The following is a 117,272-nucleotide window of genomic DNA, read 5'->3' on the forward strand; positions in this document are numbered from 1 at the left end:
GGCCTGGTGGTGACAAAATCACTCAGCGTTTGCTTGTCTGTAAAGTATTTTATTTCTCCTTCACTTATGAAGCTTAGTTTGGCGGGATAGGAAATTCTGGGTTGAAAATTCTTTTCTTTAAGAATGTTGAATATCGGCCCCCACTCTCTTCTGGCTTGTAGAGTTTCTGCTGAGAGATCAGCTGTTAGTCTGATGGGCTTCCCTTTGTGGGTAACCCGACCTTTCTCTCTGGCTGCCCTTAACCATTTTTCCTTCATTTCAACTTTGGTGAATCTGACAATTATGTGTCTTGGAGTTGCCCTTCTCGAGGAGTATCTTTGTGGCGTTCTCTGTATTTCCTGAATCTGAATGCTGGCCTGCCTTGCTAGATTGGGGAAGTTCCCCTGGATAATATCTTGCAGAGTGTTTTCCAACTTGGTTCCATTCTCCCCATCATTTTCAGGTACACCAATCAGACGTAGGTTTGGTCTTTTCACATAGTCCCAAATTTCTTGGAGGCTTTGTTCATTTCTTGGTATTCTTTTTTCTCTAAACTTCCCTTCTCTCTTCATTTCATTCATTTCATCTTCCATCAGCGATACCCTTTCTTCCAGTTGATCGCATCTGCTACTGAGGCTTCTGCAATCTTCACGTAGTTCTCGAAACTTGGCTTTCAGCTCCATCAGCTCCTTGAAGCCCTTCTCTCCATTGGTTATTCTAGTTATCCATTCTTCTAATTTTTTTTCAAAGTTTTTAACTTCTTTGCTATTGTTTTGAATTTCCTCTCGTAGTTCAGAGTAGTTTGATCGTCTGAAGCCTTCTTCTCTCAACTCATCAAAGTCATCCTCCATCCAGCTTTGTTCCGTTGCTGGTGAGGAACTGCGTTCCTTTGGAGGAGGAGAGGTGCTCTGTTTTTTAGAGTTTCCAGTTTTTTTGGTCTGTTTTTTCCCCATCTTTGTGGTTTTGTCTACTTTTTGTCTTCGATGATGGTGATGTACAGATGGGTTTTTGGTGTGGATGTCCTTTCTGTTTGTTAATTTTCCTTCTACCAGACAAGACCCTCAGCTGCAGGTCTGTTGGAGTTTACTAGAGGTCCACTCCAGACCCTGTTTGGCTGGGTGTCAGCAGCGGTGGCTGCAGAACAGCGGATTTTCGTGAGACCACAAATTCAGCTGTCTGATAGTTCCTCTGAAAGTTTTGTCTCAGAGGAGTACCCGGTTGAATGAGGTGTCAGTCTGTCCCTACTGGGGGGGTGCCTCCCAGTTAGGCTGCTCAGGGGTGAGGGACCCACTTTAGGAGGCAGTCTGTCCGTTCTCAGATCTCCAGCTGCGTGCTGGGAGAACCACTACTCTCTTCAAAGCTGTCAGTCAGACAGGGACATTTAAGGCTGTGGAGGTTCTCGCTGAGTTTTTGGTTGTCTGTGCCCTGCCCCCAGAGGTGGAGCCTACAGAGGCAGGCAGGCCTCCTTGAGCTGTGGTGGGCTCCACCCAGTTCGAGCTTCCTGGCTGCTTTGTTTACCTAAGCAAGCCTGGGCAATGGTGGGCGCCCCTCCCCCAGCCTCATTGCCGCCTTGCAGCTTGATCTCAGACTGCTGTGCTAGCAATCAGCAAGACTCTGTGGGCATAGGACCCTCCGAGCCAGGTGCGGGACACAAACTCCTAGTGTGCCGTTTTCCAGGCCCGTTGGAAAAGCGCAGTATTAGGACAGGACTGACCCGATATTCCAGGTGCCGTCTGTTTCCCCTTTCTTTGACTAGGAAAGGGAACTCCCTGACCCCTTGCGCTTCCCGAGTGAGGCAATGCCTCGCCCTGCTTCGGCTCGTGCACAGTGCGCTTCACGGACTGTCCTGAACCCACTGTTAGGCACTCCCTAGTGAGATGAAACCGGTACCTCAAGCAGAAATGCAGAAATCACCCGTCTTCTGTGTCGCTGGGGCTGGGAGCTGGAGACCGGAGCTGTTCCTATTCGGCCATCTTGGCTCCACCCCAGTACATGAGACTTTTATGAAAAAAATTAAACTCTATTAAAAGATAAAAAGAAAGACTTGAATAAATGGAGAAATCTAACATTGTAAAGATGTAAGTTCTTCCTAAATTGATCTATATATTGGATACAATGCTACTGAAATTCAAGCAAGATATTTAAAGAAACTTGACAAACTTATTTTAAAATTTATATGGAAGAATAAAGTTTGTGAATAAATAAATCAGTTGGAAAAAATATCAAAAAGCAAAGACTTATCCCACCAGACTCTATGAATAACACAAAGAAATAATGATACAAAGTGTTAAAGTCTTGGTGCGGAAATGGAAGGCACAGACTAGATCTATTTATACATGGGAATCTGTCATTTGCTGGAGGTGGCTTCACAAAGTATTAGAGAAAGTATATGCTATTTAACAGATGATGTCAAGGAAGAATGGCTCACTATATGGAGATAAAGTTGGACTTCTATCTCACTCACATTGTATGTATACTTACATACGTGTGAGTGTAAATTCCTGAAGGATAGAAGATACTTGTTGTGAACAGTAAACTTACGAAGTTAATAAAAAGAAAATATTATATAATATCCTTGTCTTTGTAAACTTAGGACAGGTGGAATTTTCTTTTAAAAAGACCCAAAAAGCACAAATTTAAAAATGGCCGAATTTGACAACATCGAAATTTAGGATTTTGGTTAAAGCATTTCATAGTAAAAATTAACAAGTGATAGATTGGAAGTAGATATTTGCAGATTTGCAATTTTTTTAAAAAAGTTTTCTTCCAAATCACAAAGATGAGACAGTCTACTTTAAAAATGGGCAATGGATGCGACAGGCAATTTGCAGAATGGAAAACTCCAAAACTATCACATGTATGAAGAGGTACTTACCCTCATTGGTGAGCAGAAAATACAAACAAAAAAAAATTATTGTTTGATGCCACCCAATACACATAAGATTGGCAAAAATGAAAAAGCTGGATAATGCCAAATTTGGGGGTGGGGGTGGAAGTAATGGGAAGAAAAAGGAAGTCCTGCACAGACCCACGTGCTCGCGCCAACCCCTACGCCCCAGCGCGCCTTCTCCACCCACGCACGGCCCTCGGACGCATTTCCAGCCCCTGCGTAGGTCGGGCATGCTGGACATCCACCGCCTACAGGCAGTTGCGCCGTCACAGCCTCGCCATCTGTAGCCAAAGCAAAACATATCCTAACTGAGACTTTGCAGTTCTTGTGGCCACTCTGGGCTCACCGGGAACATGAGTGGAAGGGCCCGAGTGAAGGCCAGAGGCATCGCCCGCAGCCCCAGTGCCACAGAAGTGGGGCGCACCCAAGCCTCGCCATTGGTGTGTAGAATGCTTATTGCGCATGGTTGCGTTTTCTCCTACCTCTCTCTTTAGCCTGAACAATGCCTTCCTCTGCATGTATCTCCTCCTTTCTGTTACGAAGTAGTGCGTTATCTTTTCTCTCAAGTTTGAGTCTTTCCAAGGTTTCTTCTAACAGTTTTTTCCTTCTAGGGACCTTGTCTGAGTAAGATATTAATGTAGGTGTATTAGCCAGTAAAGAGGACTGAAGACTGGGGACAAATATGTCATTCTCTTCTACTTTCTGAGTTTTAATTTCATGATTTCGTTTTAAATTGCCTTGTAAAAAGTGATGTGCTTTCATAACATTACACGGCATATAATCTAATGCAGTTTTTCTGGCTAATTAGTATATAAAAATAAGTACTCTCACACATGTGGTTTAGATTAAACTACTGTTTCTTGAGCAACCACTATAGAGAAAGCTTGCTGGATTTAGGCAACTAGATTGACCTGCCAATAAGCAACTTTGGAGTGATGTTATTAATACAACTACATATTCTTAGCATTTGGAGCAAATATTCAAATGAATAGTTTGTGGTCCTTATGCCTTTATTCTCATGAAGTGGTCTTCTCTGGACTTTGTTCATTTTTTAGCAGGCCAAGATAGAGTAACTTCTTGAACAAAGAGAAGTAGTTACTATGAAAAGAGAAAATACTAATGGTTCCCTTGGACTATTTTGTGAACCTGTTTTGGCCCAGTTTATTCATGCAGAGTCATGATCTGAGCTGCTGACCCGGGGCCTCTGTTCATTTTATGTCCGTGGGCCATGGAAGCATGAGGTCCATGTGCATCTGTGCCACATGCCCTCTGGTGAGCTCCCTGGGCACAGGGATCTCATCTCTGCTTCTTTACACCTCCAGCTGTATCTGGCGACAGTTGGTACTAAAATCAAAGTTTGATGAGTGAGGAAAACTATAGCGTGTCCTTATCCTCTTTTCTAGAATGGGCACTCTCTTCTCATCCCTGAAGGGTTTTACCTGTTAACATTTTCTTTGCCTAGTTCATGGTAATCTAAAGACCTGACACTGTTCTTAGGATAATCTTTTGGTTTGTGACTTACCATTGTAAATCTGAACAAAACTTTTTTTTTTGCCATTTTAGCCTAGATCTGTTGATCTTAGTAACAATGAAGCATCCTCTAGCAATGGCTTCTTGGGAACAAGCAGGATTTCAACCAACGGTAAGTGCAGCTCAGCCTGTTCATTTAGTACCATTTAACCTGAATGGAGCAAGAGGAGCCCTGCCAAGCCTTACAGCAGTAGGCTCACCTCTTGCACATCCCGATTTCCTTCCCTGAAGGATCGCCTTTGTCATGTTCCTTTGGGACTCTTTAACATAGAAGTGTGTGCTGAATTTCCTGACAGTGTTTGGTAGATGGGACTTCACAGATAATAGGAAGCCAGTTTCTGTTTCTTTCTATTCACTGAAGAATTTTGAAAAAATACTTTAAAAATCTTTATGGTGTTATATACGAATACCATTTGATCCAGCAACCCCACTGCTGGGTATCTACCCAAAGGAAAATAAATCATTATATCCAAAATTTATCTGCACTTGTATGTTTATTGCAGCACTATTCACAATGGCAAAGATATAAAATCAACTTAAGCATCCATCGATGGATAATTAGATAAAGAAAATGTGGTATGCATATATAAGAGAATACTACTCAGCCATAAAAAGAATGAAAGCATGTCTTGTAGCAACATGGATGGAATTGGAGGCCATTATCTTTTTTTTTTTTTTTTGAGATGGAGTTTCGCTCTTGTTGCCCAGGCTGGAGTGCAATGGCGCAATCTCGGCTCACTGCAACCTCCACCTCCCGGGTTCAAGTGATTCTCCTGCCTCAGCCTCCCAAGTAGCTGGGATTACAGGCATGTGCCACCACACCCAGCTAATTTTGTATTTTTAGTAGAGACGGGGTTTCTCCATGTTGGTCAGGCTGGTCTTGAACTCCCGACCTCAGGTGATCTGCCCACCTCAGCTTCCCAAAGTGCTGGGATTACAGGTATGAGCCTATGAGCCACCGCCCCCGGGTGGCGGCCATTATCTTAACTGAAATAACTCAGAAACAGAAAGTCAAATACTGTATGTTCTTACTTGTAAGTGGAAGCTAAATAATATGTACAAATGGACATGGAGTGTAGAATAATAGACATTGGAGACTCGGAAGATTGGGAGTGTGGGAGGGGAGTGAGAAATTGCTTAATGGCTGCAATGTACATTATTCAGATGATGGTTACACTAAAAGCTCAGACGTCACACTATGCAATATATCCATGTAACAATATGCTCTTATGCCTTAAATGTATATGCATTTTTAAAAAAGCAAAAAAAAAAAAATCTGAATGGCATATAAATGCCAATGCCATTGCTTGGAAGGATGGTAGAAACCTGGTATGCATGTAGCCACTGCTCTCTTTCTTCCCCTCCTGTGGTAAACATCACCATTCAATGGTAGCTCTCTTCACAGCAAAGCCAGATTTGGTCTCAGGATACTTGTCAACATGCAACTCCAAGTCACCACAGTCACACACTGTGAGTTGGCATGCCCCATGTGTTAGTCTGCTAGGGCTGCCCTGACAAAGTAGTACCAACTAGGAGGCTTAATCAGCAGAAATTTATTTTCTCACAAATCTGGATGCTTAAAGTCTGAGACAAGGTGGGGACAGGGCTGGTTTCTTCTGAGGACCCTCTCCTTGGTTTATACATGGCCATCTTCCCCTTGTGTTCACATGATCTTTTCTTTGCACTTATATGACCTAATTCCTCTTTATTATGACAACAGTCATACTGGATTAGAACCACCGTAATGACCTCACTTTAACTTAATCACCTATTTAAAGACCCTGTCACCAAATATGATCACATTCTGAGGCACTGAGGATTAAGACATCAGCATATGAATTTTGGGGGAACACGGTGTAGCCCGTGACCCTGAATAAAACCAGTTAGCCAGGCCGGGCGTGATGGCTCACGCCTGTAATCCCAGCACTTTGAGAGGCCAAGGCAGACGGATCACCTGAGGTCAGGAGTTCGAGACCAGCCTGGCTAACATGGTGAAACCCCGTTCCTACTAAAAATACAAAAAATTAGCCAGGCGTGGTGGCACACACCTGTAATCCCAGCTGCTCAGGAGGCTGAGGCAGAAGAATCACTTGAACCCGGGAGGTGGAGGTTGCAGTAAGCCGAGATTGCGCCCTTGCACTCCAGCTTGGGCAACAAGAGCAAAATTCCATCTCAAAAAAAAAACAAAAACAAACAAACAAAAAAAACAGTTTAGCCAGAGTCTCTTTTGTTCTGACCCCAGTGTTTTTTATTTTCACAAGCAATTGATTTCTAATAAATGTGGAAGCTCTAAGCATTAGGTTCTCCCAGACTCTGAGGGTCTGGTCCCCCCACCCATCTCATGTCTGACTCTGCTGTTCCTCACTAGGAGTTTTCCAGTCCTGTGTATTTACCCCTGTGATCCAAACACACAAATGAATGTGCAGCCTGTGAGCACAGAAGCCCTACACTGACAGGCCCAGTGCCCTCCATTATTTTCAAACATTATTCTATCCTTGCAAATGTTTTTTCACATCCGCCACACATTTTTTTGTTACTAGTTTTTTTTTTTTTTGATTAAAAAACATTTTTTTTGTTTTTTTGTTTTTTTTTTGTTTGTTTGTTTGTTTTTGTTTTTTTGTTTTTTTGTTTCATTTTTTAATTTTTTATTATACTTTAAGTTCAAGGGTACATGTGCACAACGTGCAGGTTTGTTACATATGTATACATGTGCACAACGTGCAGGTTTGTTACATATGTATACATGTGCCATGTTGGAGTGCTGCACCCATTAACTCGTCATTTACATTAGGTACATCTCCTAATGCTATCCCTCCCCACCTCCCCCCACCCCACAGCAGGCCCTGGTGTGTGATGTTCCCCACCCTGTGTCCAAGTGTTCTCATTGTTTAATTCCCACCTATGAGTGAGAACATGCGGTGTTTGGTTTTCTGTCCTTGGGACAGTTTGCTCAGAATGACGGTTTCTAGCTTCATCCATGTCTCCACAAAGGACATGAACTCATCCTTTTTCATGGCTGCATAGTATTCCATGGTGTATATGTGCCACATTTTCTTAATCCAGTCTATCATTGATGGACATTTGGGTTGGTTCCAAGTCTTTGCTATTGTGAATAGTGCCACAATAAACCTATATGTGCACGTGTCTTTATAGTAGCATGATTCATAATCCTTTGGGTATATACCCAGTAATGGGATGGCTGGGTCAAATGGTATTTCTAGTTCTACATCCTTGACGAATTGCCACACTGTCTTGCACAATGGTTGAACCAGTATACAGTCCCATCAACAGTGTAAAAGTGTTCCTATATTTCTCCACATCCTCTCCAGCACCTGTTGTTTCCTGACTTTTTAATGATCGCCATTCTAACTGGTGTGAGATGGTATCTCACTGTGGTTTTGATTTGCATTTCTCTGATGGCCAGTGATAATGAGCATTTTTTCATGTGTCTGTTGGCTGCATAAATGTCTTCTTTTGAGAATTGTCTGTTCATATCCTTTGCCCACTTGTTGATGGGGTTGTTTGATTTTTTCTTGTAAATTTATCTAAGTTCTTTGTAGATTCTGGATATTAGCCCTTTGTCAGATGGGTAGATTGCAAAAATTTTCTCCCATTCTGTAGATTGCCTGTTCACTCTGCTGGTAGTTTCTTTTGCTGTGCAGAAGCTCTTTAGTTTAATTAGATCCCATTTGTCAATTTTGGCTTTTGTTGCCATTGCTTTTGGTGTTTTAGACATGAAGTCCTTGCCCATGCCTATGTCCTGAATGGTATTGCCTAGGTTTTCTTCTAGGGTTTTTATGGTTTTAGGTCTAACATTTAAGGCTTTAATCCATCTTGAATTAATTTTTGTATAAGGTGTAAGGGCCGGGCGCGGTGGCTCACGCTTGTAATCCCAGCACTTTGGGAGGCCGAGGCGGGCGGATCACGAGGTCAGGAGATCGAGACCACAGTGAAACCCCGTCTCTACTAAAAATACAAAAAATTAGCCGGGCGTGGTGGCGGGCGCCTGTAGTCCCAGCTACTTGGAGAGGCTGAGGCAGGAGAATGGCGTGAACCCGGGAGGCGGAGCCTGCAGTGAGCCGAGATTGCGCCACTGCACTCCAGCTTGGGTGACAGAGCGAGACTCCATCTCAAACAAAAAAAAAAAAAAAAAAGGTGTAAGGAAGGGATCCAGTTGCAGCTTTCTACATATGGCTAGCCAGTTTTCCCAGCACCATTTATTAAATAGGGAATCCTTTCCCCATTTCTTGTTTTTGTCAGGTTTGTCAAATATCAGATGGTTGTAGATGTGTGGTGTTATTTCTGAGGGCTCTGTTCTGTTCCATTGGTCTATATCTCTGTTTTGGTACCAGTACCATGCTGTTTTGGTTACTGTAGCCTTGTAGTATAGTTTGAAGTCAGGTAGCCTGATGCCTCCAGCTTTGTTCTTTTGGCTTAGGATTGTCTTGGCAATGTGGGTGCTTTTTTGGTTCCATATGAACTATAAAGTAGTTTTTTCCAATTCTGTGAAGAAAGGCATTGGTAGCTTGATGGGGATGGCATTGAATCTATAAATTACCTTGGGCAGTATGGCCGTTTTCACGATATTGAGTCTTCCTATCCATGAGCATGGAATGTTCTTCCATTTATTTGTGTCCTCTTTTATTTCGTTGAGCAGTGGTTTGTAGTTCTCCTTGAAGAGGTCCTTCACATCCCTGTAAGTTGGATTCCTAGGTATTTTATTGCCTTTGAAGCAATTGTGAGTGGGAGTTCACTCATGATTTGGCTCTCTGTTCATCTGTTATTGGTGTATAGGAATGCTTGTGATTTTTGCACATTGATTTTGTGTCCTGAGACTTCACTGAAGTTGCTTATCAGCTTAAGGAGATTTTGGGCTGAGACAGTGGGGTTTTCTAAATATACGATCATGTCATCTGCAAACAGAGACAATTTGACTTCCTCTTTTCCTAACTGAATACCCTTTATGTCTTTCTCCTGCCTGATAGCCCTGCCCAGAACTTCCAACACTATGTTGAATAGGAGTGGTGAGAGAGGGCATCCCTGTCTTGTGCCAGTTTTCAAAGGGAATGCTTCCAGTTTTTGCCCCTTCAGTATGTTATTGGCTGTGGGTTTGTCATAGATAGCTCTTATTATTTTGAGATACGTCCCATCAATACCTAGTTTATTGAGGGTTTTTAGCATGAAGTGCTGTTGAATTTTGTTGAAGGCCTTTTCTGCATCTATTGAGATAATCATGTGGTTTTTGCCTTTGGTTCTGTTTACATGATGGATTACGTTTGTGGTTTTTGCCTTTGGTTCTGTTTACATGATGGATTACATTTATTGATTTGTGTATGTTGAACCAGCCTTGCATCCCAGGGATGAAGCCAGCTTGATCGTGATGGATAAGCTTTTTGATGTGCACACATTGTTATGAACAGTGAATGATGAAAATCCTTCATCCTTGGAGGGAAAATTGGAGTTTTATTTATTTATTTTAAAATATATATAACATGAAACTTACGATTTTAATTACTTTTAAATGTGCAGTCTTGGGAGATGAACTTTTTTTATATTGTTGTGCAATCATCACCACCATCCAACTTTAGATCTTTTTTCACCATGCAAAGTGGAAACTCCGTACTCATTAAATAATCCCATTCCCCCCTCCCTCCAGCTCCTGGTAACTGCCATACTATGATAGCTTGAATTTTCAGAAACCACCTAACATCTTTTGAAACCACAAGCAATGGCTTATATGGACAATCTAGTGAGGGTAATAGAATTAAAGATTAAATACATTTTGTGATTTTCCTGGGAAACTTAGACTCCCCTGAGCAGGGGCTGGACAGCATTTGAGCCAGTAGCAGTTCCATGTAGGGTGGTTTCATACAGTGACTATGTCAAAGGCAGTGGTCATGTAGAGTTCTAGAAATCCATGTTACTTTGCAGTAACATTTTGTATTTTTATAAAGTTATTTTCAACATGCCAGAAAGTCAGCATCTCCCATGCTAATTTAAACAGAAAATACTCATTTGGAAACAGATTTTAATTTCATGTTTTCTAGAAGCTGTCAGTAAGTGATACGCCCTGAGGTGAAACACTGGCTTTTATTCTTATGGGGAATGACCTAGAATAAAAACTGATGGCAATGTTCCGGGCAGTTTCTCTTCTTTTCATTGGGAAATGTCAGATTCATCTTCTTTCTGGGCAGAAGTTGCTGAGGACAGAAGTTAGTCTGTAATCCTTGAGGGTGTTACACAAGAGCTAAGGGCAGGAGAGCTGCCCTCCCTAAATAGGTATGGAGAAGGTAATGGGGAGGGAGGGCTTTCTCCTTAGCCAAGAAGTGAAAGTCTACAATATTACAACGGCAAGAACTAACTCAAGATCTGTTTTTGTTTTCGTGAGACAGGGTCTCGCCCTGTCGCCCAGGCTGGAGTGCAGGCATGTCCATGGCTCACTGCTACCCCCACCTTCTGGGCTTAAGTGATCCTCCCACCTCAGCCCAGGCACATGTCACCACGCCCAGCTGATTTTTTGTGTTTTTGGTAGAGACAGGGTTTCAACACATTGCCCAGGCTGGTCTCTAATTCCTGAGCTCAAGTGATCCGCCCGCCATGACCTCCTAAAGTGCTGGGACTACAGGCATGAGTCACGACATCTGGCCAAGATCTGTTATTTTTAACAAAACGTTCTGTGTTTTCTTCACAATTTTCCGTTTTTAGGCTGAAGACTTCTGTTTCGTCATGAATGGTTTCAGCCATATAGGCAAACTGTATTCAAAACCACAAGTTTGGATTGCACTGCATTTTTGACATAGTAGTTGTAAACAGTATCACTAGAATGAAATATGAGCTGTTACCACATTCTCTTCATGTTTTAGATAAATATGGGATATCTTCTGGTGATGCTGGAAGTACCTTCATGGAAAGAGGTGTGAAAAACAAACAGGACTTTATGGATTTGAGTATCTGTACCAGAGAAAAATTGGCACATGTGAGAAATTGTAAAACAGGTACCCAGTTTTATGTTACTTACTTTTTTAATGTTACCAAATCTTGCTTAAGGAATTTCAAATTCTAGGTCTAAAATAAATAAGTTCATATGTTTGCTTAACAGATATTTACTGATCATCTTCTATGTTCAAGACACTGTTAGACGCTTTAATTTTCTAGCCTTAATTTTCTCTTTTATTAATAGAAATAATATCTTCCCACAAATGACATCTCACTTTTGGAAAAGATTTTCTTCATATACTGGGGTGGGAGTTAAAAAGATGTTTCTTCTCTTTCTTTTTTTTTTTTTTTTTTGAGACGGAGTCTCGCTCTGTCGCCCAGGTTGGAGTGCAGTGGCGCAATCTCGGCTCACTGCAAGCTCCGCCTCCCGGGTTCACGCCATTCTCCTGCCTCAGCCTCTCCGAGTAGCTGGGACTACAGGCGCCCGCCACCACGCCTGGCTAATTTTTTTTTTGTATTTTTAGTAGAGACGGGGTTTCACCGTGGTCTCGATCTCCTGACCTCGTGATCCGCCCGCCTCGGCCTCCCAAAGTGCTGGGATTACAAGCGTGAGCCACCGCGCCCGGCTGTTTCTTCTCTTTCCCAACATGGGAAGTAATAATCTTTCTGGACTTCAGCTGTAAAAAGAAAGACATAACCTATTTTGGGGGATTCTTTACCCAGATTCCAGGCTCACCCATAAAATTGCATGCAAATTGTCAGTATATGTATTTTCTGGGAAGTAGGTCTACTGTTTTCGTTGGATTCTCAAAAGTCTTTGTGGCCACCTCATGAAAGTTAAAACTCACTGATGCAGATCAGTGTTTTCCAAACTTTTTAAACCAAAATAAGAAATACATTATTATCCAGCATACACACGCTGTCCACACACAATTGAAGCAAAAGTTTCATGAAACAATGCATCTCTTCCTTTCTGTTTTATTCTGGACTTTTCATTAAACATGTGATTCACCTCACCTGATTTCGTAACTGCAGCACTAATGGGACCCAGCTGCCATTTGTAAACTATCATATATAGACGATCTTGAAGGGTCTTTCCAGCTCTGACAGTCTAGGTTGACTACTCTTTATTTATATGAGCAGCTAAAATATGTTGCTTTGCCATTTCCTCAGGATCTGGGAGAACAAAAGAGATCTGTTATTTTTTTTTTTTTTTTTTTTTTTTTTTTTTTTTTTTTTTGAGACGGAGTCTCGCTCTGTCGCCCAGGCTGGAGTGCAGTGGCGCGATCTCAGCTCACTGCAAGCTCTGCCTCCCAGGTTCACGCCATTCTCCTGCCTCAGCCTCCCGGGTAGCTGGGACTACAGGCGTCCGCCACCACGCCCGGCTAATTTTTTGTATTTTTAGTAGAGACGGGGTTTCACCGTGTTAGCCAGGATGGTCTCGATCTCCTGACCTCGTGATCTGCCCGCCTCGGCCTCCCAAAGTGCTGGGATTACAGGCGTGAGCCACCGCGCCCGGCCGAGATCTGTTATTTAACTAAAATAGCACAGAGATGTCTTGCTCCTACCAGATATATACCCCAGGTTGAAGCTGAGGAAATACTGAAGCATAGCTGATACCTTGTAGTCCTCACCACCTTGGAGTCTCTGGGTTGCTTTCCTCCATGAGAAAAGCAAAATAGCATCTATTCTATATCATTCTTTTCTTTCCTTTTTTTGGAGACAGCGTCTCACTCTGTTGCCCAGGCTGGAGTGTAATGGTGTGATCTTGGTTCACTGCAGCCTCTGCCTTCCAGGTTCAAGCGATTCTCGTGCCTTAGCCTCCCGAGTAGCTGTAATTACAGGCGTGGGCCACCATGCCCAGTTAATTTTTGTATTTTTTGTAGAGACAGGGGCTTGCCAGGTTGGCCAGGCTGGTCTCGAACTCCTGGCCTCAAGCAATCCACCTGCCTCAGCCTCCCAAAGTGCTAGGATTACAGGTGTGAGCCACCGTGCCCAGCCCCTATATCATTCTTTTTTGTAAGACCAAAACCGGATGATTCTCTGTTAGGGGAAGTGAGAAGAACCTTCTTTATACCCTCCTGGATTCTACCCTGGAAGGAGCTTACACCATCCTGATCACTAACTGACTATATCGTGGCCATCTCTGATTTTGTCCTATAGACTTTTAAGATGTGAATAAAAATGTCTGTAGGGGGCTGGAAGTCCCGGAAGTACACATGGCCTCCATGTGTCTGCAGAAAACAGAAGTGCAGAAACGCTGTCTGTTTTCACGTCAGAAAAATTACAGTTCCTTCCTCTCTCCCCAGCCTTTCCCTTAATCTCTGAGAGTCTTCTCTGAGATTGTTTGGTCTAACCACTGGTATAACTTTTTCAGAATTTTCAGAAATATGATTAACTTTTGATTACCTGGATTTCCCAGAGGTTGGGGGTTGTATATTCATAGTAAGAACCAGATTGTTTCTTTATAATATGAGAGCAGTATAATTTCAGAGCAGCATCTGAAAATATTACTTGAGCCGATATGAATTGTAGAGAATGAGAGCGGGAAGGCAAGCTTTGAAAGGTGTCCTGGAATGGTTGAGTTCAGATGCTTCTTGTCTCACGAGGACAGGAATGTCAGTGTCTGCTCGTATGTTCTTAAGAGGCCTGCTTCATGCACGATCCCATTTTAGCTCCCAAAGGTGTTATTAGGCTGCAAGTTTTAGGATTTATCCTATGTCACTGTGCAAAAATCCTTGCTTTAAAGCAATTACTATGCATAGGCAAATACATTTTTAAATGGTGTGATTAATATTAACATGATGTGATTTCCTGATTAAAAAATTATTTTTTGTTTGTCTTCTTCAGGTTCCAGTGGAATACCTGTGAAACTGGTTACAAACCTCTTTAACTTAGATTTTCCCCAAGATTGGCAGCTATACCAGTACCATGTGACATATGTTCCAGATTTAGCATCTAGAAGGCTGAGAATTGCTTTACTTTATAGTCATAGTGAACTTTCCAACAAAGCAAAAGCATTCGACGGTGCCATCCTTTTTCTGTCACAAAAGCTAGAAGAAAAGGTATAGTATGATTAGTTTTTTCACTGTATATGTGGGTGTGTGTTTATTATATGTGTATACACACACATACACACACACACACAGATATATATATGCATATGCAAGGAGATTCCAAAAGGTTTGTGGAAAAATAGAATTAAAAGGTAAGAATTTAAAAAACTACCTTTATTTCTTACCAAGAGTTTTACCAAGGTCAAGACACTTTTATAAGCAATGATATCAGCCATTTAGTCCATCCCTAGAGAACTAAGCGTCCTGGGAATTTAACCATGTCAGTGCAGTCTTTTTTAGCTTATTAACGAAAGAAAAATGGGTGCCCTTTACAGATATTTTAAGATTATAAAACAAAAAAGTCAGAAGGAGCCAAATCAGCAGTAAAGTGGATGTCTAATGATTTCCCATTGAAACTTTTGCAAACTTACCCTTGTTTGTTGAGAAGAATGAGCAGAAGCATTGTTGTGGTGCTCTCCAGGGAAGCTTTCCTGGCCATTTTTCTGCTCAAGCTTTGGCAAAATTTCTCAAAACACTTTCATAATAAGCGGATGTTACCATTCTTTGGCCATCCCAAAAGTCAACAAGCAGAATGCCTTGAGCATCTCAAGAAACTATTGCCATGACCTTTGCTCTTGATGGGTTGGCTTTTGCTTTGACTGGACCACTTCCACCTCTCAGTAGCAATTGCTCTGATTGTGCTTTGTCTTAAGGATCGTACTGGTAAAGCCAGGTTTCATCTCCTCTTACAATATTTTGAAGAAATGCTTCAGGATCTTAATACCATTTATTTAAAATTTTTATTGACGGCCCTGCTCTTATCTGCAGCTGATCTGAATGCAATGAATTTGACAAGCGTCGAATGGAAAGTTTGCTCAGCCTTAATTTTTTAGTCAGAATTGTATAAGCTAAACAAATTGAGATGTCTGTGGTGTTGGCTATTGTTTCTGCTGTTAATCTTTGGTCTTCTCAATTAGGGCATGAACAAGATGAATTTTTTTCCTTGCAAATCTGTATAGATGGTCTGCAGCAGGCTTCATCTTCAACATTGTCTCATCCCTTCTTAAGATGAGTTATCCATTCGTAAACTGCTGATTTCTTTGGGGCATTGTTCCCATAAACTTTTCATTATACATCGATGATTTTGCCATTCTTCTACCCAAGTATCGCCAAAAATTTAATGTCTGTTCTGGCTTCAATCTTAGCCGAATTCATATTGCTCTGACAGGGGCTCTTTTCAAATTGAGGTCTTATTCTTAGTGTCTCACACTGGATCCTGTTAGTATGAGTTTATTTTGGTGCAAAATTTTTGAAATCCATGCATAGTTTTTTCATAATACATATTTTCCGTGAACTTTTTGAGGTCCTCTCATATATACTTATATATTTAAGAGATTAGTTGATTTTCATGACAATTGGAATGAGTGACTCACTCCTTTTCCTTTTTCCTGTTCCCTTGCCTGAGAGCTAAAAAAAGACTTCCTAATTAAGATTTCACGAGTAATTGATTTCTTAATTATGAAGCTGGTGGTCTGGTATTTTAAAAATAAGAGCTGTAAGTGTCCTTGAAATAGGCACCTTAAAAAATAATTCCCAAAGTAGGCAAGACTAAGAAACACCATTTGGCCTATGGCTTCATAACTTTAAATTAATTCTACCTTTTTTTGCTCCTGCACCCTTGTGCCTGTATGTCCAAATAATTTTACATCAATTTTTGATTCTAGAATTGCCATTTATTTAACTACTTTCTCTATCATATGAAATTATGAGTTATTTATATCAATTTTTAAAGTTTTTTTAATGCAACCATTGGAAATAGCTATTGTGTATTTCATATTCCTTTATCCACTTTTTTACACATTTGACATCTTCAGTCCTAAAATAAAGATGGTATGGATGTTTTTAACATACATTTTGTTCTAAAACAATGTTACAATTACTACAAGAAAAAAAGAACCAATTTCTGTGTGAAAAATTAAAACAGAGCATTGGATTAAAATTTTATGCTTCTGTCCCTTAGAAATCTTAGTCCCTTAGTTCAGCTGTTTGCAGAGTATGGTACCAATAGCTTAGATTTAAATTTTTAGACTCTAGGTAAGTCTTTGTGAATTTCCTCAAGAAATATGTTTCTTAGCACTCTTGGGCCTTTTGCCTTTTATAAGACCCTGAGATCTATAGGAGCTGCTTGAGTGATTGTTGCATTGGATATGGAACATTAAAATTATACCATGTGGTTAAATTTAATGGCTTAGAAAATCTGGATCTGTAAATTAAGAAACATTTTTATTCATCGTATTTTTTATTGATCCTTCAATTATTTGTCCTATAACCAGATGCTGATAGCATGCTAATATGGCTTCTCATACTTAAATGATATATTTCAAGTCTGTTGTTACCATTAAAAATGATCTTGTTCTTGTAGATACATTTCTAGCACTAGTTTAGAAATTTAGATATGTTGAAATTATTAAATACTACCCTTGAAGTGTCCAGCTTACTTCCATTGTACCTAAACAGAATGGAGAACATATACTCTACAAATGCTAAGAATATGTCACTGCTACTCATTTCTCATTCAAAATGAGCATGTAGTATGTGTCAAACACCTTTCTGTTGCTGGGGATGGATCCTAATAAGGAGGCAAGTGAGAAAATAGACCATAAAAACATGGTGTGACAAATCAGGCCTGTTTATTTTATTTCCCAGATATAGGGGATACTAGGTTTAAACAGAATAGTGTTGTCTTATTTCTTATAAACATATGACCTGTCACCCAGTTACAGTGCAAAAGAAAGTGTCCCAATGAAGATACTGCTACTCTCACCTTTTTATTCTGATCTTGGTATTGACTGAGGCTTAATTCTGCATCCTCATCATCCCCTACACGTGTCCTAGGATGCTTATTTAAGTTGAAACATCTCGGCCACTAGTTGACGCATTGAACTCCTAGGAGTTCCAGGATTCCTGTTCAGCTGCCTCCTAGCCTTCCACTGTCTAGGCCCCATCTGTGCACCTGCAGCCAGACTGGTGTTGCTATTCATGTCCACATCTATTTGCCACTCTCATACACTTATAAAGAGCCTACTCTGAACCTGGCAGCGTGTTGCGACCATGGAGCAAACAAAGATAAATAAAACAGAGTACTTGTCCTCCAAAATTTCAATTTCGAATCAGAGTTCTTTACAAATAAATACTACGTAAGGTAGAATGAAATAAGTGTTATAATAATTAGTATCTTTATTATGCTAACATTTATTGAGCACTGTGTTAAGTACTGTCCTTCTTTGTTCTCCAGGTTATCCCCAACATCTCTCTTGAGCAGATCTATACTTTGTGTCACACGAGTAGCTGCTACCACCACTGCTACTACTACCAATTACACCTATCAGATTACACGTGTTGATCACTTACTCTGCCAGGCTCTTTTTTTTTTTTTTTTGAGACGGAGTTTTGCTCTTGTCACCCAGGCTGGAGTGCAATAGTATGATCTTAGTTCACTGCAACCTCCGCCTCCCGGGTTTCAAGCAGTTCTCCTGCCTCAGCCTCCTGAGTAGCTGGGATTATAGGCACCTGCCACCACACCCGGCTAATTTTTGTATTTTTAGTAGAGATGGGGTTTCACCACATTGGCCAGGCTGGTCTCAAACTTCTGACCTCAGGTGATCCACCTGCCTCAGCCTCCCAAAGTGCTGGGATTACAGGCGTGAGCCACCACGCCCGGCCTGCCAGCCTCTTTATAGCATGATCTGATTTAATCCTGTCATCACCCTTGGGGCCTAGTGAGGATAAACATCTTGCCCAAGGTTGTCAGAGAGAGCTTGATGAAAGGCAAGATTATTTCTAGCAGGACACTTCAGCGAGAGTGATAGTTCCTTGTTTAGGATTTTGATCAGTGAGGTGGACAGTGGGAAATATGGGATTCCTAGGCAGAAGAGGCAAACGTGCAATGATGGGAAGTGAGGGCCATATTTTAGAAACTTGCGCTCATTCAGGTCTAGCCAGGAAGGTGTGGAAGTTCTGATTTCAAAGGTAAAGAGAACTTTAAATGTCCTGTCAAGGAACAGAAACTCTTCCATGGATCACTGAAGACTTTCAGAGAGCGTTTCTATGGCAGCTGTGTTAAATTACAGTTACTCTGATCACATCCTATTGAATGGTTTACAGAAGGAGGTGGGAATAGTAAACTGCCACTGAAATAGTGTAGGCAGGGTGTCAAAAGGGCTTGAAAAGAGATACAAAGTGCTGCTATTTATTTGAATTCCTGAGTGCCTGTGCAATGGATGGAAATAAAATCAATGCATTATTTCATTTAATCATCACAACCCTGTGACTTTAGTTAGACTCAGTACCAGAAAGGTGTTCCACATCACACCAGCTGCAAGAGGCAGAAGACCAGGGTCCATCCAATTCCACATCATGTGCTCTTAAGCACTGTGGTAAGTAATGGTATTGGAACAGCTGAGATAGATCAGAGACATTCCTGGTGTAGATACAGTAAGACTTGCCATCTGATTAGATTGTGAATTGAGGAGGAGAAGTGAAAGTTTACTCTGAGGTTAGCAGCCTGGGGACTGGAGGGTCTGAGGTCCAATAAGAGATGTAGGAAGTGAAGGAGGAGTGGGTGTTTGGTGGGAGAGGTACAAGGGGGGCTGAAGAGTTTGATCTTAGGTGGTTGTTGAAAATGCAGTTCCTAAGACCATCTGCTGCCATCTCCCCTCAACCACTCATCCCAGAGGATTAAGACATCCTTTGTTGTCTTAATCCTTTGTTCCAAAGCCCCTGCAGCAGTTTGAGAGGTGGGCATCCCTTCTGTCTGCCAGAGTTCTCCCCATGTTGATGAGCTCTTTCTATAGCAGTCCACCTCTGATTTCTGTACAATTTTATCTGAAGCAAGAAATTATCTCGATGAAATCTTACATCCCTGTGAAAAGATCAGTTTCTCTTTGTTTCTATGCAGTGACTGGTTCCTGCCTTACATTCTTGATGCAACCTAAAAGTGGTTAAAACCATACTGTAGCTGTAGAGAGTAGAGGCAGAATACATAAATGCTTGCTACTTAGCTGACTTTATCTAATTGCTTATCCCTTTGAAAAATCCATGATCATTGATTGATATTTATGACTGATTTGTATATTCCTTTATTTCAAGAACCTATTCTGAGTCCTTTCTGGTTCAAGAAGCTTTAAATTTAGTGGGAGCTGTTATAGAATCATATTCATGCGTTCATTATGTTGCTAGAACATTGTTCCAGGTTATAAGGACTCTAGGATTTCTCTAGACCTTTCAGCAATTTATAAAATCAGATTTCTGATCTGTTCTAATTTCCACCACTTATTCCTCTCTCTCCCCATGTTTACTTTCCCTCTCATTTATCCTCTCTCCTTTCTTTCCTTCTCTCTTGTCTGCTCTTCTACATTATAAACAGACTTTGGGAGGCTGTCCTCTGGAATCCATGAACTTGGGATGGGCAGGACAGTCCACTAGTGGGCTTCTGAGTATCAGTCAATACCCTGAAAATGGGTACAATTATGTACACTGTTGTGGTGTGTGTATATATATATATATATTTATGTGCATATATATATATATATTTATGTGTATATATATATATATGTGTGTGTGTGTGTGTGTGTGTGAAATTTTATTGAGAAATATCTGTAACTTTTATCAGACTCTCAAAATAATTTGTGACCCATCTCCCTCCCGCTCCCTAGAAAGATCAACAACCACTGCTCTGGAACTCTCTTTGGACCAAACTTTGAACCATGAGTCTGGCTTTAATTCTCCCTTAAGAAGTTAGAGAGTAGAGAGATGTGTTGTTTTTTTAGGATTGGCAAGATACGGAGAAAAAAAGCCCTCTGAACATAATGTGATGATTAGGTTATTACTCACATACTAACTACCTGCAGTTTTGTTTTTGTTAATGCATATTACATTGTGATGGCTTTATAATCTGCATTCTGCACACTTGGGGATAATTTGTAGGGTGCATATTAAGTACCTCTCTTTCCCAGGTCACAGAATTGTCAAGTGAAACTCAAAGAGGCGAGACTATAAAGATGACTATCACCCTAAAGAGGGAGCTGCCATCAAGTTCTCCCGTGTGCATCCAGGTCTTCAATATCATCTTCAGAAAGTAAGGCACTGGAAATGTGAATTTAATTTGGGCTAATTATACCTTTCAGCATAGAGCCTGGGTATTAAAATAATCGACCATTTTGTAGGCAGTGTGCCAGCAGTGATGCCACCGTTAGGGCAATTTCTCAAGTACCTTCTCATACGTGAACAATAACGTGCAATGCAGCCCATTACAGCCACTCAGTGGCACAAACTGTTAATATCCAGTATTATCCTAAGTTGAGACAAATAACACGGGGAGTATTGCTGTCTCACTGGTAGCAGGGAGGGTACCTTTTTCCTTTTCTTCTTTTTCTGTGTCTTTTCTCAGACTTGAAAGTTCATTTAGCAAACTTAGCAAGTTTGGCTTAATAAACTGAAGAATTTGTTTTTCTCCTAGCCGATTGAGTTAGGAAAGAAGATCACTGTCTGCTTTCTGCCCTGGCTCCACCCTCAGCCCACTTCTTTCCCCCACAGCTACATGGGTTGTAGCTCAGCTCTTCAGTGTTCTGCAGACTGGTCTAAGGATCACATACTCCAGCGTCTTCTTAGGGGTGGAGTGGAGCTCCGTAAAAGGCATATTCCCTGGACCCTCACTGAATCTAGTTAGTAAACAGAAGTTCACAGACAGGCCTGAAAATTCACATTTTTAGGATACACTGAAGCTTGAGAACCACTGTTTTACATGCTGCTAGTGTGGATGATTAAGATGATCTGTTAGAAACCTTACAGGCAAGTCCGTTGTTCAACGGTGACCTCTGGAAGGCATGAAGATGGGGAAGTTTGGGGATTTCCTGAGTCGTAAGGGCACATCAAGGAACTTCCCCCACTCAGATGTCCTAATTCCTAATTCTAGTCAGATGTCTTGTCCAGCACCTTTTGGTCATATTTGAGCCTCAGCTTACTGCATATCAGCTCTTCAGAAGCCAGTCGTGCATGCTGACATTTGGAAGATGCTTCTCAGTGAGGAAGTTCTTTCACTTGTCTTTTATCTTACTTTACCCTCACTAGAGCACCCTGAGGCAAGTGCTATTAAAATCCTTATTTTTAGGAGAAGGGGGCTTAGGCTTAGTGACAATTTGGCAGCCAAAATCACAGTTGGAACCCTTGTTTCTTGACTTGAAACCCCCATGTAGGTCAAATTCCTAAGGTGACGAGGATTACTTGCTGAAGACACAGTCTTGGTCATTTGGCAGCACCTGGGGAGCCTGAGCAGCCTCATTAGAAATACGATCCTCGGCCGGGCCAGTGGCTCACACCTGTAATCCCAGCACTTTGGGAGGCAGAGGCAGGCAGATCACCTGAGGTCAGGAGTTCGAGACCAGCCTGACCAACATGGAGAAACCTCGTCTCTACCAAAAATACAAAATTAGCTGGGCGTGGTGGCACTCTTGCTTGTAATCTCAGCTACTGCAGAGGCTGAGGCAGGAGAATCGCTTGACCCGGGAGGTGGAGGTTGCAGTGAGCTGAGATCATGCCATTGCACTCCAGCCTGGGCAACAAGAGCAAAACTCCATTTCAAAAAAAAAAAAAAAAAAAGAAATAAGGTCCTCATCCCCAAGTAGGGAAGAGGTCAAAAAGGCCTGCAGGCATGGCTTATCTCACCCCATCCAAGCTAACCAGAATGTTACTACTGCAGCCATAATGGCTAATTGACCACATATTTGTCACTGCAGCTAAACCCAGACAGATAAAAATAATCTCAGTTGTAGTATTCTCAAATATGAAGAAGTGGTAGTTCTTTATAGACATTCATATGTATATTTAGTATCTAAACCTTGCAGTGCTGTGAGAATGAGAGGTCTGTATTTCCTATATATTTTTAACATTATGTTCAGTAAGGGTATGAACTTAGACTTACAGTGTTACTGACTAATATTTACCAAAAATTAAAAAAAAATATACTTGCAGGATCCTCAAAAAGTTGTCCATGTACCAAATTGGACGGAACTTCTATAATCCTTCAGAGCCAATGGAAATTCCCCAGCACAAGTAGGTTTACTTATATTTTCTGTTACTCCGAAATTATTATAATGTGAGCAACATAATTTATGGTGCAAGATTATACCATTATGCCTCCTGTGAGAGACTCTGTAATATGAGGTGTAATGAATTTTTTTAACTTTCAAGTTTTTTTAATAAAATGGTACATGTGAACGTGAAGCTAGCAGCTTTGTTTTCTTATATTATTGTGATAGATAATTATCACAAATCCTAGAAGGAATTCAGAAACTGAATTTTCTGTGTGTAATAAGTGATAATGAAAGCAGGATGAGCTGTATTTTGTTGTTGAAATGTTGTTAGCACAACCAGAGTGGTTGACATGAAATCGTCAGGGCAGTGCATGTCAGAAAGAGAAGCCAACCAAATAACTCTGGTAAGGGATAGAATTCTTATGAACACCTGCAGAATTCCTACCTAAACTGGGAATTCAAGGCTTCAGGGAAAGTGGTCAGCTATGTCTTGAACTGGTTGTTACTTAGCTCTCAAAAATACTGTGGTCAAACCATAGACAGAGAGGCAACTGGTAGCCCAAACGTAGATACGTAAAGGGAAAAGTACATAAAAGATAGAAAATGGGAGTGGGGTGTTTGGCCTTCTGCCTGGTGAAGGAAAAATGACGGAGTTTGCATATGTTCATTCAGAGTGTCAGCATGCTCTCTATAAAGCACCCAATTCGTCCTTGTCACTAATCTGTCCACCCGGATTAGGAAATCTCATAGGTGCTGATTGTACTAAACTGCCCTAGGTGCTCAGCACGTATGCCTGTCCTGGAGGCTGGCTTAGTATCACAGTGACTACTTATAGTCCACAAAATATAAACTGGAATTATTTTTAAAAATAGTAGTCTATTATTTCATGCCATTTCTGTAACTTCTTATTCAAGATTTTTAAGTTTATGTGAGAAGAAACTGTAGGCTGTGTTCTGGTTTCTCTTGTATATCTGTTTGTGATATCACTTCTGTATTTCTTAATCTCATCATTAAATCTACCCACTGCCCTCACCTTTGAATTGGGGTGCTTTTCTGAACCTAGATGTTTTCATGCGGGGACGGATCACTCCATAAATGTATTATTCCTATAGTTATTGTTCTCAGGCAGGGACATTTCCCCCCCTCTTCAGGGAACATTTTGTATTGTCTGGAGACGTTTTTGGCTGTCACAGCTGGGAGGCTGCTACTGGCATCTAGTGGGTAGAGGCCAGGGAGATGCTGCTAAACATCCTACAGTACACAGGATGGTCCCTAACAAAGAATTATCCAGTTCAAAATGTCAGTGGCGCCAAGGCTGAGAAAGTGCTTTACAGTAAGGTATTTTATCCTAAATGTATGCTTAAAGACACTGCAGCTGAAAAAAAGTTTTCAGTCAACAACTGGAAGAAATCAGACTAAAGAAAAAAATTATCTTGTTAAGATCTCGAGAATTAGAACAGAAAATCACCATTTAAAAATCTTTATTGTGTTTCTGGTATAACATTGACAATATTCCTTTTTTTCTTTTTTGTTTTTAAAGATTATCCCTTTGGCCTGGGTTTGCCATTTCTGTATCATATTTTGAAAGCAAGCTCCTGTTTAGCGCTGATGTGAGTTACAAAGTCCTCCGGAATGAGACGGTTCTGGAATTCATGACTGCTCTCTGTCAAAGAACTGGCTTGTCCTGTTTCACCCAGGCGTGTGAGAAGCAGCTAATAGGGCTCATTGTCCTTACAAGGTACAAGCCTGCGTCTAAATAAACTTTTCTTCAGAAATCAATCATTGATGGTATTTGGAAATAGGAATAGTGTTGGAGTATTGGCCCGATATCACAGAACTAATCCGTTTACTCATCTGTTTAGAAGACCTGGTTATTTTGTTGTCTGGAGTTCACATGTCCTTGTGTGGCATTCCATACTGTCCACAAGCTCCAAATTCTCGCTTGCTGTACCCTCGTTTCCCCCAATGCCACTCTCTATTCTAACCCCCAACGGTCTGACTTTTCATGCTTCAGTTCAGTTCAATTCACTTCACTTCAGTTGCCTGGATTCCCTACCCCAAATTCTGCCTTTAAACTTCAGTTTTCACAAAGCCCAATTCCAATGTCCTGGCTTTTCTGACACCTCCATTTGCCTACTCAGTTGGAATTACTCAGTTTCTTCCCCTGGGCTGCGCCCATAGCCCTTTGCTTATGGCTACCTTGTTGTGGCCATTTGATTTCATTTTACAGGACAGAAGGTTAGTTCCATGTCTCACCTTCTTTATTAGATTCAGGAATCTTTTAAGTTGAGACCACATTTTACTTCTTTGCAACCTCTAGGTTTATGTTTATAAAATTTGCCCTCATTGCACCTTGAACTGAGTTAAACACGAAAAATTTAGATGACTTCCTGAGTACTAAAAAGCTCACCATATACTGCTGCTAGTCCAAGAATACTTTTTAAAAATTTTTTATTTTAAGTTTTGGGATATATGTGCAGAATGTGCAGGTTTGTTACACAGGTAAAAGTGTGCCATGGTGGTTTGCTGCACCTATCAACCCATCACCTAGGTGTTAAATCCAGCATGCATTAGCTATTTTTCAGAATGCTGTCCCTCTCCCCGACCCTATCCCCTGAGAGGCCCCGGTGTGTGTTGTTCCCCTCCTCGTGTCCATGTGTTCTCATTGTTCAGCTCCCACTTATAAGTGAGAACATGCGGTGTTTGGTTTTCTGTTCCTGCCTTGGTTTGCTGAGGATAATGGCTTCCAGCTCCATCCGTGTCCCTGCAAAGGACATGATCCTGTTCCTTTTTATGGCTGCAAGAATACTTCTTTTAGGGGACTTGTTAGCCTTCTGTTCTGGCTTAGAATTTCCACTTAAACTTGTTTTTCTGGGATATATAGCAGAGGGGTGGGGCTGGCTGGATTCCACACTACTTGGTATGAGAAGGCTACCCTCTTATCCTCCTGTCATGATCTTGATGGATTAGCTTATCACATTTTAAAGTCATCTTGCAAAGAATCAAGAGCTCTAGAGAAACCTGCTGTGGTAGTTTCTGCCCCTAGGCTGGGTCAGAGGACAGTCCAGGCTACAAAGTGCTGAAGGGGAGGAGGAGCTTAGAGTAATCTTAGCTAACGTGTTTTGTAGTTTTGCCAAGGGCCAGCCCTAGCGGGGAGGTTAAGCAAGACCCCAGCATTGTGGGTTGATTGGCCTTCTTTTGGTGCTTTTTTGTCAGAAAAACTACCTGGGAGGTCAGAAACTCTGAGTGACACCAGAAGATAATGGGAAAGTTTTGAGCAATGCTTCAGCCTCTGAACATTTAAGAATGATTTACCTGAAGTTAGAGTATCTATCAGTGAGGAAAATAGACTGTGGTCTAAGGACTTTCCCATAGGTTTTGTTGGAATGTGGACAGAAGTCTTCCTGTAAGGAATGCCCTTTTCAGATAAGAGCTGAGTATTTTTTAAAAAGTGAATATTCTTGTTTTATTGTTTTCATAATTTCTGACATTCTGTAGTCTATCTTATGTGTTGAATTAAAAGTGTGGTGAAGTAGCTGCTTATGTCAGATGATTTAAAAAAATTTAAAGACTTTTTATATTTGGCAGATACAATAACAGAACCTACTTCATTGATGACATTGACTGGTCAGTGAAGCCCACACACACCTTTCAGAAGCGGGATGGCACCGAGATCACCTATGTGGATTACTACAAGCAGGTAGGACTTTTCTTCATTCATCTCTATCTGCTTTCCTTTTACCTCAGAGAAGTTTCCTTATTCTAAGTCTCAGAGGTCCCCCAGATTGTAGGCTGAGTCTGCCTCCGACCTGATTCTCTGACTTGTCTCTGCTTTGTCCCCACCCTCCCGGTCTCCTGTTGACCCTCATCCTATCTCCTGTTTTCTTCTTCCTGTAGTCTGAGTAATCTCCCTTTAAAGCGTATCTGATCACACTGCTCCCAATGTTAATACATTTCCATGTCTCCTTATTGCCTTAGGACCACTCGTAAGCCCCTTAGCAGAGCGTCCAAGGCTCCTTATGATGTGGCCAGATCCTGCCTTTAAAGCCTCATCTCTTCCCATTCGCCTGCTCCCTTCCCTGGCTCTGATGTAATTGCCTCTTGTGATTCTGTGACTCAGTTTCTCCCCTGTGCATTTTCACACATGTTGCTTCCTTTTCCTGGATACGCCTTCACAGCCAGACGAACACTAGACACGCTTGCATACTCAGCTCAGCCATCAAGTCTCAAGGGAGCCCCACAGCATTCCTCCCAGGATCCCCTCCCTGTCTCAGGTCATCACAGGCACCACACGAATGGTCTGAGCCCCATCCTAGACATTGAGCTCTGGGGAGGGGGCTCCTTATTTTTGGATTCCCAGGACTAGCTCAGTGCTTTGCGCATATTAGATACTCAAGAAACTATTTTTTTTTTTTTTTTTGAGACGGAGTCTCGCTCTGTCACCCAGGCTGGAGTGCAGTGGCGCGATCTCTGCTCTCTGCTCACTGCAAGCTCCGCCTCCTGGGTTCACGCCATTCTCCTGCCTCAGCCTCTCCCAGTAGCTGGGACTACAGGCGCCCGCCACCACGCCCGGCTAATTTTTTGTATTTTTAGTAGAGATGGGGTTTCACCGTGGTCTCCATCTCCTGACCTCGTGATCCGCCCGTCTCGGCCTCCCAAAGTGCTGGGATTACAAGCGTGAGCCACCGCGCCCGGCCTCAAGAAACTATTGATGGAATCTCTTGCTGCCTCTGGAAGCTCTAGTCCCATTTGCAACGGTTATCCCTACCCTTCATCTTCCATGTTCAATTCCTTTTGAAAGCGCCTTCTCTTTAATGTATAGTAATATACAGGTTAAAACAAACAAACAAAAACAAAAACCCTTTCTTGATCATTGTACACTTTCAGGAAAAGCTCTCTTTTTCTCCTTAGCTAGCTTTAGAAAGTCATTTACACTAGCTCCAAGCACCTTTTCCGTTCTTCGTTCCTGAAACCTCAGCAGTCCGGTATCCAGTTATGCTGCTTTAGAAGTAGTTCTAGAAAGGTCAAGTTCAGTTACTGTTCTTATCCTAAAGGGCTTTCAGTGCATTTGATACCTGTGACCTCTCTCACCGGCTGGAACTGATCTCTTCCCTCCTTGACTCCTGGGACACATCCCTGCGGTTCTCCGCTACTTTCAGGTTGTTCTATCTTACTCGCCTTTGACATTTTCCTCCTTCCTTCCTCACAAAGGAACCATTATTCACCATGGTTCCCTCATATAGAACCTTTTCATTGTATTTTGAGATGGCTCAAATATAGCGTTTTTGCCCTGCCCTCATTCCCAAATTAGATATTCATCTCCATTTCCAGAACATATTTGCATGAATACCCTGCAGGCATCTCAAACTAATATAATTCAGACTGAATTCATTGTCTTTCCCATTCCTGTTTCTCCTTGGAAATTCTGTAGCTCAGACAGGAATGATTTTGCTTTCTTCCTCTTCTTCACTGTTAGTAACCTCCTCATTCACTTGTCACCAAGACGAGTTCTGTATCCTTTATCCGTGAATTTTCTCTTTTCTAGCCCTGTTCCCACTGCATTAATGCAGGCCATCTCGTGGATCCCCCTCCCCCTACCATCACTCTTTATGCCCTAGCTCTCTCCTCACTGTGATCCCTCATCCTCACAGCCATCAGAGAGATCTTTCTGAAGTGCTGCCCAGAAATCTGATTACAAACATAAGCTCTGGAGTAAGATGGTCCTGGCTCCAGCTGTGTAACCCTGGGTAAATCCCTAAACCCAGAGTGTCATGTATCAAAGAAATTTATCTGTCTACCTTCAGGGTGTAGTGTAAGAACCGAACAAGATAATTATGCATGCAGAGCATTGAAGTGTGCCTGCACTTTGTGAGCACTGGGAGAACAGTGGAGACCATGCTCCTCCTTTTCTATCCTCTGCTTCTTCCTCTCTAGCACTGCATAGTTTGGCCCCCTCTTTCTTTCTTATATTTCTCAGCATCCCTCCTGTGCACCCCATGCCTTTATCACCCCATCCACTCACTGGCCTACACCTTCCTCAGCCTTTGTGTGTGTTCACTAGGCATCTGCAGAAAGCCATGCTGTACCTTTCTCCTTTACCCCTAGGTCAAATCCTAGCTTCAAGGCCAAGTGTGAAGTCCTGTCTGACTTTGCTTTCTGTCACACATGTAGAAGAGCAAGCTGTTCTCCTTTCTAAGTACCTGTGCATTCATCACATTGCTTCTTGAATACGTGTTCCTTGGAGAGCAAGGATGGTGTCTGGCTAATCCTTGATGCATAGTATCTAGCAAAGCATCTTGTGCATAAAATGTGTTCTGTGTTTATTAAACCCACAGTTTGTTAAACATTCGGGTTTCTTTCTTGCATGATTAAATTTGTTCATATTTAAACAGAAGTATTTTAGGACCTGTGACATTCTGAAACGGGAATCATGGTAAAAATCCCAGTCACTGTTTTTTGAAATGAGTTATGCTTCACTGCATGTATATTGTAATTAGGGAGGAAAAGAAAGAAAACTGTGACAACTTCTAGTATGCCCTCCTCCCTGTCCCAGGAAAGAAAGACTGATTATTATGTAGTCAGTTTTCAAAGTGGAAGACATCCTGATATTGACCTTTATATTTCTCTATTTTATCTTATCATACAAAGTATTTTCAAATGCTAAGAAAATTGGGGCAAAGGAGACGGTCAAATTTACCTTGTGGGAGCAGCTTAGGGGCTAGAGTTCTTTTTTTTTTTTTTTTTTTTTTTTTTGAGACGGAGTCTTGCTCTGTCGCCCAGGCTGGAGTGCAGTGGTGCAATCTCGGCTCACTGCAAGCTCCGCCTCCCGGGTTCACGCCATTCTCCTGCCTCAGCCTCCCCTAGTAGCTGGGACTACAGGCGCCCACCACCACGCCCGGCTAATTTTTTGTATTTTTAGTAGAGACGGGGTTTCATCGTGGTCTCAATCTCCTGACCTCGTGATTCGCCCGCCTCGGCCTCCCAAAGTGCTGGGATTACAAGCGTGAGCCACCACGCCCGGCCGGGGCTAGAGTTCTTGACCATGCTCCAGCTAGGGTCCTTCTTCCTGGAAGATGCCTTCATTTTGCTGGAGCTGTTACCTGAGACTCTCCATACTCCCATGTTTTCTTCAAGGTCCTCTCTTGGTCTCCACCTGCATGGAGGCTTCCCTGATTTGCCAGCCATAATTGTGTCACTACCACCATCTCTTCTTCCTCCCCGCCCCTCCCACTCTAGCCCAGGGATCCAGTACTGAGTGGTATAATAAGCAGAGTCTTAACACATCAATCCTAGCTGTGCTAATTTCCAGTTATGGAGCCTTGGGAAGATTGCTTAATGTTTCACAGTGTTTTTTCATCTGTGAAGGGGACAATAATAGTATCTCTTTCATCGGTTTGTTGTGCTTTGTTGTGCTTTGTTAAGCGTTGTTTGTGCTTCTTGTGGACCTTGCTTTGTAGATAATATATTGATGCAGAAAGGCAGGGACTGCGCCTCTTTTGTCTTCTTATCCACTGCCATTCCTGGAACACAGTAAGCACGCCATGTGTTCTAAATTAATGGAGTCATGCATACAAACTCACTTGATAAAGGCTTCTCCAAACTTTTTAGCCATAGCATCAGTTGCACCTGCTACTTTCAAATGAGATTCTTGACTTGTTTTTTATTTTAATGACAAAGTTTTTCTTGAAATATAGAAATGCTCACATTTGACTTCTTGGTGATTGTTGATCTCAGCATCACAATACCCAGGCATTTTATAAATTATAATTCCAGTTGTTCTGTCACTAATGTGGATTAAATTATAATGGAAACGAGTGTTCATTGTAACCTTTGTCGTTGGAGGGTAAATGAGCTTTTGCCAAGGTGAGACTGCTGAAATTGAAGTTTAGGATGGCAAAGGGAGAGGAATATGAACTAACAGTTGCTGGGGATTCATTATAAACCAGACCCCATGCTAGTGGTTTACATAGGATACCTGTGAGCTACTGTTTCACCTGTGAGCATCCTTATTTCATAGATGAGGAAACTTAAGTCACTTCCCCAGTGTCACAGCCCAAGCAAATAGAGGAGCTGGGGATCAAATTCACATTTGTCAGACTTCAGGGCTGCTTCCCTGTAACATCCTACTATTCTAGAAGGTAAGGACAGCCATGCTCTTTTGGGAAATCTGAGATTGTCTCAATATAACTCGCCTCCAGCTTGTGTATAGATATTTTCAAAATGAATATAGATGTTTAGAGCCAGATAGTTAAGCATGGGGCAGTCTGCCTCAGTCATCAGTAGTGGAAATGCTGGCTCTGAGTCAGTCCCAGTGATGTCATTGAACTATGTGTAGAACCAGCTGGAGTCTATTCTGAATCTGGCTGAAACTGAGAGACAGCAGGGAAACGATATTTTTAATGGTGTTGCGTTAGAAAAGATAATTAAAATAATAAAACTGGCCCTCAGATATACAAGATAGGTCCTGGGAAGAAAGTAGCAATAAGTAGGTAACTATGGGATTGGTTAGATTTTTTTATATATTAATGTTAAGATCACCTTGTTGAATGTAAGTATGCTCACCTGGCGGTGCTTCCACGTTAACTTTTCCCTTATTAATCTTGCATTTTATAGCAGTATGATATTACTGTATCTGACCTAAATCAGCCCATGCTTGTTAGTCTGTTAAAGAGGAAGAGAAATGACAACAGTGAGGCTCGGCTCGCCCACCTGATACCTGAGCTCTGCTTTCTAACAGGTAATGTTTGTGTTTTATACCCTGTCAGGCTCCTGGATAGAGGCCCCTGATGCTTGGCAGTGGGCAGACCCTCTTTAAGTTACCTGAATGCCAGGACATCAATTCAACCCATGGAGGATGGGCCTTTTAAGTAATTTATTCAATAATAGAGACATGTTGGGGGAATCGAGTGTTCTTTGGAATCTATTTCCTTTATCTCATATATTCCATGTATTACTTTGATGTAAAATAGATCCCCTGATATCATCCTAAAACCAAGTTTCTCTTTGCCATTATTTGAATTACTAGTATAGGAAGGAATGTGACTTAGATTTTCTTCAGGTGTATCAGTAGAGTGGTGCCAGAATGATCCGTACTTTTTGCATGAATTTTCAGAATATAATCCTCATTATACAGTAAAATCTGAATAACTGCCTCGAGTACTTTTAACAATGTTCTTTTGACTAACAGGTAGGCCTAGGAAGGGAAGACTTTCTACAATTTGCATTTGTGTGTTCCTTGAGTCAGTTATGATGCATATATATCTATTTTGCCTTTAGAAAAATTAATAAGAAGGGCCGGCGTGGTGGCTTATGCCTGTAATCCTAGCACTTTGGGAGGCCAAGGCAGGTGGATCACCTGAGGTCAGGAGTTCGAGACCAGCCTGGCCAACATGGTGAAACCCCATCTCTATTAAAAATAAAAAACTAGCTGGGCATGGTGACACGTGTCTGTAATCCCAGCTACTCAGGAGGTTGAGGCAGAAGAATCACTTGAACCCGAGAGGCGGAGGTTGCAGTGCACTGCAATCACGCCATTGCACTCCAGCCTGAGTGACAGAGCAAGACTCTGTCTCAAAAAAAAAAAACAAAAAAGAAAAGAAAGGAAGAAAAATTAATGAGGATATAATCCTTGAAGGAGGGATGTGTTCATTCTTTTTATTGTTTTTTGAGATAGAGTTTCACTCTTGTTGCCCAGGCTGGAGTGCAATGGTGCGATCTCGGCTCACTGCAACCTCTGCCTCCTGGGTTCAAGCGATTCTCCTGCCTCCACCTCCTGAGTAGCTGGGATTACAGGCAAGCACCACCATGCCCGGCTAATTTTGTATTTTTAGTAGAGAGGGGGTTTCTCCATGTTGGTCAGGCTGGTCTCAAACTCCCGACCTCAGGTGATCCACCTGCCTTGGCCTCCCAAACTGCTGGGATTACAGGCGTGAGCCACAGCGCCCGGCCTAAGGGGTGCTCATTCTTAATGATGTTCTGATATTGTAGGTCTGCAGGACCCAATACAGTAGCCAGTAGCACATGAGTTTTTGAATACTTGAAATGGGACTAGCTCTACTAAAAGACTAGGAGGAGGTGTGCTTTAGGTGTAAAACACAGCCCAGATTTGAAAGGCTTAGTATGAAACAAAAGAAGGAAACTACCTCATCAATAAATGTTTTATGTTGATTACATGTTGGAACAATAATATGTTGGATATACTGGGCTAAATATACACTATTCAAAGTAATTTCATCTGTTTCTTTTTTGCCTTTTCTTAATGTGGCTGCCAGGAAACTTAAAATGACATACGTGGTTTTCATTTCTATTGGATGTGCTATACAGATGGTGAATGCATTCAAGTGGAAAAGTTTAAACTGGGCCTTTGATGGGCTGAGTTGCTTATGTTCATTTTCTCACTTTGTCTTCTTTTGCATTTAATAGGGCTGACAGACCAGGCAACCTCTGATTTCCAGCTGATGAAGGCTTTGGCTGAAAAGACACGTCTCAGTCCTTCAGGCCGGCAGCAGCGCCTGGCCAGGCTTGTGGACAACATCCAGAGGTACTGGATCACTGCATGCATCCTGCCTGGGGCTGAGTTTTTAGTATTAGATGGCCTATGTAACACTGATATATTCCTTGAAGGAAATATCTCATTCATATTGATTCAGAGCAAGGAGCTTTTGAATTGTGCTGTCCACAGCCCTTCATCTGAGATGTCTCAGGACTAAGGGGTTGAAAGGAGTTGGAGGCCATGCTGATAGGAATAACACTTGCTTTACCTCCATGCCCTGCTTTCATCTGTTTTATACATTGAGGTCTGGATAAAATGTTGAATAAAGAAAAAGGTTATAATCTAAACAACAACAACAACCTTCGAGCAAACAAAGCAACCAGAAAAACACCAGGCCTGCGGTATTCAGGGTCAGGAATGCTCAGCTCTTAATACAGTGGCCTCAGCAGACTGAACTTTAGGAAAACCCCACTGTGTGCCTTTTAAATTTGAGATATACCTTTGTGCTATCTGGTTCTGCCCATCTGATTATCCGACTATGTTTCAGTTCTTATTTATGACAGTTTGCTATAACATATGATTGGAAAATTGAGCTTCTCCTTGGTTTTCCTTTCTGACCCTCTAAAACTGAACTATCTAGTGTGGCTGCTGGGCACTTGAAATGTGGCTAGTGACACATCTAGAAATGACAGTTTTTTAATCTATTGGGTTAAATAACATATATTTAAAACATAATTTCACTTGTCACTTTTTTACTTTCTTAAGGTGGTTACTGGAAAATTTTAAATTACATATGTAGCTTGCTTTATATTCTTATTGGGCTATGTTGTTGATCAACAGTCTTTTTTTTTAAATCTTTTTTAAAGTAGTACTAGCTCGTGGAGGATTTGGAAACTTACATAGCACAAAGGAGAGAGAAAAGAGTGTGTATGTGTGTTTACTCAGTAAATATTTAACAAATGAGTGAATCACAATTGAATTAATAATTAATTCAATTAATATTATTAGTAATATTCTTTCAGACTTTGCAAATGCATATAATCCTATTTTTTTAAAGAGAAATGGTATAATACTGTACATCATGTTTTGTAGCTTGCTCTTTTCACTTCAGGGTTTTTCTCAAACATTTCCATATGATAAACGTGATCTCTATTATCATGCTAGTGGTTTCATAGTTTTTCAATTCCATGGATATACCTTACGTCATTTACCCTGGACATCCCTCAGACTTATGCCGAATGGAGAAGGGATTCCTGGTTCGTTTCCCTTGTAGTGACTGTGGATTAATCTTCCTGATGCATCTATCCACCACCTTTCAGTAATACCACCCACCTCACCCCATTTCCTGACCAGTGATGGCCTCACTCATCTCATCTTGGGCAGTTAGTATCTGAAGCAAAATAATTAACTCAAAAGAATTAGTGTGACCAGAGAAGACATAATCTGAATAGGTGGAAATAGTGAGCTATTGTAGAGAGACAGTGGTGAAGAGGTTTGAGCTCCCCTAAAAAAAGAGGTAGAGCTTTAATAGGGAAACAAAAGCGTGGGGATCTCCTCCATGTCCTGCAAATGCGTGGCTTACTGTGTGCTGAGTCCTATATATGGTTGCCGCTCTCAAGGAGCTTATGGCTCAGTGGAAGTTATCATATATCATACTCCCATGAGCTAAAACATCAACTATGATTAAAGCTTATTAAGTTATAAATGGAAAGTACTACACAATAGAAATTAGTGTTATTATTGCTGATATTAATATTCTCCTCATAGGATAGACAGGATAATAGGAAGATCCTGAATCTTCTGAAGCTTAAATTCTTATATTCCCTTCTTTTATCATCCTTCTTCGACTCAACCCAACAAATTCAGATATTCACAAAAGACATCTCCACATCCACTGGCTCCAAAATATCTCCTTATTAACAAGTGTGTCATCAAGAATGATAATATCTCATAGGTTTTGAGCACATGCCATGTGCCAGGGACTGTGGTAAGCACTTTCTGTGTATTATCATATTTCATCTTTATATAATCCTACGAAGTAGGTACTTTTATTATCCTTACATTTTGCCAGTAAGGAAACCAAGGCCTTAAAGATTAATAGTTTGCTCAAGGTCATATATTATTAAATGTTAGAGCTAGGAGTTAAACCCAGGTCTGTCTGGCTCGAAAGCTTATTTTTCTAACCACTATACTCCCACTGGAATCCTTTTCCCATTCCTGAACATCCCAAATGAGCACAATTGTCCCATAATTCTTTTAAGCAGGGAAAAAATATGCTGAGTAGAATTAGAAGCCAGGAATCCTGAAGACACAGAAAATCAGCCCCTGACTAATTCAGTAAGTTATAATTCTGTCTCCCTTTAATGATTTAAAACAACTTTATCAACAGGAATACCAATGCTCGTTTTGAACTGGAGACCTGGGGACTGCATTTTGGAAGCCAGCTATCTCTGACTGGCCGGATTGTGCCTTCAGAAAAAATATTAATGCAAGACCACATAGTAAGTGCTGTGATTTTATTTTCATTTAAAAGTATTTACTTGAATATGTGTAAGTTTGTGCATTGGCCAGAGTGGCTTGTGTGCTTATAATATTTGGTTTGGCTATGTACTTCCATTTCTTTATTCTAAGACTTCAGATCCCCTGTGGTTTCCTTTTCAATCTGAATTTACTTGCACGGACTTAGCGGCACCCAGTGGACATGATTTAGGTTAGTCGGAAGACAGTATTTCAAATCATTGCAATTAAAACATACCCATCTTCTGTTGGGTGGGGCATTGCTCTTAAAAAAAAAGCCATAGTCATCTGAGGAAATTCTATTAACTCATGAACATTAGTTCTAATAGATTGTTTTCTGATACCAAAACCGGACTTTTAGTTGTCATATCAGTTGTGTATGTTAATCTTTCAAAATAAAACACTGCTCATTGGACATAAAAATCAAGAAATATGCACAGAACCCAGCCCCAGACATAGTACTTGGGGAGAGAGACATTCTGAAACCTGAAGAGACAAATCATCGCCACTTCCAGACTTCGGCTGAAGAAATGAACCTATTAATATTTTACGAAAAAATTATACATTATCTTTCTCCCCTCCCCCTCAGTTTTGCCCACTTCAAAACACCAGTCACATTTCATGTTTAAAGGCTCTCTTCTTACCTTTATTGGGTATAATAAATCACTATGTCTAACTGATATAACTGAACAATGAATGTATCACGTTGGTAGAATGGGGGGAATTTTTTTCATCTTTTGTTTTTTTGAGACAGGTCTCATTCTGTTGCCCAGGCTGGAACACAGTGGCATGATCACAGCTCATTGCAGCCTTAACCTCCTGGGCTCAATTGATCCTGCCATCTCAGCCTCCCAAGAAGCTGGGACTCGAGGCGTGCGCCACCATGCTCAGCTAATTTTTGCATTTTTTGTGGAAACCAAGTCTCCCTATGTTGCTCAGGGTGGTCTTGAACTCCTGGGCTCATGCCATCCTCCCACCTCGGCCTCTCAAAGTGCTGAGATTACAGACACGAGCCACCATGCCTGGCCTTGTTATTTCTTTACAATAATTCTATCCAAGTTACAAAAACTCTCATTGGAGAAGCTAAGGAAGTACTATTTTTCAACACAAAACAAAACAAAACTTTATTGTAAAGTACTAAAATGTAGACTCCCATGAGGATCTCGGCGAGAGGTCAGTAAAGAGAAGCTCAGTTTCAGATCCACATGTGAAGAAGGACTTATGTACTTAAAATGATCCATTTCATAATCTCTATAAGTAAAATCATATTTCCCAGAGCTTTTCATTTTTATGTATTTGTTTGCATTTTTTTGGTGTAGAAACTGGTGTCTATAGGAGAAAGGGCATTAAAACAGGAGAACTCATGCACTGGAGGTAGCAGGTGTCTATGATGACAATGTCATCAACTTCTTGGCCCATTCTGCTTTTCTGAAATTAGGTCCTAGGAACTGAATGAACTAAAAGTTCACAGGTCTCAGGGTACATTGTCCTGGGTCTCCTCCCAGCCCCATAAGACAACAGCAGGAAGAAGTGTGGTGGGCAGAAGGACTATAGCTCTCCTCATGCTCTAATGGACAGGAATGAACCTTGGCTCCAGAGAGAGCCATTGATGGAAAGCTAGCCCTTCTCCTTTGCTCTCAGGCCGAGGTAGGTGGACTCCTGGGGCTGAATCCAGCCCAGCCAGTGGAAGGCATCATGAGGATGGCTGATGGTTGGAAGACAGAGAAGTCACAGTGCTTGGTCGCAAGTGCCCTGACTGCCATGTCAGGAGACCAGCATTCTAAACCTGTCACTGCTGCCAAGTGGTTTCGTAACCTCTCAGTCACAGCTTTCTAGTCTGTAAAACAAGAGGGTTGGGATGTTTCTTAAATATTAATGTACATGTGAATCACTTGGGGGACATGTTAACATGAAGATTCTGATTCAGTGGGTCTGGGGTGGTGCACAGGACTCTGCATTTCTAACTGGCTTCTAGGCGATGCTCAAGCTGCTGGTCAAGGAATGCTTGACAGCACTTCAGGTAGCAGGAGATTAGCATACAATGTGGTCCCTTTTAGTTCTAACACTGGATCTTCCCCACTTGCTATGCCAAAGGCATCATTCAATTACAGTCTGAGGATATAAGCAGAGGTCTGGGAAGCAGGCTAACATTCCTCCTCTTCAGCGCAGGAAACCTGTTTTTCCTGGTCACATGAGAGACCTTTTGAGAGTAAGAAAGGAGCTCCATCCTGGCTTCATCTTTGCTTCTAGGCATACCTACTCCTAGGCGTACCTACTCCTAGCTTAATATATAATCTTAACTATCGGGGAACCTGCCCCGATAGTCACGTAGGTTATTTTCTATTTTCCTTAAGCGTCGGCTGGTTTGAGAAATAAAGGGACAGAGTACAAAAGAGAGAAATTTTAAAGCTGGGTGTCCAGGGGAGACATTACATGTCGGTAGGTTCCGTGATGCCCCACAAGCCGTAAAACCAGCAAGTTTTTATTACGGATTTTCAAAAAGGGAGGGCGTGTACAAATAGGGTGTCAGTCACAAAGATCACATACTTTACAAGGTAATAGCATATCACAAGGCAAATGGAGGCGGGGTGAGATCACAGGACCACAGGACCGGGGCGAAATTAAAATTGCTAAAGAAGTTTCTGGCACCATTGTCACTGATAACATCTTATCAGGAGACAAGGTTTTGAGAGCAACCTGTCTGACCAAAATTTATTAGGCAGGAATTTCCTCTTCCTAATAAGCCTAGGAGCGCTATAGGAGACTGGGTCTATTTCACCTCTATAATCTACAGACCATAAAAGATGGCCACGCCCAAGGGGGCCAGTTCAGAGACCTACCCCCAGGCGCGCATTCTCTTTCTCAGGGATGTTCCTTGCTGAGAAAAAGAATTCAGCGATATTTCTCCTATTTGCTTTTTTTTTTTTTTTTTTTGTCTTGAGACGGAGTCTTGCTCTGTCTCCCAGGCTGGAGTGCAGTGGCGCGATCTCGGCTCACTGCAAGCTCTGCCTCCCAGGTTCACGCCATTCTCCTGCCTCAGCCTCTCCGAGTAGCTGGGACTACAGGCGCCCACCACCACGCCCGGCTAATTTTTTGTATTTTTAGTAGAGACGGGGTTTCACCATGGTCTCGATGTCCTGACCTCGTGATCCGCCCGCCTCGGCCTCCCAAAGTGCTGGGATTACAAGCGTGAGCCACCGCGCCCGGCCTCCTATTTGCTTTTGAAAGAAGAGAAATATGGCTCTGTTCTGCCCAGCTCACCAGCGGTCAGAGTTTAAGGTTATCTCTCTTGTTCCTTAAACATTGCTGTTATCCTGTTCTTTTTTCAAGGTGCCCAGATTTCATATTGTTCAAACACACATGCTCTACAATTTGTGCAGTTAATGCAATTATCACAAGGTCCTGAGGCGACATACATCCTCCTCGGCTTATGAGATGACAGGATTAAGAGATTAAAGTAAAGACAGGCATAAGAAATTACAAAGGTATTGATTGAGGAAGTGATAAGTGTCCATGAAATCTTCACAATTTATGTTTACAGATTGCAGTAAAGACAGGCATAAGAAATTATAAAAGTATTAATTTGAGGAACTAATAAATGTCCACGAAATCTTCACAATCCACGTTCTTCTGCCATGGCTTCAGCCAGTCCCTCCGTTTGGGGTCCCTGACTTCCTGCAACACTTAACTGTTCTGTAGGGTGTGTTAGTTTTATTATGATGACCTAGAGTATTGATAATCAGCATTCTGAGTTATTTAGATGCTAAAGTAAAAGATAAAACGATACAGGCTGTTTGCCTGAATCATTCATAAGAAAGGCATAGATACTCAGAGCTGGAAGGGAACCTCAGAGATCTTTGAATCAGACATCGTTCTCTGTGCACCGCAGAGAATCATGAGGTTAAAGGGACCTCCAAGGTTCTGCCACCAGTGCCTGGAAGACCTGGGATGATGCCCAGATGCTTCCACTCCCAGAAAGCACATGTATTCTGTTCAGATGTGCAGTGCCTGCATCTGTGTTTTAAGACTGAATAGCAAACTGTGTTAAACAGTTATAACAAATGTTGGCCATCTTCACACTGTCTTTATTTAGCTGCTCTCTGAATAAATTTGTTCAATCCTTTCATGATCATTATTTTTCTCAGTGTCAACCTGTGTCTGCTGCTGACTGGTCCAAGGATATTCGAACTTGCAAGATTTTAAATGCACAGTCTTTGAATACCTGGTTGATTTTATGTAGTAATAGAACTGAATATGTTGCCGAGAGCTTTCTGAACTGCTTGAGAAGAGTTGCAGGTTCCATGGGATTTAATGTGGACTACCCCAAAATGTGAGAATACATTGAATTTTGTTCATATATTAATTTGGTTTGGTTAGAAGGTAGAGAATAACAGCAGATGTATCAACAAAAGCTTCTTTTTCCCAGTACAGTTTCCTAACATAAAGTGCCAAGAAAGTAGTCATAAGTAGATAGATTTTGTAATGACTAAACTTTTATAAAGTTAGAATATATTTTATGTTGGTCTTTGTAAAACTTGTACACAGTTCTTAAGCAGTAGTGTCATTACCTGAAAATCTTTCCAGTACCAGTTGGGATATAAATCTTTAATAAGTCCATATATTGTCTTCTCAACTGTTTTTCCTTCTTTTAGATCAGTTTTTCATATCAGTTATTAATAGCAAATGGATATTAAAAAATAAAAGTTGCATGTCCTGACTTTTACTTGATAGATTTTATGCTTTAAAATTTAATATGAAAATAGATCTCAAATAAGCTTTTCTGATTCTGTTACTGTAGCATACTATTAGTCATTCAGAGAGTTTTCTGATAAGACTAAGGTCAACCATTTATTCTTAGAACATTTATTGAGTACTAATATGTGTAGATACTATGCCAGTTGCTGGGAATGAGAAAGATAAATAAACTGTTTTTCATTGAGTAAGAGATACATATACAATCACACTGAAAATAAATACTGTTTTGCTTTAGAAAAGCCATAAAGTTGGTCATGCCTCACTTTACTGAAACTGATATGCTTAGAAAAGAGGAACAGATACTTATTTTTCCTTGTTATAGTGGAGTTATTCTTTAAACACATAGTTACTAATTAATTGCATCAGCAGCACAAGTATTAATCCCAAAGTCTCATTTAACACCATTGTTTAGAACTCTCCTCTTATCAAATCTGTTAATAAATAGCCTGGATTGAGTTTCACCGGCTCTACTTTCTCTAAACCCATGAGCTAATAAAGCAGGAAATGATTATGAAAGAAGCCACAGTCCGCAGACCCTGGGCGGACATCACAGGCTCTTTCTCATGTAAATTCTGGAACAAGCCCATTGCTGTGTTCTGTCCTTGGCCTGTTTTATTTGAAAGCTCATATTTTATTTCAACCTTCTTTTTTCCATAAAGTATCCATTTACCTGTTAGATTTATATGCATAGCTTCTGTCTTCTAAAACATTCACCTGATGATTTTAGAAGGAATGGACTATAAGTGCAGCAGAGTCAGGGTGCAAGAGTTTGAATTGGAGGAGTCAGGACCATCTAGTTGCTGAGACGGTTCTGCCAGCCAGTCACATAGGTCTGTTAGAATCTGCAGTCATGGGGTTGATGGTCCTGCCACCTGCTGGGCGAGTTTTAAAAGGCCACTGGGCATTGGGACAGTTCACTTATATACACATAAAAGAGGCTAATTCTACATAAAGAAACTAGTTTTACAAATTCCTATGTGTGTGAGAATTACTTCTGGAGCTGCTGGCCCCTAACATAATGTAAGCACAGAACAGATAATTGTTAAGTACTTGTGCACTGATTAATTGATTAAGGCTAGACATTCCAGGCTCCAGACAAGCAACCACGAAGGAAAATAAATATATTTTTGTCTGAATCATGCAAATTAGCTGAATATCTTGGTCTCATTAACCTGATGTTTTCTGAAACATTCATTTTTAGATTCTTGTAGCGATTCACCCTTATAGAAATCTTAATCCTGGTTGAGCTTGAACACTCAGACATTTGATACTATGAGACTTGGGATTTCAAAAGTTCACTTTCAACCCCATTTTGAACAACAGAATTATTGATTGTGGGGATTCTGGACGATTGAGAAGATCTTATTTTCTACCAAACCATTTTTTACACTGTAAAAACTATTGCTAAATGTTTTTGTCATATATTGTAGTGAAAGAAACAATTTTAGACTCAAAACGTTTTTATTTTTCTCTAATTTTTCCTCAAACTACTAGTCTGTTATGAAAGTTTATTTGTATTATTTCTAATGCCATATGATTATGTGCTACTAAGAAGGAAATTACATAGCTTCAAAATTAATCTTTTTATGTAGCATAAAAGTACAAGAAAATCCAGCTGCATTCGTTAGAGCTATACAGCAATATGTTGATCCTGATGTTCAGTTGGTAAGTATAGGATACTTTTTGAACTCCTTTAATCTATAATTTTAGTTCTGCTTTATATCTACAGTCTGAACATACCCTCCCATGATATATTTGCAAATTGCCATGCATTTCTCCAAAGCACCCAATAAAGTATTAATCTTAGTATTTTAATCAATATTTTATTTCCTTTCCACATTTCTAATATTAATTTTAAAATACAGTACTTCTTGTTACCCCTATAACAGCCACTTGGATGTCTCCATATTTTGCAACTCATTGTGGTCATCTTTTCCTTAAGATTTAAGATAAACTGACTCCCACTTCATCCCATAAATGTTGGTATCCAGTGTTCTCTATATTTCAGGGGATTCTTGGAGGGTTAGGTTTTTCCAAGTGACCTATGGCCCCAAATTCCTGCTTCCTCTGAATTCCTGCCACCTTCTGTGTGTTTCAGAGAGGACCACTTCCTCCTGTGCTGCATCACCTGGTGGGACATCCACAGTTGCCTCATTTCCCAAAGGGCATGTGTGTGTAGCTGACTTTGCAGACTGTTAGGGGCCAAGGCATGATTACATCACATCCCAACATTCCAGACAAATTAGAATTGACATCCCTGTTCTTAAAAATCTTTCAACGAGTCCTATTTCCCAGGAATGTTTACTCTTCTACCAGACCTCAGCACCTCTGGGCTATTGTAGGGCTTTTCCTGTCCATTCCATCTACCCTTCTTACCTCCCTTGCTCACTCAGCTCAACTTCCAACATTCTTGTTCTTATGTCATGCAAACTAACTGAACTAACTAGCTAAGTGCTAATCTCTCTGCTTTTCTTTTAGTGAGTTTCTCTTTTACTCTAAAGGATCTTATATGAAACAGAGAATTCTCACCCTGAGAGCATTTATTTTTTACTTAAATCAAATCAAACTTACAGAAAAGGGACAAGAACAGTACAAACAACTCTCTCATGTACCCTTCACCCAGAATCCCAAATTATTGACCTTTTACCATATTTGCTTTATTATTTTCTATCTTTTTTGCTGAACCATTTGAGTGTAAGTTACAGGCATGATGCCCCAGTGCCCTTGACTATTTCAGTGCATATTTTCTATAAACAAGGTGTCTATCTTACAGAAGCATATGACAATCATCAAAATTAAGAAAGTTTTTTTCATTTGTCTCAATTGTCACCTCCGTAGGAAAAGGCTCTACTGTCCTGCACTTACTTGTCCAGTCTCTATAGTCTCTCCTTCAATCTGGAACAGCTCTTTAATTTTCCTTGACTCTGATGACTTTCCAATTTCGAAGAGTACAGACTAGTTATTTTGTATAACGTCCCTCAGTTTGGGTTTGTCTGGTATCTCCTCATGATTAAATTCACGTTATGCACTTTTGGCAAGAGTAGTACAGCAATGATCCTATATTCTGAGTGCATCCTACCAGGTGGCACTCCACTGATTATGGTGATATCTGCCTGATTTCTCCACTGTAAAGTTAAGCTTTATCAGTCGCATGTGTGCATATGTAGATATTTTGAGACTGTATAAATAATCCTGTTCTTCATCACACTTTTACCCATTTGTCTTAGCATCTATCGTAATTCTTGCCTGAATCCATCATTATTATGATGGTTAACAAATGATGGTCTTCCATCCCATCAGTCCTTCTACAGTTATTAGGTGGCATAGGAAGAACTTTCTCTTCTCCCCATTTATTTGTTTGTTTCTTTATATCTGCATAGACTCATAGATTCCTATTTTGTTATAGTCCATTACTCTTATTATTTATTTTGTTGCTCATAATATCGTACCTGATTTTGCCAGTGGGATTCCCCTTCAAGCTGGCTTCTGTGTCTTTTTCATGTGTCTCCATCTTTCTTGGAGCACTTTCTTATTTTCTGGCAAAATAAGATATTCCAGGCTCATCTTACAGTGTTGCTTCCCAGCCCTGGAATCAGATATCCTTCCTGGGAGTCCTGATTCCTTTTAGCAGAGAAGAGTATTTAGATACAAAGATTTGGGGCACTTGGTGTGCTTCATTGCTACTGGGGTGTTGCTATCCCCAGGCTTTCTCAATGGGCATAGCTAGGAAATGTATGTTGCATGGCTCCTGTTATTCCCCACATACCTGCTTACTTGTCCAGCCCCAGGTGTGGAAACAGTCTCACTTGGCTCCCATCTTCTCTCAGCCCATTGGGCCACTGCCTTGTTCTACCACTTTTCTTGCTTGGAGCCAAACTCATGAATTGGAAGGAAGGAAGGCCTCTAAGAGCCGTTTGCTAATAATTTAAAAATATTTTTCTTTATATAATTAAATGTAAATAATTTTAGCTTTTGACATTGTGACTTTAAATAATTCTATAGGTGGAAAAATTACTTTGTTTTCTTCTGCTAATCATGACAGCACTGTCTTTTCTACAGTTTGGGGGCTTTTGAAAGTGGAGAATAAAATACGGGAAGGAGGTGGAGGTAGGCCCTTCAGTGCGGAAAGCATCTGATAAGAAGTAGGAGTAGGCCAGGGGCGGTGGCTCATGCCTGTAATCCCAGCACTTTGGGAGGCCGGGGCGAGTGGATCACAAGGTCAGGCATTCGAGTCCAGCCTGGCCAACATAGTGAAACCCCATCTCTACTAAAAATAGAAAAAAATTAGCCGGGCATGGTGGCAGGCGCCTGTAATCCCAGCTACTCGGGAGGCTGAGGCACAAGAATCGCTTGAACCCAGGAAGTGGAGGTTGCAGTGATCCAAGATCACGCCACTGCACTCCAGCCTGGGTGACAGTGTGAGACTCTGTCTCAAAAAAAGAAAAGCCAGGGGACTTGAAACTTCTCTATCCCCCGCCCCCCCACCCCATATCCATACTCTCAACTTCAGTTTTTTTTTAAAAAGTGTATTTTTGTTTCCTTTATTTTGGTTATCTTGTACCTAATGGGAAAAGCACCATAGTTTAAGCTAATTCTTGACTTTGCTTATCTTTGGGTGGGGTCAGGGAGGGACCAATGGGAATGAGAACTCGAAAACCACAGGAAAGGACCACTGCAAAGCTGGGGCTGAGGGAGTGGAGATAGCTGGAGAAGGAGCTCTGTGAGAAGGGAATCTGAGGGAATTGACAGAATCAAATCAGGAGAGAAATGAGGAGAAAGGAAAAGCCAAGGGAGATGGGTAGGAGTGGGGTGGGGCTTTGCAGAGTGAATGGCTAATGGGAAGGCATTTCAAATGGATTAATTCAGCAGTGGTTTAATGGCCATTTAAGAGAACTGTAGGCATGTTAGTGTTGCTTCTTGGGAACTTAGGGGTAAAAGATGTTTGGAGAATAATTCATGAATTCATTTCTTTAAAAAGCAACTTCTTAGCAGAAGTAAAATTAACTTCCAAAATCTTTTGCTGTTTTTGCTTTTAGGTAATGTGCATTCTGCCTTCTAATCAGAAGACCTATTATGATTCCATTAAAAAATATTTGAGCTCCGACTGCCCAGTCCCAAGCCAATGTGTGCTTGCTCGGACCTTGAATAAACAGGGCATGATGATGAGTATCGCCACCAAGATCGCCATGCAGATGACTTGCAAGCTCGGAGGCGAACTGTGGGCTGTGGAAATACCTGTAAGGACCCTGTCACATTTTTTCTATTAGTAATTAATAAATTCATTTTAAAGATTAAAGTAGGAGATGTTATCACATGATCTCCGAATTATTTGGTTTGCTTGTTTCTTGAGCCTCTGCCCTGTGTTTTGGCATTCCATAAGCCATTGTGAATCTCCAAAAGAGGCTCCTTGCTTCTCAGGGAGCTTCAATTAAGCTGCTAACTCAGCATAGGGACCTGATTTGAATAATTTCGGCTGCTATTTGAAAATCTGTGTTCCGGCCGGGCGCGGTGGCTCACGCTTGTAATCCCAGCACTTTGGGAGGCCGAGGCGGGCGGATCACAAGGTCAGGAGATCAAGACCACGGTGAAACCCCGTCTCTACTAAAAATACAAAAAAATTAGCCAGGCGTGGTGGCGGGCGCCTGTAGTCCCAGCTACTCGGAGAGGCTGAGGCAGGAGAATGGCGTGAACCTGGGAGGCAGAGCTTGCAGTGAGCCGAGATCGTGCCACTGCACTCCAGCCTGGGTGACAGAGCGAGACTCCGTCTCAAAAAAAAAAAAAAAGAAAATCTGTGTTCCATTGCCTCCACATTTACCTGCTTTCAGCAGGGTGCTAACTCTGAGAATAGCCTTGCACCCTGGATGGGGCCTCCCTAGAGCTTGGGGAGCTGGCATAGCCTATGATCTGAACCTCCAAACTGTGGTAGGTACTGAGAAAATCCTCTTCCCTGAACTGTAGCCACCATGGGAGTAAGTGAGGAGAATGAGAAGCGAGGGAGTGTTGCCCATTTCCTTACATGTCCATAACCAGGATGAACACAGTTACCCTCAGCCTCCCTCTCTCCCACTCCCCGCAAAGGTGCATAGCCAAGAGAGGATTCCTTAGAGATCTGAAGAATGAAGAATGGAATTCCTCTTCAGATTCCTCCAGACCAGAGGCAAGCGATAAATGCACTGACCACACTCCCAGAATCTCTTTAGCCACTGATGCCCCTTCCCCACCCCCACAAAGGATGATGGCTATCTTGGACGATAGTGTTTCTCTTAAGATAAGTGTGTACCATATTCTTCCTGCCATCTTTAAGTCTCTCTCATTTCTGGTTTAATAATCTGGCTCTTGGATCTCAATCTCCCTTACACGTAGCTTAACTTTAAGAATTCAGTAACTGGAGTCTATTTTTAAAAACTTTCCTATTAAACCGTTGGTAGGGGAAATGATACCTCATCCCATTAAATCATGACAAATTTAATTTTATAGTTAAAGTCCCTGATGGTGGTCGGTATTGATGTCTGTAAAGATGCACTCAGCAAGGACGTGATGGTTGTTGGATGTGTGGCCAGTGTTAACCCCGGAATCACCAGGTACTGCTAAAACTACCTGAACATACTCTTCATTTAGTTAGACTATTAATTGTGGTTTCACTAAAGGAATATTTTGTATTATTCACTCATTTTAAACACTAACACTTATGTTCATAAATTACACTTACATATAAAAATGTGATTGATAATATTGGGGTACTATGTAGCCTCATTAAAAAACCTTTTATATATTCATCAGGGTGAGCTATTGCTCATCTTCCCCAGATGATAGATGTGTACAAATTCTTGTGCATTTATTTATTTTCTGAGTGTCTGCACCATACTGGTAACTGTACTAGGTACTTTACATATATCATGTCCAGCAGTTGAACTTTGAAATCAGATTGCCTGGATTTATACCCTGGTCTGCCACTTACTTATTCTGTGACTGAGGTCTAGTTATTTAACTTTGCTGTGCCTCACTATGGTAATCTGTAAAATAGAAATAATAATGATGTCTATTTCATAAGGCATTTATGGGAATTATCTAAAATAAGGTGCATTGAACATCTCCACCCATGGTAAATACTCAATACATACTTCTTGTTATGATTATTAATATTCGCAGACATTTGATGTGGCTGTTATTCACACAGCTATTAAAAACAGGCAAAATCAGGGATAATGACTTAAACATTGGCTAATAGTACTCATTAAATTATGGTTCTTAGAATTGTTTCCACCTTTGTAATTGAACAATGTGTTTTGAGGCTATAGCAGCCCTTTGCAAAATGTTTTCTTCCTGGTTTAAGCTATTTTATTTACTCCATTAAATTCATGGTCAGGTATGTATTTTGGATTGTGGGAAACAGAAAAAGGAACACCATAATAACACCATACTTGCATGCCTACAACTTCATTCCAGGTTTTATGAGATGCTTCTTATATATGCCACATCATTAATCAAGTTGATAAAGGACTTTCATTTTTTTCTTTGTATATCTAAAATTTATTTTTATATAGGGAGTGAGGTAGGGATCCACTTTAGTTTTTTTCCTCAAATGGTCACCATTTATCAGAAAATTATAATTTTTATCAGCTTTTTTGGTAATTGATGCATACATTATATATATTTTGAATGTACAGTGTGACGTTTTGATACATGTATACATTGTGAAATAATTACCACAGTCAAGGTAACTAACATATCCATTACCTCACATAGTTACCATTTGTGTGTGTGTGTGGTGAGACTACTTAAGATCTACTCTCTTAGCAAATTTCAACTATACAATAGTACATGATAATTAACTATACTCAACATGCTGTACATTAAGTGTCCAAAACATATTCATCTTATAACTGAAAGTTTGTACCCTTTGAACAACATCAAATATTCCTACCCTCTGCCCGCGATAACTGTCTTCTACCCTCTGTTTCTATGAGTTTGACATTCTTAGATTCCACATATAAGTGATCGTACAGTATTTGTCTTTTTGTGTCTGGCTTATTTTACTTAATATAATGTCCTGTAGGTTCATTCATGTTGTTGCAAATGGCAGGATTTTCTTCTTAAGGCTGAATAATATTCTATTGTTTGTGTGTGTGTGTGTATGCGTGAGTGTGTGTGTGTATCTCACAATTTCTTTATCTAATCATCCATCAGTGGTCACAGGTTGATTCTATATCTTGGCCATTGAACATGGAAGTGTAGATATCTGAGATACTGATTTCTTTTCCTTTGGATATATAGACAGAGTGGGATTTCTGGATTATATAGTAGTTCTATTTGAAATTTTTTGAGGAACTTCTTTGCTGGTTTCCATAATGGCTATGCTAATTTACATTCCCACTGACAATGTATAAAGGTTCCCATTTTTCCACATTCTCCCTAATACTTATCTTCTGACTTTTTAGTCATAGCCATCCTACAGGTGTAAGGTTTTGATTTGCATTTCCTTGGTGATTAGTGATGTTGAGCACCTTTTCATGTATCTGTTGGCCATTTATATGTCATCTTTGGAAAAATATCTATTTAATTGGATTTTTTTTTCTATTGAATTGTATGGGTTCTTCATATATTTTGGATATCATCCCCGTATCAGATATGTGATTGCAAATGTTTTCTCCTGTTATGTAGGTTGCTTTTCATTTTGCTAATTATTTCCTTTGCTATGCAGAAATTTTTATTATTTTGTTGTATTTTTGGTGTCATATTCAGAAAATCATTGCCAAGATCAGTGTCATGGAGCTTTATGTTTTCTTCTAGAGGTTTTGCAGTGTCAGATCTTTTGTTTAAGTCTTTAATCCATTTAGAGTTAATATTTGTGTATGGTATAAGGGTCCAATTTCATTTTTTTACATGTGAATATCTAGTTATTTCAACACCATTTATTGAAGAGACTTTCTTTATCCCATTGTGTATTGTTGGTTTTTTTTTGAGACAGAGTCTTGCTCTGTTGTCCAGGCTGGAGTGCAGTGGCACAATTTCGGCTCACTGCAAGCTCCACCTCCTGGGTTCATGCCATTCTCCTGCCTCAGCCTCCCTAGTAGCTGGGACTACAGGTGCCCACCACCACGCCTGGCTAATTTTTTATATTTTTAGTAGAGACGGGGTTTCACTGTGTTAGCCAGGATTGTCTCGATCTCCTGACCTCGTGATCCGCCCGCCTCGGCCTCCCAAAGTGCTGGGATTACAGGCGTGAGCCACCGCGCCTGGCCTATTGTTGGTGTTTTTGTCAAAGATTAGTTGACTGTATACGTGTGGATTTATTTCTGGGCTTTTTATCCTCTTCCATTTGCATATGTGTCTGTTTTTATGGCAGTATCAGGCTGTTTTGATTATTATTGCTTTGTAATATAATTTGAAATCAGGAAGTGTGATGCATCTAGCTATTGATTTGCATACGTTGAACCATCCATTCTTACATCCCAGGTATAAATCCCATTTTCTCATCATTTGTGAAACTTTTAATATACTGTTGAATTAGGTTTTAGTATTTTGTTGAGGATTTTTACATTTATGTTCATCAGGGCTTTCCTTTTTTTTTCACGTAGGCATTTATTGCCATAAACTTCCATCTTAAACTACTTTTGCTGCATCCCATAAGGTTTAGTATGTTGTGTTTCTATATTTTGATTTTGCAGTTTTCCTCCATTATTAATTCTAGTGTCATACTATGATGGTCAGACAATAGTAAGCTTGATTGATATAGTTTGTCCAAATATTGATATAGTTTGTCCCCTCCAAAAAATGTGTCCCCAATGTTGAAGGTAGGGCCTGGTGGGAGGTGTTTTGGTCATGGGGGTAGATTGCCCTCCCCATGGTAATGAGTGAGTTCTTGTTCTGTTAGTTCATGCAACAGCTGGCGGTTTAAAAGAGCCTGGCATGTCTCTTGATCTCTCTTTTGCTCCCTCTTTCACCATGTGACACCCTGGCCCCCCTTTGCCTTTCATGATGATTATAAGCTTCCTGATGCCCTCGCCAGAAGCATATGCTGGCACTATGCTTTATATACAGCTTGTAAGACCATGCGTCAAGTAAACCTTTTTTTTAAAATAAATTGCCCAGTCTAAAGTGTTTCTTTATAGCAATACAAAACTAACAGATTGATATAATTTCAGTCTTCTTAAAGTTGTTAATACTGGCTATGAATTGTGTTGGAGAATGTTCCATGTGTGCTTGAGCAGAATATATATTCTGCGGCTGTTGGCTGAAATGTTTTATATATTAGATTCATTTGGTCTAAAGTATAATTCAAGTCCAATGTTTCCTTATTAATTTTGTCAGGATGATCTATCTATTGTTAAAAGTGGAGTACTGAAGCTCCCTAATATTATTGTATTGCTATTTTTCTCTTCAGATGTTAATATTTGTTTTTTTTTTTTTTTTTTTTTTGAGACGGAGTCTTTCTCTGTCCCCCAGGCTGGAGTGCAGTGGCGCAATCTCGGCTCACCACAACCTCCACCTCCTGGGTTCATGCCATTCTCCTGCCTCAGCCTCCCGAGTAGCTGGGACCACAGGCGCCCGCCAACACGCCCAGCTAATTTTTTGTATTTTTTAGTAGAGATGGGGTTTCACTGTGTTAGCCAGGATGGTCTCGATCTCCTGACCTCGTGATCCACCCGCCTCGGCCTCCCAAAGTGCTGGGATTACAGGCTTGAGCCACCGCGCCCGGCCAGATGTTAATATTTGATTTATATATTTAGATGCTCAACTATTAGGTGCATAGATACGTAAAATTGATGTATTCTCTTAATGAATTGATTCCTTTATCATCATCCAATGACTTTGATTTTTGTGAGGTTTTTTTTTTTTTTTGGACAAAAGTCTATTTTGCCTAAGTTTAGCTACCCCTGCTCTCTTTTGGTTTCCATTTGCATGGAATATTTTTTCCATCCTTTTACTTTCAATCTATGTGTGTCCTTACAGCTGAAGTGAATCTCTTTGTAGGTGGCATTTAGTTAGGTCTTCTTTTTTATCCATTTAGCCACACTGTGTCATTTGATTGGAGAATTTAATCCATTTACATTTAAAATATTGATAAGTAATGACTCACTATTGTGATTGTATTCATTGTTTTCTGGCTTTTTTGTAGATTATTTGTTTCTTTATTCCTCTCTCACTGTCTTCCTTTGTGATTTGATGATTTTCTGCAATAGTATGCTTTATTCCTTTCTCTTTTCTTTTTGTTTGGAGTATCTACTATGGATTTTTGCTTCATAATTACCATGAGGCTTACATAAAACATCTTATGGTTATCACAGTATATTTTAAGCTGATAACTTTATCACATACAAAAACTCCTCACTTTTACTTTCTGCCCTACATTTTATGTTTTTGATGTCATGATTTGCATCTTCTTATATTGTGTATGTATGCATTAATTATATTGTGTAGCTATTTTTATTAATTATATTGTTATTTTCTTATATTATGTAGCTATATTTTTAAATACTTTGATCTTTTATCCCTACAACTAGAGTTATAAGTAGTTTATAAGCAACTATTACAGTATTAAAGTATTTTGAATTTGATGATATACTTACCTATATTAGTGAGTTTGATGCTTTTATATGTTTTTATGTTACTTATTACATCCTTTCATTTCAGCTTGAAGAAGTCCCTTTGTTATTTCTTATGTGGCAGGTCTAATGGTGATGAACTTCCTCAGTTTGTTGTTTGAAACATTATTTATCTCTTTTTCATTTCTGAAGGACAGCTTTTCAAGGAAAAGTATTCTTGATTGATCAGTAGTTTTTTCTTTCAAAACTTCGAATATATCATCTCACTCTCCTGGCCCGTAAGGTTTCTGCTGAGAAATCTGCTGATAGCCTGTGAGGGTTCCTTTGCATGTAATAAGCCTCTCTTCTTGCCCCTTTCAACATTCTCTGTCTTTGATTTTTGACAGTTTGATTGTAATATGCCTTGGTGAATTCTTCTTTGGGTTGAACCTGCTTCTGAACTTTGAGCTACATGTACCTGGATGTCCCTATCTCTTTCCAGATTCAAGAACATTTTAGCCATTATTTCTTGAAATAAGCTTTCCGCCTATCTCTGTTCTCCTTTTGAAACTTTTATAATGCAAATGTTAGCCCTCTTTATGGTATCCCAAAAACTCCATAGGCTTTCTTCAGTCCTTTTGTTTTTTCTCCTTTGTGTATTTTCAAATGACCTATCTTCAAATTCACAGATTCTTCTACCTGATCAAGTCTGCTATTGATACTTTCTATTGCTTTTATTTAATTCATTGTATTCTTCAGCTCCAGAATTTCTGCTTGGTTCTTTGAGATGGAGTCTCACACTGCCGCCCAGGGCTGGAGTGCAGTGGCACGATCTTGGCTCACTGCAACCTCCGCCTCCTGGGCTCAAGTGATTCTCCTGCCTCAGCCTCCCAAGTAGCTGAGATTACAGGCACCTGCCACAATGCCCAGCTAATTTTTTGTATTTTTAGTAGAGATGGAGTTTCACTATGTTGGTCAGGCTAGTCTCAAACTCCTAACCTCCTGATCCACCTGACTCAGCCTCCCAAAGTGCTGGGATTAAAGGGGTGAACCACCAGGCCCAGCTTGCTTGGTTCTTTTTTAATGACTTCTATCTCTATATTGAAGTTATTGTTTTGTTTCTGTATTTTTTTAAATATCATTGAGTGGTCTGTCTGCATTCCCTTGTAGCTTGCTGAGCTTCCTTAAACAATTATTTTGAATTCTTTCTCAGGCAATTCACAAATCTCCATTTCTTTGAGGTCAGTTACTAGAATATTATTGTGTTCCTTTGGTTGTGTCATAGTTCCCGATTTTTATTTTTTCTTTTCTTTTTTTTTTTCCCTTTTTGAGATGGAGTTTCGCTCTTGTCACGTAGGCTGGAGTGTGGTGACGTGATCTCAGCTCACTGTAACCTCTGCCTTCCAGGTTCAAGTGATTCTCCTGCCTCAGCCTCCCTAGTAGCTGGCATTACAGGTGCCTGCCACCATGCCTAGCTAATTTTGTGTATTTTTAGTAGAGTCAGGGTTTCGCCATGTTGGGCAGGCTGGTCTTGAACTCCTGACTTCAGGTGATCCTCCCTCCTCGGCCTCCCAAAGTGCTGGGGTTACAGGCATGAGCCACTGCACCCGGTCAGTTCCTGATTTTTCATGTTTCTTGAAGTTTTGCACTGCTGTCTTTGCATTTGAAGAATCAGTCACTTCTTCCAGTCTTTATTGGCTATCTTTGGGAGAGAAACACCTTTAACAGTCAGCCCAGCTAGGGATTCTGAGGCTCTGTTACATGTTTTCTATTCATGTGCCCACTCCACGCTTCTGGTTCTCACTTGGTGGGGGGATCCTTAAAACTGCATGCACTTTCTCAATCCCACAAAGCCAGGCCAGCTGTCAAGAGGCTCTCATCTGTTTTCCCTAGGGTGGTGCCCTGAAATGCTCATTTGTGTACCTTCTCCAAATCTTGAGGAGTCAAGCTACCTGTTTGTGTGAAATGCTTGCACTCAACATCTGAACAAATGTGGTTGGGGAGCCAGCCTGGTCAGGGGTGGTGGTGAGATACAGATAGCATTTGGGGTGCCCGTGAGTCAGTTGAGGTGGTCCATAGGCAAGGTATCCTAAGAAACCTACAGGAGGGCCTCTTAATGAAGCTCATAGAGCAGTCAGTAGGGTTTGCAGCCACTCTTTTCTGCCCCCAGACTCTCCTAACCTCCTAGCTGTGCTGATAATCTTGTTGTTCTGGTTGAGGCAAGAAAAAAGTGGGCATCTTAGGTAGTATCCTGAATGGGTGAGGGAGCTGGGTACTCACTCACTACACTCTAATTTTCACCCTGTAAGAGAAATCATGGGCTGATGTAGTCTCTCATGGAACTGAGCTGTCCCTCCCTAGGGGAGGAGCAATGCAGGTAAAGTGAATCTCTTTGTGTTACCCTCTTTAATGCATCCATTCTCTGATGTTTTACTCCAGTGATGTGCTGGAACGTCACCATTGGAGTTAGTCTCATCCATGGGTAATTGTCAAAATTGATGCTTCTGGAAGAGAAATGATGGTAGAAAGCTCCTATTCTTCCACCTTGCTAATATCACTCAGGACTTCTAGTTTGTTGGCAGCATTCCTAATTGTGTTTTTTTTTTATTTGTTTTTTGTTGTTGTTTTGTACAAAAAAAACCAAAATGTTTAGAGATGGGGTCTTGCTTTGTTGCCCAGGCTGGAGTGCAGTGGCTATTCACAGGCACAATGATAGCACAATACAGCCTTGAACTCATGGGCTCAAGCAATCCTCCTACCTCAGCCTCCCAAGTAGCTGTGACTATAGGCACGTGCCACCACACGTAGCTGTATTACTGTTGTTGCATATATTTAGAGAGGTATAATAATACTGGAACATACCTAACACGAAGTCATGATCTTCATTTCCAAGTGCTTTAAGTTAATTAATGGTGGTAGTAAGAGAACTTGTTCTGAAATCTACACAAGTTAATAATGTTAAGATTTCTAATCCAAAAGGATCACCTATAGGAATGAAAGTTTATGCTTCAGAAATCTTTGAATATTTTGACAGTAGAAGCTCTATTGCTAAATTAATTCATTCATTTATAACAATAATAGTGGCCTCGATTTATTACTCTTTACTATATGCAAAGTACTGTGCTAAGTATTTTACATATATTATGTGATTTAATTTTTACCACAACCCTATGAGGTAGTAACTAATGTACTTACCTTGTAAATCTCCTTGGTACAGATGAGGAAACTGAGACTTAGGTTCACATAGCAAAGTTACACAGCTGGTGAGTATATTGACTAGGATTTGAAGCTAGATATGGCTGATGCCAACACTATGTTTAGCTTCTCTTCTCAATAAATTCTTTTTGGGTAAAGGGACTCCTTGATATAATTGTGAACACATAACACATACAAAATTGTGAACATTGATTTTTACTCATAATATCTGTTTCTTAATATTAATGAATATTTATGGTAGAAAAATTGAAGTTGAATTTTACTTTTATTTTTTTTAACTTTAGGTGGTTTTCTCGGTGTATCCTTCAGAGAACAATGACTGATGTTGCAGATTGCTTGAAAGTTTTCATGACTGGTACTAAAAATATATCAATGTGGGTGGGCTCCAAGGACTGTTCCTTCAGACCTCAAATTCACATGCTTATAGAAGACCACATAGGTCAAAGCAAACTCTCTACACCTGTCTTTGTCAACTGTCACCCAGTTGAAGATCTCTGAAGCTGCATGCCGATTTAGGCCAACAATCAGACTATGTAGCATTTACATTTACATTTGTCTGTGTGTGATAACATGAAGCCAGAAGGAAGGAAAATTTGTGGCTGCTGGTTTCCCTGACAAGCAGTTTGAAGGTCAAAAGAAACCAACCCTGGAGGAACTCGAGTTATGACAGAGCAATGTTAAGTGTAGACCTAGGAGTAGGATAGGGGTGCTAACAGATAAAGTGGCAAAGCAGGAGAAGAAGGGAAAGACAGCAGATGAGGAAAGGTGCCCTATCCATAGCAGGATGCAATGCAAAGACAAATCTAGGGTTTCTATTTCTTTACCAGTCGTGGCCTAGGTCTGGCTTTGCTATTTCCTAGCAGTGTGACTTGTGCAAACGCTTCCCTCTCCTGATCTGCATTTTCCCATCTGTAAATTTACAATACGTATTTTTTCTTAAAAAATGAATTTGCTTATACATGTTGGTAATGGACTTACATATATGATTACCTTCCATCAAACTAAAATGAATTTCCTAAACAATAAACTCTTAAAATAACTATGCGATATATACATGAAAATAATTATTGCATTCTATTATATTTCCCTCACATTGAAACTTGGTAAATTTTTTTAGCAGGTAATTATTTTAGCAGTTATTAAAGGTTTTCGTTGGGTAGCAGTTACTCTATGGTCTCTGTTCTTTAGGAAATTCATAGTTACAGTGAGTAGAAATGTTTTCAGAGTTCATTTCCTCAGTGAGAATTGGAATCAATTGGGTGAGTCAGTGTGAAGATATGTTTTCAGAGGAACAGCAAAGCTATTTCCTTAGATTTTCATATTTATTCTCATTAGGAAAGAAAATGATATAAAATTAGTTTATATCTAATTAGAGGATTTAAAGACTTGAAGACACTAATATTAATTTGATTTTAGGCATTTGTCTATTGCATTAATTAAATTTTAATTTATTGCTTGAATATTAAAATTTTATTTAAAGAGATAGGCCAAGTTTAAGAATATATCATGCCATAGAAACCATTATGATTCCTCGAATAGCAGAGACAGAGGAATGCTCCCTAAAGTTATCCATTGTTAAATTATTGCAAATATAACCCAAATTATGTATTGCCCTATTTTACAGTGGTCTGAAATAGCAAACCCATTTAAACATTGCAATATATGGGAATGTTATTTTTTGTTGGCATTAGAAAAGTAATTCTTTTCTTACTGACACCAAATTCTGCAGGAGCACTCAACAAATGGTACAAGTACAATCATGATTTGCCAGCACGGATAATTGTGTACCGTGCTGGTGTAGGGGATGGTCAGCTGAAAACACTTATTGAATACGAAGTCCCACAGCTGCTGAGCAGTGTGGCAGAATCCAGCTCAAATACCAGGTATTCAATTACTTTTCTTTCCTCCATACTCCCAATTATAGCATATTCAGCTGTAGCTATTACACACAAGGTATTCAAGCATAAGTTTTGTTTTTTATGCAATTAAGTTTTGCTGTGTTTCTGTATCATGCCAGTAGAGCTCTATCATTTCCTTCAGATTGGAGGGTAGTTGGGATGGTCTAACATCAATAGCTTGGGTGGTGTAAGCTTTGGGGGCCCTGGGAGGGGAAACCTAGACAAAGAAAGGTACCCTCAGAGCAGCTGACACAGATTCAGCATGAAGTCTGCAGGGCTGCTGGCAGTGAAAATGCTTCATACATATTAATATCACATAGAAGAAAACTGTGATTTCAAATTCAAGGCCCTAATACACACAGAACGAAAGCCTCTGAATTGCAGGCACTGATGTGCACTTAAGGTCTATGGAAGGTTCTCAAAGGGTTTGAGTGCCATGAAAGCTAACCTGCAGATGGAAATCAGACCATCCTGAACACCAGGCATCTTGCTCCACTGTTACATTTCTAGATTCTGTGTTTCAGTACAAAATTTTCTGCAGTGATTATGTGAAATGGCAAGTTCAAGAAAATGTTGGAAATGGAAAATAGGAGAGGACAATAATCTTAAGTCAGCTTCTTAAAATATTTGGAAAGCATCTTATTCCAAGCAGGACACATAGCCCTATCTGTAGGGTTACATCATCATCATCACCATCAACCAAAGGGTCACAGCCACAAGTCACAAAGGAGCTGAGTCTTGACCTCAGTCAGTTATTGTTAGAGTGGAGGGGAAGCCTGAAAGTTTGGTGGCAGTATCACCTGCAGCTTTATCCCAACTGTTAGGGCCAAAATACCTCGCTCTCCACTGATCTCAGGTGCATGTGTTTATTAAGAATCACAGGGATGCAACTGAGGGATGCAGGAGTAAATTTAGCAGCTGACAGTACTAAAGAGTTACTTTTCTTGCACTATAACATCAACTTTTGATAGTTTCAATATTGAAAACATTCGTGATAAATTTTAAAAATAATTATAATGCTTAAAATGAAACTCCATAGTGATCCTTACATCCCAGAGGATGTAAGGATGCCTTTTGTAATGGCAAATGTTAGGATTTCGCCGTGGCTTTACCAAATACATTAACACTTCACCATTCAGCATTTGGCCAGAACGTATATTTGGTCCATCCATCCATCCACCCAGGCATGAGTTTTGTGTAATACAGAAGGGATGACTAGAGGAATAGGAAGAACTTGTGGTTCTTCCTTTGCTACTTGGAAATAAAATTGAGAGGAAGAGTGAAGGGGAAAATAGGTTGAGTCACTAATCACTCACACACACACACACACACACACACACACACACACACACACACACACATCTTGTCTCCATGGATAATTCTGGAAAATCTTTCGCAAAAGTGCCAGTTGAAGTTCAGCATTCCTTCCTGCCCCCTTTGAGGGGGCAAATGACTTGGGAATAGCATCCTTTTGCACCAAATATGGACAATCCCTAATTTAAAAAATTGTATGTATCTCTAGGGAAGGAGGGATTGTGGGTAATTTTTATTTTCTGCTTTGCAGTGTTTTTCAAATGGAATTTTTATTTATTTCATTTTTTAAATTACACAAAAATAGAAAACTGTATAGATTGGATTGAGTTCTTTTCATATTTTGCCTCTCTAATTTTTAGCTCAAGACTGTCGGTGATTGTGGTCAGGAAGAAGTGCATGCCACGATTCTTTACCGAAATGAACCGCACTGTACAGAACCCCCCACTTGGCACTGTTGTGGATTCAGAAGCAACACGTAATGAATGGCAAGTGCCATTGGAAAATCAATTTTTAACAAAACATTCGTTGCGTCCAGTTTATGTTTGACCTTACTCTGTTTGCCTTCTTTCCTACATTCATTCCATTTTCCCCCTCAGGTATGACTTTTATCTGATCAGCCAGGTGGCCTGCCGGGGAACTGTTAGTCCTACCTACTATAATGTCATCTATGATGACAACGGCTTGAAGCCCGACCATATGCAGAGACTTACATTCAAATTGTGCCACCTGTACTACAACTGGCCTGTGAGTGAAAGCTGTTTATTTAATGTAAATACGATACTCAAGAGTCCCACCTAGGAATTGTCATACACTTCATCTTTGTATCCCTAGATATAGCACAATACCTGATATTTCCCAAAGAAGGAATGAATGAATCAATGAATGAATCACTTCTTGAGTCCACAGTGAGAGGAAACCACTCTATCACAGAAACAAAATAACAATAACTATTATAATACATTAACAGTTATAGCTTCTAGAGGACTTTGTTATATACATTATCTTATGCAAACCTGGGAGGAAATCAGGGTATTGTTATTTACATGTTACAGATGAAGAAGTTGAAGCCAACTCAGATGTGCCTGGTGGGGAACTGTTAACAGGCATGGGTCTGCCCTTTGTTCCTGTGCATTAGGCCAAGAGCTGTTCCCAAAAGCCAAGCCCAAGGTTTGCACGGAGCTCCTCCAAGGAGTTCCAAACATGAGATCACAGGACAAAGACTAGTCTGAAGTGTGATGGCTCCCTACTCCCAGTATCATGAAGCCAGTGACTTTTCACTCCATCCTCTCCAGTGAGCTTAAGTTCCCAGTAAGTTAGGTTACCTTTTGTTGGTTGAGGTTAGATATTGTTTACCCAGAAACCCATTCTATTATCTGTGTAACCAGCAGACAAAATAAAATCAGAAAAAATCACTTTGAAGAACAAGGTAATCTCTTAATTATTATCAATACTTTTTTCTCCTCAGGGCATAGTCAGTGTGCCAGCACCATGTCAGTATGCTCACAAGCTGACCTTTCTGGTGGCACAAAGCATTCATAAAGAACCCAGTCTGGAATTAGCCAACCATCTCTTCTACCTGTGATGGCATGAACCACTGGCATCACTAGATGAAGAATCCAAGAAGAAATTGGTATACTTTGTGCAAATCTGCCGTAAGCTCACGGCTGTGACTGGGGAAAAAGATTGAGCTTAGTTTTCATGTCTGGGGAAAAAAAAGCAAAACAACTTAATCTGAAAGTTTTTAAAAATGTGTGTTATTTTGTTTTAAAGAGTTGTATGCTTGGGGTAAATTTTCATTGTCATGTATGGAATTTAAATATACCATCACCTATAAAGAATTCCACAGAGTTGGCCGGGCGCGGTGGCTCACGCTTGTAATCTCAGCACTTTGGGAGGCCGAGGCGGGCGGATCACGAGGTCATGAGATCGAGACCACGGTGAAACCCCGTCTCTACTAAAAATACAAAAAAAATTAGCCGGGCGTGGTGGCGGGCGCCTGTAGTCCCAGCTACTAGGAGAGGCTGAGGCAGGAGAATGGCGTGAACCCGGGAGGTGGAGCTTGCAGTGAGCGGAGATCGCGCCACTGCACTCCAGACTGGGTGACAGAGCGAGACTCCGTCTCAAAAAAAAAAAAAAAAAAAAGAATTCCACAGAGTTAAATATCTTCAGTTAAACACTTAAAACAAGTGTTTGTATGATATTTTGATGATAGATAAACAGAGTCTAATTCCCACCCCAAATTTTGCTGAGGTTTTCTTAATGTTGTAGAGCATTTTGTAGAATGGTTTAAATAGTTAGTAAAAATAAAGTTCAGAATGTGTTTATTGTTATTTGAAATTTACATTGATATTACATGTGAACCTCAAAATTTAAGTATTTTCAGCAAAACTCTTAACCACTAGAGCACATCACCATTAATCTTTGAGTTCCATTTCAGAAACTGAGCTGATCACTTGCTCTCTCAATGGGACTTTATTTCACTTAATAGAAGCTTCTCCCAGTGATGACCTTGCTTCCTATTTACTGATAAAATAGAAGCTATCAGAAGAGAACTTTTGCAAGCCTCTCATTATCTCTACCTTCACCTAACGGCATCTGTACCCATAGACTCTGCCTGCCCTTCTCTTTATTATGAGTGCAGCGTGTCTGTTCCTCTAAGGCTCTCCACCTCTGTACTAAATCTCATTCCCTCTGACCTATGAAGGATGCTGCTCTAGGAGTTCTCCCTTCTCCTTTCTGCATCATCAGTTTTCTCTCTCACTACTGGATCATTCTCATTGGCATTATAAATATGCTGTTATTTCTCTCATCTTAAAAAGCCATTTCCTCTAGCTTCCACCCCATTGCTTGGCACTCCTTTACAGGCAAAACATCACAAAAGAAGAGTCTGTGCTTGATGTATCCAATTCTGTACTCCAATCACAATTTCACCACAACCACTACAGCAAAATTGCCTTAGTCAACACAACCAATAACTTCCACTTTGCTAAATCCAATGGCCACCTCTTGGTCCTTGTCTTGCTTGACCCAGCCAATCATTTCCTCCCTCTGAGACACTATTTGGCCTGTAGAATAACACTCTCCTGGTTTCTCTCCTACTGCATTGTTCACTCGTGCTGTCTCCTTTTGTGGCTTTTCCTTATCTTCTCACCCTTTTCACGTTGGAATGCCCCAGGAATGAGAATACAGCTACATGCAAAAGATATTTTGATGAGGGATAGATCAGAGTTCAAATTCTGCTTACTACGGGAAGGTCTGTGGAAGGTCTGCTTACCACAAAGGGTGGCGGGAGAGTGGCAAGTGCTCTCTGGGGACAAGGGAAGCAGGCCATAGGAGGGATGCCAACGCACAGGTTATGTCACATTGCACTGAAAATATTCTTTTCCTATTTGAGAGTTTTGTCCAGACATAGTAGAAATGCACCCAACATGGGTCTATCCAATAATAGGATAACCATTTTGTGAGGCATGAGGTTGGAGGAGACTTAATAAGTTCCAGGGCCAGTGCCACGCCTGCATACACACATTTAATCTCCACAAGAACTGTATAAATTAGGTTATAATGACCATTTCAGATGGTAAAGCTGGGGATTAAAGATACCATGTGACTCACTGAAGTTTATGAGATTAATAAATTGTGGAGCTAGAATTTGTCCTCAGGTTTGTTTGCAAAACCTATGAGATGAACCAAAAGAGCCTACGCCCTTGATAAAAGATACTCTAAGATTTAAAAAATTTCTCCCAGAGTGCTAATGTGAGGGAGTGCCTTATGTGATTTAAAGGTGGCATTATATGGCAGGCACCTGTAGTCCCAGCTACTCGGGAGGCTGAGGCAGGAAAATGGCATCAACCCGGTAGGCAGAGCTTGCAGTGAGCCGAGACTGCGCCACTGCACTCTAGCCTGGGTGACAGAGCGAAACTCTGTCTCAAAAAAAAAAAAAAAAAAAAAAATGATGGCATTATATAGCAAGTCTTTGGAGACAAGGCACTGAACCAATTCAGGGTGGTGGGTTTTGTTTTTGTGGTTATCTTGTTGTTTTCTTCCTTCATAGTACAACAGTGATATAAATCCCCACTACCTAACCAGCCAGCTTGTATAAATCCACATGAAGCATTTTGATTAGGCAATACACCTTCTGCAGAGCGCCCACCCACCCTTGTAAGTACTGCCCCAGGAAATGACTTCTTACCCCTTTAACCCACCAGAGGGCACACAAGGACTGCTGTGTGAATAGAGTCCTTCACCATGGCAGTGTCATAGGCTTCAACAAACAATTTCAGGTAAACTAGAGGGCAACATGAGACTAAGAAATCTTCGTATGAGCTCTGGTTCCAGCATGTTGTCAGATGTGATAACTTCACTTTCTGGGACTCAGTTACCCAATCTGTAATATGAGAAGGGCTTGGACAAGAGCAGTGGTGCTTAATCTTGAGAAGATTAGAAGTTCCCATGTTTAAAAGCTTTAGAACAAAAAAATAGAGTTGCCTGTGTCTACCTCTCAAAATAGTGATTTGAGTGGTCTGAGATGGGGCCTGATCATCCGAATATTTTAAAAGTTCTCGAAATGGTTCTGATGTTCAGCCAGGGCTGAGGAATACTGGTTTAGATAATATATGAGACCTATTTCAGCTTCACGTTATGTGATTGCCACCTCTCACATGCATTAATTAGTTTTCCTTAGGCTACAAAGGACAAAGAGGAAAGGGAGCCTGTGCCAGGCTTCAGAGCAGCACTGGATTTGAATCCTAGAACCACCACTTCCAGTTGTGTGACATTGGGCAAGTTACTTAACCTTTCTGAGCCTCAGTGTATCTACTTGTAAAAATGTCTAACAATGTCTGCAGTGTAGAGTTATTGTAAGGATTAGAAATGTCAAATCTAAAGTATCTGGCCTTAATAAAGAGTATCATATTATTAGACCTGAGGAGAGGAAATGAATCAAATGGCACAATTTAGTTAACAAATAGTTATGGGTTTCTATTATGTGCCAGGCACTGTACTAGATTCTGAGTTCTACAATTCTACTTAAGGGAAAGCTTAATATTGTCTCTAGAAATAAACAATCTACCAGTTCCTATTTTATAGAAAAGATTTTGTAGTTTTTCTTTTATTTTGAGGACTGAGGAGAGACTCTGGAAGAAAGTATACTTTAAATACATTTCTGTGGCCACCATGGAGTGGCCCATCAGATTATCCTTTAAAAGAACCTTCTGCAAGGAGCATAGTTGGCTGATAGCCTCTAAATGCTACAGCTTCAGGATCCACAACAGGGGTGATGTTGAGACCATACCCTCTCCAGACTGCTTCTAGCCCATTACTGAGCACAGGAGAGGTAATAGATCTGGGTTGTTTCTGCCCAACATGGGAGGGACTCCACTATTAGTCTCTGATAGGTGATATGCTGTGTTTAGCTCTGTGTCCCCACCCAAAGCTTATGTTGAATTGTAATCCCCATGTGTTGGAGGAGTGGCCTGGTGAGAGGTGATTAAACCATGAGGGTGGATTGCCCCCTTGCTGTTTTCATGATAGTGAGTGAGTTCTTACGATATCTGGTTGTTTGAAAATGTGTAGCACTTCCCCCTTCTCTCTCTCTCTCTCTCTCCTGCTGCCATGTGAAGATGTGCTTGCTTCCTTTTTGGCCTTCTGCCATGATTGTAAGTTTTTTGAGGCCTCCCCAGCCATGCCTCCTGCACAGCCTGTGGAACTGTGAGTCAATTAAATCTCTTTTCTTTTTCTTCATAAATTACCCAGTCTCAGGTAGTTCTTTATAGCAGTGTGAGAATAGACTAATACAGTAGGGGAATCCACTTTGTCTTGACCAAGGTTTTCTAAGAACTGCACTAAAGTTTTGAGCTTTTCTACTAATCCTCTTTCCTTCCCACTCTCCTTTCATGTATTTCAGATTAGCACTGAGGTCTTAAGGCCCTCCCTAGTCACTCCTACTTCCTCTCACAGTATTCTTCACAGGTGTTTCTCCCAGTAAATCTTCTGAATGCTTAATTCTGTCTTGGTGTGTGCTTCTTAAGGGACCCAAACTGACACAACTTTCTTCCCTATTAAATGACTCTTTACCTTTTAATAAAAATAAGTCTATTTTTAATCTTAAGAGCTTTATCAACCACAACATAAAAATTTTTAAAAAACCTTTTACCTAGAGATATCATAACTTTTTAAATACTGGGTGTATTAGTCCGTTTTCACACTGCTGATAAAGACATACCTGAGACTGGGCAATTTACAGAAGAAAGAGATTTAATTGGACTTACAGTTCCACGTGGCTAGGGAAGCCTCACAATCATGGTGGAAGGCAAGGAGAAGCAGGTCACCTTACATGGATGGCAGCAGGCAAAGACAGAGCTTGTGCAGGGGAACTCCTCTTTTTAAAACCATCAGATCTCATGAAACTTTTTCACTGTCACAAGAACAGCATGGGAAAGACTTGCCCCCATGATTCAATTACCTTCTATTGGGTACCTCCCACAACATGTGGGAATTCAAGATAAGATTTGAGTGGGAACACAGCCAAACCATAGCATTCCACCCCTGGCCCCTCACAAATTTGATATCTTCACATTTCAAAACCAATCATGCCCTCCCAACAGTTCCCCAAAGTCTCAACTCATTTCAGCATTATGTCCACAGTCCAAAGTGTCATACAAGACAAGGCAAGTCCCTTCCGCCTATGACCCGGTAAAATCAAAGGCAAGTTAGTTACTTCCTAGATACAATGGGGATACAGGCATTAGATAAATACAGCCTTTCCAAATGGGAGAAATTGGCCAAAACAAAGGGGCTACAGGCCCCATGCCAGTCCAAAAATCCAGTGGGGCAGTCAGATATTAAAGCTCCAAAATGATCTCCTTTGACTCCATGTCTCACATCCAGGTCACGTTGATGCAAGAGGTAGGTTCCCACAGTCTTGCGCAGCTCCACCCCTGTGGCTTTGCAGGGTAAAGCCCCCCTTCCTTGTTGCTTGCACAGGCTGGCATTGTCTGCAGCTTTTCCAGGTGCACAGTGCAAGCTGTGGTGGATCTACAATTCTGGGGTCTGGAGGATAGTGGCCCTCTTCTCACAGCTCCACTAGGCAGTGCCCCAGTAGGGACTCTGTGTCAGGGCTCTGATCCCACATTTTCCTTCTGCCCTGCCCTAGCAGAGGTTCTCCGAGAGCGTTAGCCCTGCATAAAACTTCTGCCTGGGCATCCAGGCGTTTCAATACAACTTGTGAAATCTAGGCAGAGGTTCTCAAACCTCAATTTTTGACTTCTATGCACTTGCAGGCTCAATACCACATGAAAGCTGCCAAGGCTTGAGGCTTGCACTCCCTGAAGCCATGGCCTGAGCTCTACGTTGGCCCCTTTCAGCCACATCTGGAGTGACTGGGACACAGGGCACCAAGTCCCTAGGCTGCAGACAGCACAGGGACCCTGGGCCTCGCCCACAAAATCACTTTTTCCTTCTAGGCCTCCAGGACCGTGATAGGAGGGGCTGTGGCAGAGGTCTCTGACATGTCCTGGAGACATTTTCCCTGTTGTCTTGGTGATTAACATTCAGCTTCTCATTACACAAATTTCTGTAGCCGGCTTGAATTTTTCTTCAGAAAATGGGATTTTCTTTTCTGTTGCATTGTCAAGCTGCAAATTTTTCAAATGTTTATTCTCTGTTTCCCTTTCAAAACTGAATGCCTTTAGCAGCACCCAACTCACCTCTTGAATGCTTTGCTGCTTAGAAATTTCTTCCACCAGATACCCTAAATCATCTCTCTCAAGTTCAAAGTTCCACAAATCTCTAGGGCAGGGGCAAAATGCCACCAGTCTCTTTGCTAAAACATAACAAGAGTCACCTTTGTTCTAGTTCCCAACGAATTCCTTATCTCCATCTGAGACCACCTCAGCCTGGACCTTATTGTCCATGTCACTATGAGCATCTTGGGCAGAGCCACTCAACAAGTCTCTAGGGGGTTCCAAACCTTCTCACCTTCTTACGTTTTCTTGTCTTCTTCTGACCCTTCCAAACTGTTCCAACCTCTGCCTGTTATGCAGTTCCAAAGTTGCTTCCACATTTTTGGGTATCTTTTCATCAGCACACCACTTCTGATACCAATTTACTGTATTAGTCCATTTTCACACTGCTGATAAAGACATACTTGAGACTGGGCAATTTACAAAAGAAAGAGGTTTAATTGGACTTACAGTTTCCATGTGGCTGGGGAAGCCTCACGATCATGGTGGAAGGCAAGGAGAAGCAAATCACGTCTTACATGGATGGCAGCGGGCAAAGAGAGAGAGCCTGTACAGGGGAACTTCTCTTTTTATAACTGTCAGATCTCATGAGACTCATTCACTGTCACAAGAACAGCATGGGAAAGACTTGCACCCATGATTCAATTACCTCCCACCAGGTCCCTCTCACAACACGTGGGAATTCAAGATAAGATTTGGGTGGGGACAAAGCCAAACCATATTACTGGGTTTTGAGTTAACAATTTCCTTTGGGAAAATTTACTCTTAAATCTAACACACTTCAAGATCTCAGACATGAAATGTAAACAACTTTTGAGAGCTGTTGTCAAAAGCTGTATGTTGCACTGTTAACCTGTATGTTTCACTTTCATCTGACCCAGGGCCCACTGGCCAAGAATAATCCAACAGCTCCTACTGGAAGATAAGGAAAGGACTTATTTTGAAGGGACAGAGGATGAGAAGGACTAAAGAATATATCAATATCCTTCCAATTTATTGGGAAAGCTTTTTTCAAAAAATCATTGACTTTAAAATTATAAAAATAATAGATGTATAGTATGGAATATTTGAAAAGCACAGAAAAGTATAAAGAGATATAGAAAAATATCACCAACACAGCTGCTACATAGAAGTATATATTGTCAACACTTCAATATGTATTTTTCTACTAGTCTTTTACAGTTGTACGATAGACAGTTTTATATACTTTATTTTTCACATAAGATTATGGCATGAGTATTTTACCAAAAAATTTTATAAGCATAAATTTTAATGACCACATAATATTTTACTGCACAGATGTAACAAGTTACTTTCTTCCCTCTATACTGTGTCCCCAGGCCATTCCCAATTTTTTTTTTTTTTTTTTTTTTTTGGCTATAAAAACATGGCACAAAGTTTTTTTATCCAAGTATTTGGTATTGGGTCCTTGGTTTAGATTCTTAAAGGTAAAATTACAGAGTCAAAAAGTTAGAATTCTTTTAAGGTGCTTGGTGTATGTTGCCTTGTTTTCTTTTTATTTTTTTTAAGTCTCATCTTAGGTTCTCACAGTGGCACCCTAGCAAGTTTTGCATATTCCCATTAAAGTAAATAATCTTTGCTAATATAGTAGATGCTAGTTTTATGTTTTTACAATACTATATTAGTTAGGGAAAATAATTTCAAAATGTATATTAGCCATTAGCATTTTTTTGTTTGTATTTTTAAAATAAGCTTCTATGAGGCCTTTTTATTTTTAAAATAGTAACTTTGTTATCCTTTTCTAGCTATGTTTCCCAATTTACTGTACTTTCAAATTTTGTTTATGTTGCTTTGTAAGCTACAGACATTTAAAGTTTCTATATTCAAATTATTACTATTTCCTTCAAAATTATAAAAGCAGAGCTAGAATTTGAAACCTAGAAAATCTATCTCGATGTAGGGATTTGAGAAATATTAACTATTTATGGTTTTAATTTCCTTTCATTTAACTCTGTAAATCTATCTATAGTACATTTTAGTGTAAAGTGAGAATCTAAACTATTTTTTCCAAGTAATTTTGGAAAAAAATTGGTGGACTAAAAAAGAAAGTAGAAATTCTAAAAATGAAAAAAATATTTGAAGTAAAAATTTCAAGAGATTTGTTAAGCAGTAGACTAAAAACAGATGAAGAGAAAATTAGTAAATTGGGAGGCAGACTTTAGGAACTCACTTAGAATGCAGTAGGTAGACACTGAGTGTAAAAGTAGACACGCACCACAGATTTGGTAGGTGTTCCTGATAGAGAAAATATCAAGAATGAGATAGGAATCAATTCTTAAACAGACAATGCTTGAAAGTGTTCCAACATTGAAATATACATTCTTAGAATGAAAAAAAAATCACAAGTACAATAAATAAGAATTTTCATACCTAATACATTGTAATAACGTTGCATAACATCAGCTATAAAGGGAAAAGCTTAAGATTTCAAGGAAGAAACGCAGACTTGCAGACTGCCTGCAAAGAAGAAATTATGCTGTGTAGGCTTAATGTTACAAGAAAAGAAAAGAAAAAATGAAATAATATCTTTAAAGTCCTGAAGGGAAAGAATAATGAAGCTGGAACTTTATGTGAAGCTAAATGATGTTTGAAGAGTGAGTGATAAATTTTTTTTTTTTTTTTTTTGAGATGGAGTCTCACTCTGTTACCCAGGCTGGAGTGCAGTAGCGCAATCTCGGCTCACTGCAAGCTCTGCCTCCTGGGTTCACGCCATCCTCCTGCCTCAGCCTCCTGAGTAGCTGGGATTACAGGCATCTGCCAGCATGCCCGGCTAATTTTTTTTTGTATTTTTAGTAGAGATGGAGTTTCACCGTGTTAGCCAGGATGGTCTCAATTTCCTGACCTCGTGATCCACTCGCCTTGGCCTGGCCAAGTGAGTGATACATTTAAAAATTCAAATATAATAAGAGTTTACTGCCCACAGCCCTTGCTGAAAGAACTACTAAAGAATGTACCTCAGCAGAACAAAAAATAAACCAATTGAATAAAGGATGGGTGAGCAAAGAAACCATTAAATATGTTGCAAATGTAAATCGTATTGGCTGTTTAAAAAATATTTTTTCAGGTCCGGCATGGTGGCTTATGCCTGTAATCCCAGCACTTTGGGAGGCCAAGGCAGGTGGATCACGAGGTCAGGAGATCAAGACCATCCTGGCTAACATGGTGAAATGCTGTCTCTACTAAAAATACAAAAAATTAGCCAGGCATGGTTGCGGGTGCCTGTAGTCCCAGCTACTCCGGAGGCTGAGGCAGGAGAATGGCGTGAACCTGGGAGGCGGAGGCTGCGGTGAGCTGAGATCGCTCCACTGCACTCCAGCCTGGGTGACAGAGTGAGACTCCATCACAAAAAAAAAAAAAAAAATTTTCATGTTAATAAAATTTAGAAATCAGCATGGGCAATACAAGCACATAACACAAGCAAGATGATAGCATTTAGAGGGAAGCTAAAGTGAGCTCAAGTCTTTATGCTGTTAGAAAGGAGATTAGAGATTCTAACTTTACATTTGATTAGAATATAATAAAGTTAAATATGTATTTGATTATTTTCTAAAAGAATAAAGGCACCATCTATAACTTTGAATTCAGTGGAAGGAAAATAAAGAGGATAAGGATTGTTGAAAGAATAACTTTAGACAAATTAAATTTAACAAAGTTTTTTTGAACAAAATGTATCTGGCAGCACTCAGAACCAGAAGAGATTCACAGAGCTCCACCCAGCAGTGTGAGCGGCCAGCTTTTATAGGCCAAATGTGAAGCAAAGTTGAGAAATCACCTGATCAGATAGGCTTTTGCCTTATCTGGCATGAACTGATTCATGATTAGCTGTGATTGGCTGAAGCTCAGCTGCTTATGATTGGCTGAAACTCTGCTATATTTATTACAAAAATATATCGTTAACCCTTGAAAAATGTGGGGTTTGGAGCTTCAGCCTCTCACACAACTGAAAGTTCCTATATAAATTTTGACTCCCCCAAAAGTTAACTAACAGCCTACTCTTGACCAGAAGCCTTATGAATAACAAAGTCTGTTAACACGTATGTTGTTTGCTATATGTACTATATACTGTATTCTTACAATAAACTAGAGAAGAGAAAATGTTATTAAGAAAATCATAAGGAAGAGAAAAATACGGTTACTGTTCATAAAGTGGACGTGGGTCATTATAAGTTCTTTATCCTTGTCATCTTCATGCTGAGTAGGCTGAGAAGGAAGGAAGAGGAGGGGTTGGTGGTGTTTTTTCAGGAGTGGCGGAAGTGGAAGAAAATCCATGTTTAAGTGGACCCACTCAGTTCAAACCCTTGCTGCTCGAGAGTCAACTGTAGTTAGGTTGTGGTTTCTTACACAGGAACTCGAAGTACACAGACAGCCTCAGGCTAATGGACTGCTTATTTGATTTACCGGGATACTATCAATTCAATAGAGGAAAAGAGAAGAGGAGGAGCAAAGAAAAAAGAATATGATAAATAGAAAATACCAAATAAGATGATATATATACACTTACAAATATAATCAATGTTAATAAATGTAAAATATTAATTTTACTTATTGGAGACTATGAGAGTGGATCTATATATATACTATATATAGTATATAAGATTGTATATAATATTGTATATATTGTATATAATATTGTATATATTGTATATATAGTATATATATACAATCTATAGATTGTATATAAGAGACTCATCTAAAATGAAAAACATAGAAAGTTTGTAAGTAAAAAAAATAGGAAAAGTTATACAGTTGAGCATGAAGCAACTCTTTTGAGCTGTATGGATCCACTTATATGCAAATTTTTTCAAACAAACGCAGACTGAAGATACAGTATTCTCAGGATGTGAAACCTATGTATACAGAGGGCCAACTTTTTCTATTCACAGATTCTGCAGGGCCAACTGTGAAACTTGAGTATGCTTGGATTTCAGAATATGTGGGGTCCTGGAACCAATTCCCCACATATTCCAGGGATGACTGTACTTTGAATTAATAGCTAAAATAAAGCTGGGATAGCAATATCAAATGAAATTGAACTTAAGGGTGAAAGTAAGGACATTATATATTTATAAAAGTAGCAAAAACAAAGCCCCAGAATATATTGGGGCTAAATCATGAATTATTGCACATGTTTTTACTATAGCTTTGAAGCACAAAAGTAAAACTGCAAGAATTACAAAGAGAAACTTACCAACTTTTTAAATCCACAAGTAAACAGGGAGACTTTAATATGTATCTCTTAAAAATTGGCCAAAAAGACATGATTATTAGAAATTATATAGATTTGAAAAAGCTGTTAGTAAACATGATTTAAGAGGCACAAAGCAATTCTCCACAAATTCCAAATAATTGATACTATATAGACACATTGAGGGAAACAGTTTATGGCTTAAAATAAATCACACTGAAAATTTTTGAAATAAGAAAAGAAGATTAAATAATAAAAAACTTGTAGGGTAAAGTTAAACTGATATTTACAAGGAAATTTGCAGTGTTCAGTGTGCATACTAGAAAACAAAAGAAGACTGAAAATTATTTAACCAAGCTACTAACTGAAAGATGCTACAGTGCAATAGGGGAAAACCCAACGGGAAAAAAAGGAAATAACAATAATATAATATATCAATGAAAAATAACATGAATTTTAAAACCCAATAGAAATTATGGGAAAAAGAACAAAATCTGATTTTTTTTGTTTAATTTTTACTGTGGAAATTTTCAAATACAGATAAAAGTAGAGAATAGTAAAATGAACCCAATTTACACTGTTTCAGTAATTACCATACTATGTACAATCTTCCTTCATATATACTCCCAGCACTCTTCTTACTTTATTATTTAATAGCAAATCCTAGGCGTCTCATAACTAAAATCTAGTTTTCTGAGGGTAAAAACTCAGAAGGGTTTTTAGCAAGATTCATGAATTGAAAAAGAGAAGGCACAAATAAAACAATGTTAGGAATAAAAAAAGGTGTAGTGAAGACTTCAAAATATCATGTGAATACTAGGACACCCTTATGCCAATAATTTTAAAAATTTTAAATGAAGGTATAATTTTCTAGGAATATGTAAATTAACAAGATTTGCCCAAGAAAAAGTAGAAAAACTTACTATAGTGTGGTAGTTAATAGAATAGATTCTACAACCAGAACTCTTACTGCCTAGGTTCAGTTTTGGCTCTGCTTCTTTGCCTCAGTTTCCACAGATGTAAAATAGTAATAATAATTTTACCTAGCTTATAAGACTGTTGTATTGATTAGATTAGTAGTAATTGTAGAAATGCTTAATTAGAAGGAAGCCTGACATGGTATAGGTGTATCCTATTGCAAATATGGTAATAACAAAATAAAAAGAGATTACATCAGTAGTCAACAATGACCTCCCTCAAAAGAAAACAGAGCCACAGAGATTTGCAGCTGTTTTACTATAGTCAAAGAACAGATAATTCCCATCTTATACAAGCTGTTCCAGATAATAGACAAAGACAAAGCCATTCAACTTATTTTGTGAGACAATATAATTTAATCCCAAAACCAGTAAAGACAGCATAAAAAAGAAAACTACATGCCAAGTCACTTGTAAACATTGATATAAAAAAAATCTAAGTAAAACATTAGGAAATTCCATTTAGCAGCATAGAAAAATAGGTTTTAAATAAGACTAAGCATGGTTTATTCCAGGAATGCACAGATTTAACTTTAGAAAATGTATCAATGTAATTTACCACATAGCAGATTAAGAGGTAATCCGTATAATTACTGTAACAGGTACAGACCAAGAATTCAGAAAAGTTTAGTGCTCATTTGTTATGTAAAAAGACAGTTTCTAACAAAGTATAAATGATAGGAAACTTGATTATCTTTGGCATAAAAAAAGACATCTCACAAAAACCTACATTATATAATAAATTTTATTATATATCATCAACTAAGTGTTTAAAAGATTTTCCCAGAAAGTCAGAAACAAGTCAAAGATATCCTTTATCACAGCTATTATCAATACTATGCTAGAGGTCCTAGCCAATAAAATAATGGAGATATAGCAATAAAAAAGAGCAAAAATTATCATTATGTCTTCATGGTATGGTGTCTATAAAATCTAAGAGATCCTTCAGAACTAATAAAATTATTCAACAGTTAAATCATATAAAACTACCTTCAAGGACTTCATGTCTAAAACACCAAAAGCAATGGCAACAAAAGCCAAAATTGACAAATGGGGTCTAATTAAACTAAAGAGCTTCTGCACAGCAAAAGAAACTACCATCAGAGTGAACAGGCAACCTACAGAATGGGAGAAAATTTTCGCAACCTACTCATCTGACAAAGGGCTAATATCCAGAATCTACAATGAACTCAAACAAATTTACAAGAAAAAAACAACCCCATCAAAAAGTGGGCGAAGGACATGAACAGACACTTCTCAAAAGAAGACATTTATGCAGCCAACAGACACATGAAAAAATGCTCATCATCACTGGCCATCAGAGAAATGCAAATCAAAACCACAATGAGATACCATCTCACACCAGTTAGAATGGCCATCATTAAAAAGTCAGGAAACAACAGGTGCTGGAGAGGATGTGGAGAAATAGGAACACTTTTACACTGTTGGTGGGACTGTAAACTAGTTCAACCATTGTGGAAGTCAGTGTGGCAATTCCTCAGGGATCTAGAACTAGAAATACCATTTGACCCAGCCATCCCATTACTGGGTATATACCCAAAGTATTATAAATCATGCTGCTATAAAGACACATGCACATGTATGTTTATTGCGGCACTATTCACAATAGCAAAGACTTGGAACCAACCCAAATGTCCAAAAACGATAGACTGGATTAAGAAAATGTGGCACCTATACACCATGGAATACTATGCAGCCATAAAAAATGATGAGTTCATGTCCTTTGTAGGGACATGGATGAAACTGGAAACCATCATTCTCAGCAAACTATCACAAGAACAAAAAACCAAACACCGCATGTTATCACTCATAGATGGGAATCGAACAATGAGAACACATGGACACAGGAAGGGGAACATCACACACCAGGGACGGTTGTGGGGTGGGGGGAGGGGGGAGGGATAGCATTAGGAGATATACCTAATGCTAAATGACGAGTTAATGGGTGCAGCACACCAATATGGCACATGTATACATATGTAACAAACCCGCACATTATGCACATGTACCCTAAAACTTAAAGTATAATAATAATAATAATAATAATAAAAACTACCTTCAAAAATCAATAGCATTCCTAACAACCCACTATTTACAAAAAACTTGAAAAAAAATCTAATTTAGCAATAGAAGTAATTGGAAGCCTAAGCGTAAATAACACAAAACATTAGTAAAACTTTTTTTGCTGAGAAAATTTCAAAACTTGATTGAAGAACACATAAGAAGGTCTTTTTTTTTTTTTTTTTTTTTTTTTGAGACGGAGTCTTTCTCTGTCGCCCAGGCTGGAGTGCAGTGGCGCGATCTCGGCTCACTGCAAGCTCCGCCTCCCGGGTTCACGCCATTCTCCTGTCTCAGCCTCTCCGAGTAGCTGGGACTACAGGCGCCCGCCACCGCGCCCGGCTAATTTTTTTTTTGTATTTTTAGTAGAGACGGGGTTTCACCATGGTCTCGATCTCCTGACCTCGTGATCCGCCCGCCTCGGCCTCCCAAAGTGCTGGGATTACAGGCTTGAGCCACCGCGCCCGGCTAAGAAGGTCTTAATAAGTGGACAGGTAAACTGCTCATAAATACGAAGACTCAATATGGTAAAGATGGCAATCCTCCCCCAAATGCGTCTATAATTTCAATGCAATTCCAATATAAATCCTAACATGGTTTCCCATAAAACTTTATAAACATTTTAAAATTTATATGGCAGAACAAAAGTCCAAAAATATCTGATACATCTCTGAAAAAGAATAACAAGAAAGGGTTGCTTATTCTACCGGGTATCAGAGTTTATTATGAAGCTAATTAAGTAAAACTGTGGTTTTGGCTGAGTCATAGATAAACGCTCAGGTGCACAGATGAAAATCCCAGAAACAAATTGCTGCATATAAGAATCTGTCATTCAGTAGAAATGGCGTTACAGTTGAAAGGATGAAATACTTAATAAAAGATACTGGGATATCTAGGCTTCATATAGAAAGAAAATTAGACCCCTAGCTCACATGAAAAACAAAAAGAGACTTCATGTAGCTTAAAGACTTAAACATGAAAAAAAAATTGCAACAACTAGAAAATATAGGGAATATCTTTAAGTTACTAAAGTAGGGGAAAATTTCTTAAGCAATATGGAAAAAAAGTATAAATTATACAGGAAGAGACTGATGACTTTGTCAAAATGTAAACTTCTGAATGACAAATGAGACAGTAGTAATGCTAAAAGACAAACTGTAGGCTAAAACAGTATATGTGTAATATACACAACAGGAAACGGATGATTAACCAAAATATGAAAAACAAAAACCAAAAAAAGTTTGTTAGTAAGAAAAACAGACAAAAACACCCAGTACAAAAAAGGGCCCAAGAGCAATTCACTAACAATATCTAAGATGATATTCAACTTCACCAGTAGTAATAAGGAAAATTAAAGATAAAATACCAATGAGATTTAATTTCACTCTTATACATTTGGAAAAAATTAAACTATCTGTCAGTAATAACTGTAGTTGAGAATGCAGAGAAACAAACTCTTAAACATTGCTGCTAGGAGCATGAACAGGTTTAGTCATATCTGGAAGCCCATATCCTACAAACCAGCAATTCTACCTTGAGGTTTTACTTTAGAGAATTTCTTACACCTGTCTATAAGAAGAAAATGGATAAACTATACTGTAGGCATACTATAGAATACCATATAGCAATGAAAAGAAATGAACTGGCTCAGACTATGTAAATCTACATGAATAGTTATAAAAAAAAAGTTAAGTGAAAAAAAATCAAGTTAAAGAATGGTGGGTACATGATGCTGTCATTGAAACCCAACGGGGTCCTACATGATGCTGTCACTGAAACCCAATGGGGTCCGTCTGCCCACATGCAGTGGAAAGCCAACACCAAAGCACTGGGTTTTTGCTGTGAGAAAGGTTTATCGCAAGTCCACTGGCCACATGAGAGGAGGAAATGCTCAAATCTGTCTCCCTGAGCTGGGGATGGGTCAGATTTTAAAATGGGTAATAAGGCATGATCTGATTGGATCTGGCAGTGAGGTGAAGCCAGGACGCATGCTCTGGCTGGATCCTGCCATGCTGTGTCTGCTGCTTCTTAATTCAGTCCTGCCCCTCCATCCCAGCACTTAGGTTCCCCTTGTGGTTGCCAATTTGGCTCATCTGGGCATGCTCAGATTATGTGCCCTTTAACCTGGGGGTCTATGGCAACTGAAAAACAACTCACAACTTTGTCACATAAAAGTTGAACCAGTTGGTCTGATGTGATTACAATGTCCTTCGCGGAAAAAAATTAAAATACATGTAAATACTACATATTTCCCTGGTTTTATAGGTGTGTGTGTACATACATATAAGTGGAAATGGAAGATTGCACACTAAATTCATGACAGTGGTTGCATCTATGAGGCAGGGAGGGTTGTGAATTATAGGTAAGGATGCTTAATAAAGGGAATTTGACTATAATTCTATTAGTTTTTTTAAAAAATGAATCAAATACAAAAATGATAACAACTGTCAATTCTGGGTTGATGATATTTGCATCTTTGTCTTATTATTATTTTTTTCTGTAATTTAAAACTTTACCAGACTTAAAATTATGATTGAAACAAAAACAGACAACTCCAGTCTAACCATGAGAAAAATATCAGAAAAATATCAGTTTAAGGAAAGTCTACAAAACACCTGTCGAGGTCAAGAAAAACAAGAAAAGACTGAGAAACTGTCACAGCCAAGATAGGCCTAAGGAGACATGATAATTAAATATAATATATCTTGGATCCGATCTTGGAATAGAAAAATGGATAATAATTAAGGAAATCTGAATGAGATATGGAATTTTGATAACAATAACATATAAATATTGGTACATTAACTATTACAAAGGCACTGTACTAATGTCAGACAGTAATAGGAAAAACTGGGTGTAGGGTATACGCGAACTCTTTGTCCTATCTTTGCAACTTTTCTTTAAATCTAAAATTATTGTAAGATAAAAAAGTGTGTGTAAAAAACGGAATAGGTAATAGTATTCTTCCAGTTTTGTGTGAGTGTGTGTGAGTGCACACGAAAATACAAGCAGAATATTTATCAAAAATGTCAATGATTAGGTCTACATGGTGGAAGTATGGGTAGCTTTCGTTTCTCTTTCATTCTTTTATTTTTCAAATTCCTGCCTTCTAACATATGACAAATGTGATATACTGATATGTTTTAGCTATCAGAAACATTATCAAGATTATCAAGACCTTGGCACTGTTTTTATCAGCGTATGGGAATTATGGGCCCCATTCTCCTAACACTCACTTCCTATATTTCCCTGGGATGCTTGCTAAAACTGAGTTCTATACTAAGAATTTCCAGGGAAGAAACTTGAGAATTTATTTTTTAACAAGCCCTTAGGTGATTTTTTTACGTGTCTGGTGGCTGTTCAGATAAGTTTAGGAAACTGACTCAGCTAATTCTCACTTAAATCTCAGCTCAGTGTCAGCTCTGCTGTCAAGCCTTCTCTGTCCATCTCAGGCACTTAGAATCTCCCTTCCCTGTATCCTCCCTGTACCACACACACAACTCCATTCCTGCTCTTCTAACAATGCAGCATAGTTTTTTCTACATTTTTCTCTCTGGCTGTTTTGCATATTTTTGTGATCTCATTGAACAGTAGCACCTGGTAGGCCCTCAATATCCATTATTTAGATAAATGCATGGAAGCTTAGATAGTCAGATGGGCTGCTTTTAAATAAATGGGGTGATTCTAAGAATTTCATCAGCATCTGTCTTCAAGTCCCTCAATAATGGCATCCCTGGTTGCTTTACAACAGGTGGGATCAGCCTCTTTTATTATCTCTTTAGAATGAAGCATGGGAATATTCAATTTATTCCAAAATATATTGCTTTAGGCTTGGATAATGGTCAGAAAAACTGGAAGTGTGAATATATATTTGAATCATCTGGGAATCTATTGAAACCCAAACTTGCATTTGATGAGTAGTGCTTACCCTGGGCCAGGCCTCTCAGTGCTTGAGCTGTGCTATCTAAGATGGAGCTCTAAGCACATGTGGCCTTTGAAAGCTACATTTAAAGTAATTGAAATAAATCCAGTTCCTCAGTCATACATTTCAAGTACTCAAAGGCCACACATAGCGGCCACTGTATTGGAAAGTGCAGACGTATAACATTTCCATCATCACAGAAAGTTCTATAGGAGAGTGCTGACCTAGATGATTCCTCTTTATCCTTTGAATCAGATAGTTCTCTTATTTAAGGCTTCCCTCATCCCTCCAAGCCATATTCTGTTTGGTTCACAGTGACAGAAATGTTCTGGGCACCAGGGATTCAGAGATGAAGAAAATGTCATTGCTGCCCTGGAACAGCTTAAAGCAGGGACTCTCAACTGGGGTGATTTTGCTGCCTAGGGGATATTTGGCAGAGACTTTGTATTGCCATTAGTAGCGTGGGGTGTGTGTGTGTGTGTGTGTGTGTCTGTGTCCAGGTGTGTGTTGTGTGTGTCTGTGTGGGGTGTATGTGTGCGTGTGTATTACTGGCACACAGAGGGCACAGATCCTGGGTAGAGGGCAGGGATGATGCTAAACATTCTACAATGGACAAGATGGCTCCCCCTCCCTATCATCAAAAATTTGGCCCAAAATGTCAATAATGTCAAAGCTGAGAAACCCTGGCTTGAAGCCTTGTTGGGGAGAGAGACACAGGAGCACAAAGTACCAATGTCATGTGGAAAGTGAGCAGAGAGCAGGAGAGCACAGCTGTCGGAGTGGGAGGATTCCCAAGCTGAGTCTGGAAGGAGCTGCATGGCTAGTCACTCCTTCTATGATCTAATAACGCTTTGCCCATTCCACTCTACAACACCTAACACCGTGATGTATTTTAACCATCAGTTTACACATACTTCTCTCCTGTGAGACTGCGAATTCTTCAAGAGCAGGTACTGTGTTTAATGAAGTGTGCCCAGGACTTTGCTCAGTGACTGGATGACACAGTAGGAGTACAAGAAAGTTTGCATGGGTGAATCGTGATAAGTGGACATGGTCTCTCTCACCTCTTCCCAAATCAAGGATGAAGTGCATCTTCATAAATCCTCATGTGAATTATTTTGCTACCTCTAGAAGCATTTTCTAAAACAAGGTGCAGCAATCTGTTGAGTGAATTTGTCGCCAGAGCTTATGTTTTCTGAAAGAACCCTATCCTCAGGCAGTTGTTCCTAAGAGGTGAGTTGTCGATTTAGTTCACATACCTTCGTGGCTTAAAATGCTCCACATGCCTGTCTCCCCAACAGCATTAACTCACCATGCAGTACAGTATCAAGTCAGAACAGCTAATGCTGAAAAGAGTGACAGTTTCCTTTCATGATGCAATGCACTTGGAGCCAGGGGACAGGGAGACAATAACCGCAAGGAGAAGTGATGACAACGCTACTTTAATATAGTAGTTCCTTTTGAATTTTATAGACTTACTCGTTAATCTCTAGAATTTTGAAAAAATTCCTTAAGTGACGTGAGCAAATAACACTTTGCCTTGGGTTGGCCTTTTCCCTTCCCTTGAAGATTACACAAATATGTCAGCGTTGGAAATGACCCCTTGGCTTTGAACTATGCGAAGACTGCAGAAGGACTGGTTGGTAAGCACCCACATCCTGGGGTGAGAATCACATCCAGTTTATACCTCCCTGTACACACTTGTATAAAACAACTATAAGACACACGAGGGGTCTGGAAGCCAGTTCCTCATAAGTAAGAATTGGTAAGAGCTCTTAAGCAGCATGTCTGAGGTTTAATAGCTCGCCCTGTCTGCAGCCTTTTGTGTGTCTCACTTTCTTCTTAGCAAAACATGAGCCTTACAGTCTGTGCTGGAACATTCCCTTCCTTCTTCCGGGCTTTTGATTACCCAGTCCTTCTTTACTTTCACTTCTTGCTCAAAGCAGCTCTTTCTCAGCCATTTCTAAAAAAGGTTTGTGAGATGCTGCAGGGCTGTGTCTCTAAATTGGGCCCTGTGTGCCTATATCCTCATTCTCTGCAGCTGCTGAATTCTTTCTGTGGGATCAGCCTTCTTCTAAGTGCTGGGGTGATGGGAACATAGTTGTAAACTGATTTTGACAGGAAGCATCACTTCTGGTTGGAAACAAGTCCCTGGTTTATGCAGCACATGGTACTAACTGTGGAACACTATTAAACATGTCTCATTCCGCCCCCCTCCACTAGCAAAAGGCCTTTTTGCTCAGTTGTGCACCAGATGATGTGGCATATGCACATACTGGCCACTAATGACAAAGCCTGACACCATCTCTTGGGACCTCAGCCTCTTTCTCCTGGAACTGACCCCATCCTCCCTTCTCTACATGATCACCATGGGTGGATTCCCGCAGCCATGCTTGTAACATGCATCCTGTCCTCTCTCGCCACAGACAACCACAATACAGATGAGCAGCCCACCCAAGATTCCTTCTCTGAGAATTTAGAACTGGGAATGGAGGAGAGAAAGAGAGACAGAGATACTGATTCTACCAGAGACAATGGGATGAGATAGCATGGTTGTTGGAACCATGGCTGGAACTGTAAAGCATAAATTGGAGGACAGATGAAGTTGGTTCCCAGAGAGAAAGAATGATGAAGCCATAGGGATGGAAGTTTCCCTACGGCTTTCCTCACCCTAACTCCTGTCCTTCCACAGGTCAGGCTGCATTTGTATCCTGGATCCACAAGACATCGTTTCCTTAAAACCAATCCCCCTGATTTTGTTAAGGTGAGTCGGAACAAGTTGATTTCTGTTACACACGCACACCCACCCCCCCCAACATGAGACAGCCAGGTAGGAAGTACTCCCTGGCAGAACCTCCGACTGACCAGCACACTGGGAGGAATGCATGCTGGGGTGGAGCCTTGGGAAGTTCAGGTGGTTTGCAGTGGGGAGGAGCCTGCCGCCCTCTTCCTAGGTGGAACCTGGGATTCAATTCGCCAGGCAGGAAGTGCACTAGCAGGACTCTGGCTTTCCGGAGAGTCTCTGTTTTTCCTTTTTTTTTCCTTTTTGCCCAATAAATACCATTTTTCTCACCCTTCAAAGTGTCTGCAAGCCTAATATTTCATGGATGTTTGACAAGGACCCCGTCTTTAGCTGAACTAAGGAGAAAGTCCTGCAACACATACATGGAGCTCAGCAAACGGAGGATGTAGTGGGTAGAATTTTTAAATGGCTTCTATGATTTCTTTGCCTGGTATCCACATCTTTGTGTCATCCTCTCCCCTTCAGTTGTGGGAGGGATGTATAACTTGCTTCTGAAAAGTAGAATATAGTAAAGGTGAAGAAATCCTGCAGTTGACATGAAGTTAATGAAAAGGGAGATAATCCTGGGTGGGCTTGACCTAATCAGGTGAGTTCTCGGAGAATGTCAAGTATGTAAGAAGTAAGCCTAGAGTCAGAGACTCACTCTTTCCTGTTAGCCTTCAAGAGGCAAGATGCTTGAGTTCTACAGCTGCAAGGAAATCAGCTCTGACAACAACCACGTGTGCTTGGAAGAACACCCCCCCCCCCACCCCGTCGGCCCCCGCCCCCGCCCCTCTGAGCCTCAGATGGGACGCTAGACCCTCCCTGATTACAGTCTGTGAGACACTGAACCTGGACTCCTGGTCTACGGTAGCTGTTTTAAGTTTTAAGATGTTAATTTTTGGTAATTTGTTATGCAGCAAATGGCTTTGTTATTCCAATCCCCCTCTTCCCACCTCTCTCCTTTAAATAACATTTCAGGTCTGAGCTGTCACGACTCCAATCTGCTTGTCAAGATGGACTCTAAGTAGAGTCAGGTTAAGAGGCCAGGTTAGCTATATTCCTTCTTATTTTCCATCCTTCAGTCATGGCCTGAGCCTTTTCCTTCCCTAAAATCTAATGAGAATCACTCCTCAGCTGATTATCATGGACTCGAAGGCTCGTCATTAAGAATACCTCAGCCACAGGCACCAGTGAGAAGAGAAGTGGAGAAGGAGGGGTGTTTAGGAAATGCCTGGTCCTGAGGGCAGAAACAGTTTTGAAGTTGTACCTGCTCTGACACAAAACTCGAGTGTAAGACTTACTGATGTCATTCTCCTCAGTTCTTCAAGGACGTAGGGCTGTCATGGGGAAATTAGGCAAAGATTCTGCTTTGGCAGGAAGAACTATGGCTCCCTGCCCACATCCCTTCATTCAGCTCCCTCCCCCATTGGCCAGAATACACCAAGTTGTCAGCACCAGCGGGCCCATGGCTATTCAGAATGTCTCTGGAAACCATGAAGGCTAGGAGGCATGAGATCTGGGTGCTGGGGCTGGTGAGTTCTCTAGTAACCAACCTAACTGTAAAGAAGTAATAATATATGGCATCTGCATAATGGTCTACAGCTTCCAACTTGCTTTAAGCTCTATTTGTCCTTTGGGTCTCTCATCAGCCCTGGAAGAAAAGCAGTTATCATTGTCAGGCCTCTGAGCCCAAGCTGAGCCATCATGTCCCCTGTGACCTGCACATACACATCCAGATGGCCGGTTCCTGCCTTAACTGATGACATTCCACCACAAAAGAAGTGAAAATGGCCTGTTCCTGCCTTAACTGATAACATTGTCTTGTGAAATTCCTTCTCCTGGCTCATCCTGGCTCGAAAGCTCCCCCACTGAGTACCTTGTGACCCCCACTCCTGCCCGCCAGAGAACAACCCCCTTTGACTGTAATTTTCCTTTACCTACCCAAATCTTATAAAATGGCCCTACCCCTATCTCCCTTGGCTGACTCTCTTTTCGGACTCAGCCTGAGTGCACCCAGGTGATTAAAAGCTTTATTGCTCACACAAAGCCTGTTTGGTGGTCTCTTTACATGGACGCTCATGAAATTTGGTGCCGTGACTCGGATTGGGGGACCTCCCTTGGGAGATCAATCCCCTGTCCTCCTGTTCTTTGCTCCATGAGAAAGATCCACCTACAACCTCAGGTCCTCAGACTGACCAGCCCAAGGAACATCTCACCAATTTTAAATCGGGTAAGCGGCCTCTTCTTACTCTCTTCTCCAACCTCTTTCACTGTCCCTCAACCACTTTCTCCTTTCCATTCTTCAATATCTCCCTTCTCTTAATTTCAATTCCTTTCATTTTCTGGTAGAGACAAAGGAGACACATTTTATCCATGGACCCAAAACTCCGGCGCCTGTCACGGACTAGGGAAGGCAGCCTTCCCTTGGTGTTTAATCATTGCAGGGACACCTGATTATTCATCCAGGTTTCAGAAGTTTCAGACCACGCAGGGACGCCTGTCTTGGTCCTTCACCCTTAGCGGCAAGTCCCGCTTTTCTAGGGAAGGGGCAAGTACCCTAACCCCTTCTCTCCATGTCTCTACCCCTTCTTCACCTTTCTGGGGGGCAAGAAACCCCCAACCCCTTCTCCTTCACCCTTAGCGGCAAGTCCCGCTTTTTCTAGGGGAGAGGTAAGTACCCCAACCCCTTATATCTACCCTGATCCCTAATTTCTGCACCCCAACCCCTTATATCTCTGCGCCCTGATCCCTTATTTCCATGCCCCAACCTCATATCTCTGTGCCCCAATCCCTTATTTCCACACCCCAACCTCTTATATCTCTGCACCCGGATCCCTTATTTCCACACCCTGACCTCATATCTCTGCAACCCCACCCCTTCTCTGCTTTTCTGGAGGGCAAGAACCCCCCACCCCTTCTCTGTGTCTCTACTCTTTTCTCTGGGCTTCCCTCCTTTACTGTGGGCAAGCTTCCACCTTCCATTCCTCCTTCTCCCTTAGCCTGTGTTCTTAAGAACCTAAAACCTCTTCAACTCTCACTTGATCTAAAATCTAAGCATCTTATTTTCTTCTGCAATGCCGCTTGACCCGAATACAAACTCAACAGTAGTTCCAAATAGCGGGAAAATGGCCCTTTCAATTTTTCCACCCTACAAGATCTAAATAATTCTTGTCGTAAAATGGGCAAATGGTCTGAGGTGCCTGACGTCCAGGCATTCTTTTATACATCGGTCCGTCTCTAGTCTCTGTTCCCAATGCAACTCATCCCAAATCTTCCTTCTTTCCCTCCCACCTGTCCCCTCAGTCCCAACCCCAAGCATCGCTGAGTCTTTCTAATCTTCCTTTTCTGCAGACCCATCTGACCTTTCCCCTCCTCCCCAGGCTGCTCCTCGCCAGGCCAAGCTAGGTCCCAATCCTTCCTCAGCCTCCGCTCCTCCACCCTATAATCCTTTTATCACCTCCCCTCCTCACACCCGGTCCCACTTACAGTTCCGTTCCGTGACTAGCCCTCCCCCACCTGCCCAGCAATTTACTCTTAAAAAGGTGGCTGGAGCTAAAGGCATAGTCAAGGTTAATGCTCCTTTTTCTTTATCTCAAATCAGATAGCGTTTAGGCTCTTTTTCATCAAATACAAAAAACCCAGCCCAGTTCATGGCTCGTTCGGCAGCAACCCTGAGACACTTTACAGCCCTAGACCCTAAAAGGTCAAAAGGCTGTCTTATTCTCAAGATACATTACCCAATCTGCTCCCGACATTAAATAAAACTCCAAAAATTAAATTCCGGCCCTCAAACCCCACAACAGGATTTAATTAACCTCGCCTTCAAGGTGTACAATAATAGAAAAAAGTTGCAATTCCTTGCCTCCACTGTGAGACAAACCCCAGCCACAACTCCAGCACATAAGAACTTCCAAACACCTGAACTGCAGCGGCCAGGCATTCCTCCAGAACCTCCTCCCCCAGGAGCTTGCTACAAGTGCCAGAAATCTGACCACCAAGCCAAGGAATGCCTGCAGCCCAGGATTCCTCCTAAGCTGTGTTCCATCTGTGCGGGACCCCACTGGAAATCGGACTGTTCAACTCACCTGGCACCCACTCCCAGAGCCCCTGGAACTCTGGCCCAAGGCTCTCTGACTGACTCCTTGGCTTAGCGGCTAAAGACTGACGCTGCCCAATCACCTCGGAAGCCCTGTAGAACATCACAGAAGCCGAGCTTTAGGTAACTCTCACAGTGGAGGGTAAGTCTGTCCCCTTTTTAATCAATATGGAGGTCACCCACTCTGCATTCCCTTCTTTTCAAGGCCCTGTTTCCCTTGCCTCCATAACTGTTGTGGGTATTGACAGCCAGGCTTCTAAACCTCTTAAAACTTCCCAACTCTGGTGCCAACTTAGACAATACTCTTTTAAGCACTCCTTTTAGTTATCCCCACCTGCCCAGTTCCCATATTAGGCTGAGACACTTTAAATTATCTGCTTCCCTGACTATTCCTGGATTACAGCTACATCTCATTGCTGCCCTTCTTCCCAATCCAAAGCCTCCTTTGCGTCCTCCTCTTGTATCCCCCCACCTTAACCCACAAGTATAAGATACCTCTACTTCCTCCTTGGCGACCGATCATGCACCCCTTACCATCTCATTAAAACCTAATCACCCTTACCCTGCTCAATGCCAATATCCCACCCAACAGCATGCTTTGAAAGGATTAAAGCCTGCTCTCACTCACCTGTTATAGCATGGTCTTTTAAAGCCTATAAACTCTCCTTACAATTCCCCCATTTTACCTGTCCTAAAACCAGACAAGCCTTACAAGTTAGTTCAGGATCTGAGCCTTATCAACCAAATTGTGTTGCCTATCCACCCCATGGTGCCAAACCCATATACTCTCCTATCCTCAATACCTCCCTCTACAATCCATTATCCTGTTCTGGATCTCAAACATGCTTTCTTTACTATTCCTTTGCACCTGTCATCCCAGCCTCTCTTCGCTTTCACTTGGACTGACCCTGACACCCACTAGGCTCAGCAAATTACCTGGGCTGTACTGCCTCAAGGCTTCACGGACAGCCCCCATTACTTCAGTCAAGCCCAAATATCTTCCTCATCTGTTACCTATCTCGGCATAATTCTCATAAAAACTCACATACTTTCCCTTCTGATCGTGTCCGATTAATCTCCCAAATTTCAATCCCTTACAAAACAACAACTCCTTTCCTTCCTAGGCATGGTTAATGCCGTCAGAATTCTTACACAAGAGCCAGGACCGCACCCTGTAGCCTTTCTGTGCAAACAACTTGACCTTACTATTTTAGCCTAGCCATCATGTCTCCGTGCAGTGGCTGCTGCCGCCCTAATACTTTTAGAGGCCCTCAAAATCACAAACTATGCTCAACTTACTCTCTACATTTCTCATAACTTCCAAAATCTATTTTCTTCCTCATACCTGACACATATACTTTCTGCTCCCTGGATCCTTCAGCTGTACTCACTCTTTGTTAAGTCCCACAATTACCATTGTTCCTGGCCCAGACTTGAATCTGGCCTCCCACATTATTCCTGATACCACACCTGACCCCCATGACTGTATCTCTCTGATCCACCTGACATTCACCCCATTTCCTCATATTTCCTTCTTCCCTGTTCCTCACCCTGATCACGCTTGATTTATTGATGGCAGTTCCACCAGGCCTAATTGCCACACACCAGCAAAGGCAGGCTATGCTATAGTACAAGCCACTAGCCCGCCTCTTAGAACCTTTCATTTCCTTTCCATCGTGGAAGTCTATCCTCAAGGAAATAACTTCTCAGTGTTCCACCTGCTATTCTACTACTCCTCAGGGATTATTCAGGCCCCCTCCCTTCCCTACACATCAAGCTCGAGGATTTGCCCCCACCCAGGACTGGCAAATTAGCTTTACTCAACATGCCCCGAGTCAGATAACTAAAATACCTCTTAGTCTAGGTAGACACTTTCACTGGATAGGTAGGGGCCTTTCCTACAGGGTCTGAGAAGGCCACCGCAGTCATTTCTTCCCTTCTGTCAGACATAATTCCTCAGTTTAGCCTTCCCACCTCTATATAGTCTGATAACAGACCAGCCTTTATTAGTCAAATCAGCCAAGCAGGTTTTCAGGCTTTTAGTATTCAGTGAAACCTTTATATCCCTTACGGTCCTCAGTCTTCAGGAAAAGTAGAACGGACTAAAGGTCTTTTAAAAACACACCTCACCAAGCTCAGCCACCAACTTAAAAAGGACTGGACAATACTTTTACCACTTTGCCTTCTCAGAAGTCAGACCTGTCCTCAGAATGCTACAGGGTACAGCCCATTGGAGCTCCTGTATAGATGCTCCTTTTTATTAGGCCCCAGTCTCATTCCAGACACCAGACCAACTTAGACTGTGCCCCCAAAAAACTTGTCATCCCTAGTATCTTCTGTCTAGTCATACTCCTATTCACCATTCTCAACTACTCATACATGCCCTGCTCTTGTTTACACTGCCAGTTTACACTGTTTCTCCAAGCCATCACAGCTGATATCTCCTGGTGCTATCCCCAAACCACCACTCTTAACTCTTTTTTTTTTTTTTTTTGAGACGGAGTCTCGCTCTGTCGCCCAGGCTGGAGTGCAGTGGCGCAATCTCGGCTCACTGCAAGCTCCGCCTCCTGGGTTCACGCCATTCTCCTGCCTCAGCCTCTCCTAGTAGCTGGGACTACAGGCGCCCGCCACCACGCCCGGCTAATTTTTTTTGTATTTTTAGTAGAGACGGGGTTTCACCGTGGTCTCGATCTCCTGACCTCGTGATCCACCCACCTCGGCCTCCCAAAGTGCTGGGATTACAAGTGTGAGCCACTGCGCCCGGCCCACTCTTAACTCTTAAAGTAAATAAATAATCTTTACTGGCAAGGCTATGCTGAACCTCCTTAGGCACTCTCTAATTAGATGTCCTAGGTCCTCCCAATTCTTAGTCCTTTAATACCTGTTTTTCTCCTTCTCTTATTCCATTTAGTTTTTCAATTCATACAAAACTGTATCCAGGCCATCACTAATAACTCTAAATGACAAATGTTTCTTCTAACAACCCCACAGTATCACTCCTTACCACAGAATCTTCCTTCAGCTTAATCTCTTCCACTCTAGGTTCCCACGGCACCCCTAATCCCACTCAAAGCAGCCCTGAGAAACATCGCCTATTATCTCTCTATACTATCCCCAAAAATTTTTGCTGTCCCAACACTTTACCACTATTTCATTTTATTTTTCTTATTAATATAAGAAGACAGGAATGTCAGGCCTCTGAGCCCAAGCTGAACCATCATGTCCCCTGTGACCTGCAGGTACACATCCAGATGGCTGGTTACTGCCTTAACTGATGACATTCCACCATAAAAGAAGTGAAAATGGCCTGTTCCTGCCTTAACTGATGACATTGTCTTGTGAAATTCCTTCTCCTGGTTCATCTTGGCTCAAAAGCTCCCCCACTGAGTACCTTGTGACCCCCACTCCTGCCCGCCAGAGAACAACCCCCTTTGACTGTAATTTTTCCTTAACCTACCCAAATCTAATAAAATGGCCCCACCCCTACCTCCCTTCGCTGACTCTCTTTTCGGACTCAGCCTGAGTGCACCCAGGTGATTAAAAGCTTTATTGCTCACATAAAGCCTGTTTGGTGGTGTCTTTACACGGACACACATGAAAGTCATCATTCCTGTTTTACAGATGAAGAAATTGAGGTCCAGAGAAGTTAAATGACCTTCCTAAGATTATAGAGCTTAGTAAGTGGCAGAACCACAGCTGGAAGCCAGGTCCTTCCTCACAGCAAGTCCTGGCTCATTCATTTCTTTTCCAAAGACTTGCTGAGCACTTTCTAGGTGCCAGATGAGGTGCTGGCCCCTGGGGACATGGGAGTGAACAGGCCAGGCATGGCCCTGAACCATCAAATAGACAACCACAGAAATAACAAAGTGAGTTACAATGAGATTATGAAGGAGAGACACAGGTTTCTACAATGGTTGAGTAGAGGGATCTCTAACCAAGTTTGGAGAGTTGAGAACGTCTCTATGAGGCAGTCACATCCATGTAAGCTAAGATCTGAAAGACAAAAGTTGTTATCCAGCAGAGTGGCAGCAGGGAGAGCATTCCAGATGCAGGGAATAGTTTGGCACGTTTGTGGAAGAGAAAAATTTGTTAACGTGATTGTAGGGTAGGATGGAAAAAAGAAGAAATGGAGCAAGATGAGGCTAGGGAGGCAGGCAGGGGCCAGACCACGAACTGCCTTAAAAGCTCTGCTTAAAAATGTTTGCCATGATTTGAAGAGTAATGGGAAGCCTTGAAGGTTTTTTTTTTTGGTTTTTTTTTTGTTTTTTTTTTTTTTTTGAGACGGAGTCTTGCTGTGTGTCACCCAGGCTGGAGTGCAGTGGCGCGATCTCGGCTTACTGCAAGCTCCACCTCCCGGGTTCACGCCATTCTCCTGCCTCAGCCTCCCGTGTAGCTGGTACTACAGGCGCCCGCCAACACGCCCGGCTAATTTTTTGTATTTTTAGTAGAGACGGGGTTTCACTGTGTTAGCCAGGATGGTCTCGATCTCCTGACCTCGTGATCTGCCTGCCTCGGCCTCCCAAAGTGCTGGGATTACAGGCTTGAGCCACCGCGCCCGGCGCCTTGAAGGTTTTTAACCAGAAGAGTCTTATATTTAGATTTGTATTTTTTAAATATCACACTGGCTGCTGTTTAGGAAAGATGCTGGAGGCAGAGGAAGATAAGGGTGGAAAGTGGGCAATAAATCAGAAGCTGCTGCAACAGTTCCAGCAAAGGATAACGGTGAATGTAATGGCAATGGGGATTCGGGGAAGCAAGGGGGGCCTCATGGCTGATTGGATATCATGTTGGTGAGGGGGGAGGGGTCACAGATTTCCATCCTCCCATGGGTGTTTGTTATCCCCCAGGCTAGGCTTCTTATGTTTGCTTTCCTTCTTGCAGAACAAAGACAAAACCGGGCCCTTCTACACAGTAGCTGGAACAGAAAGGAAGATCAGCCAAGCCTCAACATAATTTCATAAAAATTCTTCAAATATCCCATTGTTATGGATTCATACATCAGGAAAGCAGGTAAAATATTTCACCTTGATGCTCACTTTGATGGTCAGACTCTTTGAGGAAGACATCAAACTTTTTCCCAGAAAGAAAAAATAAATAACTTTTTAGACTATACAAAAGGGTCAATGTCATGTTACATAAGATGCTCAAACTCCTGTCTTGATGTTAAATCCACTGGTCTTACCATAGCTTCTGAACACCAAGACTGCTGCTGTGACAGTGACAAGAGAATTATTTAGAATTAAAAAACAATTGTCCTTACATTTTCTCCTCAAAATTCTAGGAGAGAAAGACCCTCCAAGTAAGCAGAGCCAAGGCACTATTGAGAGTGACAGACGGGAAAGAAAAGAATTAAGTGGCATTTAGCTTCTTCTGTCTGTGAAGAGTGGTGTAGTAGAAAATACTCAGGCTTTGGAATCTGAGCTGGGTTCAGATCCTGCTCCTCTCATTTATTAGCTGCATGTAGATAAGTATCTTAAATTGCTTTTTCTGTGTCACAAATGACAATTTAAAAAACCTCTATCTCACAGGTTATTATAAAAAGTAAGACATGCATTCAAGGGTAGCATAGTACTTAGCACAGAGGAAAAACATTACACAGGTGTGAGACAATGTTGTCAATATGCTATATGCAAGGAAAAATGTTTTTAGGTATTTTTTGACTCTTTGATGCTGAATGGAAGATTCTTCACTGTCATTAGCAATAATGGAGAAGATAATTTCAGTTTGCAATTGGAGGCTCATAAAACAAGTAACTGGATTTTCAGAAAGGTTAAATATTTGTTGAATCTACAATGCACTAATCGTTTTGTAAGGTGATGTGAGAGACTTAAAGAGGCATTAAGATACAAACATACAGACTAGTGGGTGAGACATAAAAGCAAAGACCTAGGAAGGAAGCTCATCTAGGAAGGAAGCTCCTTAGGTCTAGCTTGGCTGAGTTGCAAGCGAGACTGGAGAAGGTAAGTGCTCTCAGAAACAAGAATTGCCGTCTGGCAGGGCCTGAATGATAAGATCTACTCTTCTCTGTCCAAATGCAACCCCTAAAAGCCAGTTCAGAATAAATAAGGAAGAATATTTTTTTCAGAGCAATCAAGAGTCGTTATGAAGTAGGTCAGAATAAAATATGGCAGCTTCAGGCTGTGTGCGATTACTGCTCTGATATTTATCTGCAAAGCAGGAGTCATTTGTCCTATTCTGAAATAAATAACTCGGCCGGGCATGGTGGCTCACGTCTGTAATCCCAGCACTTTTGGAGGCCAAGGCGGGTGGATCACCTGAGGTCAGAAGTTCGAAACCAGCCTAGCCAACATGGTGAAACGCTGTCTCTACTAAAAATACAAAAATTAGCCAGGCGTGGTGGTGGGGATCTGTAATTCCAGCTACTCAGGAGGCTGAGGCAGGAGAATCTCTTAAACCCAGGAGGTGGAGGTTGCAATGAGCCAAGATTGCGCCACTGCACTCCAGCCTGGGTGACAGAGCAAGACTGTGTCTCAAAAAATAAATATATAAATAAATAAAATAAATAACTCAATGAGTTTTCAACAACAGCCAAAAAAATCAGCTTGAGAAATAGCTTCCAGACAATCTTAGCCTGAGTAGACCCACCCTGAGAGATCTGAGGACTCTACTGAGGCAGGAGAATAGGGCCTGGAGGCAGGGAACATAAAGCCAATCCACACTGACTTTACTAAATCAAATAAAAGCACCTTAGCAATGACAGAAATGTGAATGGTTTTGTAAATTCCCTTCATCCTCTCCATTCATACCATTTCCACTTTGTAACTTCACTTTCATCCTCTCCATTTACATAGATCACACACCAAGTAACATCCTCTCCATTTACAGTAGGGCACATTCTGAGTAAATGGCTCTGTGACTTCACTTTATTCACTTCATTTACATAGAATATTCGCCAAGTGACCAACGGGAAACCTCTAGAGCATTGAAACCCCAGAAAATTCGGTAAGCGGGGCTCTTGAGCCTCTATGATTGGGCCGCTCCCACAATGTGGCGTGTACTTTTATTCTCAATAAATCCCTGCTTTTGCTTTCCTCGCCTCATTTGTGTATTTTGTCAAGTTCTTCGTTTGAGATGCCAAGAACCTGAACACCTTCTACTGGTAACATATATTTTGGCGAGCCAGCCCGGAGACAAGGTAGGCCCAAAGTTTGGGATTTAGTCTTCTTTCACTTTCACATACAGGGAAACCTTTTTTTCTCTCTTTTTCCTTTCCAACTTGGGACTCTTCATGGTCAGTGCCTAAACAGGGAGACAACTGCAAGTTTCCGGCCAGGGCCACTCTCTGGTGAAACTGAAAGGTTTCCATGTGACGCGTCTGACCACCACCTCCCGGGTTAAGTGGGGGACCTGAGTCCTTTTCCTTGGTTTTGTTTTTCGGAGTCCTATTCCTTTCTCCCTTTTACTGAGTTATTTTCCTTTTTCCTGTTTAGGTCTTTCAGCTACTCTTAGTAGCTCCCAGGTAATTGAGGACAGCTAGCTGGGGCCACTCTCCAGTGCCTTCTGAAGGCCAAGAAACAAAAAGGGATGGCTGCCCTGCCCAGAAGGGGGAATGACTGTTTTCTATCTCTCCAGTTAGAGTTCCTCATCCCAACATGTGACGCAATTGCTGTGGCAGCTCATCCAGGGTGAACTCACACATGTTTCAGACAACTTAAACCTTCTTTCCTCAGGCCAAATTCTTCCCTTCCTCCATTCAGCTGTCTAAGGACAAGATAGAAGGTTCAGATATGTCGTAAATTGTCCGTGAGAATTAGGGAAATTAACAAAGGGGATTTATGCAGGAACTGATGTGTAGGTTTACTGCCCAAATTTAGAGAGTTAAAGGGTTGCTTTAAGTGGGATAGAAAATCCTCAAGGAAAAGTTAACAGTAGGTCCTCCGTGGAGGAGGGAACCATTCCAAAGTGGTGCCGGCACCCATCTAAGGTTGGAGACGTGCAACAGACTAAGCCAGGCCCTTAAAAGGGGAAGCCCTCAGGGACCCCAGGATGGGCCCAGAATTTTTCCAGGGGAATGCCCCGGGTAAAATTTGGGTCACCTAATAAACCCTCCACTTTTCAAAGTCCTCTTCTCTTTTCCAGACCACTGTGGGGAACTTCCCATCTATTTTACCTGGTGTTACTGTGGACAACTTCCTATCTATTCCACCTGATTCACCGCTTGGCTACATCCTCCACCATTGGTATGAATTTGACCCTGACAACCTAAAGAAAAGGCGTGTGATTTTTTACTGCAATACTGTTTGACCCAATTATGAGCTGCCCAATCCAGAACAATGGGCAGTCAATGGCAGCCTTCATTACAATACCATCCTGTATCTAGACCTATTTTGCAAGAGGCAGGGCAAATGGTCAGAAGTCCCATATGTACAGGCCTTCATGACCCTATACGAAGTCCTAAGAATCTAGGAAACTCCCAGAACCCATCCCCCGAAGGAAAGTTCTGGGGCAGAACTAGATATTATAGATGAACCCCCTTTTACAAGGGATACCTGTTTCTCAGAGTGAGCAGCGACCGTCCCCATATAACCCCTCGCCAAGTGCTCCTGAGGCTGAAACCCAGGGGCAAACATGGGGAGCCCTCCTAAGTCCCCCTCACACTCGGAGGGGAACACTGTATTCAACTCTCTGTCCAGCCCTGCTACTCTCAGGGAAATAGCAGGGGCTGAGGGGTCACTCCTAGTGCAGATCCCCTTCTCTATAACTGATACACAACAATGTAAGGAAAAGCTAGGAAGGTATTCTGAGGATTCCGGGAAGTTTGCAGATGGGTTCCAGACTTTGACCTTAGCCTTTGATCTCTCATAGAGAGACATTCAACTCATTTTAGCAACCTGTTGCACCTCCTTGGAAAAGGACCAAATCTTTCAGGCTGCCCTCCGAGAAGGGCTTTCAGGCTGCCCACCCAAAACCCTCAGGGCAGTAACCCAGGCCCAGCCACAGTTTCCACGACGGATCGTAATTGAGACTATGACACCCCTGCAGGAAGGAACAACTGGGCTAAATTTCTTGAGGCTCCTGGAGGAATGAAAAAGGGAATAACTAAGTAAATTACAATAAAGTAAGGCAGATTACACAAGGCAGGGAGGAAAACCCAGCTGTGTTTCATGGCAGGCTGGGGGAAGCCTTTAAAAAATATACTAATCTGGACCCTTCCTCTCCTGAAGGCAAGATATTAATGGCACAACTTTTCATTAGCCAATCCACACCAGACATTAGACGTAAACTCCAAAAGCTACACATGGGGCCACAAACTAACCAAAATCAGCTTCTTGATACTGCCTTCGTGGTGTATAACAATCGTGACCTGGAGGAAGGAGAAGGGAAACGGAGTAAAGAAAAACGGCAAGCCAAAATTATGTTAGCCATCACTGGTGATGCCCTAAATGCACAAAGATTGTCCAAAGGAAACTCAAAGGGCCATAAGGATAATGCCAGCAAAGGCTCTTGCTTCAAATGCAAGAAAAGTGAGATTGGGCACAGGAATACACTAAGCCCCCTCCAGTCCCCTGCCGTCAATGCGAAAGCATCAGTTGTGACCTCTGGCACTGGAGAATTGACTGCCCCTGCTCCCACCAAGGGGCTCAGTCAGTCAAAACTCTGGCAGTGCACAAGGAGGAATCAGATGAAGACTGAAGGGGCCCGGGGCCTTCCTCACTGCCCTGTCTAGGAACATCGTAATTACTGAGGAACCCTGGGTAACTCTGGAAATCATGGGCACCGAAATTCAGTTTTTATGTGATACCGAGGTGAATTATTCTGTACAACTGCTTATGCAGGAAAACTTTCCTCCCGGTCCATGAGTGATATGGGATGGAAGGGAAGCCACAAACAAGATTCTTACTCCTCTTTTGGTTTGTCAATTTGAGAAACAAATCTTCCAATAGGAATTTTTAATAGTACCAAGCTGCCCAATCTCCGTGGTGAAGAGATATTATGGTGAAAATAGTGACACCCCTACAATTTAAGCATCACCCGGTGAAACTGCTAATAGTGAGAAATAAGGCAATGTCCCAGACCGTGTGAATAAACAGGTTAACCCACTGGTATGGTATACTGGAAAACCAGGGAAGGCGAAAACAGCGGTGCCGGTCAAAATACAGCTTAAAGACCCCAGCTATTTTCCCAGTAGAAAACAATACCCAGTTGAGCAGGAAGCAAGCAAACATCTAGCACCCATAGTTGAGATATTACTTACCCGTGGGCTCTTAAAACACTGCAGTTCTCCCTGCAACACCCCCATCTTACCTGTTCTAAAGCCTGGGGGAGAATACCAGCTAGTACAGAACCTCAGAATAATGAATGAGGCTGTTATCCCCATCCACCCATTGGTGGCAGATCCATATGCCCTCCTGGCTCAGGTGCCAGGGCATGCAAAATGGTTCTCAGTCCTAGACCTTTCTTCTCCATTCCTCTGGTCCCGAGCCCCAGTACCTTTTTGCTTTCGAATGGGAAAATCCTAATACCAGAGAAAAACAATACACTTGGACAATGCTTCCTCAGGGCTTTCACGATAGGCCCCACTTCTTTGCCTGAGCGTTACAGACGGATCTGAGAGATTTCCAGTTAGAAAATGGAGGTATTCTTCAGTATGGGGATGACCTTCTTGTGTGTAGCCCAACCTAGGAGGTTTCTGACCAAAATACTATAAAAACTTTGAATTTCCTGGCAGACAGAGGATACAAAGTGTCCAAAAAGAAGGCTCAGATTACCCTCCAATGGCTCCACTATTTGGGATATGTCTTAACACCCGGAACCCGGCAAATATCCCCAGAAGGAGTGCAAGCTATATGTGGTTTGGCCGCACGCACCACCCCCCGCCCCCACCCCGACCCACCTCCAAGCAGCAGCTTCGTTCCTTTTGGGGGATGGCCAGGCTTTGGAGAATATGAGTACCAAATTTTGGGCTCATAGCAAAGCCCCTATATGAAGCAACAAGGGGGCCTGAAAATGAGCTAATGGAATGGACCCTGGAAATGAGGAAAGCCTTCGCCAAGTTAAAACAGGTTCTCACCCAGGCTCCCGCTCTTCGTATCCCAGACCTAATTAAGGCCTTCTCCTTGTATGTAGCAGAGAAGAGGGGCATAGCTGTGGGAGTGCTAGCCCGGAAATTAGGATCAGAACCAAGACCAACTGCCTACTTTTCAAAAAAGTTGGACGGAGGGGCCTCAGGATGGCCAAGTTGCCTGCGGGCAATAGCAGCCACTGCTGTTAGTGGAGGAAGCCACTAAAATCACCATAAGGCAACCACTGGAAGTTCTAACGCTCCATCAGGTAAAGTTAGTCTTAGAAATAAAGGGACACATCTGGAAAGGTTAACTAAATACCAGCCCATGCTCCTGGACAATCCAGATATAACTCTTAAAACCTGCAACACTTTAAATCCAGCTTCATTGCTGCCCACAGGACAAAAAATTGATCATTCCTGTGAGCAGGTCATTGTACATACATATGTTAGCCAGCCTGATTTAAAAAGATGAGGCTCTCCCAGATTCTGAGGATGACTGGCTCACAGACGGCAGCAGTTCTTTGTCGAATGGGGAGCACAGAGCTGGATATGCAGCAGTAAATCATGACACAATTATTGAAGCCCAGCCAGTGCCCCCTGGCACATCAGCACAAAAGGCTAAAATCATTGCTCTTACTCAAGCATTAATGTTGGGACAAGGGAAAAAACTTAACGTCTATACAGATTCTAAATATGCATTCTTTGTGGTTCATGCTCATACTGCCATCTGGAAAGAAAGGGGATTACTTACTAGCAAGCACTCCCCTATGCAGCATGGGCCTGAAATTCTGCAGCTATTGAAGGCAATACACCTGCCAAAGGCCATAGCTATCATTCATTGTAGGGGGCATCAAAAGGACTTAACCCCTACAGCACAAGGGAATGGAAAGGCTGACGGAAGCCAAAGCAAAAGCCCTCAGAGTGCAATCCCAACAGATCCTAGCACTGCTTCCTTTCTACAATTCCCCAATAGAACACAAATACACACCACAGGAAGAACAGATAATAAAAAAGCAAGGGAGACAAAAACAAGGATCCTGGTGGCATATGGGGCCAAAAATATATCTCCCTCAGGCAGCCCAGTGGAGAGTTATAAAAGCCCTGCACGACTCTTTCCATGTGGGGAGGGATGCAGCTCTGGCCATGGTAAACAAGTTCTTTACTGGGTTTAACTCAGCTTCAATGGCTAAGCAGGTCTGTCAAGCCTGCTCACTGTGTGCATTTAACAATCCAGGGAACAAAATGCCCCCTCTAATAAAACCAGTTCAAAGGAGAGGAACTTATCCAGAGAAGACTGGCAGTTAGACGTCATCCATATGCCAGCTTGCAGAGGATACAAGCTTTTGTTAATACTAATAGATACTTTTAGATTGGGTCAAAGGTTACCCCAGAAAAGGCTAATGAGGTTCTAAGGTCCTCTTAAAAGAAATAATTCCCCAGTTTGGGTTACCTCAGAGTCTCCAAAGTGATAATGGCCCATCCTTTATCTCCCAAATAACTCAAGGGGTTGCTAAGGCTCTTGGAATAAAATACTATTTACACTCAGCCTGGAGGTCCGAATCCTGTGGAAAAGTGGAAAGGGCTAACCAAACTCTAAAATAAGCACTAGCTAAACGATGTCAGGAAACATCAGAAACTTGGGTTAGCTTATTGCTCACAGCCCTTTTAAGAATTTGTAATACCCCTAGCTCAAAAATTAACAGAAGCCCATACAAAATGTTATATAGAAGGCCATTCTTAACTAATGATTTAATTATTGACCCAGAAAGAGTTTGTGTAATTAAATACCTAGTCAACCCAGAACAATTCCAGCAGGCTTTACAAGAGTTTGGAATTCAAAGGCTCCTCACACTTGAAACTAAGCGGCAACCCAAAATCAGGCCAGGAGATAGGGTACTTGTTAAAACATGGAAGGAGGGATCACCTGCCCAACAATTACAACCCCAATAGAAGGGACCGTTTTCAGTAATACTGGCCACGCCTTCTGTGGTCAAAGTACTAGGATTAGATAGCTGGATACATCTTTCAAGGATCAAGCCACCAATACCAGAAGCTCCAGACCAGGAACCTGAAGTTCCCATCAGCCAGTACACCTGTGAACCAGTGGAGGACCTGAAGTGCCTGTTTAAAAGATAGCCAAAAGATAAGTAAATGCCTACCAACTTTCTTTGGTGTCTTTGTTGCATAGTTACTGTGGGCTAGAAAATAGTAGCCATTTTTATCTTTGAAGTTTAATTGCCTTCTTCCAAATAGATAAAAATCACGTCCTTTGTAATGGTTAAACAGAATTTCAAAAACACATTTCTATGACAAATATTCCTGATGGCATAGGGTATCCACCCCAAGGTTCCCATTAAATCTTTTAACCTAAAGTATTTCCTCTCACACAGAGCTCATCGAGCTGTGTGACAAAGGTGCCAGCCACTCCAGGTGAAGACACCACCCCAGGCCATCAAGGATCTTCCCTACCTTCACTAAACAGAGCAGGGCGAAAGTTGTGTGATCCCCAATAGGTGGGGACTACACCCCAAGTCAGCAGGAAGCAGTTACAGAAGAAAGACCATTGGTCCCTCTGCTTCCCATAAAGATTTATGGGGATCACAGCTTTCAGCAGGGAGATGAGGCAGGAGAATAGGGCATGGAGGCAGGGTACATAAGGCCAATCCACACTGACTTCCTAGAACTGAATTAAATGAAAGCACCTCAGCAATGACAGGAATGTGAATGGCTTTGTAACTTCATCCTCTCCATTAATGCCATTTCCACTTTGTAACTTCACTTTCATCCTCTCCATTTACATAGATCACACACCAAGTAACATCCTCTTGATTTACAGTAGGGTGCATTCCCAGTCAATGACTCTGACTGCACTTCATTCTCCTCATTTACGTAGAATATTCACCAAGTAACCAATGGGAAACATCTAGAGTATTGAAACTCCAGAAAATTCTGTAAGCGGGGCTCTTGAGCCTCTACACTTGGGTCGCTCCCACACTGTGGCATGTACTTTTGTTCTCAATAAATTCCTGCTTTTGCTTTCCTCGTTTCATTTGTGTGTTTTGTCCAATTCTTTGTTTGAGACGCCAAGAACCTGGACACCTTCTACCAGTACCACTACCAATTTTCGATTCCATTAAAGGTCACAGGTATTTTCTGAACATTTACCCTGTACCAGTCTTGCAGGGTCCAAACTCCTGTTAAAGATCTTGTGGGCTAATGGAGGGAACAGGCATATGAACAAGCAAATTATGAAATAGCGTGCAGAGTACAGCAGTAGAGACGTATTCTAGGATCAGAGGTCACACAGAGGAGGGGTGACTGATTAACTGTGCAGGGAGACAGGGAGGAAAATGTCTGAGGTGGGTCTGAAGTGAGAACAGTAGGGTTCAACAGAAGGATGAGGGAAGTGTGAAACAGTGTTCAGGGAATCATAAGCGGTTGGAACTCTAAACAGTCCTCACCTCACCTAGCTCACAGCAGGAGAGAGCCACAGGCAACTTTTCATGATTTATTTTTGATTTGCAGTGCATGGGACACACTGTCCCAAATTCCCCCTTGCCATTATTCAGTGAGTCTACTTTTAGCTAGTTTTGATCCTTGTTCAAAAACAGATACATCTTTTAGGTTGTTGCTCTTTGTTTATACTTGAATGGGGATAAATTCTATGTGCTTTATCAGGAGCTTTAGATATTTAAAGAGCAAGACAGTCTGAGTGACCAGCGAGAAAGCCTGGTTATGTTCAGCTCCTCGGTCTCCCTCACTCTGGTTAGCGTCAAACCCTTGGCTCAGTAAGGCCAGCTACTAATCACATACTTGAAAATTTACAAATATCCTGTTTTTAATGATGTTAACTTTGCTGTATTTGTTGTCAACTACATCTTATTTTTCTAGGATAATTAGTAAGAACTTAAGGCAAATATCAAGATGAATTGGCTATTCTTAGTATTAGCCAGAAGTTGGTCTTTATCCATAACCTTTTTCTTTATTTTCAGATACAGTATTCTGAGAAAGACAAAGAAAAAAACTTTGTCTTATTCCCTCCTCTAAGAAAAAAAAAAAACGTACCTGGAAATGCACTAATTGTGTGGCAGTTCCTCCTTGGCTCAGCCCCAGATCCCCAGAGAAGACTGTGTGCCTGTCTCTATTAATTGCTTATGTCGTATGCAGGTTCCCAGGCCATTTTCAGCCATGCGCATACACGTTTTGTGCCTTGCCAGGCATTGTGTGCTATTGTTCTTGGAAAAATACTTTGTGCCTTTATTGTCCTGCCCAGAGGCAGAAAAGACAGAAGGACTGCTAGAAGTCAGTTTGGCGATTCTATTACTCCATGTAATTGTGGAAGGTTCTGGGAAATGGAAAAGTACCTAATCAAGGTAGCACTTCCATAAGATATTCAGCCAAAAAACACACGAAGAAATGCTCATCATCACTGGCCATCAGAGAAATGCAAATCAAAACCACAGTGAGATACCATCTCACACCAGTTAGAATGGCCATCATTAAAAAATCAGGAAACAACAGGTGCTGGAGAGGATGTGGAGAAATAGGAACACTTTTACACTGTTGGTGGGACTGTAAACTAGTTCAACCATTGTGGAAGTCAGCGTGGCGATTCCTCAGGGATCTAGAACTAGAAATACCATTTGACCCAGCCATCCCATTACTGGGTATATACCCAAAGGACTATAAATCATGCTGCTATAAAGACACATGCACACGTATGTTTATTGCGGCACTATTCACAATAGCAAAGACTTGGAACCAACCCAAATGTCCAACAACAATAGACTGGATTAAGAAAATGTGGCACATATACACCATGGAATACTATGCAGCCATAAAAAATGATGAGTTCGTGTCCTTTGTAGGGACATGGATGAAATTGGAAAACATCATTCTCAGTAAACTATCGCAAGGACAAAAAACCAAACACCGCATGTTCTCACTCATAGGTGGGAATTGAACAATGAGAACTCATGGACACAGGAAGGGGAACATCACACTCCGGGGACTGTTGTGGGGTGGGGGGAGCGGGGAGGGACAGTATTAGGAGATATACCTAATGCTAAATGACGAGTTAATGAGTGCAGGAAATCAACATGGCACATGGATACATATGTAACAAACCTGCACATTGTACACATGTACCCTAAAACCTAAAGTATAAAAAAAAAAAAAAAAGATATTCAAAGGAAACCAAATATTGAAATTCTTGGGAGAAAGGAGTCTTGAGAAGCTTGAAATCTCACCAAGTTTGAGCGTGTGAGAAGTGGCTACTAACAATGTTGCCAGCTTCTGAGAGGCCTCTAGGAGGAGACTGTAAACAGGCTGGGGGGGTCTCTAGAGAAGGTCGTGCATTTGGCTAATTACAAGTGAACTAGAACATGCATGAGATTTTATAGAAAGATGCTGGGGTGTGAATGAAGCGAGCTGACTTTCAATAGAAGGTCGAGAGACTCAAGTTATTTATTAGGCCAAGGATAGTGAATGTTTGCTCTCAGCAACTGTGTGCTGAGGAAGAGGCAGCAGGAGCAGGTGGGGAGAAGCAGCTTTGCCTCTCAAGAACCGAAAGAAGGTGCCAGAAAGTAGGGCAGACCTCTGAGCCGGCACACAAACTCCAAAGTGGCTGCTGTTTACATCACAGAAGCTCATTTTAGGAGGAATTATCTCAAAATGATTATACTCTGAATCCCAAGGAGAGTCCTTTTGAGGGTCTTGGTTATACCAGAGGGAAAATCAAGGTCCCCCAAAAGGACACTTCTTGGGGCTCAGAGTATGGGCAAGGCTTAAGTGGAAGATCTTTAATCTAGTACTCAGCTCATATGGCCTGTGCTCACCCAGGGATCCCCAGTGATAGGCAGAAGATGGGGGCTGGTAGAGGGGAGGTATCCATCATGGCATCTACTACTCCAGATTGGAGTTGCTGAGTTTGGAGAAGCTGCAACCATTATTTAGAACTCTTGGAGATATCACTGGAATACTAATGAAGAAGGCAAAGGAAATCCCTTAGGATGATTTCAGGGGTGTCTGTGAAGAACATAAACAATATGATAGAGAATAGAGTGATAACATTTGAACTGAGAATTTTTTAAAGTATACAGTAGAAGAATATTTGCATAATATCTCTGGAGATTGGAGAGAAATGAAATGTGTCAAACAGAAGGAACTGGAAATGATGTCAGCAGCCTTTTGTTCCACTGTCCTCTCCTCTCTAGACTGTCTTCCATTTGGCTGTCCAAACAATAGCACTAAAATACAAACCCGGCCATGCCACTTCCTACATAAAGCCATTCAGAGACTGTAGTCACTTCCATTCAGGAAAATATCCACCCGCTTAGCGCAACCCATGGGACCTCAATGATGTGATCCCTGCCTTCTCCAGCTTCAACTCTGTGCTTATTACCCACTCCCCGACTCCCTCCCCTGACCCTATGACCTTTGACTCTGGTCCCACTGAACTGTTTACCTATAAAGAACATGTTCTTTAAAGACTGTACATTTGCACATACTGTTCCCTTGACCTGGAATACTTTTTTTTAGTTTTATTTTTCTTTCTTAAGTCATCAAGGCTAAATCTAAGGGTCTTCTGGGAAGACCCACTCAAGCAGAATTAATTACTACACCCCTCCTTTCCCTACCTGCTCCTTCATGCACTCACTATAACCAACATAGTTGGCCCTTATTAGCATTTGCAGGTTTACATTCCAAATATTATCAAGCAGATGGAACATCCATTACATATAAAAATTTGCTAATTTTGTAGGACTCCAGTTTGGATTACATCTGCTGGAAGGTAGGTTTCTAGGAAGTGGTCAATAGCTGTTGAGGGAACCTAGTCCACCATCCAGCATCTGCCTCTCAGTGTGATTTGTCCTCTGTGCTTGTGGTCATGTGGGCAGTAATCTCATGGAGGGATGAAACACTTGGTTTACCCGTACAATGTCACCTAATTAACGCTGCACAAATATCTTCTCATTTAACCCCCACAACATTGCTATGAGCTTATTACAATTCCCATTTTTAGAGGTAAGGAAATTGACACTTAAGAGATGAAATTTTCCCACATTTATACAGCTAGCAAGTGAAGTTAGGAATCAAACACAGATTCTAACCTAACAGAATGAAATAGAGAATAAGAGAACTCAAGTAGCACTGGTGATTTCGGAAGTTGGTGAAAAGGGATAAAGACTATGAAGACATTTTTAAAACATGATTACTCTTAGCTTTTAAAAGGTTTTGAATAAATTAAACTGTGGAGAAAATTGTTAGAGAAGAATTTGCAAATTCAGGAATTCTTGATGGTCTCATGACAAATTTTCTGGACACAGATCTTTAGGCACAGCCCTAAATGTTGAAAACCTATTCTACTATGGCCTCCCATCACTACATTTGAAAAGCAATCCACAGACTCCACGTCTTTGGGCAGAGTGGATCCCGTTTCTTCCTTTTGTGTTTCTGGGCCACCATGGTTGACTAGTTCTCCTCCCACCTCACTGGAGTCTCTTTCTCGGTCCGCTTTGCTGGTTCTTCCTTATCTCTCCAGCCCCTACATGCATGTCAGAGTACTTAGGGCCTCCCTTGGTCTGCTCTCTGTCTCTATACTCTTCTTTGATGATGTCTTATCCCAGTCTCCAGGCTTAATTTTCCCCTATATGCTGACAATGTCCGTGAACTCCAAACAGCGATATCCACGTAGATGATCTAATAGACGTCTCAAATGTGAAATGTCTCCAAAGTTCTACCTTCTCCTTCAAACCTCATTTTCAGCTTTGCACAGCTTAGTTGATGACAACTCTATCGTTCCAGTTGCTTAGAGAAAAATCCTGGAGTCTTCCTTAACTCCTTTCTTTCCCTTATGTCTCACACATCCAATCTACCAGGAAATTCTGTTAGCTCTAACTTCAACATCTCCATAGAATACAGCCACTTTTCACCATTGCTACCCTGGATCAGACAAACCTCATGTCTCTCCTGGACTATACAAGCACATCCTAACTCATTTTCTTTTTTTCAACACTTGCCACAAACCCACAAACCCTACTGTCTATTCTCAAAACAGCAGTCAAAGTGGTGCTTTCAAAACATAGATCATGTCACTTCTTTGTTCAAAAACCTCTTAAGACTGCCATTGTTAAAAATCGCCATATTTCTCAGAGTAGAAGCCAAAGTCCTTATGTCGACTTATAAGGTCCTATGTGATTTTTGCACCCCACGTCCTTGCCTACTGATATATCATATATTATTTATTTAGTAGGCTTATCATCTCTCTTCTCTTCTACAAGAGAGCAAGGATTTTGCTCTGTTTTATTTACTGTGTGTCTCCCACCTAGCAGACATTGGATACTCAAAAAGTATTTGCCTAACATTACAGCGGGATGTCGTGAAGTCTGGTCCTTAGAGCGTGTATATGATTCGGGGCTTCTATCATATGTGTTATGAATACCTTCACTGAAGTGAGTAAGGTGCAAGAAAATGTGAGAAATAAATTAAGAACAGCATCATTGTCACAGGCTCTTTTGTGATACTGGTTTCCCAAATGTAAAGTTCATTCTTAATGAAATTTTTTTTCAAATGTGACATCTTTCCAAATTAGTCAGAGAAAACAAACTGACCTAATGCCAATTTTACTTTCAAATGTCAATAGAAAATCACCAGTCTGCTGCTTTAAATAGTGGGAGGAGTCAGTAATTGCCTGGGGACCCAAGGGACCAGCATTAGGTGGTGGTGACAACAGATATTGTCTGTCACCAAGACTATTGATGGAAAACTAAATTCATCAAGATCTGAGTAAAAATTTCTAAGTCCTTTTCTCTTTTCTTCAAAATAACCCAATTTTTCTTTATAGTGCTTTAGAGTTGGCCACAAGCAGAGGTAAGTTTTGTTTCACACAGTAAATATGTTCCCAAAAAAGCTGCAGATCAACATTCCCTAAATTCACGAATGGAGAATGCATGAGGAGAGCTTACTCTTCAAAGGACCCTGAGAGGGGGGCAAAGAGAGCTCCTGCTGTGTGCTGGGCTGTGCAGAGCCCCAGTTCTCCCATTTCTAAGGAGCCTCCTCACCCCTTCCGTAAAATGGGTTCATGGTATCTAACTCATAGGGTTATTGAGAAGATTATCTGGATATATATGAAAATGATGTATAAAGTATAAAGTGGTGTCTAAATATTGGTCTATGACTAAGTAGAAAAACATTTTCATAAATCAAAGTACTCTTCTGTAATAATGGGAGTAAATATGTAAATATGGGAAATAATCCTCCTATAATTTTTCCACCTTGGAAGTTTGGATTTCTCACATACCAAGCTGGGTCAGATTTCTGTTATTGTTGTTGCATTCTTGTTCTTTAATCACTCTTGCAAAAAACCACTTGTACCGCCAAAGCTATTGAAATAATTTTTTAAGAGAACTTTTAAAAAGTAAATGAATAAAAATAATCACCCTATCAGCTATGAAAACTGAAAATGTGCCTAGTCAGTTCATCATCTTGCTTCATTGGTCAATTCAAAGATCAGGTATTTCAGTCAACAACTCCTTTGATGATTTTCTGAACTGCCCAAGGCCTTCACCAAATTGCTTAAGTAGGATGGAGTTATGAATTGAGGTATGCCCTCCAAAAAGATATGTTGAAACCTAGCCCTCAGTACCTGTAAGCGTGACCATATTGGAAATAAGGTCTTTGCAGATGTAATTAAGTTAAGATGAGGTCATTAGGATGGGTCCTAATCCAATACGACTGGTGTCCTTATAAGAAGAGAAGAGACACAAACTCCGATATACACAGAAGGAAGACAATGTGAAGACACATAGGGGAAACACCATGTGGTGACAGAGGCAGAGATGGGAGTGATGTGTCCACAAGCCAAGGGATGCCGAGCATCACTGGCTACACTGGAAGTTAAGAGAAAGCATGGAACTGATCCTCCACTAGAGTCATTCTAGAGAGCACAGCCTTGCTTTCAGATTTGCTTTTAGACCTTGATTCTAGACTTCTGCCTCCAGAAGCAAGAGAGAACAAATTCTGTGTTTAACCACTCAGTTTGTGGGTCTTTGTTACAGCAGCCCTAGTAAACTAATATAACCAGTTAGCTATCGATGTGCACATTTGAGGCAGGCCTGGTTACTGTGATGGAGACTATGGCTTATGTCTCTACATTTGATCAATGAGCTGCCGAGTCCCTGGTCCTGGTGGAAGACCTATGTAACCTTGAAGTGAGCAGTTTGGGGTGAATGTTCCTGAGTGAGCAGGTTCCCATCTTCTTTTTATATAATAACTGACTAGCAGTTTACTTCCATATAGAAACAACATTTCTATCTTTCTCTTCCAATCCTTCTGTTGTTGTTGTTTTCTTCTTCTACCACTCTCACATTAATTGTAAATGGCTTAAATAAATCAATTTGTTATTTTTGGTTTATTTTATAATAAATAATTTAAATAATTTAGCATTATTTTATAATGATAAATTTGCATTAGTGAAAAAGTTAAAGATGTTTATCTCAACCTCAAAACATGCTGTCAGAGGAACAGTCAGAAAGCAACTTAGCAAACTTCTAGTCCAGTGATCCACAATTCTGGCTGTACATTATAACTACATGGAGCCCTTTAAAAATACCATCACCTAGATCCCACCCCTAGTGCTTCTGATTTGATTGATACAAGGTGGGGCTTGGGCTTTGGTGTTTTTTTTTTTTTAATGCCCCAGATCACTGTAACTTGTAATCAGGACTGAGAACCACAGAACTGGTCCAACTCTTTCATTTTACAGAAGAGAGTGTTGAGGCCAAGGGAGGTTAGTGACTTGTCCAGATCAAACAGCCAAGCTCCCCGCCACCGCATGTGCCATGCTGACCCCACAGTAACCTGCCCCTTCTTCACCAGGATAACTCCTGGTCATGAATCACGGCTTGGCTTAATTGTCTATGCCTCTGTGGGGCCTTTTCTAACCTACCAGCCCCTAGCCTCCCAGGCCAGGTGGCAGCCTTTCCTCTGTCCCTGTAGCTTTCACAGTGACTCCCTTTATCACACAGATTGATTTTTCAGGCTTTCTCTCCTCTAGACTGTGGACTCCTTTGGGGCAAGAAATAGCCATGTGGAGGGAAACTAATGGGAACTTGTTCCAAAATTCAGCAAAGGAGGATTCCAAATCACTTCCAGTTTCCTAATTCATACATAATTCACACTGTCAGATTCACCTCTGCCTGTTACTAGTGTCTCTTGCTTTTTTGCTTGCATTTATTTAATAATGCTTATTGAACTTCTGATTATAAAAGTAATGCACACTCATGTTGGGGAATTTAGAAAACATTCACAATTACACAAGTAAAATAAAATTCCCACAGAATCACCACCTGAGGGCCTGTTATTGATGTGCTTCCTCAATTGATCAAGCATTTATTAAGGACCTATCATATGCCACTTGGTGTCAGAACACTATGTTCAAGCCAGCCCTCAACCTCAGTGGCTTCACTCTGTTTATTTGTAACATAAGCTCCATGTTTGAAATTTTGTCCTCGCAACAACCCCATATAGTAAGTATCATTCCCACATAAGCAAAAAGAGATTGCCTAGGTTTCTTAGCCTAGTTCCGGGATTAGCACCTAGGTCAGGCTGATGCAAAGCCTCTGCCTGCTCTATTAAAGCTGTTGAATTACCAGGCTGTAAAGGCTTGGTCAGTTCAACAGGTCAGATTCTGAGCTATGATAGTCACCATAAAAACACATGGTTAAGAAAGAGTGAGCACTGCTGTCATGGACAGCTGCACAAGTTGTGCATTGTCAACCCTGGGAGGCATCACTCACATTAAAGTCTACATGAACAGCTTCCCAGGAGCTGTGTAGTGCTATGGACTAAGGGATGAGGGTCTGCACTGAGCCGAGGACTGTGTCTCTGGGCTGAGCCTGGAACACCTGCAGGTTATGGAGCAACGTGGAGGGTTAAATTGCCTCAGGTAGGCTGTCAAACCACACTGTGCACTGAGCCACGGAGCTGAAATGCCACATGAACACGGGCCTTCTGAAAAGCTCTCTGAAATGCCAGGAGAGAAACAGAACAAGAGGGAGAGAGATGAAGGGTAAGCACTTCAAGGCCATTTACCTATCTCTTGGAAAACACTTCATTTGAGAGGAATTGCTAGCTGCAGGATGAGGAAGACTCTGCGGAGTGGTGGAGGATTGCTCCTTGGGCCGGCCAGCCTGCAGCAATGGCTTCAAGGCCAAGTTGAGAACTGCTTGGGAAACATCCACGCTAGTTCCTGGGCATCCTGGGGGAAGTGAATAAAGCCAAAATAGCTTTCTTCCCAGCGGTGGGGCAGGGTGACCATATCCCCATATAACTTTGGAGCAAGGAACAAAGAGCTCTTCTCATAACTCAGAAAAATCATCAGGAGAGAATTGTGAGGATGTAAAAGGAGAAAACAAAAAAATAAACTTGTAGGAGAGGCAAGACGCTGTTTTAATAATCAACATTGTCACCTTAACAAACCCTGGCATTTCTGTGGCGTCTGCAAAGCATTTTCATACACATTTGATCTTCCCAACCACTCTGTGAGATTGTTACTACTGCAACTTTACTGATGAGGAAACTCAGGGTCAGCAAGACCTGCGATATGGCCCATACCTATCAAGTGTGGCAGCCAGGGCTCCTGATAACACATCTGAGCTCCCTTTGTAGGGGGAAACTTCAAAACTCACAGTGGGAAGATGTCCTAGGACAGCCTTGGAAAGAATGGTTGGGAAGAAGACCTGGAAAAGGACTGGTGACTCTCAGCTGGCTGCTCCATCTTTAATCTTGCAGGGAATGGCCTCTTGAGCTTTCAAGATCTGATGCCTGCCTGCCCTCCAGAGTCATTACCATCTGTTACCTCTTCTTTCTGACACTCTGGACTCCTCCAAGCTTAGCCATTATGAGCTGCTATTACTCTGCTTGCCTGAAAGATTATCCTTCCAGGTCGTTCCCCTGGTTATTTCCTATTCAGCAGTTGCCTCCTCCAGGGAGCCTGTCATAATCCCCATAAGCTGGGTACCCCTTCTCTAAGTTCCTGTAGCTTCCTTTTGCATACTTCCCTCAAAGCAATCATCAATTGGCTATTTGCTTAGCTGTCTTGGTAATCTTGTCAGTGCCACCTCCAACATAGATTTACAATTAAATCATTCCACTTCTACTAGTAAAACCCTAGGCTGAGCCATCATCATCTCTCACCTGAGGACAGCCTCACCTCAGCTCTTACCCCCTTTAGTCCGTCCTCCACATGGCTGTCAGAAAGAGCTCTCTGGGTCTAAATGAGAGCATATCACTCTGCTGCTTCAAACCCTCCATTGCAGGCAGGAAAACTACAATTGGTGCACTGAATCTGGCCTGCCACGTGTTTTCATAAATAAAGTTTTATTGCAACACAGCCATGCTCATTTGTTTAAGTATGGTCTGTGGCTGCTTTTGACTATAATGGCAAATTGAGTCATTGCCACAGAGACCATTTGACCTGCAGAACCCAAAATATACCTGGCCCTTTACAGAAAAATTTGCTGACTCTTACTCTATTGGCTTCCCATCTGTTTCGGTGATCCACTGTTATGTAACAAAGCAACCCAAAGCGCTCTCCCTTTTTACTTCTTCCTACCTATCTCTCATGATTGATTCTGAGGCTGTCCTGAGGATGTGGGTGCTATAAACTGAATGTTTATATCCCTCCAAAATGTATATGTTGAAATTCTAACCCCTCCTAGTGATGGTATTAGGGGGGTGGAGCTTTTTGGAGGTGATACCCCATGAACAGGATAAGTATCCAGGAGGCCCCAGAGGGCATCCTTCCCCTTTTACAGTGTTGGGACACAGCCAGAAGACAGCCGTCTATGAACCAGGAAGCAGGCCCTCTCCAGACACTAAATCAGCCAGTGCCTTGATCTTAGACTTCCTGCCCCCAGAACTGAAAAAAACAAAGTTCTGTTGTTTACAAAGCACCCAGTCTATGGTATCCTGTTATAGCAGCTTGTGCAGACTAGGTCAGTGGACCTAACTGAGAGCCTGCCTATGGTGTTGGGGGATCCACAGGGTTTTGATGGTACTCTGTGGTTGGGGTCTCCACACACTTCAGGTACCTCTGTTAGTTCTAAGACTTCCCCAAGTGTTTGAATTTGTCCCAAGATGAGCTTGGCATGTAGCGTGGGGGCCCTTAAGGCTTACAAGGGGAGACTTCCAGGTCCTAACAGTGAGTAGCTCTGCCCACCAATGTTTGTTGAGTGAAGAATGAACACGAGGGTCAATCCCAGCCTCACCCTGGTCAGAAATTCTCTATCCTGACCCCTGGTATGAGATCCCAGCCTTTTGGCTGCTCCCACTCCTGCTTGGCCCTTCCTTTCCTGCCCTTGCCGGATGTACCTGTCTGTCTCCTCTCTGTACTGCCCCTTGCACGGGGGAACAGTGAACTCTGCTGCTGGAAACCTTGGAAAAGGACAGCATACATACATGTACATTGTAGAAGAAGAGAATAAAATGGGTCAGAATATCACCCCAGGCCCTTGCTCCAAAAGACGAACAGTTTCTTTCCCTTCGAAAAATCTACTCAGTAAGGCATAAAGCAGAAGAAATCTGGCAATTCTATTTGAAATAGAATCCTCTTCCTAAATTACCATATTTCCAATTAGAACCACATCTTTCCCCTGGCCTCTGCCCCCTTGCTCTCTCTTCTGTGCAAAGCTGTAGTGGGGAAATGTGGATTCCACTGATTAAAAGGAGCCTGTGATGGGCCTGCCACCAGCGAGTTCTGAAGAGACACATCCAATTAAAACAGACAACATTCTCAAAGACCCTAGTCAGCATTTCGTCTCCTCAGCACTTTCTCCAACATGTCAGTGTTACCTGTGGCAGTTCTTCTTCCCCTCCCCGCCAATATGAAATTTAGGTCAGTAACTGCATAATCCACAAAAACAACCCTGGTTGCCTCCTCTCCCTCCTCCCACCTTGGGAGTTGTATGTTTGGAAATATATAACTGGCCCAGTCATTTCCCCCCAGCAGACTTCAGGGTCTAGGGTGGGAACTCAAGCCTGGCAATGCTGGGAGGCTGATGGCACCTGTCATGAGACAGAGACTGAAACTGATGATGTGATTCAAGAATGAAATAAAGCCCAGCTCCCACCCAGGGGGTCAGCTGAGCTGTCTCATTGTAACATTAAACTCTATACTCTACCTTGCAAATCAACTGTGTGACCTGGGAGAGCCACTAACCCACTCAGGGCCCAGGTTTTCATCCATGAGATGGGGTGAGCTGGCTGAACCTCTACACCTCCCCTGCTGCTCTAATGCCAATACTTCTCTGCTTCCACAGAGCCTTTTGGAGGCAAATACTCTTTCTCAGGGGTAATGGGGGTGCAGGTTACCCCACTAATCAGCTGAGTGTAAATCTGTGTCCACTCATTTCTGGAGATGCCTTTGTGAGACCTGGGCAACCCCATTTCCCAGACAGAGAAACGCCACTTAGCCAAACTAGCAGAGGGAATTGGCTTCCTCCCTAAGCATCGCGCTTGCCATTGACACAGCACTGTTTTCTCAAACAGGAAAGTAAATTCTGTGCTGGGAAAAGTGAGAGACAGAGTAGGCAGGCTGGAGCCAGCCCAGGGGAAGAGGACATAGAAAATGTCTCCTCATACTCCTCCTCCCTTAAGCAGGCCTCTCCAGTGCAGAATTCCTGGCATTTATCAGAGAAAAGCTTTTCACTCTACATTTTTCTACAGTAAAAAATAAGAGAGATAGACCTAGGAACAGCCACCCTAGTTTTGTCTAAAAGACAATCTGATCGCAACTGCAGCCTGAAGAAGGCACACGGGGACACACTGGGTTAGGCTATGGTCATTCATCATCTGTTGGGTCACACTTAGCTACAGGGACACAGAGCTGGAAGGGATCTTAGGTATTATCCAGTCCAACCTCCCCAGTCTCCAGGTGAGAAAATGGGCCCAGACAGGGAAGGTGACTTGCCCTGTTCACACAAGTTACTGGGAAGAAGGCAGACCAGGTATTCCTGACTGGCAACTAAGGTACTATCCATTATCTTACAGCCTTCGTACTATCCTTGTTTTCTTCTTCCCTGTTTGAGAATGAATGCAATTCAACAGGTATTTATGGAGCCCTTGCTTTGTTCCAGGCACCATGTTGGGCATTGGGAATGGAGAAATGAATGACCCAGACTATGACCTCAAGAAATTCACTGTGTCCTAGGGGAGATATTTATGTAGAGAAAGAAGTCTAGGTGAGCATGATAAACCCAGGCCAGGCCCCTCACCCGAGCTCCTGAGCAACTGCCCCTTCCTCAGTAGTTGCACTGACTGCACTGAATTATGAATTGATTCCACTCAACCCTGAGACCCTGGAAGACAAGGGCTGGCTTATTAATTTGTGCATCCACAATGCCCACAGCAGTGTTTAATACATGGATGGTGCTTAGTAAATATTTTTGAATAAATATGTAAATGTTTCACTTAAAACATAGTAACTAGGGAAGTGATTTAACATTCCTATGATTCAGTTTCTTTATATATAAAATAAAAATAAGTATTTTATTTTCCAACTCTCGTGGACTAGCTTGAATTAGAACTGAGGACTATAAAAGTATGTGTGTGTATATATATATATAAAATATGCACACACATATAATATATATGCCTTTAAAATAATATATACACATTATTTGTATGTATATATGTTTTAAAATTAAATCTACATACCTTTAAAATAATACATAGATCCCTTCCTTCCTTCCTTCCCTCCCTCCCTCCCTCCCTCCCTCCCTCCCTCCCCTCCCTCCCTCCCTCCCTCCCTCCCTCCCTCCCTTTCTTTCTTTCTTTCTTTCTTTCTTTCTTTCTTTCTTTCTTTCTTTCTTTCTTCTTTCCCTCTCTGGCCCAGGCTACAATCTACTCGGCTTGCTGCTGCCCGTGCCGCGGACTGCCTGGGACTGCCGGCGCGCGCCACCGCTGCCTGCCTTTCTCCTTTGGATGCAGGCACGCGTTCGCCATCTTGGCCACGCTGGTCGCCAGCTCCTGACGCCGAGTGCTCTGCCTGCCTCAGCCTCCCGAGGTACTGGGACTACAGACGGAGTCTCGCTCACCCAGTGCTCGGTGTTGCCCGGGCTGGAGGGCGGTGGCGTGGTCTGGCCTCGCGGCAGCCTCTACCCCCCGGCCGCCTGCCTTGGCCTGCCAGGGTGCTGGGATTGCAGCCCCTGCCCAGCCGCCACCCCATCTGAAAGGTGGGGAGCGCCTCTGCCCGGCCGCCCCGTCTGGGAGGTGAGGAGCACCTCTGCCCGGCCGCCCCGTCTGGGAAGTGAGGAGCGCCTCTGCCCGGCCACCCACCGTCTGGGAAGTGAGGAGCGCCTCTGCCCGGCCACCCACCGTCTGGGAAGTGAGGAGCGCCTCTGCCCGGCCACCCACCGTCTGGGAAGTGAGGAGCGCCTCTGCCCGGCCGCCCACCGTCTGGGAAGTGAGGAGCGCCTCTGCCCGGCCACCCACCGTCTGGGAAGTGAGGAGTGCCTCTGCCCGGCCGCCCACCGTCTGGGAAGTGAGGAGCGCCTCTGCCCGGCCGCCCCGTCTGGGAAGTGAGGAGCGCCTCTGCCCGGCCACCCACCGTCTGGGAAGTGAGGAGCGCCTCTGCCCGGCCACCCACCGTCTGGGAAGTGAGGAGCGCCTCTGCCCGGCCACCCACCGTCTGGGAAGTGAGGAGCGCCTCTGCCCGGCCACCCACCGTCTGGGAAGTGAGGAGCGCCTCTGCCCGGCCACCCACCGTCTGGGAAGTGAGGAGCCCCTCTGCCCGGCCACCCACCGTCTGGGAAGTGAGGAGCGCCTCTGCCCGGCCACCCATCGTCTGGGAAGTGAGGAGTGCCTCCGCCCGGCCGCCCCGTCTGGGAAGAAGTGAGGAGCGCCTCCGCCCGGCCGCCCCGCCCGGGAAGAAGTGAGGAGCGCCTCTGCCCGGCCGCCCCGTCCGGGAAGAAGTGAGGAGCGCCTCTGCCCGGCCGCCCCGTCCGGGAAGAAGTGAGGAGCGCCTCTGCCCGGCCGCCCCCATCCGGGAAGAAGTGAGGAGCGCCTCTGCCCGGCCGCCCTGTCTGGGAAGTGAGGAGCGCCTCTGCCCGGCCGCCCCGTCCGGGAAGAAATGAGGAGCGCCTCTGCCCGGGCGCCCCATCCGGGAAGAAGTGAGGAGCGCGTCTGCCCGGCCGCACCATCCGGGAAGAAGTGAGGAGCGCCTCTGCCCGGCCGCCCCATCCGGGAAGAAGTGAGGAGCGCCTCTGCCTGGCCGCCCCATCCGGGAAGAAGTGAGGAGCGCCTCTGCCCGGTCACCCATCATCTGGGAAGTGAGGAGCGCCTCTGCCCGGCCACCCACCGTCTGGGAAGTGAGGAGCGCCTCTGCCCGGCCGCCCCGTCTGGGAAGTGAGGAGCGCCTCTGCCCGGCCGCCCCATCTGGGAAGTGAGGAGTGCCTCTACCCGGCCGCCCCGTCTGAGAAGTGAGCAGCGCCTCTGCCCGGCCGCCCCGTCCGGGAAGAAGTGAGGAGCGCCTCTGCCCGGCCGCCCCGTCTGGGAAGTGAGGAGCGCCTCTGCCCGGCCGCCCCGTCCGGGAAGAAATGAGGAGCGCCTCTGCCCGGGCGCCCCATCCGGGAAGAAGTGAGGAGCGCCTCTGCACAGCCACCCATTGTCTGGGAAGTGAGGAGCGCCTCTGCCCGGCCACCCACCGTCTGGGAAGTGAGGAGCGCCTCTGCCCGGCCGCCCCGTCTGGGAAGTGAGGAGCGCCTCTGCCCGGCCGCCCCGTCCGGGAAGTGAGGAGCACCTCTGCCTGGCCACCCACCGTCTGGGAAGTGAGGAGCGCCTCTGCCCGGCCACCCATCGTCTGGGAAGTGAGGAGCGCCTCTGCCCGGCCGCCCCGTCCGGGAAGAAGTGAGGAGCGCCTCTGCCCGGCCACCCACCGTCTGGGAAGTGAGGAGCGCCTCTGCCCGGCCACCCACCGTCTGGGAAGTGAGGAGCGCCTCTGCCCGGCCACCCACCGTCTGGGAAGTGACGAGCGCCTCTGCCCGGCCACCCACCGTCTGGGAAGTGAGGAGCCCCTCTGCCCGGCCACCCACCGTCTGGGAAGTGAGGAGCGCCTCTGCCCGGCCACCCACCGTCTGGGAAGTGAGGAGCGCCTCTGCCCGGCCACCCATCGTCTGGGAAGTGAGGAGTGCCTCCGCCCGGCCGCCCCGTCTGGGAAGAAGTGAGGAGCGCCTCTGCCCGGCCGCCCCATCCGGGAAGAAGTGAGGAGCGCCTCTGCACAGCCACCCATCGTCTGGGAAGTGAGGAGCGCCTCTGCCCGGCCACCCACCGTCTGGGAAGTGAGGAGCGCCTCTGCCCGGCCGCCCCGTCCGGGAAGAAGTGAGGAGCGCCTCTGCCCGGCCGCCCCGTCCGGGAAGAAGTGAGGAGCGCCTCTGCCCGGCCGCCCCGTCTGGGAGGTGAGGAGCGCCTCTGCCCGGCCACCCATCGTCTGGGAGGTGAGGAGCGCCTCTGCCAGGCCACTCATCGTCTGGGAGGTGAGGAGCGCCTCTGCCCGGCCACCCATCATCTGGAAAGTGAGGAGCGCCTCTGCCCGGCTGCCCCATCTGGGAAGTGAGGAGTGCCTCTGCCCGGACACCCATCGTCTGGGAGATGAGGAGCGCCTCTGCCCGGCCGCCCATCGTCTGGGAAGTGAGGAGCGCCTCTGCCCGGCCACCCATCGTCTGGGAAGTGAGGAGCACCTCTGCCCGGCCACCCATCGTCTGGGAAGTGAGGAGTGCCTCCGCCCGGCCGCCCCGTCTGGGAAGAAGTGAGGAGTGCCTCTGCCCGGGCGCCCCATCCGGGAAGAAGTGAGGAGCGCCTCTGCACAGCCACCCATCGTCTGGGAAGTGAGGAGCGCCTCTGCCCGGCCACCCACCGTCTGGGAAGTGAGGAGCGCCTCTGCCCGGCCGCCCCGTCCGGGAAGAAGTGAGGAGCGCCTCTGCCCGGCCGCCCCGTCCGGGAAGAAGTGAGGAGCGCCTCTGCCCGGCCGCCCCGTCTGGGAGGTGAGGAGCGCCTCTGCCCGGCCACCCATCGTCTGGGAGGTGAGGAGCGCCTCTGCCAGGCCACCCATCGTCTGGGAGGTGAGGAGCGCCTCTGCCCGGCCACCCATCATCTGGAAAGTGAGGAGCGCCTCTGCCCGGCTGCCCCATCTGGGAAGTGAGGAGTGCCTCTGCCCGGACACCCATCGTCTGGGAGATGAGGAGCGCCTCTGCCCGGCCGCCCATCGTCTGGGAAGTGAGGAGCGCCTCTGCCCGGCCACCCATCGTCTGGGAAGTGAGGAGCACCTCTGCCCGGCCACCCACCGTCTGGGAAGTGAGGAGCGCCTCTGCCCGGCCGCCCCGTCCGGGAAGAAGTGAGGAGCGCCTCTGCCCGGCCGCCCCGTCCGGGAAGAAGTGAGGAGCGCCTCTGCCCGGCCGCCCCGTCTGGGAGGTGAGGAGCGCCTCTGCCCGGCCACCCATCGTCTGGGAGGTGAGGAGCGCCTCTGCCAGGCCACCCATCGTCTGGGAGGTGAGGAGCGCCTCTGCCCGGCCACCCATCATCTGGAAAGTGAGGAGCGCCTCTGCCCGGCTGCCCCATCTGGGAAGTGAGAAGTGCCTCTGCCCGGACACCCATCGTCTGGGAGATGAGGAGCGCCTCTGCCCGGCCGCCCATCGTCTGGGAAGTGAGGAGCGCCTCTGCCCGGCCACCCATCGTCTGGGAAGTGAGGAGCGCCTCTGCCCGGCCACCTATCGTCTGGGAAGAAGTGAGGAGCGTCTCTGCCTGGCCGCCCCGTCTGGGAAGTGAGGAGCCCCTCTGCCCGGCCGCCCCATGTCTGGGTAGAAGTGAGGAGCTCCTCTGCCTGGCCGCTCCGTCTGGGAGGTCTACCACGGAGGCCAGAAGCAATGTGGGGGCTGGACGTGGTGGCTCACGCCTGTGGTCCCGGCACTCTAGGGGGCGAGGCGGGTTGATCACTTCGGACTAGGAGTTTGAGACCAGTCTGGCCAACTTGGCGAAACATGAAGAATACAACAGACAAACCAACCAACCAACTCAATGACAACAAAACAGGTCTACCCTGGAGTCATACTCTAATTTTTTCTATTTTCCTCCCTTTCTGATCCTTTATCCCACTTTCTTTTTCTTCCTCTTCCTTCTCCCTCTTCTTTGTCAAATAGAGGATTGAGTTATTATCACTGATCCATATAAAGTCCCTCTCTCATTTATTTTA

At 42.4% G+C, this 117,272-nt stretch overlaps 1 protein-coding gene across 1 annotated transcript; it reads left to right on the forward strand.

The window, feature by feature from the left end:
- The first annotated feature begins 3,048 nt into the window (after window positions 1–3,048).
- On the forward strand, window positions 3,049–60,528 carry PIWIL4 (piwi like RNA-mediated gene silencing 4). The gene is made up of 20 exons (XM_055283307.2): window positions 3,049–3,309; window positions 4,433–4,511; window positions 11,263–11,394; window positions 14,186–14,400; window positions 20,406–20,527; window positions 22,420–22,500; window positions 24,022–24,219; window positions 26,070–26,181; window positions 31,095–31,218; window positions 32,904–33,021; window positions 35,363–35,474; window positions 39,636–39,820; window positions 41,838–41,910; window positions 45,282–45,482; window positions 46,723–46,826; window positions 55,271–55,341; window positions 56,716–56,869; window positions 58,558–58,683; window positions 58,795–58,942; window positions 59,664–60,528. Exons 1-20 carry the CDS (start codon window positions 3,223–3,225, stop codon window positions 59,778–59,780), a joined length of 2,559 nt encoding a protein of 852 aa, XP_055139282.1. The 5' UTR covers window positions 3,049–3,222; the 3' UTR covers window positions 59,781–60,528.
- Window positions 60,529–117,272: the final 56,744 nt, after the last annotated feature.

This window comes from Symphalangus syndactylus, chromosome 6 (assembly GCF_028878055.3).
Source record: "Symphalangus syndactylus isolate Jambi chromosome 6, NHGRI_mSymSyn1-v2.1_pri, whole genome shotgun sequence".
NCBI lineage: Eukaryota > Metazoa > Chordata > Mammalia > Primates > Hylobatidae > Symphalangus > Symphalangus syndactylus.

Coding starts and splice junctions, on each gene's coding strand:
- PIWIL4 (XM_055283307.2), top strand. CDS start 3,223: ATGAGTGGAAGGGCCCGAGTGAAGGCCAGAGGCATCGCCCGCAGCCCC. Junction 3,310..4,432: donor GCACCCAAGCCTCGCCATTG/GTGTGTAGAATG, acceptor TTGCCATTTTAG/CCTAGATCTGTTGATCTTAG. Junction 4,512..11,262: donor AAGCAGGATTTCAACCAACG/GTAAGTGCAGCT, acceptor TTCATGTTTTAG/ATAAATATGGGATATCTTCT.